Raw genomic sequence first — 141,544 nt, forward strand, 5'->3', positions numbered from 1 at the left:
GGTTTTAGTTTCAGTAAGAATACATAGTTTCCGATCTTGCATTTGGATCCACAAAACATAAAACAAACCCATTTCAGATAACTTCTTGCTTTATATTATATCTGCTAATATATTAGACCAGGCACAGATCCATAAACAGAGGTATCAGGGATCCACTTAGGTGTCTAAGATATTATTCCACGTGAACCGTGGAAGTAGCTGGAACCACACGTCATTTTAGAAATTTGTCTAGCTTGCATTTGGATCCACAAACTGTCCAAAATAGGTATATATAACCATAGAGCAGCTGCTGGTAACCGCTAAAATCTTACACGAAATGCTACTATCCGAAACTTACCAAAGTGGATTACCACTGAATTGCTCCAGCCCTTGGGCCGATTGAGTTAAGGTATATGATCTATATAATATAACAAATTTACTCGAGTCAATCTAAAACTCACTAAAAAATTACATTGAAAGACAGTAATTCAATTTTATAATTAAATGCTTATATATTCTAAATAGCTATAATCAAATACATCAAAACATCAAGATTAATGAATCTCTCACCAATATATAAATAGATAAAAAAAGTGTGATTTCAAAAAATATGAGACTCTGTAGAGTTTGTAAGAGAAGCTCTAACACTTGGCAACATTTTAATGGCTAATAATTCACCCAAAAATTAATATTCAGTAAAAAAACATTGAACTTGAATTTTAAACAAAGTAATCTTTCATCCAAAAGATAAAGAAAAGAATGCAAACGTAGAATAAAAATGATAAGAGAACATCGAATATATGCTAAACTTCGAAAATGTCTGAAAATCTAATTACATAATCGTAATCGTGAAGATTCAACGAAATATTAGATGCATTTAAGTCAACAATACATTGTAATAAATTCTGAATGTGGCCCTAGACTTATTGTTTGTGGATATGACATTGTTAGGACAAATTAAAAATAAAATAATAGTCCACTGTATTAATATTACGGCATTGTATCTAGGTGAGCTGCTGAGCTACCCTATTATATGTGATCGATCACAATAATACTTGAAAGAGTAAGGAAGAAGAGATTGAGGGTTGTTTTTGTTACAAAAAGCTACTTGATGGATATATTTAGATGAATTCTCATCTCGTAGAGGTGATAAAAAAGAATAAGACCCTTTTGGTAAACTTCACTGATTACTTACTATTGCATTTAAAACGAAGCGTTCCCTCTCTTTCATTTCTCATTAACGAGATAGAGAAACTTGGAGGAGTGAAGATGTCGCAGGAGAAAAAGAGTCATAGCTTTCCTCCGATAACGGAATGTGGAGCAGGAGGAGGAGAGCATGGTTCGATCGCCGCAGATCTTGACGGGACTCTGCTTCTCTCGAGAAGCTCGTTCCCTTACTTCATGCTTGTAGCTGTTGAAGCCGGAAGCCTCTTCCGTGGCTTAATCTTACTTCTATCTTTGCCTATGGTGATTTTTTCCTATCTACTCGTCTCGGAGTCTCTGGGGATACAGATCCTCATCTTCATCTCCTTTGCTGGTCTCAAAGTTCGCGACATAGAACTCGTCTCTCGTGCCGTTCTTCCACGGTAGAGTCTCCATTTATCATATCTCTATGTTTTATAATATATAGTTTTATTTACTAAATTTGGATATATGTTAGGTTTTATGCTGCGGATGTGAGGAAAGACAGTTTTGAGGTGTTTGATAAGTGTAAGAGGAAAGTGGTGGTGACGGCTAATCCGACAGTGATGGTGGAAGCGTTTGTGAAGGATTATCTTGGAGCTGACAAAGTTCTTGGAACAGAGATTGCGGTGAGTCCTCGAACCAAAAGAGCCACCGGATTTGTGAAGAAGCCTGGTGTTCTTGTTGGTGATCTAAAGAGATTAGCCATTTTGAAAGAGTTCGGCGATGAATCACCAGATCTCGGCCTCGGTGATCGAACTTCTGATCACGACTTCATGTCCATTTGCAAGGTATTTGCTTTGTAACCTTTCAGTTTAGTTTTAAAATACTACTGAATACTGACTAGATTAGTAGTGTAGCACAAGTAACTATGGTAACTTGAGAACTTAACCAAATTTTATTTTATTTTTTCCATTAATTAGGTAAGGTAATCAACCAACTTTAACTTGTCTTGTTGATTCGTTTAGTTATCAAAAAATTAATGCGTTTATATTGTAACTAAAAAATAAATAAAATCAAGTAAGGTTCATAAATGTACCCAAGCTATCACTTCATGTTGACCACTTGACCCTTAATTGTTTCCTTCTTTAACTTTCTTCTACACCAACCACCTACCAGTACCACCCACATTTTGGGCTGTCCATTTAATGAACCAATAATTCAAATATTATTAACACTCTTTTTGTAATATACTCCTCCTCTATATTACTTCATCGGTTATACGTCTGAAGTACAAGTAGAATATAAATGAGTATATTAAAGAACAGTGTTAATAATAATATTTGAAGTAAAAAAAAAGTTTTAAGTCTGAAAATGAATAACATAAATAACGTTTGAATTGTTTTATATAAATACATTTATTTTTTATTTTTGTTTGAAATATATAAGTACATTTATTCACAATTTTGGTATTGATTATAACAGAAAAGTTACATGGTACATGCGACCAAGTCAACTACAACAATCCCTAAAGAACGACTAAAAAGCCGCATAATCTTCCACGACGGCCGTTTAGTCCAACGTCCAACGCCGCTAAACGCCGTTATCACATTCGTTTGGCTTCCCTTCGGCTTCATACTCTCAATCATCCGTGTCTACTTCAACCTCCCTCTACCCAGAAACTTTGTCCGATACAGCTACGAGATGCTCGGAATTCACTTAACAATTCGTGGCCACCGTCCACCGCCTCCTTCCCCAGGAACTCCAGGCAACCTATACGTTCTCAACCACCGTACTGCACTTGATCCCATCATCGTGGCAATTGCTCTCCGACGCAAGATCACATGCGTCACTTACAGTGTCTCTCGTCTCTCCTTAATGCTTTCTCCTATTCCTGCTGTCGCACTCACCCGTGACCGTGCCGCTGACGCTGCCCGCATGAGAAAACTCCTCGAGAAAGGTATTGCATGCATGCATGCATGGTCCATCTTAAGATTTTAATAATATGTTAAAAACAATTTTGGAGGCTTAACTAGTAAGAATTTTAATGAAAATGATTATTTAAACAATTTTGAGAACATAAATTTATATAAATTATTTCTTAAAATTTAGAAGCCATAAGCCATAAACAAATATTCAGAGTTTATGTGTCCATACAATTGCTTAAGGACGGTCTTGATATGTTTTGGCGTGTATAACAGGCGACTTGGTGATATGTCCGGAAGGCACGACGTGCAGAGAAGAGTATCTACTGAGATTCAGCGCTCTGTTTGCAGAGCTAAGCGACAGGATCGTACCAGTGGCGATGAACTGTAAACAAGGAATGTTCTACGGGACGACGGTGAGGGGTGTGAAGTTCTGGGACCCTTACTTCTTCTTCATGAACCCAAGACCGAGCTACGAGGTCACTTTCTTGGACCGCTTGCCTGAAGAAATGACAGTGAAAGGCGGTGGGAAGACGTCTTTCGAAGTGGCTAATTACGTGCAGAAAGTGATCGGGGAAGTATTGGGATTCGAATGCACGGAACTTACTCGCAAGGATAAGTATCTTTTGCTGGGAGGTAACGACGGCAAGGTGGAGTCTATCCACAAGAAGTGAACCGTATCACTGGAGCCACTAATATAATTCTGGTGGAGAAAGAATATGTGTTTGATTGAACAGGTATTGGTATAATTGTACTTGCATGTATATATATCCCCACCAAAACTATATTTTGTATACCAAAGTGTTTTAAGCAGAAATGTTTATAATATGATAATATTGATTTAATGCATAATTTCATCATGTACTAATATATGATGATGGTCAAAGAGGTTTGAAACTTTTTTTGTCTCCATTTCTCTAGAGAATAGCGATTTTATAAATGTTAGTCCACTAATTTAGGGAGTATATGAAGTTTTACTAAATTAATTTATAAGAACAATTTAACAATGCTCATTTACCATGAAAAGAGTTTAGCATACGTTAATACAACTTTAGAATATGGTTAAATTTTTTAAAACAACACTAGAGTTTAACATACATTAATGCAAATGTAGAATATGGTTAAAAATTTTAAAACAACACTAAAGATTATAGGCTTCAGTACATAAAAAATTTACCAAAAACTCAATATTTTCGTAGGGGCTAACACATAGATTTTGAAAAAAATTCAAAAAAATGACAATATTGTTTTAATGCATAGTTGCATCATGCACTAACATATGATGATGTTCAAAGAGGTTTGAAGTCGTTGTTGTCTCCGTTTTTCAAGAAAATAGGGATCGTATAGTGGTTATTCCATTGATTTAGTGAGTATTATGAAGTTTTACTAAATTAATTGATAAAATTTTTTTAACGATTTCCATATACCATTAAAAGAGCTTAAAATACATTAATACAAATGTAGAATGTGGTTAGAAATTTTAAAAAACACTAAAGGGCTTCAGTACATAAAACATTTACCAAAAACTCAATATTTTTGTACGGTTAAAGCATAGATTTTGAGAAAATTTCAAAAAATATGACAATATTGTTTTAATGCATAGTTGTCTCCTGTACTAATATATGATGATGGTCAAAGAGGTTTGAAACCTTTTTTTGTCTCCGTTTCTCTAGAGAATAATGATTTTATAATGGTTAGTCCACTTATTTAGGGAGTATATGAAGTTTTACTAAATTAATTTATAAAAACAATTGAACAATGTTCATTTACCATGAAATAGAGTTTAACATACATTAATACAAATGTTGAATATGGTTAAATTTTTTAAAACAACACTAAAGATTATAGGCTTCAGTACATAAAAAATTTACCAAAAACTCAATATTCTCGTAGGGGTTAACACATAGATTTTGAAAAAATTTCAAAGAATATGAAAATATTGTTTTAATGCATAGTTGCATCATGCACTAACATATGATGATGTTCAAAGAGGTTTGGAGCCTTTGTTGTCTCTGTTTTTCAAGAAAATAAGGATTTTATAGTGGTTATTCCATTGATTTAGGGAGTAATATGAAGTTTTACTAAATTAATTGATAAAAACTATAACGATTCTCATATACCATAAAAAGAGCTTAAAATACATTAATACTAATGTAGAATGTGGTTAGAAATTAAAAAAAACACTAAAGATTATAGGCTTCAGTACATAAAATATTTACCAAAAACTCAATATTTTCGTAGGGGTTAACACATAGATTTTGAAAAAATTTCAAAAAATATGACAATATTGTTTTAAAGCATAGCTGCACCCTGGACAAACATATGATGATGTTCAAAGAGGTTTGGAGCCTTTGTTGTCTTCGTTTCTCAAGATAATAGTGATTTTATAGTGGTTATTCCATCAATTTAGGGAGTATTATGAAGTTTTACAAAAATAATTGATAAAAATTTATAACGATTCCCATATACAATAAAAAGAGCTTAAAATACATTAATACAAATGTAAAATGTGGTTGGAAATTTAAAAAAACACTAAAGATTATAGGCTTCAGTACATAAAACATTTACCAAAACTCAATATTTTCGTAGGGGTTAACATATAGATTTTGAGAAAATTTCAAAAAATATGACAGTATTTTTTAAATGCATAGTTGCATCCAGAACTAACATATGATGATGGTCAAAGATGTTTTGAACCTTTTTTTGTCTCCATTTCTCTAGAGAATAGCGATTTTATAATGGTTATTCCATCGATTTAAAGAGTATTATGAAGTTTTACAAAATTAATTGATACAAAAATTATAACGATTCCCATTTACCATAAAAAACAGCTTAAAATACATTAATACATATGTAGAATGTGGTTAGAAATTTTAAAACAACACTAAAGATTATAGGCTTCAGTACATAAAACATTTACCAAAAACTCAATATTTTCGTAGGGGTTAACACATAGATTTTGAAATTTTTTCAAAAAATATAACAATATTATTTTAATGCATAGTTGTCTCATATACTAATATATGATGATGGTCAAAGAGGTTTGGAACCTTTATTGTCTCCATTTCTGTAGAGAATAACGATTTTATAATGGTTAGTCCACTAATTTAGGGAGTATATGAAGTTTTACTAAATTAATTTATAAAAACAATTAAACGATGCTCATTTACCATGAATGAGAGTTTAGCATACATTAATACAAATGTAAAATATAGTTAAAAATTTTAAAACAACACTAAAGATTATAGGCTAAGTACATAAAACATTTACCAAAAACTCAATATTTTCGTACGGGTTAACACATAGATTTTGAAAAAATTTCAAAAAATATGAAAATATTGTTTTAATGCATAGTTTCACCAGGACAAACGTATGATGATGTTCAAAGAGGTTTGGAGCCTTTGTTGTCTTGGTTTTCAAGAAAATAGTGATTTTATAGTGGTTATTCCATTAATATAGAGAGTATTAAGAAGTTTTAAAAAATTAATTGATTAAAAATTATAATGATTCTCATATACCATAAAAAGAGCTTAAAATACATTAATGCAAATGTAGAATGTGGTTAAAAATTTTAAAACAACACTAAAAATTATAGGCTTCAGTACATAACATTTGCCAAAAACTCAATATTTTCATAGGGGTTACCACATAGATTTTGAAAAAAATATGACAATATTGTTTTAATGCATAGTTGCATCCAGAACTAACATATGATGATGTTCAAAGAGGTTTGGAGCCTTTGTTGTCTCCGTTTTTCAAGAAAATAGTGATTATATAGTGGTTAATCCATCGATTTAAAGAGTATTATAAGTTTTACAAAATTAATTGATAAAAAAATTATAACGATTCCCATATACCATAAAAAGAGCTTAAAATACATTAATACAAATGTAGAATGTGGTTAGAAATTTTAAAACAACACTAAAGATTATAGACTTCAGTACATAAAACATTTGCCAAAAACTCAATATTTTCGTAGGATAGATTTAAAAAAAAATTCAAAAAATATGACAATATTGTTTTAATGCATAGTTGCATCCAGAACTAACATATGATGATGTTCAAAGAGGTTTGGAGCCTTTGTTGTCTCCATTTTTCAAGAAAATAGTGATTATATAGTGGTTATTCCATCGATTTAAAGAGTATTATGAAATTTTACAAAATTAATTGATAAAAAAATTATAACGATTCCCATATACCATAAAAAGAGCTTAAAATACATTAATACAAACGTAGAATGTGGTTAGAAATTAAAAAAAAAACACTAAAGATTATAGGCTTCAGTACATAAAACATTTGCCAAAAACTCAATATTTTCGTAGGGGTTAACACATAGATTTTGAAAAAAATTCAAAAATATGACAATATTGTTTTAATGCATAGCTGCATCCAGAACTAACATATGATGATGTTCAAACATGTTTGGAGCCTTTGTTGTCTCCGTTTTTCAAGAAAATGGTGATTATATAGTGGTTATTCCATCGATTTAAAGAGTATTATGAAGTTTTACAAAATTAATTGATAAAAATATTATAACGATTCCCATATACCATAAAAAGAGCTTAAAATACATTAATACAAATATAGAATGTGGTTAGAAATTTTAAAACAACACTAAAGATTATAGGCTTCAGTACATAAAACATTTGCCAAAAACTCAATATTTTCGTAGGGTTAACACATAGATTTTGAAAAAAATTCAAAAAATATGACAATATTGTTTTAATGCATAGTTGCATCCAGAACTAACATATGATGATGTTCAAAGAGGTTTGGAGCCTTTGTTGTCTCTGTTTTTCAAGAAAATAGTGATTATATAGTGGTTATTCCATCGATTTAAAGAGTATTACGAAGTTTTACAAAATTAATTGATAAAAAAATAATAACGATTCCCATTTACCATAAAAAAACAGCTTAATATACATTAATACATATGTAGAATGTGGTTAGAAATTTTAAAACAACACTAAAGATTATAGACTTTAGTACATAAATCATTTACCAAAAACTCAATATTTTCGTAGGGGTTAACACAGATTTTGAAAAAATTTCAAAAAATATAACAATATTGTTTTAATGCATAGTTGTCTCATGTACTAATATATGATGATAGTCAAAGATGTTTGGAACCTTTATTGTCTCCATATCTCTAGAAAATAACGATTTTATAATTGCTAGTCCACTAATTTAGGGACTATATGAAGTTTTACTAAATTAATTTATAAAAAAAATTAAACGATGCTCATTTACCATGAAATAGAATTTAGCCTACATTAATACAAATGTCGAATATGGTTAAAAAATTTAATACAACACTAAAGATTATAGGCTAAGTACATAAAATATTTACCAAAAACTCAATATTTTCGTAGGTGTTAACACATAGATTTTGAGAAAATTTCAAAAAATATGACAATATTGTTTAAATGCATTGTTGCACACTGGACAAACATATGATGATGTTCTAAGAGGTTTGCAGCCTTTGTTATCTTCGTTGATTTTATAGTGGTTATTCCATTAATTTGGGGACTATTATAAAGTTTTAAAAATTTAATTGATAAAAAATTATAACAATTCCCATATACCATAAAAAGATCTTAAAATACATTAATGCAAATGTAGAATGTGGTTATAAATTTTAAAACAACACTAAAAATTATAGGCTTCAGTACATAACATTTGCCAAAAACTCAATATTTTCATAGGGGTTACCACATAGATTTTGAAAAAAATATGAAAATATTGTTTTAATGCATAGTTGCATCCAGAACTAACATATGATGATGTTCAAAGAGGTTTGGAGCCATTGTTTTCTCCGTTTTTCAAGAAAATAGTGATTATATAGTTGTTATTCCATCGATTTAAAGAGTATTATGATGTTTTACAAAATTAATTGATAAAAAAATTATAACGATTCTCATATACAATAAAAAGAGCTTAAATACATTAATAAAAATGTAGAATGTGGTTAGAAATTTTAAAACAACACTAAAGATTATAGGCTTCAGTATATAAAACATTTGCCAAAAACTCAATATTTTCGTAGGGGTTAACACATAGATTTTGAAAAAAATTCAAAAAATATGACAATAACGTTTTAATGCATAGTTGCATCCAGAACTAATATATGATGATGTTCAAAGAGGTTTGGAGCCTTTTTTTGTCTTCGTTTTTCAAGAAGATAGTGATTATATAGTGGTTATTTCCATCGATTTAAAGAGTATTATGAAGTTTACAAAATTAATTGATAAAAAAATTATAACGATTTCCATTACCATAAAACAGCTTAAAATACATTAATACATATGTAGAATGTAGTTAGAAATTTTAAAACAACACTAAAGATTATAGGCTTCAATACATAAATCATTTACCAAAAACTCAATATTTTCGTAGGGGTTAACACATAGATTTTAAAAAAAATTCAAAAAATATGACAATATTGTTTTAATGCATAGTTGCATCCAGAACTAACATATGACGATGTTCAAAGAGGTTTGGAGCCATTGTTTTCTCCGTTTTTCAAGAAAATAGTGATTATATAGTTGTTATTCCATCGATTTAAAGAGTATTATGATGTTTTACAAAATTAATTGATAAAAAAATTATAACGAATCCCATATACCATAAAAAGAGCTTAAATATATTAATACAAATGTAGAATGTGGTTAGAAATTTTAAAACAACACTAAAGATTATAGGCTTCAGTATATAAAACATTTGCCAAAAACTCAATATTTTCGTAGGGGTTAACACATGGATTTTGAAAAAAATTCAAAAAATATGACAATAACGTTTTAATGCATAGTTGCATCCAGAACTAATATATGATGATGTTCAAAGAGGTTTGGAGCCTTTTTTGTCTTCGTTTTTCAAGAAGATAGTGATTATATAGTGGTTATTTCCATCGATTTAAAGAGTATTATGAAGTTTACAAAATTAATTGATAAAAAAATTATAACGATTTCCATTACCATAAAAACAGCTTAAAATACATTAATACATATGTAGAATGTAGTTAGAAATTTTAAAACAACACTAAAGATTATAGGCTTCAATACATAATTCATTTACCAAAAACTCAATATTTTCGTAGGGGTTAACACATAGATTTTAAAAAAAATTCAAAAAATATGACAATATTGTTTTAATGCATAGTTGCATCCAGAACTAACATATGATGATGTTCAAAGAGGTTTGGAGCCATTGTTTTCTCCGTTTTTCAAGAAAATAGTGATTATATAGTTGTTATTCCATCGATTTAAAGAGTATTATGATGTTTTACAAAATTAATTGATAAAAAAATTATAACGATTCCCATATACCATAAAAAGAGCTTAAATACATTAATACAAATGTAGAATGTGGTTAGAAATTTTAAAACAACACTAAAGATTATAGGCTTCAGTATATAAAACATTTGCCAAAAACTCAATATTTTCGTAGGGGTTAACACATAGATTTTGAAAAAAATTCAAAAAATATGACAATAACGTTTTAATGCATAGTTGCATCCAGAACTAATATATGATGATGTTCAAAGAGGTTTGGAGCCTTTTTTGTCTTCGTTTTTCAAGAAGATAGTGATTATATAGTGGTTATTTCCATCGATTTAAAGAGTATTATGAAGTTTTACAAAATTAATTGATTAAAAATTATAATGATTCTCATATACCATAAAAAGAGTTTAAAATACATTAATACAAATGTAGAATGTTGTTAGAAATTTTAAAACAACACTAAAGATTATAGGCTTCAGTACATAAAACATTTGCCAAAAAGTCAATATTTTCGGAGGGGTTAACACATAGATTTTGAAAAAAATTCAAAAAATATGAAAATTTTGTTTTAATGCATAGTTGCATCCATAACTAACATATGATGATGTTCAAAGAGGTTGGAGCCATTGTTGTCTCTGTTTTTCAAGAAAATAGTGATTATATAGTGGTTATTCTATCGATTTAAAGAGTATTATTAAGTTTTACAAAATTAATTGATAAAAAAATTATAACGATTCCCATATACCATAAAAAGAGCTTAAAATACATTAATACAAATGTAGAATGTGGTTAGAAATTTTAAAACAACACTAAAGATTATAGGCTTCAGTATATAAAACATTTGCCAAAAACTCAATATTTTCGTAGGGGTTAACACATAGATTTTGAAAAAAATTCAAAAAATATGACAATAACGTTTTAATGCATAGTTGCATCCAGAACTAATATATGATGATGTTCAAAGAGGTTTGGAGCCTTTTTTGTCTTCGTTTTTCAAGAAGATAGTGATTATATAGTGGTTATTTCCATCGATTTAAAGAGTATTATGAAGTTTTACAAAATTAATTGATAAAAAAATTATAACGATTCTCATATACCATAAAAAGAGCTTAAAATACATTAATACAAATGTAGAATGTGGTTAGAAATTTTAAAACAACACTAAAGATTATAGGCTTCAGTACATAAAACATTTGCCAAAAACTCAATATTTTCGTAGGGGTTAACACATAGATTTTGAAAAAAATTCAAAAAATATGAAAATTTTGTTTTAATGCATAGTTGTATCCAGCACTAACATATGATGATGTTCAAAGAGGTTTGGAGCCATTGTTGTCTCCGTTTTTCAAGAAAATAGTGATTATATAGTGGTTATTCCATCGATTTAAAGAGTATTATGAAATTTTACCAAATTAATTAATAAAAAAATTATAACGATTCCCATATACCATAAAAAGAGCTTAAAATACATTAATACAAATGTAGAATGTGGTTAGAAATTTTAAAACAACACTAAAGATTATAGGCTTCAGTATATAAAACATTTGCCAAAAACTCAATATTTTCGTAGGGGTTAACACATAGATTTTGAAAAAAATTCAAAAAATATGACAATAACGTTTTAATGCATAGTTGCATCCAGAACTAATATATGATGATGTTCAAAGAGGTTTGGAGCCTTTTTTGTCTTCGTTTTTCAAGAAGATAGTGATTATATAGTGGTTATTTCCATCGATTTAAAGAGTATTATGAAGTTTTACAAAATTAATTGATAAAAAAATTATAATGATTCTCATATACCATAAAAAGAGCTTAAAATACATTAATACAAATGTAGAATGTAGTTAGAAATTTTAAAACAACACTAAAGATTATAGGCTTCAGTACATAAATCATTTGCCAAAAACTCAATATTTTCGTAGGGGTTAACACATAGATTTTAAAAATATTCAAAAAATATGACAATATTGTTTTAATGCATAGTTGTATCCAGAACTAACATATGATGATGTTCAAAGAGGTTTGGAGCCATTGTTGTCTCCGTTTTTCAAGAAAATAGTGATTATATAGTGGTTATTCCATCGATTTAAAGAGTATTATGAAATTTTACCAAATTAATTAATAAAAAAATTATAACGATTCCCATATACCATAAAAAGAGCTTAAAATACATTAATACAAATATAGAATGTGGTTAGAAATTTTAAAACAACACTAAAGATTATAGGCTTCAGTATATAAAACATTTGCCAAAAACTCAATATTTTCGTAGGGTTAACACATAGATTTTGAAAAAAATTCAAAAAATATGACAATAACGTTTTAATGCATAGTTGCATCCAGAACTAATATATGATGATGTTTAAAGAGGTTTGGAGCCTTTGTTGTCTTCGGTTTTCAAGAAAATAGTGATTTTATAGTGGTTATTCCATTAATATAGGGAGTATTATGAAGTTTTAAAAAATTAATTGATTAAAAATTATAATGATTCTCATATACCATAAAAATAGCTTAAAATACATTAATACAAATGTAGAATGTGGTTAGAAATTTTAAAACAACACTAAAGATTATAGGCTTCAGTACATAAAACATTTGCCAAAAACTCAATATTTTCGTAGGGGTTAACACATAGATTTTGAAAAAAATTCAAAAAATATGAAAATTTTGTTTTAATGCATAGTTGTATCCAGCACTAACATATGATGATGTTCAAAGAGGTTTGGAGCCATTGTTGTCTCCATTTTTCAAGAAAATAGTGATTATATAGTGGTTATTCCATCGATTTAAAGAGTATTATGAAATTTTACCAAATTAATTAATAAAAAAACTATAACGATTCCCATATACCATAAAAAGAGCTTAAAATACATTAATACAAATGTAGAATGTGGTTAGAAATTTTAAAACAACACTAAAGATTATAGGCTTCAGTATATAAAACATTTGCCAAAAACTCAATATTTTCGTAGGGGTTAACATATAGATTTTGAAAAAAATTCAAAAAATATGACAATATCGTTTTAATGCATAGTTGCATCCATAACTAGTATATGATGATGTTCAAAGAGGTTTGGAGCCTTTGTTGTCTTCGTTTTTCAAGAATATAGTGATTATATAGTGGTTATTTCCATCGATTTAAAGAGTATTATGAAGTTTTACAAAATTAATTGATAAAAAAATTATAACGATTCCCATTTAACATAAAAACAGCTTAAAATACATTAATACATATGTAGAATGTAGTTAGAAATTTTAAAACAACACTAAAGATTATAGGCTTCAGTACATAAATCATTTTCCAAAAACTCAATATTTTCGTAGGGGTTAACACATAGATTTTGAAAAAAATTCAAAAATATGACAATATTGTTTTAATGCATAGTTGCATCCAGAACTAACATATGATGATGTTCAAAGAGGTTTGGAGCCTTTGTGTCTCCGTTTTTCAAGAAAATAGTGATTATATAGTGGTTATTCAATCGATTTAAAGAGTATTATGAAGTTTTACAAAATTAATTGATAAAAAAATTATAACGATTCCCATATACCATAAAAAGAGCTTAAAATACATTAATACAAATGTAGAATGTGGTTAGAAATTTTAAAACAACACTAAAGATTATAGGCTTCAGTATATAAAACATTTGCCAAATACTCAATATTTTCGTAGAGGTTAACACATAGATTTTGAAAAAAATTCAAAAAATATGACAATATCGTTTTAATGCATTGTTGCATCCAGAACTAATATATGATGATGTTCAAAGAGGTTTGGAGCCTTTGTTGTCTTCGTGTTTCAAGAAAATAGTGATTATATAGTGGTTATTTCCATCGATTTAAAGAGTATTATGAAGTTTTACAAAATTAATTGATAAAAAAATTATAATGATTCCCATTTACCATAAAAACAGCTTAAAATACATTAATACAAATGTAGAATGTAGTTAGAAATTTTAAAACAACATTAAAGATTATAGGCTTCAGTACATAAATCATTTTCCAAAAACTCAATATTTTCGTAGGGGTTAACACATAGATTTTGAAAAAAATTCAAAAAATATGACAATATTGTTTTAATGCATAGTTGCATCCAGAACTAACATATGATGATGTTCAAAGAGGTTTGGAGCCTTTGTTAGTCTCCGTTTTTCAAGAAAATAGTGATTATATAGTGGTTATTCATCGATTTAAAGAGTATTATGAAGTTTTACAAAATTAATTGATAAAAAAATTATAACGATTCCCATATACCATAAAAAGAGCTTAAAATACATTAATACAAATGTAGAATGTGGTTAGAAATTTTAAAACAACACTAAAGATTATAGGCTTCAGTATATAAAACATTTGCCAAAAACTCAATATTTTCGTAGGGGTTAACACATAGATTTTGAAAAAAATTCAAAAAATATGACAATATCGTTTTAATGCATTGTTGCATCCAGAACTAATATATGATGATGTTCAAAGAGGTTTGGAGCCTTTGTTGTCTTCGTTTTTCAAGAAAATAGTGATTATATAGTGGTTATTTCCATCGATTTAAAGAGTATTATGAAGTTTTACAAAATTAATTGATAAAAAAATTATAACGATTCCCATTTACCATAAAAACAGCTTAAAATACATTAATACATATGTAGAATGTAGTTAGAAATTTTAAAACAACACTAAAGATTATAGGCTTCAGTACATAAATCATTTTCCAAAAACTCAATATTTTCGTAGGGGTTAACACATAGATTTTGAAAAAAATTCAAAAAATATGACAATATTGTTTTAATGCATAGTTGCATCCAGAACTAACATATGATGATGTTCAAAGAGGTTTGGAGCCTTTGTAGTCTCCGTTTTTCAAGAAAATAGTGATTATATAGTGGTTATTCAATCGATTTAAAGAGTATTATGAAGTTTTACAAAATTAATTGATAAAAAAATTATAACGATTCCCATATACCATAAAAAGAGCTTAAAATACATTAATACAAATGTAGAATGTGGTTAGAAATTTTAAAACAACACTAAAGATTATAGGCTTCAGTATATAAAACATTTGCCAAAAACTCAATATTTTCGTAGGGGTTAACACATAGATTTTGAAAAAAATTCAAAAAATATGACAATAACGTTTTAATGCATAGTTGCATCCAGAACTAATATATGATGATGTTCAAAGAGGTTTGGAGCCATTGTTGTCTCCGTTTTTCAAGAAAATAATGATTATATAGTGGTTATTCCATCGATTTAAAGAGTATTATGAAGTTTTACAAAATTAATTGATAAAAAAATTATAACGATTCCCATATACCGTAAAAAGAGCTTAAAATACATTAATACAAATGTAGATTGTGGTTAGAAATTTTAAAACAACACTAAAGATTATAGGCTTCAGTATATAAAACATTTGCCAATAACTCAATATTTTCGTAAGGGTTAACACATAGATTTTGAAAAAAATTCAAAAAAATATGAAAATATTGTTGTAATGCATAGTTGCATCCAGAACTAACATATGATGATGTTCAAAGAGGTTTGGAGCCTTTGTTGTCTTCGTTTTTCAAGAAAATAGTGATTATATAGTGGTTATTCAATCGATTTAAAGAATATTATGAAGTTTTACAAAATTAATTGATAAAAAAATTATAACGATTCCCATATACCATAAAAAGAGCTTAAAATACATTAATACAAATGTAGAATGTGGTTAGAAATTTTAAAACAACACTAAAGATTATAGGCTTCAGTATATAAAACATTTGCCAAAAACTCAATATTTTCGTAGGGGTTAACACATAGATTTGAAAAAAATTCAAAAAATATGACAATATCGTTTTAATGCATAGTTGCATCCATAACTAGTATATGATGATGTTCAAAGAGGTTTGGAGCCTTTGTTGTCTTCGTTTTTCAAGAATATAGTGATTATATAGTGGTTATTTCCATCGATTTAAAGAGTATTATGAAGTTTTACAAAATTAATTGATAAAAAAATTATAACGATTCCCATTTAACATAAAAACAGCTTAAAATACATTAATACATATGTAGAATGTAGTTAGAAATTTTAAAACAACACTAAAGATTATAGGCTTCAGTACATAAATCATTTTCCAAAAACTCAATATTTTCGTAGGGGTTAACGCATTGATTTTGAAAAAAATTCATAAAATATGACAATATTGTTTTAATGCATAGTTGCATCCAGAATTAACATATGATGATGTTCAAAGAGGTTTGAAGCCTTTGTAGTATCCGTTTTTCAAGAAAATAGTGATTATATAGTGGTTATTCAATCGATTTAAAGAGTATTATGAAGTTTTACAAAATTAATTGATAAAAAAATTATAACGATTCCCATATACCATAAAAAGAGCTTAAAATACATTAATACAAATGTAGAATGTGGTTAGAAATTTTAAAACAACACTAAAGATTATAGGCTTCAGTATATAAACATTTGCCAAAAACTCAATATTTTCGTAGGGGTTAACACATAGATTTTGAAAAAAATTCAAAAAATATGACAATAACGTTTTAATGCATAGTTGCATCCAGAACTAATATATGATGATGTTCAAAGAGGTTTGGAGCCTTTGTTGTCTTCGTTTTTCAAGAAGATAGTGATTATATAGTGGTTATTTCCATCGATTTAAAGAGTATTATGAAGTTTTACAAAATTAATTGATAAAAAAATTATAACGATTTCCATTACCATAAAAACAGCTTAAAATACATTAATACATATGTAGAATGTAGTTAGAAATTTTAAAACAACACTAAAGATTATAGGCTTCAATATATAAATCATTTACCAAAAACTCAATATTTTCGTAGGGACACATAGATTTTAAAAAAAATTCAAAAAATATGACAATATTGTTTTAATGCATAATTGCATCCAGAACTAACATATGATGATCTTTAAAGAGGTTTGGAGCCTTTGTTGTCTCCGTTTTTCAAGAAAATAGTGATTATATAGTGGTTATTCCATCGATTTAAAGAGTATTATGAAATTTTACCAAATTAATTAATAAAAAAATTATAACGATTCCCATATACCATAAAAAGAGCTTAAAATACATTAATACAAATGTAGAATGTGGTTAGAAATTTTAAAACAACACTAAAGATTATAGGCTTCAGTATATAAAACATTTGCCAACACATAGATTTTGAAAAAAAATTCAAAAAATATGACAATAACGTTTTAATGCATAGTTGCATCCAGAACTAATATATGATGATGTTCAAAGAGGTTTGGAGCCTTTGTTGTCTTCGGTTTTCAAGAAAATAGTGATTTTATAGTGGTTATTCCATAAATATAGGGAGTATTATGAAGTTTTAAAAAATTAATTGTTTAAAAATTATAATGATTCTCATATACCATAAAAAGAGCTTAAAATACATTAATACAAATGTAGAATGTGGTTAGAAATTTTAAAACAACACTAAAGATTATAGGCTTCAGTACATAAAACATTTGCCAAAAACTCAATATTTTCGTAGGGGTTAACACATAGATTTTGAAAAAAAATCAAAAAATATGAAAATTTTGTTTTAATGCATAGTTGCATCCAGAACTAACATATGATGATGTTCAAAGAGGTTTGGAGCCATTGTTGTCTCTGTTTTTCAAGAAAATAGTGATAATATAGTGGTTATTCCATCGATTTAAAGAGTATTATAAAATTTTACCAAATTAATTAATAAAAAAATTATAACGATTCCCATATACCATAAAAAGAGCTTAAAATATATTAATACAAATGTAGAATGTGGTTAGAAATTTTAAAACAACAATAAAGATTATAGGCTTCAGTATATAAAACATTTGCCAAAAACTCAATATTTTCATAGGGGTTAACACATATATTTTGAAAAAAATTCAAAAAATATGACAATAACGTTTTAATGCATAGTTGCATCCAGAACTAATATATGATGATGTTCAAAGAGGTTTAGAGCCTTTGTTGTCTTCGGTTTTCAAGAAATAGTGATTTTATAGTGGTTATTCCATTAATATAGGGAGTATTATGAAGTTTTAAAAAATTAATTGATTAAAAATTATAATGATTCTCATATACCATAAAAAGAGTTTAAAATACATTAATACAAATGTAGAATGTGGTTAGAAATTTTAAAACAACACTAAAGATTATAGGCTTCAGTACATAAAACACTTGCCAAAAAGTCAATATTTTCGTAGGGGTTAACACACAGATTTTGAAAAAAATTCAAAAAATATGAAAATTTTGTTTTAATGCATAGTTGCATCCAGAACTAACATATGATGATGTTCAAAGAGGTTTGGAGCCATTGTTGTCTCCGTTTTTCAAGAAAATAGTGATTATATAGTGGTTATTCTATCGATTTAAAGAGTATTATTAAGTTTTACAAAATTAATTGATAAAAAAATTATAACGATTCCCATATACCATAAAAAGAGCTTAAAATACATTAATACAAATGTAGAATGTGGTTAGAAATTTTAAAACAACACTAAAGATTATAGGCTTCAGTATATAAACATTTGCCAAAAACTCAATATTTTCGTAGGGGTTAACACATAGATTTTGAAAAAAATTCAAAAAATACGACAATATCGTTTTAATGCATAGTTTCATCCATAACTAACATATGATGATGTTCAAAGAGGTTTGGAGCCTATGTTATCTTCCTTTTTAAAGAAAATAGTGATTATATAGTGGTTTTTTCATCGTTTAAAGAGTATTATGACGTTTTACAAAATTAATTGATAAAAAATTATAATGATTCTCATTTACCATAAAAACAGTTAAAAATTAATTAATACATATGTAGAATGTGGTTAGAAATTTTAAAACAACACTAAAGATTATAGGCTTCAGTACATAAATCATTTACCAAAAACTTAATATTTTCGTACGGGTTAACACATAGATTTTGAAAAAAATTCAAAAAATATGACAATATTGTTTTAATGCATAGTTGCATCCAGAACTAACATATGATGATTTTCAAAGAGGTTTGGAGTCTTTGTTGTCTCCATTTTTCAAGAAAATAGTGATTATATAGTGGTTATTCAATCGATTTAAAGAGTATTATGAAGTTTTACAAAATTAATTGATAAAAAAAATTATAATGGTTCCCATATACCATAAAAAGAGCTTAAAATACATTAATACAAATGTAGAATGTGGTTAGAAATTTTAAAACAACACTAAAGATTATAGGCTTCAGTATATAAAACATTTGCCAAAAACTCAATATTTCGTAGGGGTTAACACATAGATTTTGTAAAAAATTCAAAAAATATGACAATATCGTTTTAATGCATAGTTGCATCCAGAACTAATATATGATGATGTTCAAAGAGGTTTGGAGCCTTTGTTGTCTTCGTTTTTCAAGAAAATAGGGATTATATAGTGGTTATTTCCATCGATTTAAAGATAATTATGAAGTTTTACAAAATTAATTGATAAACAAATTATAACGATTCCCATTTAACATAAAAACAGCTTAAAATACATTAATACAAATGTAGAATGTGGTTAGAAATTTTAAAACAACACTAAAGATTATAGGCTTCAGTATATAAAACATTTGCCAAAAACTCAATATTTTCGTAGGGGTTAACACATAGATTTTGAAAAAAAATAAAAAAATATGACAATTTTGTTTTAATGCATAGTTGCATCCAGAACTAACATATGATGATGTTCAAAGAGGTTTGGAGCCATTGTTGTCTCCGTTTTTCAAGAAAATAATGATTATGTAGTGGTTATTCCATCGATTTAAAGAGTATTATGAAGTTTTACAAAATTAATTGATAAAAAAATTATAACGATTCCCATATACCATAAAAAGAGCTTAAAATACATTAATACAAATGTAGAATGTGGTTAGAAATTTTAAAACAACACTAAAGATTATAGGCTTCAGTATATAAAACATTTGCCAAAAATTCAATATTTTCGTAGGGGTTAACACATAGATTTTGAAAAAAATTCAAAAAATATGACAATATCGTTTTAATGCATAGTTGCATCCAGAACTAACATATGATGATGTTCAAAGAGGTTTGGAGCCTTTGTAGTCTCCGTTTTTCAAGAAAATAGTGATTATATAGTGGTTATTCAATCGATTTAAAGAGTAATATGAAGTTTTACAAAATTAATTGATAAAAAAATTATAACGATTCCCATATACCATAAAAAGAGCTTAAAATACATTAATACAAATGTAGAATGTGGTTAGAAATTTTAAAACAACACTAAAGATTATAGGCTTCAGTATATAAAACATTTGCCAAAAACTCAACATTTGAAAAAAATTCAAAAAATATGACAATATCGTTTTAATGCATAGTTGCATCCAGAACTAATATATGATGATGTTCAAAGAGGTTTGGAGCCTTTTTTGTCTTTGTTTTTAAGAAAATAGTGATTATATAGTGGTTATTCCGTCGATTTAAAGAGTATTATGAAATTTTACAAAATTAATTGATAAACAAATTATAACGATTCCCATTTAACATAAAAACAGCTTAAAATACATTAATACATATGTAGAATGTAGTTAGAAATTTTAAAACAACACTAAAGATTATAGGCTTCAGTACATAAATCATTTTCCAAAAACTCAATATTTTCGTAGGGGTTAAAACATAGATTTTGAAAAAAATTTAAAAAATATGACAATATTGTTTTAATGGATAGTTGCATCCAGAACTAACATATGATGATGTTCAAAAGAGGTTTGGAGCCATTGTTGTCTCCGTTTTTCAACAAAATAGTGATTATATAATGGTTATTCCATCGATTTAAAGAATATTATGAAGTTTTACAAAATTAATTGATAAAATAATTATAACGATTCCCATATACCATAAAAAGAGCTTAAAATACACTAATACAAATGTAGAATGTGGTTAGAAATTTTAAAACAACACTAAAGATTATAGGCTTGAGTACATAAATCATTTACCAAAAACACAATATTTTCGTAGGGGTTGTTAACACATAGATTTTGATAAAAAATTCAAAAAATATGACAATATTGTTTTAATGCATAGTTGCATCCAGAACTAACATATGATGATGTTCAAAGAGGTTTGGAGCCTTTGTTGTCTCTGTTTTTCAAGAAAATAGTGATTATATAATGGTTATTCCAACGATTTAAAGAATATTATGAAGTTTTACAAAATTAATTGATAAAAAAATTATAACGATTCCCATATACCATAAAAAGAGCTTAAAATACATTAATACATATGTAGAATGTGGTTAGAAATTTTAAAACAACACTAAAGATTATAGGCTTGAGTACATAAATCATTTACCAAAAATTCAATATTTTCGTAGGGGTTAACACATAGATTTTGAAAAAAATTCAAAAAATATGACAATATCGTTTTAATGCATAGTTGCATCCAGAACTAACATATGATGATGTTCAAAGAGATTTGGAGCCTTTGTTGTCTCTGTTTTTCAAGAAAATAGTGATTATATAGTGGTTATTTCCATCGTTTAAAGAGTATTATGAAGTTTTACAAAATTAATTGATAAAAAAATTATAACGTTTCCCATTTACCATAAAAACAGCTTAAAATACATTAATACATATGTAGAATGTGGTTAGAAATTTTAAAACAACACTAAAGATTATAGCATTCAGTACATAAATCATTTACCAAAAACTCAATACTTTCGAAGGGGTTAACACAGATTTTGAAAAAAATTCAAAAAATATAACAATATTGTTATAATGCATAGTTGTCTCCTGTACAATATATGATGATAGTCAAAGAGGTTTGGAACCTTTATTGTCTCCATATCTCTAGAGAATAACGATTATATAATGGCTAGTCCACTAATTTAGGGAGTATATGAGTTTTTATTAAATTAATTTATAAAAACAATTAAACGATGCTCATTTACCATGAAATAGAGTTTAGCATACATTAATACAAATGTAGAATATGGTTAAAAAATTTAATACAACACTAAAGATTATAGGCTAAGTACATAAAATATTTACCAAAAACTCAATATTTTCGTAGGTGTTAACACATAGATTTTGAGAAAATTTCAAAAAATATGACAATATTGTTTAAATGCATAGTTGCACCCTAGACAAAAATATGATGATGTTCAAAGAGGTTTGTAGCCTTTGTTGTCTTCGTTGATTTTATAGTGGTTAGTCCATTAATTTAAGGAGTATTATAAAGTTTTAAAAAATTAATTGATAAAAAAATTATAACAATTCCCATATACCATAAAAGAGCTTAAAATACATTAATACAAATGTAGAATGTGGTTAAAAATTTTAAAACAACACTAAAAATTATAGGCTTAAGTACATAACATTTGCCAAAAACTCAATATTTTCGTAGGGGTTACCACATAGATTTTGAAACAAATATGACAATATTGTTTTAATGCATAGTTGCATCCAGAACTAACATATAATGTTCAAAGAGGTTTGGAGCCTTTGTTGTCTCTGTTTTTCAAGAAAATAGTGATTATGTAGTGGTTATTCCATCGATTTAAAGAGTATTATGAAGTTTTACAAAATTAATTGATAAAAAAATTATAACGATTCCCATTTACCATAAAAAACAACTTAAAATACATTAATACATATGTAGAATGTGGTTAGAAATTTTAAAACAACACTAAAAATTATAGGCTTCAGTACATAAATCATTTACCAAAAACGCTATATTTTCGTAGGGGTTAACACATAGATTTTGAACAAAAATTCAAAAATTATGACAATATTGTTTTAATGAATAGTTGCATCCAGAACTAACATAGGATGATGTTCAATGAGGTTTGGAGCCTTTGTTGTCTCTGTTTTTCAAGAAAATAGTGATTATATAGTGGTTATTTCATCGATTAAAAGAGTATTATGAAGTTTTACAAAATTAATTTATAAAAAAATTATGGGAAATTACCACAAATACCACATTCATAGTACCACTTTTCATGTTTACACTAACCAATTTTACCCTCACTTTTAATGAAGGGTAAAATACAATTATACCCTTAGGGTTAACTAATCTAGACTTAGGGTTTAGAATTGAGGGGTGGGATAGGGTTTTTGGAATGTGAAATTTATGATTCTAATAAATATATAAATACTTAAAAAATATATAAAATTTTTAAAAAATAGTTTCAAACATAATTTTCGTTTTTCAAAAAGAAATTTGAAAAAAAATAAAAAAAAATTTCGAAAAAAAATTTGTAAAAAAGTTCAAATTTGAAAAAGTATAATTCGAAAACATAAAAAAAAATTTACATTTTTTTTATTTTTTTATTTTTTATTTTTTATTTTTATTTTATTTTTTATTTTATTTTATTTTTTATTTTTTAATTTAAATAATAATTAATTATATATATAAATAACAAGGGCATAAGAGTCTTTTACTACTTAATGAAGAGTGTATTTTTGAAAATGTCTCATTAGTGGTGGTATAAATGAAAAATGTGACCATGAAAGTGGTAAACATGTAATTTCTCCAAAAACTATAACGATTCTCATTTACCATTAAAAACAGCTTAAAATACATTAATACATATGTAGAATGTGGTTAGAAATTTTAAAATAACACTAAAGATTATAGGCTTCATACATAAAACATTTACCAAAAACTCAATATTTTCGTAGGGGTTAACACAGATTTTGAGAAAAATTTCAAAAAATATGACAATATTGTTTTAATGAATAGTTGTCTCCTGTACTAATATATGATGATGGTCAAAGAGGTTTGAAACTTTTTTTGTCTCCATTTCTTTAGAGAATAACGATTTTATAATGGTTAATCCACTAATTTAGGGAGTACTAGTGTAACCCCCATGCTATGCATGGGTTAATTTACTCTTTGTAAAATTATTTGATCAAAAGTCATAATTTTCAATCAGAATAGATATTATTTAAAATATTATATGAACATCACATAATTTTAGAGGCACCTTCATTGAAATATATTTTATTTATTTTTGAAAGTTCAATAATATAAAATATAGTTAAAATATTCTTTATTTGAGACTTTAATTTACTCGATAATTTCTTATTGAATAATAAATACTTAATTTAATTTAATGTAACTTTAAATATGATAAATCTAATAAATTTATTTTCTTTTTATTTTACAGTTTAAAATAACTCAGTGACATTTTATGTTAATTCACCTAACATATTTTTTTAGAGAGCATACATTTAAACATAATTAACCCACCACAAATTTTAAAAATTAAAAATTAACCCACAACTTTTATTCTGATAGTTTTTTAATTTAAAAATTAAAACTGAGAACTTTTGTTTGATTTTTATTTAGCTATAATGAATTGCCCAGTATTAATTAATTAAATTTCAGTTACAAAAAATAATTAAAGTAAATTCACCTCTGGATTCATAAATGCAGGTTCCCTCATAAGTCCAGCAATAGTTTCGTTGGCGAAATCAATTGCATTGGTGAATATTGAAAAATAACTGATCCAGCATAAGTGGACGCATCCTGGGTGAAAAATTCAAATATCTTTGGCGGGGGTTTTGTGTTTGATCTCGAGCCAGGATCGCACTCCTACGGCTCTGTTGGAATGAACCAGGTTTCATCTCCACTTCATGCAGAGTTCAATATCTTGCTTTGTGCAATGAAATACTCTCTGCAATTAGGTTATACTTCGATGTCGTTTGAATCGGATTGCCTACAGCTGGTTAAGCTGATACATGAAGAAGAAGATTGGCCAAGTTTGGCTTCAGAATGGAATGATTTCACCTTTCTGGTTTCTGAGTTTAATGTTTTTTCCATTTCTTTTATAAAGCGTATTCACAATGTAAGAGCCGACATCCTTGCCAAAGGAGCTCGACTCCAGAACTCAGTTTTTTCCCATGTAAACTCTTTGATTCCGACATGGTTAGCCTCAAAAGCTAACCTATTCGTCTTGAATTAATAAAGCATGGTGTTTGTCGTAAAAAAAAAAAACTGATCCAGCAAAGGAAATATTTTTTCAAACACATTTTTTTTTGAAACACACCAGCATAGAAAAAATTAATCAACAAACCAAATAAAAGTACTTAAGAGTGGAACACATGTTAACCTTTTTTTGTCTGGCCAAAACCGATGCTTGTATCTTTAGTCCCCCTTGAAGCGACTGCAAATTTACTGCATGTGGGTGTAGTTATGGGCTTTCCACGAGAATAACTTTGTCTATACTCCATCCCATCTTTCCAAACTGTTAACTCCATGATCTGTAAAATTGAATTTCTTCAAAATCAAAGTACCAGTATCAGCCTCTTCCCATAATTCCACTGTATCTATCTAAACTTTTGTTGATAATGTATTTTGAAGTATAATCCATGCAATAAATAAAAAAGTTTTGAATTGCTCCAAAAATATATATGAAGAATCATAGAGAACAAAACTGAATATAGAGATGGTAGAAAAAGGGGGAAAGAAAGCAGAAAGTAAATTAGAGATTAAATTTTATATAAGAAAAAAAAATGGTTTGAAATCATGACAATTCAACAACGTGAATGTGATATTTGAGAAAAATTAGGATGAATTTGCTGAAAATTAGGGATGATGAATTTATTTTAATCAAACTTTTTTTTAAATAAAACATTTTCCATTTTTCAAAATTTGATTTGTTGAGTGACTTGTGCTTTAGTATATAAAAGATATGAAGTTTTACTAAATTAATTTATAAAAACAATTAACCAATGCTCATTTACCATGAAAGAGAGTTTAGCATAGATTAATACAAATGTATAATATGGTTAGAAATTTTAAAACAACATTAAAGATTATAGGCTTCAGTACATAAAATATTTATCAAAAACTCAATATTTTCGTAGGTGTTAACATATAGATTTTGAGAAAATTTCAAAAAATATGACAATATTATTTTAATGAATAATTGTCTCATGTACAAGTTTATGATGATGTTCAAAGACGTTTCGAACCTTTGTTTTCTCCATTTCTCTAGAGAATAACGATTTATAATAGTTAGTCCACTAATTTTGGGAGTATATGAAGTTTTACTAAATTAATTTATAAAAACAATTGAACGATGCACATTTATCATGAAAGAGAGTTTAAAATACATTAATACAAATGTAAAATATGCTTAGAAATTTTAAAACAACACTAAAGATTATAGGCTTCAGTACATAAAACATTTACCAAAAACTCAATATTTTCGTAGGTGTTAACACATAGATTTTGAGAAAATTTCAAAAAATATAATAATATTGTTTTAATGAATAATTTTCCTCCAGTACTAATATATGATGATGTTCAAAGAGGTTTCGAACCTTTTTTCTCCATTTCTCTAAAGAATAGTGATTTTATAATGGTTAGTCCACTAATTTAGGGAGTATATGAAGTTTTACTAAATTAATTTATAAAACAATTGTACGATACTCATTTATCATGAAGGAGAGTTTAAAATACATTAATACAAGTTTAGAATATGGTTAGAAATTTTAAAACAACACTAAAGATTATAGGCTTCAGTACATAAAATATTTACCAAAAACTCAATATTTTCGTAGGTGTTAGATTTTGAGAAAATTTCAAAAAATATGACAATATTGTTTTAATGAATAGTTGCATCCTGTAGTAATATATGATGATGGTCAAAGAGGTTTGGAGCCTTTCATGTCTCCATTTTCAAGAAAATAGTGATTTTATAGTGATTATTCCATTAATTTAGGGAGTATTATGAAGTTTTACAAAATTAAATGATAAAAAATTATAACGATTCCCATATACCATAAAAAAGAGCTTAAAGTACATTAATACAAATGTAGAATGTGGTTAGAAATTTTAAAACAACACTAAAGATTATAGGTTTCAGTACATAAAACATTTACGAAGAACTCAGTATTTTAGTAAAAATTTAACACATAGATTTTGAGAAAATATCATAAAATATGACAATATTGTTTTAATACATAGTTTCATCCTGAACTAACATATGATGATGTTCAAAAAGGTTTGAAGCCTTTGTTGTCTCCGTTTTTCAAGAAAATAGTGATTTTATAATGGTTATTCCATCGATTTAAAGAGTATTATGAAGTTTTACAAAACTAATTGATAAAAAAATTATAAGGATTCCCATATAACATAAAAAGATCTTAAAATATATTAATACAAATGTAGAATGCGGTTAGAAATTTTAAAACAATACTAAAGATTATAGGCTTCAGTACATAAAACATTTACCAAAACTTCAATATTCTCGTAGGGGTTAACACATAGATTTTGAAAAAATTTCAAAAAAAATGACAATATTGTTTTAATGCATAGTTGCATCATGCACTAATATATGATGATGTTCAAAGAGGTTTGGAGCCTTTGTTGTCTCTGTTTTTAAGAAAATAGGGATTTATAGTGGTTATTCCATCGATATAGGGAGTATTATGAAGTTTTACAAAATTAATTGATAAAAAAATTATAACGATTCTCATATACCATAAAAAAAAGAGCTTAAAATACATTAATACAGATGTAGAATGTGGTTAGAAATTTTAAAACAACACAAAAGATTATAGGGTTCAGTACATAAAATATTTACCAAAAACTCAATATTTTCGTAGGTATTAACACATAGATTTTGAGAAAATTTCAAAAAATATGACAATATTATTTTAATGATTAGTTCCCTCCTGTACTAATATATGATGATGGTCAAAAAGGTTTCGAACTTTTTTTGTCTCCATTTCTCTAAAGAATGGTGATTTTATAATGGTTAGTCCACTAATTTAGGGAGTATATGAAGTTTTACTAAATTAATTTATAAAAACAATTGAACGATGCTCATTTATCATGAAAGAGAATTTTAAATACATTAATACAAAGGTAGAATATGGTTAGAAATTTTATAACAGCACTAAAGATTATAGGCTTCAATACATAAAATATTTACCAAAAATTAAATATTTTCGTAGGGATTAACACATAGACTTTGAGAATATTTCAAAAAATACGACAATATTGTTTAATGCATAGTTGCATCCTTCACTAACATTTTATTATGTTCAAAGAGGCTTGAAGCCTTTGAAGTCTATGTTTTTCAAGAAAATAGAGATCTTATAGTGGTTATTCCATGGATTTAAGGAATATTATGAAGTTTGACTAAATTAATTGATAAAAAAATTATAACGATTCTCATATACCATGAAAAACAGCTTAAAATACATTAATACATATGTAGAATGTGGTTAGAAATTTTAAAACAACACTAAAGATTATAGGCTTTAGTATATAAAACATTTACAAAAACTCAATATTTTCGTAGGGGTTAGTTAACACATAGATTTTGAGAAATTTTCAAAAATATGACAATATTGTTTTAATGTATAGTTGTCTTATGTACTAATATATGATAATGTTCAAAGAGGTTTGGAACCTTTTTGTCTCTATTTCTCTAGAGAATAGTGATTTTATAATGGTTATTCCATTAAATTAGGGAGTATATGAAGTTTTACTAAACTAATTTATAAAAACAATTGAACGATGCTCATTTACCATGAAAGAGATTTTAGTATACATTAATACAAATGTAGAATATGGTTAGAAATTTTAAAACAACACTTAAAATTATAGGCTTCAGTATGTAAAGTATTTACCAAAAACTCAATATTTTCGTAGAGGTTGTTAACACATAGACTTTGAAAAAATTTCAAAAAATACGACAATATTGTTAGTTGCATCTTGCAACTAACATATGATGATGTTTAAAGAGGTTTGAAGTCTTTATTGTCTCCGTTTTTCAAGAAAATTGATTTTATAATGGTTATTCCATCGATTTAGAGAGTATTATGAAGTTTTACTAAATTAACTGGAAAAGAAAATTATATGCTTGATTGAACATTTATTGGTATAATTGTACTTGCATATACATATATCCCTACCATAACTATATTTTGTATACCAAAGTGTTTTAAGTAGAAAGGTTTATAACTTGGAAAAGCATAATATATACGATAATAATTCAATTAAGTTACAAGTTGGGGCAAATATCTTCTAAAAAGGCCGTCATAATAGATTCAACAGGCAGCATAATGATAAAATGGTAGGCCCAAATAAAACCCAGTGGATACGTGTAAGAATAAGTTCCTCGACAACCTTACCTGCTTTGTGTTTTGTCGGCTTCTGAAGGTATGATGTGAGTGAGGTCATCTTCGGCGGTAACGGCGCAGATATTTTCCACTAAACTTCCAATAAAACCCCTTTGTTTTGTACCTCTCGCTGCAACATGGAGGGGGTATATTCGTATAAGGGGAGTAACAAATGGAGGTTCGAACGAAAAGAAGATGACGTGCCACGTGTCACTTTATTGACCCCCCTTTCCTCTCCTTCCGCATATGGCCACTGTGGACTTTCCCGCTTCATCAGTCGATTAATGCTCTCTCTCTCTGGTCCGAAGATTATTCGAATACCTCTCTTCTTCTTCTTCGTTTACTCCGCTAGCTATCCGTCCATGGAAGAAGCAGCTTGAAGATTACATCTCCCTTGAGTTTCTTCTTTCTTTTTGTTTGGACTGAGCATGGCTATCGGTGGCTTGATTTCAAACAGGAACTTCGGTTCCTTCATCGGTTCAGGTATCTTTGTTTTGTCTCTTCTCATGTTTTAGCTTTGCCTGAAAGTGCATTTTTAATGGAAGATTACGCTGGACGAGTAGTAGTGTTATAATAATCTAAGAGGGTTTATCAGATTACCTTTTTTTTTTGCTTAGAGGGTTTATCAGATTATGTTAGCAAATTATCTTTGTTACATGAGTACTGGATAGCGATTTATCATTAGCGTTGGTTTTACTGTTTTAGTACATTTTTCTCTTCTCTCTGTATTACAAAGAGTGAAGAAAGACTATTCAACTTCACCTTGATCTACTGATATTCAAGTCTCTTGTGCCAACATTCACAAACCCAATTTCTCTAATGTTTCTATGCTTAATTAGGCAATGGTTTTCACAACCAAAGAGGTATACATAGCGCAGAGATTTCCAACAGAGCCATGTTCCGTTATGGTATTGTCCCATCATATACTTTGTTGATGCCTCCTCGTCTACGTTATTACAAAATTTGTGATAAATAATTCTTCTTTTATTGTAGCATTGTGCCGTAATCATCATCAACCAAGGAAGACTTTATCTCTGCAAGCTAGTTTACAGCATGACCTGGTGGTACATAGGACAAGTTTTGGATGTTTCCTTCAACCAGGAAACTTGGAGCATCGTAGTCTCAGGTTTAAGAACAGTAACAAAAACACATCTCGTCCCTACTACAAATCATCAGAGGAGTCCGATATCACAGAAGAAGTTGTAGACTCACTGTCATCAGCTGATGGGTCAGCTGAAGCTATTTTAGTCCAAGGAAATCAACAGAACGCATCCCCATGGTGGAAGCAGTTCCCTAGGCGCTGGGTCATCGTTCTCTTATGCTTTGCTTCCTTCCTTCTTTGCAATATGGACCGTGTAAGTGTATATGCTTCTTATTTTCTGCATATTTTAACTAAATCTGCTTTGTTTTACTTAATGAGATAGATGGGTTTGTGGGCAGGTGAACATGAGCATTGCAATTCTTCCCATGTCTCAACAATATAACTGGAACAGTGCTACTGTTGGCTTGATTCAGTCCTCTTTCTTCTGGGGCTATTTACTTACTCAGGTTCTTGTTCAAACACTCATGTCATATTCTTACACAACTCAACCTTTTAGACTGAACCATGATGGTCATCCTCTCTTGAGTATAGATTCTGGGAGGTATCTGGGCAGATAAGTATGGAGGGAAGGTGGTTTTAGGTTTTGGTGTTGTCTGGTGGTCCATTGCCACGGTCATGACACCTATTGCTGCCAAACTCGGTCTCCCCTTTCTACTTGTCGTGCGGGCCTTCATGGGCATTGGCGAGGTTTGGCCTCTTCTGTACTTTCCTCTTCTTAATATAGTTGGGCTCAGACCTGTACAATTGTTCTCACTGGCTACTTTTTGATACCTCTAGGGTGTTGCTATGCCTGCGATGAACAACATGCTTTCTAAATGGATCCCTGTCTCAGAGAGAAGCAGATCGCTTGCACTTGTCTATAGTGGCATGTACCTCGGTTCCGTTACAGGACTTGGATTCTCTCCTATGCTAATCCAAAAATTTGGATGGCCATCTGTTTTCTATTCGTTTGGCTCCCTTGGAAGTATATGGTTCCTGCTTTGGCTTAAATATGTATGAACTCTTCTCCAATGACATGAGAGCAAAGATTCGGATATCTACAAAAAAACTATAAACACTTTTTTTCTGTTTCCTCCTCAGGCGTATAGCTCTCCCAAAGATGACCCTGAGCTAAGTGAAGAAGAAAAGAAGATCATACTCGGAGGTAGCAAACCAAGGGAACCTGTTACAGTCATTCCATGGAAGCTGATTCTGTCTAAGCCCCCTGTCTGGGCTCTCATAATCTCCCACTTCTGCCATAATTGGGGAACGTTCATACTCTTGACATGGATGCCCACTTATTACAATCAGGCATGTACTCCCAACTTCACATATGGTTAAATCCTTTTTTACAAACAAAAATAAAAAAGAATAATTTCAATTGATCACATTTTGCCAGGTCTTGAAGTTCAACCTGACTGAGTCAGGGCTCCTATGCGTCTTACCATGGTTTACCATGGCTGTATTGGCTAATGTTGGAGGTTGGATTGCTGATACTCTTGTGAGCAGAGGTCTTTCTATTACATCCGTTCGGAAGGCAAGACATACATTCTTGCATTTTTACATGTCTTTTCACAACACTTGTTCTCTCATCTCTCAATCTCATAAAACTCTCTTCACTGGTGTGTCAGATCATGCAATCAATTGGTTTTCTGGGTCCTGCCTTCTTCCTCACTCAGCTTAGCCGTGTCAAAACTCCAGCAATGGCCGTTCTCTGCATGGCTTGCAGTCAGGTATGCCATCATCATAATAATTATTCAAAAGAGCAATGATGCCATTTTTAGACTTGTACAGCTGCCGACATAAGATTATTCTTCTAATAGTAGTACAACTATAAATTGAACGTAACATAAATGCAATGTCTGACACTTGTCTCACTTAAGAACCATTCAAAAGTGAAATACAGCTCTGACATAAAGACTTACGTTGTCCCCAACAGGGCGCTGATGCCTTCTCTCAGTCGGGTCTCTACTCTAATCATCAAGACATTGGCCCACGCTACGCTGTGAGTTAACATTAAGTTCACCAAACACCTATAAACTTGAAAATGATATGTTTTCATTGCAATAACTATGTCGACGTGAATCATTCCAGGGTGTACTGTTAGGACTTTCAAACACAGCAGGAGTCCTCGCTGGTGTCTTTGGCACTGCTGCCACTGGCTACATCCTCCAACGAGGTAACTCTATTTTCACATTCTTCCCATCCACAGAGATTTATGTACACAATATTATCCCAAGTGGAGCATGTATCTTTGCTTCTTTAAATTCCACTATATATATAGCATTTTTTTACCTCAAATGTATAGGTTCATGGGACGATGTGTTCAAAGTAGCAGTTGGACTGTATTTAATTGGAACTCTGGTCTGGAACTTGTTCGCAACCGGAGAGAAAGTTCTCGACTAGCTGCAGCAAAATGGTGTGAAGAAAGCCTTTATATCTGTTTTTTTTTCTCTGCTTTAGATCAAAATGCGAAGTTATTCGCTGCTCTGTTTCATAAGGTAACAACAAGTTAAAAATGTATTTTTTAATTTTATTTTTGGAACTCTTTTAAAGCTTACAATATTGTCGGAGAACAGAACAGAACAGAACAGAGCAAGAGTCAAAATGTAAAAGCTTTTACAACAGAGGAAAACAAAAACAAACGAAAGTAGTATTACCTTACAAATATCATATCACACACAACCAAACCAATTTCTTTCGACTTTTACCACCTTTCGTAATCACAAAACCCAAACGTAAATTGTATGTATTTAGTAAATATATATTAAAAATATTATTATTAACCAGAGTAGCTGTGCGACGCGACGTCTACACCGCAACCGCCACAGCCGCATTAACGGAGGAGACGCCTTCACCAATGACGCCGTTGCATTTCCCGTTAAGGGTGGCCGCGACGACGTCGTTTCTCTCCGTCCTTACGAGACTCTTCATGATCCCTTCCAGATCCCTCTTGTGCACATTCACCACAAGTCCGTTCTTCATGAACAACGTCAGCGACATCTTCTGCTCCACCTTATGTCCCGGCGCCACCGTCAGACTGTGCCGGAGTAACACCGCCGCAGCTATCGTTTTCATCTGCAGATACGCTAGATCTTTCCCGAGACATATCCTCGGTCCGGCGTTGAACGCCACGAATCTGTACTGATCGTGGTTCACGAACTTTCCATCTTCCGGCGAGATCCACCTCTCCGGCTTGAACTCAAGGCAATCCTCTCCCCACGTCGTCTTCATCCTCCCCGCCGCGTAGATCGAGTATGTCACCGACGATCCCGCCGGTACGAAGGTTCCGTCCGGGAGAACATCGTCGTTCACGACGTGCTTCGAGTCCTCCGGCACCGACGGGTAAAGCCTGAGCGTCTCGGAGAGCGCCGCCTTCAGGTAAACCAATCGATCCACCTCATCGAATCCTAACGGCTCCTCCGTCCACGACGAGACGTCGCTTCCACGTGTCTCCATCAGAACGGAGCATATCTCCCGGACGATCTTCTCCTCCACCGTTGGATGCGTCATCACGAGCCAGAAGAACCAGCTCAGCGCTACTGATGACGTGTCACGTCCAGCTAATATGAAATTCAGCGCCACGTGTCGCAGGAAACCCTCGCTGTACGACTGCCCTTTCTGATCTTTCTTCTTCATGAAACGGGAGAGGAGATCGTCGTGTCCCTGGACCCCACTCTCCTGCTGACTCAGCAGCTCTTGCTTACGTGTATTAATGACAGCGTCTAAATACCCCTCGATCTCTCCCAAGCTCCGGTTCAAGCTGACTTCTAAGCCGAGCCCAAGCCATTTCTTGATCCTCCACAGAAACTCCGGCAGAATAAACCGCTGGAGAGAAGCTTCCGTGGCTCGGTCGAAAGCCGAAGCGAAGCCGTTCTCGGGAAGTCCCGGCGCACAGGTTCGAGTGTCTTTCCCAAAAGCTAAACCGCATATGTTGTCGAATGTGAGCCGTAGTACCAAGTCTTGAAGGTCGACCGGCTCGCATGTGTTCTGAGCCGTTTCAAGAATTGGACAGAACCGGAGCTTGATTCCCCGGTTTACCCACCTACCCATGGCTTGTCTCAGCGTCCTGCGTCACAAAGTCAATTCACTTAGCCGACAATTCATATTATTTATAATAATACCGAACCAAATCCACTAACTAAACCGGTTAATTGAATTAAGAAAATGGTATGTTATCAAATAATTCGTTACGTGCACATGCATGGATTCTGCAATATAATTAATCTCCGGTTAAGGATCTACCTGGTGGTGAATTCAAGAGCGGCGGTTTTGCGCTGGAAGAGCCAGGTGTCACCGTCGGAGTTGAAGATGCCTTGGCCGAGGAAGTCATGAAAAACAGCTTGCCACGTAGGACCTTTAGGGTAGTTATCGAAGCGGGTCTTGAGCATGTGTTCAATGTTCTTGGGGTCGGCCGTGACCGTCACGAGACCTTGCTTCTTTGCCAAGAAAGGCACTGCGCAGATACATGTCTGATACGTTCCCCCACACGCACGGAGGTTCTCAGTGATCCAGTCGTGCATACGGTCACGCTGCTCGATCAGACCCGGGAGACTCCCCAATATCGGCCAGACACGTGGACCCTTTAGCCAACGTGAGATCCGCTTAAACCACAGCCAGTAAGCTGCAGCGATCGCTACAAGCAGCATCGTATTGGATACATCCATATCTGGTGATATTTCTCTCTCGAAGTTGCTATAATAGGAGATTGTGATTGAATGATACGGAAATGGTTGTTTTTGTTTCCTGGAAAATAATAATCCCTTTTGAGGAAACTTAAGGAATATGAATGGTGTTTCCAAAACTGGTGGTGAGAGATATATCAAGGTTTAGTATAAAAGGATATGGTTTTCTTGGAGAAATTTATAGAGACAGAGAAGATGGCATTAGGAAGAAGAAAACAAGTGGAGGAAAATAACTCTTACTGCTAACCATCAGAAGCAGCAACCCTCATTAATGAGACTGGTTGAGAGAGTGTATACTAATTGAATGGGATTTGAAAATTTAGCCAAGTCTTGGAAAAAGCTCGTTTTGGTTAATTGTTATGGAGATGACTAAAGACTGTTTAGATTTTGAAGTCAAGGAATTGGTAAAAGTTTGAGAGTATATAACAAGAGAGGAGGGCAAGGTGAAGAAGAGAAGTCTCATTCAATGATGAATCCATTAAATGACTCTTAATTATTTGTATATACATACATTATATGTATGTAATTTACAGCTATATTTTAATATTTATAGTATATTGTGTGTGTGTCTCTGTGTGCTAGATTAAATGAGATTAGTTGAGAACCTAAAGGCACAGAAAAAGATGGATGAGAATAAGAAGAAGTAGGAGAAAGAACGAGAATCTTTTGATCTATTTTATTAATTCACCATTTAATAAGGGTAAGAAGAGCTCAACACATGTATGATTAGGTAATGACATTAGGGTTTGCATGATATAATTAATGTATTTGGTTACATCGTGTACTAATACACATTTTAGGTTTGACTTTGTAGGTGATCGTAAACCAACGATCACGTTTTCTTGAAAACTGATGATTTTTTCACCACTCAATTAATTTGATTTAGTTTAGGTTATACTAGAGAAAATTAAAGGAGACGTGATTTTTAATCTTCTCGTTTTGGTTTATCAGCTTTCTTTATTTTTCTGGGCTTTGGTAAGCAACTCGTGACTCTTCTGATCTAATTTGCTTCTTCTTTTTTTAATTGCATGCATGGTGAAGAAAGTTTTAAAGAGTGAATTGATTAGTCCCACAAGAAAGAAATATAGTTTCTTGTGCATTTTGTTTATAGCCTGCCCGGTTACATTTTGTACTTTTTACATTTTAAACTGTTTTAAAGTACGTATATATAACAATTTTCCTTCTAACACCCCAACAAAATTGTTGAAATTCGAATATTAACAAAAACTATGTTCAGTAGACAAAAAAAAAACATGATGAATTATGTGCATGCACAAATCTCAAGTAGGATGAGATGTCATGGCATTCATGAGATGTGAAAGTCAAAGGGAGCTGACTTGTGTACTCTGCAAATAATAAATACATAAAATAATGTATGTGAACATATGCTTCACATATATAGTACTATATACAGATTATGCAAATAGGTAACCCTAAATCATCACACACGTAGCAATAGCATCATCAAATATATGTATATAACTCTGGAAAGGGGCTGAACGCGAAAACCTTGTGATAGACATACCCTTTTCACCTATTCTTATTTTATATATGATAAAAATATACGTTTTGTACATTGTTAAACTGATTTTTCTCTATATATTTGTTTAATATTAAGTTATACTCCTTTGGGTTGAAAACAAGTTTTGTAAAATATTTGCTAGCTTTGGTTTGCATTTTTATAAGATGTTTTCTTCTAAGTCTTCTAGACTGCATATAATGCAATAAACTACATTTGATATTTTCTTATAGTAAAAAGGATATTTTCTTATATTGCAGCACATTGACTGTTAAATTGCGAAAAATGAACATGTGTGTAACAAAATGGAACAACTGTAAATGTCAGATAAGGAGTAGATGGCCTGCCAACTTCAGTATGCAAAGTGCATTTATAACTCAGCGTTGACTCTCTTCTTTTCTTAGTGAGACAACTCAAATGAGGCGAAAACTAGACAACTATGCCAATAATTCTTTTATACTGTTGTAAATTATATACACATGATGAAATCATGATTATGCATTTAATTTTCGGTACTAATTGCCTCCCAACCTAATTTTTCAAAAGCATTTACTATCGTAGTTGGCTTATTTCTTTAGACAAATTTACAAAAACCAAACTAGAAGTCACTGAAGAATGTTGCCCAAGAAAAATATAAATCTATTAAAAGAAAAAAATTATACTTCATCCGTTTTTAAATAATGTATACTTTAGCATTTTTTACTTGTTTCTAAAAAATCAATATTTTAGATTTTCTATGTATTTTTAATAATGAATTGTAAACTTCAAAAAAATATTAATTGACAATTTTAGATTTATTGAATTGCTATTGGTTTAAATTTACGGGAAACTGTTATAATTTAAAAAAAATAATGAATCAATAGTTAAATATTAAATTTTTCTTAATATTTGTGAAAAATCTAAAGCATGCATTATTTAGGAACAGAGGAAGTAAGTTATAACCTGGTATTTGGTAGAAATTTCTCGTTGAATTTGTGTTTTTGTTGCAAATAGTAAGTTTATCTACTTTAGATGTTTTTTTTCAAAAGTACACGTTTTGTTAAAACTGAGGCCTTGATCGACTAGATTATTGATCAAATTCAATATTTTATTAATAAAAATGTATTTTATCAGATGGAATTGTTAAATGAAATACCTTCTCCATCTGGATTTAACATTGTCTGTTCGTTAAATTTTAACAAGCTTTCCACACGGAGTATGGCTTTTTGGACAAGCCATTTCTTTCCCATTTATTAGGTTATGAATTTTATATTTGGGTTATTTGATTTTTTTCTTACTTGATTTAGTTTTTGACGGGAGGTTGTTAAAAATTTGTTTGGTTTGAATATATATAATTGAGTATAAGAGTATTTATGTATTATTAGATGTTATATTAATATATTTATCCCAAATAATAAGAGAAGTATACATATTATTTTAATATTGTATTTGTTATTATAGTTGAAGATTAAGTAAATCATCTTATACAAATAAATGATTATAATTTTCAGAATAAATGTAACTGATTAGTTTCAAAATATAAGTTTTTAAAAGTTTTTTTGAATATTTTTTAATATAAATCAAATTTGGATGTAGTTTTCATTATTTTTGTTAATTTTTTAAGGTTGATGACCGAAAAAGAGAAAATTCCCTGAGATTCATTTTTCGCTGATCCTTCTGTGATGAAATGTGAGAACAAATCAAAACGTATATATTCTTTTTATTCTTATGAATTTTGTTCTTTAGTGTTATAATTGTTGTGAGTTATATCATGTGATTTTAATAAATTATTTTAGCGGCTACATCAATGTTAAATGTTATTTAGTTGAAATATACATTATTATAAAATACTTATAGAATATTATCTGTTCTACTAATATATTTGGTTTAGATAATAGTAATATAAAATATGTGGAGCATTTACAAATTTTTAAATTGTTCGAGGATGTGTTAAATTCTTATAAAACACTTGATGAGGTAGCATCATATAAGAATAGATCAGGTTCTACTTTGTACATATAGATACCTAACAAAATAAAATAAACGTTCTTGGTTAAATATTTAAATTTAAACTTTATATTATTTATGGAATACTGGAATAGTAAACTATATATATTGCATGATATCGGTTAACATGATTTCTTTCATGAGGAAAAAAGTATATATGTATTAATTGCGGTTGATACAGTGTATGATTCTTTTCTCAAAAAAAAATAAACTTCATAAAGAACAAAATCAATCACTCATAAAAGGTTATTTTTTGAATTAATTCTGTTTAGTTATTTTTGATATTCATCTATATAAATAGTTCATTGGGACATAGTTTTTCTTTCATGTAGTTGTGGAGAAATATATCTCATATAAAAGTAAACACAAACAAATTATATAAGAAAAATGTCTTCATCCAAGCTTCACTTTGTTGTTCTTCTGATCATTGTTGCACTTCTTGCTAACAATGGACAATCAACTCGTAAGATCTTTTCTATCATCTCTTTATCATTTTCATATAACAACAAAAACAGAAGTCATTATTTACGTATAAGTTATATTGATGTATAGTTATCTTATTCATTTTATAAGCTACTAACAAAATTATGATTCTGATACTGAGTTTCTTTTTATAATATGATTGATCTAATAACAGGAGTAATGGATGATAAGTTTCCAGAATGCGAATTCAAAGGACCCTGCCAGATGAAAAGCGATTGTTTGGGGACATGTGGAGGCAAACCTGAAAATGCTTTGTGTATACCTAATCCTAGCGTAGACAGCCTTCAATGTTGTTGTCTTTCAAACTAATTTGATTCAAATTATATTATACTATTGAAATAAGCAGTGATGTTTTATCAATAATTTCAAACGCTCCAGCATGGATTTCATTAAACGAATTAAGGATAATTAAATATTGTTTCATGTTTCAATATCATGTCCGGCATTTGTGACATAATGAAGAATTGAAGATTTCGAAATCAAATCCTTAAGATTTTTTTAAGGCAAATCATACACTTGAGATTATGTACACACACATACCATCCCCACAAACTCTGACTAAAACACTCAAAACACCAAATATTTACTTGACATCATTATCTTTATGTCTTCTCGACTCCGTGAGCTACCTTCGGACACAAGAGTCACATACTACACACTCTTCCTGTTTTTTTTTGTAATGGTCTGTCCCCATTTAACTGTCGTTTTGGGAACTGATCCCCGGTTGAAGTTGATCAGGTTTGATTCTGAGATTGAGGATCGTACCCATGGTGAAGTAATTTTATAATATGAGAAAATAGATTTCATATATAGAATTTGGGAGGATAAAATTCATTTATACAATATGACCATAAGAATTTGATTTATACAGTTAAAATACATTAGGTATATACAGTTACGTTAACGGGTAGATGTATATATAATCCTGTTAACAGAAACTTCAAGTTACAGTTTTTTCTAATTTCTCATATCCAGCTCCCCATTGTTTCATCCTCTCGGAAGCTTGTTCCACCTTGAGAAATAGTAATATTAGAGAAATGAACATTAATTCATGTTTTTTTTTCTAAATTACAAAACTTATTTTAAAAAAAAAGTAATGATCAAAATTGAAAGGATGTTATACCTCTTTGTTCCAATTGGTTTTGTATATCATGTACACAAGGATCAAAGTCTGAAGACTAGTCCCACATATCATACCAATCCAAATCCCCTGAAACATATAAAAATATTTCATCAAAACCGACCTAATCAAACAAAGACCGATAAGTAGTGAGACTTTACCTGCACGCCAAGTCTGGTTTTATAACCTAGAAGAAACCCTAGAGGTAAACCAAAAACATAGTAACAAATCAAGTTGATATAAGCCACCGGTGCTTGCCATCCTCCTCCGACTGCAACACCTGCTCAGTCCCCAACATTCTTCATTACCACCCACGTCTTTCAACCGTTCTTTAATTTTTTTTTTAAAAGACTCTACATAAAATCTTAATTACCAGATATAACTGGTTGTAAACTGTTGAGGATCATCGTTATGCCGAGGAGGTAAGCAAGATCAGCTACAGCCTTTCTCATCTCTTGGCTATCCGTAAAAATGACTGCAAAGTCATCTCGTGTAATGAGAATTACAATTGCACACACCACTCCAATGAAGAGAGACTCGATCACCGTTACAATCACCGAGTACTTGGCAGCTCGTGGATGTCCAGATCCTAGCTCATTAGACACCCTAACACTGAAGAAACATCGCATAAACCTATCGTTCTTTAACTAGAAAACCAAAAAAAACAATGCTTTGTTTTTTTATTTTACCTTATAGCTGCATTGATTCCAATGAACAACATTCCTTCCCATCCATTAATGTTCATACTGAGACAAGAGAAACGGTTTCAGATAGTATATAAAACATTTAAGCTTGTGAAGGGGTTTCAAAAGGGCTAATTACCAAATCGAGAGAGATCCAACGGCTAAGACAGGGTCTTCAAGATGTCCGGTTAAGACAATGATAGTCATAAAGTACCAAATCTCAAGACAAAGCATAACCGCAGACGCAAACGACAGTTTCAAAAACGGCCAAACGTCTTGAAACGCCAACCAAGAAAGCCCACGCCAACCGTCTTTACACCACCCAACAACGTAAACAAGCTGCGCGATGGCGATCCCCCAAGCGGAGGCAACAAAGGCAGCCGCTGCGCCGTTAAGTCCCCACTTGAAAACGTTAATAAAGAGGTGGAGGATGAAGATGTGAAGGGTCAAGGCGACGAAACCGATCCAGGCGAGGATCCCGACTTTGCTCTGTGACTGGAGAAACTTCTTGGTGGGGAAGTTGATGGCGAGTGCGAAGACTTGAGGGATGATTTGAGCAGTGAATTTGCCTGAGATTTCGGCGATTTGGGGTTCTTGGCCGAGGAGAATGAGAAGAGGAGTCGCGTAGATGTAGAGCGGAAGCAAGCAGAAGCATGTTCCGATTAGGATAAGCCAAGAACGCTGCATGTAAACGCCTAACATCTCTATTTGTCCCGCTCCAAACGCTTGTCCGCATAGCGTCTCCAACGCACTCGCCATTCCTAGCAAGAAACCGAAGGAGAAGTTGGAGACGACGGAGAGAGAGATCGCGACGGCGGAGAGCTCGAGATCGCCGATATGGCCGACGAAGATGCTCGTGAAGGAGTTAACTCCGTAGTTGCAAAGAATGTTGAAGGCTATTGGTGCAGCTATTTCCCAAAGCTTCGAGGATTCAACCATGCAGACGAACTTAGCGTCACTAAAGCTTGTAATCGGAGGAAAGTCATCGTCGTCGGTTTTTCCGATCAAAGTAGAAGGGGCGTGGTGAAGCTTGGTAGTCTCATTAGGCTCTGTTTCGAAGACAGAGACTCTGACGAGAAGGGGAGAGGATGGACCACTCTCGATGACGTCATCAGCTGGTACGTTGATGGTTTGTGGTGGTTTTCCGGAAGAGGATGAGGTGGATATTCTCTCCTCCCTTACCGGAGTTTCCATTTTTCTCCGGTTGTGACTATCTTTCTACTATTTATTGTTTTTTTTTTCTAGATGGGGAGGATTAGACACAAGAACTGAAAGATGATAATTGAAATGGTTTATGACTTATGAGGTTTATTTTCATTTTTATTATTCTTCTAATTATTTTCACTGGTTTGCCTGTGATTTAGGTTAGCCGTGGAGAAGACGAGAGAATCTCGCATTCCACAAAAAAAAAAAGATTGATAGATTATGGTGACCGTTATTATCGTAATGACTCTTTCTGAATAAGAGCCTGTAAGTTTTTACAAATATGCCATTACAAGGCGATCAATGTTTTTTTTACTGTTAACCCTCTATTAAGTCAAGCTATTAGCTGTTAATGGGTCCATTAATATTGGTATGAACACATTTGACAACACAGATTAAATTCATGACTGGATCCACTGTGAACTTTGATAACTATATGTAAGGTATATAGTTGACTAAATAGAGGGTTAAGTATCAAGTTTTTACAAAATATGCCATTACAAGGCTATTAAGTATCAAGTTAAACAGCACAAAACTTCAACGTCCCTACAGTCTCTCTTGAAAAGAATTAGATAATCAATGGTTTTTTTTATTGTTAGCCCTCTTATTAAGTAAGCATTAGCTGTTAATGGGTCCATTAATATTGGTACGAACTGTAAAAGTTTACATTTGTCAACACAGAGTTAATTCATGACTGAATCCACTGAACTATGATAAAATGCAAGGTACAGTTGACTAAATCTCATCCTTTTCCTTTTGATTAATAGCAAATGACAAATCAAGGCATCATTCTCCACACTACCAACAACTAGAGATTATACTACTAATTAAACCCTCTTAGAGAGCAAACAAAAAAAGCACACACACACATTTAAGACCGTTTTCTAACAAAACCATCTACAAACTGATCAGGGAGAAGAGGGAGGTTTACCACCGAAAGACGACCGTGAGCCAGGGCTAGACAATCCAGTCATGAGATCAGAACAACCCCTGCCTTCACTACAGCTTGTGCCGCTCAAACCATTGCCCACTCCATTATATGAGTCGCCGGAGACTAGAGCTTGTATCAACTTAGGTGGAGGAGGAACTGTCACCTCCACAACTCCTTCAAGCATCTTCACCACCGTTCCCATTGCCGGCCTTATCTCTTCATTGTCTTGTATGCACCATATCGCCACCGTGGCCATCCTCGTCGCCTCATCATTGTTGTATTCTCCGTTGAGTCTAGCGTCCACAACCAAGTCCACATTTCCTTGTATGATTTCACGCGCTGCCCATGGAGGAAAGAACCTGCCAAAAATAAAAACATTTACTCAATGTTTCAATAACTGTTTTAACCATTCACGAAGTGTTTATATACCATTTCTCGGGTTCTTTCTCATCTTTCTCTCCTCCTGGTGTATCGCTAACTACATTTCTTCGACCACCGATAAGCTCCAACAGTGTCATTCCGAAGCTATACACATCAGCTTTAGTCGTGATGGGTAAACCTGATATCCACTCGGGAGCAACGTATCCCCATGTACCTCTCATAGTGGCAAGAACCCTGCTGAAGTCACGCCCAACAAGCTTGGCCAGTCCGAAGTCAGATACTTTAGCGTTGTAATCACTGTCCAAGAGAATGTTCTCCGGCTTGATATCGCAGTGAATGATACAATCCCTACACCCTTCGTGCAGATAGGCAATCCCTTTCGCAGTCCCTACGGCTATCCTGAAACGCGTTTCCCAGCTTAGCAACTTGGGACTACTTCTTGACAAGTAGGAGCTCAACGATCCGTTTGGCATGTAGTCATAGACGAGAAGCCTATGAAGATTCTCTGAGCAGAAACCTCGAAGCCTAACGAGGTTAACGTGCTGAATGTTCCCAATGGTGCACACCTCTGCCCGGAACTCTCCCTCGCCGCTTCCTGGTCTTTCTAAGCGTTTCACAGCCACGTAAGTGGAAGAATCATGTAACGTACCTTTGAAAACAGCGCCGAAACCGCCGTGTCCGAGCTTCTCCGAGAACCCGTTGGTAGCTTTATGAAGCTCCTTGAAAGAAAAGACCTTCAGATTCAACACAGCAAAACCATCTTCCTCTTCTTTCTTTGTCTTCTTGCTCTTCCTCAAGAGAATCAATAGCACAAATAAAGTAGACCCGAGAACCGAGACTGAGCCGACGACGCAGCAGAGTATAATAATGGATCTAGAAACGCTTCTCTTTGAGCTCTTTTTAATCTGATCTCTTATATACAGAACATCGTCGGTGGCTCCAGTCCAGGAGCTCGAGTTCTTGATATTCATCGGCGGTTCGAGTAACATTTTGCAGAGACTCGACTTGTCGTTGTGATAAAACCCAACGCAGGAACAGTTCCCCAAGCAGCTCTTCTCGCAAGAGCTCTTGCTTACCTGCTGTAACCGCGACATCTGCACAACGCCGTCGTACCGAAGATCTCCAACATCCTCAAACGTGTCTCCCCCGTCGCAGGAGTCGCCGTATTCACGGCTGCATCCGTCGCTGTAGTCCATAGATTCCCACGCGGCGGCGTTCTTGGGGCGGAAACCGCGGATGCAGGCACAGGGGGTGAGAAGCTTGCTGCTGCAGAACCCTAACCGGCCGCAGAGAGCGTGAACGCGGCACTGATCGTCAGGCTGGAACCAGAACATGATCCAGTTCTGCATCTCCAACGTCCACTGCTTGAGCTGGCCGTTGGAGTCAACCACGAACCGGGAGAGGCGCGGCTGGCCTGGGGCGTCGGAGGTGGGTGTGACGATGTAACGAAACGACGCCGCGGGAGTGTAGGGGTTGTCGAAGTGGAAGCTGTAGATATAAGGAACGGTCATCTCCGGTACGCCTACGAAGGATTCTCCCGTCCAGTTTCCTGTTGACCAGTACGGCGTCGTTTCGTTGTGGAGAAGTTGGAACTCGTTGAAGCTCGGGCTCAGCCTCAGCGAGTAAAGCCCAGGGGAAGGGTCCGAGGGGGTCCGCCACGAGGTGAAAGCGGTTTGCCCCGTGACGTTCATGCCCGGGAGCCACGTGTCGGTTGGGTTCTGAAAGCTCTGCCAAACCGGAGAACCGTCTTCTCCGGTTAGAATCAGATTACCGGAGTCGGAGAAGCGGAAACCGGTGGCGGGATGTTTGTTGTCGGTTTGCCAAACGACGCCGTCGCGGGAGTTGTTGAGGATTAGGTAGCCGGTGGAGGTGAGCTCGAGTGTGGAGGAGTCTGGATCGGAAACGGGGCGGTTGCGATTGGCGACCCAAACGTAAACGGGTTTGGGTGAGGAAGCATACCAGATACCAAGATACCAATTGCCATTGGTGGAGGGGATGAAGAAGCCAAGCCGGAAAATGCTTTGGAGACTCAGAATAGTCTGGTTCCCTTTGATGATGGTGAGGGCTTTGTTGTTCTTTGCACAAGCAGAGAGTGGGAAAAGAAACAGGAGGAGGACAAGAAGAGGAAGAAGATGTGTACATGGCATTTGGATTTTGGGTCTTTTTTTTTTTTTGCTTACTCTGAGAGAGGCTAATGGAAGAAGATATTTTCTCCTCGGTGGTGAGCTTGATAGATAGACAAAAGGGAAAGCTCCAAAAAAGAAAACGAGCTCTCTCTTTTTTTTAATCTTTCTCTCCGTTACGAGAGAATTTTGTGGAAGATAGATAAAAAATCTGTAAAAGCTGCGAGTTCATGGACACATGTGGTCTTGCTCAAATCACTGTAATAATGCTTTTGGAACTTTCATTCCCAGTGTCATGTTTCCTATATTACCCCCCCCCCCCTTTTTTTGTAACTCCCTGTATTACCTTTTTTTTTGTAACTCCCTGTATTACCCCCCCTATCATCCTAAAAGCCACCGTCACGCACTAAAAATCTCCCTTTTGCTTTTCAAAAATGCACTGTACTACTATTACTACTTAAGCTTTGATGTGCATCGAATTTAGAAAATTAATGAAAAAATACGGCTGCTAACCTGAAATTCTTATAGCTTAATATTATATTGTTACGAGTTGAATAGCCAAAGCTTTGGGTCTCTTTTAAGGGATGGGATATGTTTATTCAAATTAGGAGGGGGGCACAAGAGGAATTAAGGATAAAGGAGGAGGTGGCAGACATAAGTGGCTTACAAGTCAAACCCGCGGACCAGTTAGAGTCTTACCTCCTTTTCTCTTCTTCCTAATTTTTAAAAATTATTTCCTAATCTCAATTAATTTATACATTAATGCAGACAAGGAGGGGTCAAAACGTACACACGACAAGACTAGGAATAGGATCATGTGGATCATATTGGATTTTAGAATATTCAATTTTCTTTTTAATTCTTCTTTTACATCATGGAGTTACTATTATCCCGCATCAAATAGAATCTCTTCTCTTTATCCAACCCGAAAAAAATCCACTTGCTATTTTTGTATCATGAGGAAAAAATTGTACTCTTGAGCAAAACCATGCCTGTTCATTATGAACAAAAAAAATAGAAACAAATAGACGGTGGAAATGATGATAACTTTAAAAGGTGTTCTCCGCTTTAATTTGAAATATTATAAGTATAACACATGAAGTCATTTTGATTCCCATAATAACAATTCATATTATAGATCATACAATCATGGATCAAGACTGAAAACATGATGAGAACTTGATTTTGTTGGAAAAATTCACACACTGTAATGCTCTTTTCTTTTATATCACCCACCAAAGATCAAAGAGGAAGACGCTGATGATATTTACACTTGTATGTATAATTTCTATATGACTGCACCAATTCGGGAACATAACCCAATTGACAACACTTTGCGTGTAATGAATAACACCCAAAAAAGATGTATGCAAATTATGCTGAAGACTAACTGGATAGTGTACCGCTTAAAATTTCCAAACCAGAGGATATTTTGATGCTAGTTCAAGCAATCATCAAACACAACCTCCTGAGTTATTTGGACAAAAAAAAAAGAATTGGAAAGTTAGTTTGTCGACAAGAAGTATGCATCTTAGCATCCACAATTGCCAGATCAAATCCAAGTATATAACTATCAATCCCTATTCTATTCCCTTTTGATAACAATAGGTATCAAATTGGTAAGGAGTAGTAGTAAAATGCATTCTACGACCATCACATAGTGACAACACTCGTTTAGGAATCAGACTATTTGCAAATTAGAAAATTCAACTAGAAGGAAGGAGGAAACACACCTTATCACATATAGGGCAACCATCGCTTTTTTCCATCCACTCCAGAATACAAGAGAGATGAAAATCGTGCTCACAATTTGTCTTTATTTTTGGATTATCAGCTTCATAATCTGCGTAAGGTAAGCATATGAACCCACGACGTTACTTGCTCTAAAGAAAAAGTTTATTAAAGATGTCGATTTATTTACCTTCAAAGCAAATGGGACAAGATTCTTCCTCCTCTTCGTCTACCAATTGGTTCTTCCATGTTTTGTGTTTAGAGCGATCTGTTTCACTCGGGGAGAGAATCACTGAGGCGGGTTGAGTTTTACAGTCTGGTCCCCCGAGATCTTCACATGTTTCAAAACTGCAATCTATGAAGCACCGGGACGGCATATGCTTGACGTCTCCCGTACCAGCTGCGTTTCCGGGACGGGGACGGCGCGGGGACGGCGTGGGGACGTTTCCAAAACGTTTCAGAAGAGGTGGGGACGGCAGAGATTTTTGGGGACGGCTTGGTTAGGTTCCGGGGACGTTTCCTAAACGTTTCTTATGTAAAGTCCGTATAGTTTTGTAAAAAATTGATTATTTACCTTTTTTTGATGTTTTTTAGTTTTGTAAAACAATTGAAAAAAGGAAACACGTACTTATATAAACAATTAGGGTTACAAAGTTTATCATCATCTCTTAAACTTAAACAACTTCTTATTCAGTTATTCACTTCATCTTCTTTCTCTCAATTGATTCACGTCAAAGGAAACACATTAAGTATGATTACAAATCCTGTTTTTTGGTTTGTCAATTCTCACGTAAAAGTAGATAGTATTAGATAGTATTGGTTTGCTATGGTTTGTTTCACCACGTACGTATCTGTGATTTTAGCTTGTAGTAAAAGTATACGTGCGGTGCAGGAAAACAAAACTCTGTTTTTTTTTTTGTTTCATGCTACGTATGTGTATTGTTTCTGTTTGATCTATATACAAGATATTATAGTGATGTTTTATTTTATTTAAGATATTATTATGGTGTTTTATTTTATATGAGATTTATGCTTTGGTTTTAATATTTATATATACATATTTATTTATATATATATATATATATATAGACGTACCCATGCCGTACCCGTATCCATAAATTTTAGATTTAGCCGTTTCCCGTCCCCGTCCCCGCCCCCGTATCCGTCCCCGTATCCGTCCCGGTGCAACATAGACTGCAATCACTAATCATATTTCCTTTGATAGATTTGGAATCGGGTCTCCCAAAAAGCAAATCATATGGAAGAGGAGCAGGAGCATAAAAAGTGTTGGGTATAGATGATGTCTCCAAACCAATAATATCGGCCAAAAGATGTCCTGTGGGGGTGAGTGCTGCTGATCCCACACCACCAGCACGAGCTCCCGAAGGCCCAAGCTCCTCAAAAGATTCTGGACACTACGTAACAAAACAAAACTTGAGGAAATATATATATATATATATATATATATATATATATATATATATATATATATATATATAGATTTTGAAGCAATGTAGATGAAAAAACACGAACATTTTTCAGAAGCAGAACAAAAATCAAGATTTAGCAACTTTAGTAAAATTATTATGTGCAAAGCATTAGGCTGAACACTGAACAAAGCATAATAAGGAAGCTAGAAAAGGAAAAACTGACATAATAGTAAAGAGGAGCTCCAACAAGATGCGAATGCCTGGAAGAAGAAGAAGCAGAAGAACAGCAACCTCCCATTTTGTCACCAACTACGAATAATACACTCAGGCAAGCATCCCTTTGAGAGCTGTACAACAAAAGAAAAACAAAAGAGTGAATCACTTTTAACTACACATTATAATAACAATAATTTGAACAGAGGTTTTCAAGAAATGCAACAAGATGTGATTATTGGTAAATAATTACTTAAGAAAAAGGGTCTCAAGTTGAAAAAGGGTAAGGTTATGGAGAAGAAAGAAACACTAAAGGTGTAAGAATGTTCCCGTGCTCTCTGTCCCTAAAAGCTAGAACCTTAATTTGATAAGAATGTGATTTATAATCACCAAACAGGATTCAGTCAAGTGGCAACGGAAACAGTGACCCGATCAAATAATACAATTCAAAAACAAACTCATATTCAAAATTGGCTAAATACCATTAACATCTTTTTTTTTTGCTAAAACCTTAACATCTTCTTCTCATAACTCTACGAGAACATATCATGAAATGGCATTTAGTTAAAACCAGAGATTGAAAAAGCTACAAATCAAATTTATATCAGAAAACACATCCATATCCAACACAAACAGTACGCGAATCCTAAAAATGAATAGGCTGTAAACACAAACAAAAAGAAGGATAAAAAGAAAGAAACGGAGATAACCTGAGATGTCGCCGGAGATTTTTATTTCCTCCTCCGCTTGCGAGAAAGCGAGGAGGACGAAAAAGTTCTGGCGAAGGTTTCGACAAGAGTTTTTTTCTCGCTTCCACTAACTCGTCACCATAACTAAATGATACTGGTAAGCCGCTTGATTCGCCTTGCATGATTAATAATACGCTCTCATCCTTTAAAATTCTTATTATCAACCGTACAACAGTACGACGTCGGCAGTTAAACGGGCTTTTGTTTTGAACCACTGGGCTTTTACATACGCATGGCCCATTGTTTTCGAAGGTCAATATGTTGAACCCCCGGTCGCTGTCGGAGACCTATTGTATTGAATATTGATTGTATGGTCAAATATCATCCTTCCTTCAACTGCTATGGTTATGAATCTTCCATCCTTAACCTAACCTATTCTATTTTTGATTCACTTCAAATCAAAGTAATTTAAGCTGACTTTTAATAAACTTATGAGATGGTATTTGTACAGTGTAACCTAGGTATCTACCTAAAATATGTTTCTAAGTATATACTGTACTTTCTTGGTATGTTTTCTAAACACCGGAGAATGAAAGGAAGAAAAAACACAAAATTTAATGCGAATGATAAATGAATTACGATTATTGCATTTCGGAGAGATGGATCCGTCTGGCATTTATTAATATGGTGGCGGCTGAAGAAAACGCTAAACGATATGACTACTAAATTAGTAAGGCTGTAACTGGTAACTCATTTTAGGAATGAATGGAATAAATGGAATTGGAATTAATGGAATAAAATAGAATGGAATAGAGATAATTTGGGAAATTAATGGAATCAATTTTTTAATTTTTTCCACTTAACTGGTAACTTTTTTCTGGAATGTTCATGAATGACTAATTCCACATGATTCCATTCATAAAAAATGCAATCCAGTTACAGCCTAAATCATACCGATAGTTAGATTTCTTTGACGTGTAATAATACTAAATTATTACGTATTAACGAATAATATAACACATTTAATTAGAAGTTTTTCATTTATAAAAGATGTTTCTATTAATTTTTTTTTAAAAATTGGACCAATAGCTTATAAATTCAACGTTTACAACTCACACACTTGACTTTAAATCTAGACTAATGATGAAATTATTACAAAATCATTAGATTAGATGTAATAAACAATACTACATTTAGAAAACTCCAGGGTATATGATGTATATATATATATAGCTTATCTGATTTTAAATTAGATAAGAATTAGTCGTAGAAACGTTTAAACAGTGGTACAGCTGGACAATAAATAGCCCAACGAACAAACAGTATTATGAAAAGAAAAGACAAGACAGGAAGCAAGTTGAAATTCTAAAACTAAAAGTCAGTCTCTGCGACTCTTCCTTCCTCCATTGCTTGAGAGATAGTTTTCTTCTTCTTCGATGCCCAGTCGACGGAGGCATAGCTACACAGGCGGATCTTCACCTGCAACCGCATCATCATCGTACAGCACCAGCACTCTTCCCGATCGTTCCCCAGCTCCTTCCTCCACCGACAGACCACCACCAAACTCCCTCGCTCGCTGGATCTCGGGGATCTTCATCAACTGCTTCACTCCTCCTGATTCCGTTTCCTCCAAGAGTTTCAACGACTCCGGTACCTATCCTCTGTTTGATCACAAAGATTCTTCCATTTTTTTGAAATTGAATGTTTCCTTTTAGATATCCGTAGTAGACGGAGCTCAACGGGAAGTGTGCAGAGACATTACTATGGTAACGGCAATGAAACGGAGAATCCTAATCAGAGATTCAGCTTCGACGAAATCTACGCGGCCACCAAGAACTTCTCCCCATCCTTCAGGATCGGACAAGGAGGTTTCGGCACTGTTTACAAGGTCAAACTCAGAGATGGCTCCACCGTTGCTGTCAAACGCGCCAAAAAGGTCCTTTGCTCATCTCTTTTGCTCTCTTTCTCTCTCTCTCTCTGCTTGATGGGGATGTTTTTATCTTTGAGCAGAGTTTACACAAAGACGACCGTCAGGGTGCAGAGTTCATGAGTGAGATTAAGACATTGGCTCAAGTCACTCATTTGAGTTTGGTCAAATACTATGGTTATTTGGTGCACAATGACGAGAAACTTCTCGTTGTTGAGTATGTTCCCAATGGAAATCTCAGAGATCACTTGGATTGTTAGTACTACATTCTCTTCATTCTTTGTTATATATTTATTTATTGTCAGTCACAATGTTATTTGAACGGAATCTGCTATTTTGTAGGTAAGGAAGGAAAGACTCTCGACATGGCAACTCGGCTAGATATCGCTACTGATGTTGCTCATGCCATTACCTATCTTCACATGTACACCCGTAAGTTACTTATCTCCACCATTTCCTATATGTAAGTCTTATTTCACTTCTTTCCATAGGCAATGATAGATAATACTTATTATTTGCACTCATATGTTTATAGAGCCACCTATCATCCACAGAGACATCAAATCTTCAAACGTTCTCCTCACTGACAACTTCAGAGCCAAGGTTGCTGATTTCGGTTTTGCCAGATTAGCTCCAGATACTGAATCAGGAGCCACTCATGTCTCCACTCAAGTCAAAGGAACCGCTGGTTACTTAGACCCTGAATACTTAACTACCTACCAGCTCACTGAGAAAAGCGACGTCTACTCCTTCGGTGTACTCCTCGTCGAACTTCTCACTGGTCGCCGTCCCATTGAGCTTCACAGAGAACAAAAAGAACGCATCACCATTAGATGGGTAAACAAATATATATCTCCCTATCATCTACTATGTAAAGTGTTTGTTGACGGTTTGTAAGTGATATGATCAGGCCATCAAGAAGTTCACGAGTGGTGATACAATATCGGTTTTGGACCCAAAGCTGGAACGAAATCCAGCTAACAACTTAGCACTAGAGAAGGTACTGGAGATGGCGTTTCAGTGTCTAGCTCCTCATAGAGGTTCCAGACCAAGCATGAAAAAATGCAGTGAGATTCTTTGGGGTATCCGTAAAGATTACAGAGAGCTCCTCAACACAAGTCTTTGAGATTCTTCTCTAAACGCCTCTTTATAAACACATATTGGCTTCCCATATCTCTGGCAACTACATCTATTTGTCACACACACGATGATTCTTGTGCGAGAAATATTGATTTGTAGTTTTTTTTTTTGCTTTTGCTTTGAAATCTATTGATACTAGTAGTGTATACTATAATAATAGATTGAGTTAGTATTTCTCTTTACCTTCCTATAAATTAATATTACGCTAAAACAAAAAAAAAATTGGGTTAATCTAATAAATAGAACCATCACAGCACCATGTTAGAGCATTTTCAACTCACTGTTATATTTTTTATTCTAATTATTATAATAGAGAAAACTTATTTCAATTCACTTCTATTTCTTTTTGTGAAATAGAGATTGTTATTTCATCTATATCTAGAGAAACAAATAACATTCATCTACTATAAAAGCATGTTTAAAAAATATTCCCTTCAACTTTTTATTTTTATAGTTATGGCTAAAAAAATATATTTCTAGAGAAATATAATTTTTATATAAATACAACCATATTTTTATTTACGTAATGATTTTTGAAAAGAAATCTTTAGTTTAAATAGTATAATATTTTTATAAGAATCTTACAAAAGTTAAAATAAATAGGACTAATTTTCAGTTTTCACAAACATAACGTGTTATTTGTAAAAGCAAATTATTATATATATTTTTGAACTGAAAAACAAACAAATTATTTTGAAAGGAAAAAATGGAAAAAAACGTTAAAAAGTAAACATATATCTATTATAAAGCTCCATTATTTTAGAGAAAAATAATACCCCTAAATAGTTCTACATAAACAAGGCAAAAACTATCGTTGAAATTATTTTTTATAGTTCTTTGCTGTTTTAAGACAGTTTAATTTTTTATTAATTATTAAACCTTTTTATACAAAATATCTCCTTCAATTCACATTAACTAATAAGTTTCCACATCTATCATTAATTATGAACGATCCACGAGCAGTGGAACAATCTGTATTTTACTATTTAAGCTCTTTGATACTCAAACTACCACGTCATCAGTGGAAAAGTTGGCAGACACAAGTTGAGAACATAAAGGTGACAATAATGACAATTGGTCCAGAAAACTAGTATGTAAATTTAGAGATTAACCGAGCTTACCAAATTACTGGTTTAGTAAAGATTTAACTTGTATCTTTGTAGCCGTAGAATTTATATTATAATTTATCTTCTTTATGTAACCATAATTGTAATGATTAATTGTTAGCGTTCATTACAATTATGTATATGTTTCCTTTCTCTTATTTAAGACTTATGTTAACCTATCAGAAAATTTATTTGAGTTATTTTGGTAGCAAATTTTCAATATTATAAGAAAATAGTACGTTCAAAAGAAAAAAACTTAATTTATGGTATTTTAGACAATTATTCAGCATAATATATGATATTTTAAGATATTTTATATAAGACTATAAATATTAGAAATTGTGTGTACATATATTATACACCTTGTATTTGCCAAAATATGTAGAAGTGATATTTATATTTATTTATTAAATGATTAAAATATATTAACTTGAATAAATGTGTAATTTTCTATAGTTATAAAATATAGATTGTATAATTCTCTAAAACAACGACTATTAGATTTTTTTTTCTAATAATGCTATAAACTTATATTTTAAAACTCATTAGAAATGAGAAGTCTAAAACTTAACTTATGTTAGAAAAAGAGAAAAAAACATAATGTTATATTTTTGTTTGCAGTTCTTATAAGATAAATAGCAATTTTCATACACAAATTCATAGTATTATTGAAACAAAACGAATAACTTATATTTATAGACCAAAATTTAAATTATTATATTTAAAAATAATTTGGAGATAAATTTAATAAAATACTATAATGGTTAGATCAGAATAGAAATGAAAAATGTATTTGTTAGACCTGTTTATATTTGATACATATTTAATGAAATAACATGTAAATATTAATTGTAAAACATTCTACTCATTAATTGTAAATTTATTTTGGAAAGTCAACTTTATTTTAAGTTTTTAAATATTGATTTAAAAAATAATTAAAATTATGTCATGTTGATTAGAAAATAATTATTTATATGATTTTAAATATGTGTCAATATTATGAGTAGTTGTAACATTTAAAAAAAATAGTTTCTTAAATTTTACAAATTTATTTAGAAAATGTGATTTTTGTAGTTCAATGTTTAAAAATAAAATTTAACATTTATGTGGTCATTTTAAATGATAACTGCAACACATATAAATATTGAAAAACAAATTACATAGTTTTTAACTATAATTTAATTTCACATATTAAAAATATTTGAAATATTTTTAGTTTGCAAAATATATCAAAACAATTATACAACAAACAAATCAATCATAAAACTAAGGGCTAGTTAAAATATGAGATTCTATTGATGTTCGGTTATTTAAGAAATCCTAAAACTAAATATTGTTAGATTAAATAGATTTCATTATGATTAAATAAATTCAATTATGATTTAAATAAAAAAACATATGTTTTAAATAAGGCAATGACATGGATTTGTAAATAGTTTTTAAACACAAAGTTACCTCAAAAAGGTCATATTCTTTTATTAGTATAGATAATTAAAAACAAAAAGACATAACACTTGTATAGTTGTATGTTTTAAATAAATTTAAAGATTTAATTTTTTAAGAAAATGTTGTTTTTGAACGCTAAAAGGGGTAAAACAATCTTTTTAAAGCAACTAAAAAAGACAAGTTAGCCAAATCCAAACATAGATTTGAAAACATTACTGCAAATGTAACTAAATAAAAACAAACGAAATCTTATTACAGACAAAAACAGACAACAAAAAAAAAAAAGGAAGAAGCGAAAAAGACAGAAAAGCCCTCAGAAAACATAAATATATATTACATGAGGGATTTTAAAGACCTTTCCTTTACGGGCTTCCTCCCTCTCTTCATCTTCTTCATCGCCATTGTACTCTTCATCTTCTTCCCATGTCCAGTGCTTTGATCGACTACGTCATAGTCCTCTTCCATAAACTCAAACCCATCGAAGCTACTACTCCCATGCTCAAACGCCGCCGTTTTAGAACTCTCTTCACCACTACTGTTACTCTTTTTGCCGCTCATATTATCTTCGCCACCGTTTTTATCATCACTCAGAACAATCTTCTCGTCGTCACCGGAGCCGCCTCTTTTTCTTCCCCACCGTGGGCCGAAACCAGAGTAGTAGTAAAACTCGTACGGATTATTATTAGATGCGGCGGTGGAGGAGGCTTGAGCTTTCTTGCCCGAACCACGTGGCCGTCCGCGTTTAGGCGGCGCTGGCACCGACACTGCCGCTTGGTAGTCGTCGCCGGAGGTTTTAACCGGCGAATGAGGCTCCACGGAGTGTGATTTTTTGTCACTGTCATCGCTCGGATCTTCAACTTCCGGCGAACTCTCCGGCGCAATGAGATTAAGACGCTCGTCGGTGTGATTATTTCCGAAGGAGTCATTTAACCTGGACGATAGATAAAAGAAGAAAAGAAAAATAAAAGATAGGTCGAGAAATTGTAACCGGGTCGGGCCGCATTTTGGATCCGACTCCGGTTCGGGCGAAATGAAATTACCCGAGTATCGAAAACAAGGAACACGAGGAAAACCCTAAAAAAACACCGAAGCAGACAATAATCAAGAATGGTGAAATGATTCGAGTGAGAAGACAATAGATTGTTACCTCCGGGCAGCGCCATTTGAATCTCCCAAGCTCACATTCCCATTAAAGTTATCTTCTCCAGCGAACTGAGTGAAGTGGAAACGCATTGTGATAAAAAAAAAGAAAAAAGAATAATCGGAGCCAGAGAACGAAAGATAGTTGGAAGGAGCGAAATAATAACAACCCATTAACCCTAATCGACAAACTGAGAGACCCGGGTTCTCAAAATCCAGAATTTTAGGGTTCTTTGGAGTTTCCCGAATAAAACAAAACAAACCCTAAAAATGCTGGACATTTGCGGGAGCGAAATCGAAATGAGATCACGTATTGGTGTGAATTGAATTACCTGGCGAGTGAGAGAGGGAGAAGAAGAGGACGGAGAAGGAGAAGGGAGGAACCACGACGAGTCAATTAGGTTAGTTAACTCGGCCGCACCATCGTCGTTGTCGTCGTCGAGGGAGGAAGTCAGAGGAACCACATCCCATGGAGATTGGTTCAGAGGACAGACATATGTCTCCAGTTTATCTCCGCCGTAACCTGCTGTCGCTAAAAGCATCGAAGACAGCTTCATGTTCTTCCTAATCCTCATTTTACCCCTAAAACAGACAACACAGAGAAAAACCAAACCAAACCAAAGTTAGAAGATAGCATATATATTATTACAACACTCAATATATAAATATATATATATATATATATCTTTCAGTCACCACGTAAGCGATTCACCTCTTCTTCCCGATAGCAGTTTTTTTTTTCTTTTTCTTTTGGAGTAGATCTCACAGAACTCGATATGAGAATTTTTTTTTTCTTGTTTATTAAACTTTTTTGTTTGCTTTTCTCAGCCCGTCATATATTTCCATTTGACATTGTTATTGGACTGAGTTACCCTTAGGTTTTTCTTTGAATCTCTATTCTACCCTGTTGCAGTAGAGTCGCAAAAATTAAATTAGAAAAGCTGCCGCTAAATTTTACCAAATTTTAAGTTACGAAGAGAGGAAAATCACATGTAGGAAGACACACGATAGGTCCATAACATCTAAACTCATTTTTATCATCTACACTCCGATTCGCTTGTTGATTACACATAATAGTTTGAAATTTTGAATGTACCGTACCGTCTGTACTTATGATGTTCAATCCAAAGTAAAACCAAACTAAATGACGAAATGATTTGGATTTAATAATACCGGAGAAATCGAATGGATGCCACTTTAGAAAATCTGCAGTATATGGATAAAGTTTAGTAAACCAATCAAATAGAATAAATAAAAAATTAATTATTTAAAATATAATTATATAGCTATATGTAAATTATATTATAAATTGATCATTTATAAATATTTATTCTATTGATATGGTCTTGATATTTTAGACATGTATTTTAATATTTTGTTATTTTAAGTTGAAGTTTGTTTTCATTTTAATTAAATTAATTAAATATAATATTTTTGATAACTATTTATTGTAAATTTTAGTTATTTAATAATATTATGATATTATTCTATTTTTATTTTTGTTTATGAAAATTATCATACTTATTAACTTTTATTTTAACTATTTTAAAATAATTAAGTAAAATAAAAAAAACCTTATATTTAAAAAATTGAGGACTAAAAATGTTTTTGTGTTTTAATAAATTTAATTTTTAATCATATAAACTAAAATTCAAAAAATATTATAAAAATGATAGATATAGTTATGATTTTTAGGTCTGAAATCGAATAAACCGAAATTATATAAACCCAACAAACAAAAATACATATAACTTTAATTTGGTAGCTAATTTTTATGAATTTAAATACCAAAAAACTATAAAAACTGAATTGATACACGAATCGAACACTTCTAATTGTACCTTACTTTTTTCTTAACATTGTTAACTACATGAATATATCCTTTGGAAATTTCATAGTCTACTATTTACTATAGTTTGCTGGTTAGAGTCCACGGTTTCATGCAATCTAACGATTTATTCAACTAAGTTAAATTTTTTTGCCATGCTCCATCCGCCTAACAATTATTCCAGTTAGTCGGTTAGACAAAGGAGTTTTAGAACAAGGCATAATACTAGTCTGGTTATACTGTACCCTGCCCCTTTTCTTTTTACTTTGTCAACTACATAAAACTATATATATCTCATTTGAAAAATATATGAAATATGTTATGTTTTTCATATACTATAATTTGTTGACTGAAGTTCAGATGAATTTGAAATATATTTTTTCAGTTAAATCAAAATATTTGAAAGATGCTTTATATATCTAAAAATAAAAATAAAATTTCATGTATCACATTTGGTAATAAACAAAAAGATGCAATAGTTTTCTTTTTTCTCGGCTACAACCATTTTTCGGTGAGGAAATTTTGAACGCAGGTTACGGCGTATTCGGTACTACCAAATCCAAACCATTTTTTCTTCGGTATATTCGGTACTACCAAATCCAAACCATTTTTTTTATTTGGTTCAGTTCGGTTTTAATTGGTTCGGTTTTATCGGATTGAACACCCCTAGTTCTGTGTTTTAGAATTTTTTTTCGCCATTTGGTAAAACTGAATTTAGAATCATTATTTTAGTGTCGAAAACTTTACTACGATGAAAGTTAATACAAATGACATAGGCTTTTAGAAATACAAATGATGAAAGTTGTAACTATATGAAAGGAAATTTTGATTACTCTCCAGTCTCCATCAAAACTGTTTAATTTCTTCTGTTTGCGTTACCATTGTCGTGAAATTGTTTATATATCATGTAAGTTTTTTATGCCATCAATATATTTTCCCTATATTTTATTTGTTAGGAAAAATAAATCTCATTTTATGTCAAAAAAATATGTGTATCTCGTATACTGTGAATCTGCAAGAAATCAAAAATCATTTCCACATTAGTTAGGGGTGTTCAATCCGGATATCGGTTCGGTTTCGGTTCGGTTTTTTTCGGTTTTCGGTATTTCGGTTAGTAAAATATAACTACCATTCTAAATCCATATTTACTTCGGTTCGGTTCGGTTTATATACCGTCGGTTTTCGGTTTATTCGGTTTTATACCAAAAAACATAATTATTTTGTTTGGGATCATATTATATGAATTTTAGAGTCATATTGTCAACACAGTCATTTATTAAAAATATATTACATGTTCAAATAAATGAACAAAAAAAGTAAAAAATGCTTATACCATCAAATAAAATAATCAAATCTATAACTAAAATCAAAGCTTGAAATTTTGAAAATAAAAATATGAAACAAAACAGAAACATGAATGAAAATTTTTTCCACTCTTCCATATTTAGTGTTCATTAAAGTCATGCTTTTTCAATTGAAAATTTTCCATTAATTATTGTCTATCAAATTTATAATCTTCATATTAATATAGTGAAGACTAAAATAAATCAAAAAGATCAAAAAAGACTTAGAAAATAAGATGTCTGAATTGCGATGTATTGTTATTTAGTTATAGTTCAAGTGTTTTACAAATTAAGATTTTTTATTACTATAAAATTATGGTAATAGTTATTAACACAAATTTAACTTATGTAACAAATAGATTTTCATGTATTATTATAAAATAGATACATATTTACATGTTTTTACTTTTAATCGGTTTTGTTCGGTTTATTCGGTTTAATCGGTTATATACCAAACCATATCCAAATCCTACGATTTTTATAAAATTATATCCATTCGGTTTATATGGTATATACCAAAACCAAACCATATTATCTATTTCGGTTCGGTTCGGTTCGGTACGGTTCGGTTTTACCATATTGAACAGCCCTAACATTAGTTCATGTTACCCCCACGAACAGCTTTGCAGTTTTGAATATACTGTCCCCTCCTTTTTTTGTCAATGACATAAATGTGTTTCTTTTTCTTACGGAAATGTATTATCCTTTACTATGAAACTCAAAGAAATGGACTCGTCTATCACGTGATAAAGAGACAACTGGTCACGTGAGGGTGTGTTTGACTAAGTATGCAGACGAGATTCCGCCGTGAAGATTAACTTACGGGGTAATAAAAATCTAGAAAGCCTTCTAAGATGGTGAAACCACGAGCGACAGGCGAGAGAGTGGCGAACACGTGTGGCCCACTTGGGATGGACGAAGATAGTGATGCTATGAGGCAACAATGGTGGTGCGCTCGGGGAAAAATCCACCGTATTATTTTTGGAGGTCCATAAACTATTGTAAGTATGTACTAACGGAGATAAAAAACAAATCGTTCATTTCAAAATTCACATAATACAGTACTCCACTTCTCGATTTAGACCAAATCGTTACATAAGGCAATACAATGGTTAAATACAGAAAGATGCTGAATCTTAGGGATCATTTTCACAATATATATAACACGTTTCAGAAAATTAAACAGAAAATTACACAAAGAACCACACAAAAGAAAAACAAGATCACACAAAGAAGAATTATGTATGTATATAAACAATATGCGATTATCACCAGCTGAAACTGATAGATTGAAAGTGAAGATTCTCAGCCAAACCAGAGGAACAAATGTTCGCCACTTCTTGTCTCATCTTCTTCGGACCACATATCATCACTCCCACGCTTGAACCTTTGGTATCAAGTAGAATCTCTGTTTTCACACCCATATTACAACAACAACAAATATGTAAATTTTGAGTATATATATTAAACTGAATAATATGTATAACTCACTCTTGAGGTCTGGCCTTTCACCGAAATGGAGGTTGGTGCATTGAACAAGTGATTCTTTAGGAGTACTCTCGATTTCTCTGTCAGTCCATAAGCTGGGAGACGATGTTGGACTTGGTACGTCGACGTTTTGGACCTGTTTGCTGCCCTCAACCTTGTATTTCTTCTTATTCCACAATACAGCTGCACTTGACGTCATCATGATGCTAACACATAGGACCAAAAGATAAAGGATGGATCGTGAAGCAGCATTGTACTTGCTCTTGTTTTGATCGATCGGGTAAATGTAGTATCTTGTCATGACGCCAACGACGATCAAGAAGATTATGAAGGAAGATGAGAGGATAGCGGCGAGCCAGAGCCATGAGTTTGGTCCTAGGATTGCTGAAATTGGTCGGTCTGAAGGACTTGGCTTGAACCAGACGGTTCTGATCTTCTGTGTTTCTTCGTCGCTTGGTTCATTATCTTTGGTGATGAAAGCTTCGATTTGGATATTCAGGTCAGATGATAACTTGAGACCAGATGAAGGGAGGATAAGGTCAAGCATAGCGATGTCGGAAGCCTTCTTGAACGCGCAAACCAGGGTTATTTTGGGGGTTTCACATGTGGTTGTTGTTTGGGACATGGCGATCAAGTCGCGGATAATGGATATGAATGGAGTAATTCCGCTGCCTCCGCTAACCATAACCAAAGCATCATGCCTGGAAGCAAAGAAGGAAAAAAAAAATCGTTGTCAAGATTACTTGTGCAGCAAGAATATAACCCTAAACCGACTAGTTTAAAACTGATCATATATATTTGAACAAGCAATTGTTTATTTACCTTAAGAAATCTGTTGAAACAGGACCATAGGGTCCTTCGACAGAAACAGAGAGGGTACGGTCAGTATCATGATCCCAAGTAGAAAGCATCTTGTAAAGCTTGGTAGACCATTTCCCTTCACTCTTGATCACAATGCTTAGCGTCTCTGGTTCGAGGTTACTGCTTGAAGTAATCGTAAATGGATGCCATTGCAGCTTCGATATGCTCGGTACGTTCACAAACAATGTGCTCGTCGGATTATACATCAATTCTGTTACACCACGTATATTTAAAGAGTGCCAAAAACCCTCGAAAATCAATCCAAGCCTAATCTTATCAAGGCCTAGTCCAAACCGATCCATATAAATCCAAATTTCTTCTGAACTAAGCGAGAACAAGCATACTCTATATAGCTCATAAACTGAGGCAAGGATCTTATATTTAACATGCAATATTGATTAAGAGCAGGGGCGGATCGAGCACTCTATTTAATATGAAGCACCCATTGTAAACAAATATTTAGTTTAAGAGAAGTTACATAAATTTTATGATTATTAAATGAAAAAATAAAAAGTAGTGTGGGGCATATGCATTTGGCTAAGAATCTAAGATTAAGAGACTTACCTTTTCAATCAAAAAAAAAAAAAGAGAGACTAACCTTTGGCTTTGGAGAAAGTGAGCTCCGCGGTGTTTGAAGAAAGAACACGTGCAGATAACAACCGGACATTGTCACGTGACTGTAGAAACCTCAAGAAACGATCGACCATGAACATATAGAAACCGGGTAAGACGATAAAGCAGAAGGCGATGCCTACATGGAGTACGTAGAAGAACATGAAGATGATGTAAAGGTAGTGACTATAGAAGAAAACTTCAAAGAATCTCCTTCTAATCGACGGATATGAGGTGGCCCACATCACAAGTCCAGACAGCAAAGCTATCTCTCCGGCAATATTAGACATCTCTGTCTTAGACCAAGTCACCATCTGAGAGATTTCATGCATGGAGGCCCAATAGACAACGAAACAAAGGCCATGAACCGTGAATATGGTCATGAGCAAATGACCAAGCCAAATGTGATATTTGATGCTCGACTCTGACGTTAGCCCTAGAACCGGAAGCAATGATGACCCACGCACCACCGGTATGAACAGGAAAGCTAGGCATGCGTTACCCACTAGCCCAATCCTTATTGCCATTGCCTCCAACTTAGCTTGCCATCTATACACGTAATTAATATCATTACATTATGAACTTGTGTTTTGAATATAAATTGAGTTGAATTGTGTCATTGTGTGAAAGAGTGCTTACATTTTTTGGTGAAGTTTAGCGGCTGATTGAGGTGTAATCATGGGGAAAGCATTGCGCAAGTAAATGAAGAAGTTCCATAGAAGAAGAGCCACAAACATTGCCAAGAAAATTAACTCAGTTGCTGAGACTATCCCCAATGGTCCTTTGACCAACATTGGCCTTCTCATGGCTGCCAACACGCCTCTTCCAGTTGCCTTCTCCCTGCTACGATCACATCGTTAAGATACATCTATTTCTTTTATTTTCAAGCACTGAGTTGATATTAAATCGATCAGTTAGAAGTTACCTAATGAGATGATTATTAGTCTTTTGTTTCTTCAAGTGAAGGTAGAGACACCCCAAACAAGCCAAGAGGAGCATAGGGAACATTAACATGAAAAGGGTCAAGCCTGCATGCATGCCGTCCAAACAGAAACAGTTATAAAATAATGTGTAATTTGAATATAAAAATTACTAAAGGGAAAAACAAACAAACAAACAAATGTGTATCATATATACGATAATACGAACCTGCGAGACCAAAATAAGTCGAAAAGCCAAACTCAGTACGCATGACAGGCAACCACTTGGTTCTATAGATTAAGGTTGGCATGAGGATCCAAATGAAGACATATCCAAGGAAAATCACCAGCATTAAGAGCTTAATCAATCCCTTAATCACATCTTTTAACTCATCTCCCGATGATGGGGTTTTGGCCGAGACTCTTGCACTCTTATGATCCATATCCTTACTCTTAATTTTGATCAAATGTTTGTTGTTGATGAGAGGACAAAGAAGTGCATGTATATATAAGAGACTGGATATGGTGTAATTAAATTACTCGTACGGAATAGGTAAAAAGTACTTACTAGTGCATGGTTCAGGCATTTTGACTCTTTCCATGGATATCATTGAGTTTAAATTCATTATTGTCGATATGACGTAAATTTGTATCAATATTGAAGTGAAGGGGGATTCAAAGAAGATTAGTCTAAGATTTGACTTTGAGGAAGAGGCCGAGGACCATGCAGCCTTTGTCGTTCAGAAGCTATTCAATAACTAATTGTTACTTTCAAGTTAATTTAGTATTCGTTTGAAGATACTGCATGTGTATATATGACGTAATAATTAACTTGTTAGGTTCGGAGGTGGGGATCATGCGGTACGGCAACGTATGATGCGCCGTACCCTTCTTCTTTTGCCAACGTTTGAGGATATCATGACATCACCGTGGCATTTGACCCTCTATAGCTTTATTTCTTTTCAGATGTTATGACATCTACAAAGAAAAGTCGACGACGCTGCAAATTCTAAAGGACAACTTCGCCAATCAGATTTAGATTTTGTTGTTGTTGGTGTTGGATGTTAAAGACAATATAATATGCTAACCATTGCTTCTTTAAGACTGATAGACACTTAATAATATTCTTCAGAATATTCTTTAGTCTGTTATAAGTTGTTACGATGTAAAGGGAAGATCCCTGAATTGTAGTTCTCGAATGTACTATATATTGACATGTGAATACAACAGAAACATTCAAGGGAAATCATAGACTTTCATGGTATCAGAGGGTTATCGATACCTCTAACCTAAATCTCTTCCGCAACTCTCTCATTTCTTTCTTCTCTTCTTTTCTTACTCTCCTCAAATGGCAGCCCCCCCTGCAAATCTCGATCGCGCCTATGGCGTTACAAACATCAAACACCACATTCCTCTTGTGTTAGATCTCAATGACCACAACTATGACGCGTGGCGTGAGCTATTCTACCTTCACTGTCAGAGCTTCGACGCTTCTGGACACCTAGACGGAACGCTTCAACCAGCTGATGATAACGACACAGCGTGGCAGAAGAAAGATGGCCTAATAAAACTATGGCTATACGGCACTCTCTCGAAAGATCTCTTCCGCAGCACGTTCAAATCTGGAGGCACGGCTCGTGAGATCTGGATCCGTATCGAAAACTTCTTTCGAAACAACAAGGAAGCGCGCGCCATTCAACTCGATAATGAACTACGCTCAAAAGAACTCGGAGATCTGACGATCCACGCATATTGTCAGGAGATCAAATCAGTCGCCGACTTACTCTCCAACGTCGACGCTCCCGTGACTGACAGAACACTCGTTACGTACATGCTAAATGGTCTCTCTCCAAAGTACGACAACATAATCAATGTGATCATTCACAGACAACCGTTTCCGTCATTTGATGACGCTAGAAACATGCTGATGCTAGAAGAAGATCGACTCAAACGAAGCAACAAACAATCTCTGCATCATAAGGAAACGTCTTCATCAGACAAAGTCCTCACTGCTTCCGTCTCCAACAATGATCACAAAAGCTCACCGTCGCAACACCAACATCAACAAAGTCAACGCTCAAATCAAAACAGGGGAAGAGGCAGAAACAACAGAGGTCGTGGACGAGGCTACTATCACCAACGTCCTCCCACTCAACAATGGAATGCTCCGTTCTGGACCAATGGCTATCAAATGTGGCCACAACAGCCGCAATACACACCTTGGATGCAAGGAGCTCAACAAAATCAACTGCAACAAGGTCTCCTTGGACCACGCCCGGTTCTACCAGCACCCGCTCCTCAGCAGCAAGCTCACAACATTAGTGGTCAGAAGTACGAACCCACGATGGACTTTGCAACCGCCTTCAACACAATGACACTAGTCGACCCCAGTGACTCACAGTGGTACATGGATTCAGGGGCAACGGCTCATCTGTCAAACTCGTCAGGTAACCTTAAGTCTACATTTGACATTAGCACCGGAAAGATCGTAACGGTTGCCAATGGATCGACCTTACCAATTCAAAAAGCTGGTTTTGTTTCTTTTCCAACTAAATCTCGTTCTCTATCTCTCAACAATGTCCTAGTTACTCCTTCTATCATTAAAAACCTTGTCTCTGTCCGCAAGTTTACTCGTGATAATGCTTGTTCCATTGAATTTGATCCATTTGGTTTCTCTGTGAAGGATCTAATGAGCAAGAGGACAATTCTCCGCAGTGACAGCACCGGTGATCTCTATCCGGTTTTCCCTTCTCAAAATAAAAGCCTCAATAATCATTCTGCCCTCTCGGCGACAACCTCAAATATCTGGCACTGCCGGTTAGCTCATCCAAGCAATCAACTTCTAAACTCCCTTTTGTTTTCTTCTGCTTTACCTTATAATAAAAGAGACAAATTTGGTCTCTGCAATGCTTGTCAGCTTGGAAAGCAAATAAAACAGCCTTTTTCTCCTTCTATATCAACTGTCACTGCTCCCTTTGAGATCATCCATTCTGACTTATGGACATCACCTGTTCAAAGTTTAAGCGGGATCAAATATTATATCCTCTTTCTAGATGAATACTCACATTTTCTATGGGTGTATCCTCTCAGATCAAAAGCGGATGTCTTTGCCAAATTCCAGCACTTTGTCGCCTACATAAAAACTCAGTTCTCCAGTTCTATCAAATCTCTCCAATGCGACAATGGCAGCGAATTCAATAACAACAAATTCCATTCTTACTTCGCTGCTAATGGAATAAATTTCCGTTTCTCCTGCCCCTATACCTCCCAACAAAACGGAAAGTCTGAGCGTATGATTCGAACTATCAACAATGGCATCCGCACCCTTCTATTTCAAGCTCAACTCCCACCCACCTTTTGGGTTGAAGCCCTTCATACCGTTGTCCACATCCAAAATATCCTACCCTCAAAAGCCATCCAAAACCTAACCCCGTTCTACAAACTCTTTACCAAGAATCCCAAATATAACCATCTTCGTACTTTTGGATGCCTCTGTTACCCAAACCAAAACAATAACCACAAACCAAAACTTTCTCCTCGTTCCTCGGCCTGCATCTTTCTAGGCTACCCTCAAAACCATCGAGGATATCGCTGTTTCGATCTCTCAACAAAGAAGATCATCATATCGAGACATGTTCATTTCGATGAACAATCCTTCCCTTACAAAGAAACACAAACAAAACTTTCGTCAAGTTATGACTTCTTCGATGATGAGACAGAACCATCTCCTCTGTTTCGTGCCATTCTTCAAAACGGTTCTCCTCAAATCCCTCTTCCACCGGAGATACCCACTGTATCTACGGCGCCAACTCAAGCTGTTCCACAAGCTACTGAGGCTCCAAGGCATACCATGACCACTCGATCGAGACATGGAATTTCAAAGCCTAAAAAGATTCTTTCTCTTCTCACTGAAACAAAATCTCCCCTACCAAAAAGCCACTTGGCTGCGCTCAAAGATCCCAATTGGAACCCGTCTATGTTTGACGAGTACGATGCTATTATCAAAAGTGGTACTTTTGAACTTGTACCGAGACCACCTAACGCTAACGTTGTTCGTTCTATGTGGTTGCACAAGCACAAATACAATGCAGATGGGACTTTCAAAAAGCACAAGTCCAGGCTCGTGGCAAATGGAAAATCGCAGGAAGAAGGGATAGACTTCACCGAGACATTCAGTCCAGTTGTGAAGCCAGCTACCATCCGCACGGTTCTACACTTGGCGCTAGCTCAATCTTGGCCCATCAACCAGTTAGACGTCCAGAATGCGTTTCTCCATGGTACCTTAGAAGAGACAGTTTACATGTTTCAACCCCCTGGCTTCGTGGATCCAACAAAACCAAAACATGTCTGCAAGCTCAAACGCTCTATCTACGGCCTCAAACAGGCTCCACGTGCGTGGAACGCAAGGTTTGTCTCTTTCATCACCAGCCATGGCTTCATTCAATCAAAAAGTGACGCTAGCCTCTTCATCTACAACAAGGGCAAAGACAGGGCTTACCTACTCCTATACGTAGACGATATCATCGTCACAGCCAACACAAACGTCCTCCGTGATGGTATCATCGCAAGCCTCAAAAACGAGTTCCCGATGACAGATGAGGGACAGATCAACTCGTTTCTCGGCATCTCTGCCATCTTCAACGACAAGGGCCTCTTCCTCAACCAAACTTCATACGCCAAAGAGATAATTGAACGTGCAGGTATGAAAGACTGCAAGCCTTGCAAAACTCCCGTTGACGTGCAATCCAAGCTATCGGACAAAGACGGCGCGCCATTGACAAATCCAACAGAGTACAGAAGCTTGGCTGGAGCTCTTCAATATCTAACCTTCACGCGACCGGACATCTCCTACGCGGTACAACAAATTTGCCTCTTCATGCATGACCCCAGGGAGCCACACATGAAAGCACTGAGACGCATACTTCGCTATGTTCAAGGTTCAACTCATCACGGACTTCAACTCTTGAAGAAACAGAAAATGGCGTTGATAGCTTACTCAGATGCGGATTGGGCTGGCTGTCCCTCCACACGACGTTCTACTTCAGGCTACTGCGTCTTCTTGGGCGACAACCTTATCTCTTGGTCAGCTAAACGACAATCAACGGTGTCCCGTTCTAGCGCTGAAGCAGAATATAAGGGAGTTGCCAATGCGGTAGCTGAAATCTGTTCCCTAAGAAACCTCCTACTCGAAATGGACTGCCCGTTAACGACGGCTTCTATTGTCTATTGTGACAACATAAGCGCTGTCTACCTATCTTCGAATCCAGTCCAACACCAACGGACAAAACACATAGAGATAGATATTCATTTCGTGCGTGAGAAGGTTCAAATGGGTCAAGTACGCGTTATTCATGTTCCATCGTCGCTACAATATGCCGATATATTCACAAAGGGACTTCCATCGACCTTGTTCTACAACTTCCGTTCCAGTTTGGGCGTCTCTACACCCGACGATCAAACTGCGGGAGGATGATAGACACTTAATAATATTCTTCAGAATATTCTTTAGTCTGTTATAAGTTGTTACGATGTAAAGGGAAGATCCCTGAATTGTAGTTCTCGAATGTACTATATATTGACATGTGAATACAACAGAAACATTCAAGGGAAATCATAGACTTTCAAAGACACACGGGCAGTGTTGTTGACGTCATCAGTAGGGGACCAACTTCCCGGCTCGCTCCTCCGGGCCTATACTTAATCTTTTTCTACAAGCTATTTTCTTAATTAAGTTTAGGGGGGGTTATTGGAACATGAATTTCTGTGGAATTTGATGATTTTAGTAGTTGAGATGATTTTACAAGTTAACTAGATTTAACAAATTCTATCAAATACTTTTACATAGATTTTCATTACTTGTATATAGAATTCTATTGATTGTTATTAATTTTTAAAGTAAGAAATTAATGGTGGTAGAAAAAAAAGGAAAGAAAATCATTTCAATTAAGGCAATTCTTAAACAACTTTTAAAAAAGTTTTTGTCACAAAAAAGATCTCAAGAAATAAAATGACCAAGAAAATTTAATTTCTACTTCTTACTTCATAGATATATAAATAATTTAAAATAAAAAAAAAATATTTTTTATATAATTTCGAAATATATGTTTTAAATTTGAATTTTTGTAAAAAGAATTTGAACTATTATTTTTGAAATGTTTTTTAAAAAATTCGAAAGTGCTTTTTAACACTATTTTTACAATTTTTATTTTAAATTTTTAATATTTTTTTCTATTTTCTTAAGTTGTGAATTGTATTACGTTAAAGTTGTGATTTGTATATTATTTCATTCTTCAATTTGAGTTTTTGTATGTGAGTGTATTTTATTACATTGATTTCAAAAATCTTATGGGTATAGATGATATTCTCAAAATTGAGTACTATGAGTAAAAACAAAGAAAATTTACATCCCAATAACAATAGATTTTAATAGAATCTTAAAATCAATGAAAACTAAACTATTTCAATAATAAAGGATTTTGAGTGGTATTTAAAAATCATCACCCCAATAACAATGGATTCTATTTAGATTTTAAAAATTCACAAACCAATAATAATGGAATCTCAAAATTTAATAATTCCTCTAGAATTCTTTGCCCAATAACCCCCCCCCCCCCCCCCCCCCCCCTCCTTAGTCTTCAAAAATATTCTAAATTTTGTACTTTAATATTAACTCTTTTCAGTACTGGATTTAAAATTTTAGTTTTAAGAAAATATTTGATAACTGTTTCTTATAGAAAAAATATATATTGACAAACATTTTTTGAGTAATTGCAAGATACATAAACATTTTAATACAATCGTTAACACACAAAAATAGAAGAAGAAAGTTCGATAATTCTTTTAAAGTTTATTTTGTAAGTATACAATGTCAATACAGTAAACAAACAAGCTAAAGAATTTCTCATAAGAAAACAAGTTGTTCTTATAAGCCATGTGAAGTAACAGATGAACTACTTATCAGAATAAGCAACAATTTCGTCATTTTCACAAGCTGTCACATTGATCACCATAGTTCCCTTCTTCGTTGTAGGCAATAACCGACAACAATCTCTCCGTGGAGCCTATAAGCATTGACATTTACATATAGCTTGTAAACTATGGAATAAATTTTCATACATAGTAAATTGAACAAAAGCAAAAATGAGTGTGTACGTACCTTAGTCCACCTATCAGGGTTAGGCTTTTTGTAGACGAAGATACGATTGATATCAGAAGGATCTTGTATTCCCCACTCACATTTAGGATTCCATTCATTGTGCCTCAAATACTCGCTTATCGTTGTGCCCGAAGAAGAATCATTGAGCGCACGAGACAAGTAAAACACTCGGGGACGCTGACAATCAGTGTATGTTACAGGACGTGTGTTGAAAGCAACATTGGTGAAATCGTGGCGTTTGTGCCAGTCGTTGAATGTGCGAGTGGGCACTTCCATCATCCTTGCTGGCATATAAGTACGTGTGACATGGACTGTGTATCCCCACGAGATAGACATTGTCCACTGACGGGTTGTGTCGTAGCATATGGACTGTTGGACGAGGCTAGCTGAATCAAGCTTTGCTGGGATCATGAGTCTCTTTACGGCATTGACTCGGTTTGTTCTTGGGAATATAGGCTCTACTACGTCTAGGTGGTGGATCGAGACTATTGGCACTTGTGGATGAACTGATAAAAGACCCAAGAGATTCCCGTACACATCAAACTGTTGAATATTACATAAAAATAAGACCGACATTAGTAACATGATTAGCTGAAACATCATTACTTCTATAAATTTGGATCTCTAGCTAATCAAAATACATCTTGTTGACAATTTAAAAAAAAAAACAAATACATCTTTAGTTATTATTTGCTTAGTGGGAGTTCAATCGTTGTTTAATTCTTAAATTATATAGTTATTGGTTTATAAATTTTAGTATTATTAAAAGAAAATATATTTTTAACGGAATCTACTTTTATTAGTTTATAGGTTTTGATATTTTATATAAAAAAATTGTTATTAGCCTAGTAAGCGAATCAGAACTAACCGAGACGATATTTAAAAAAAATCGATGTAAGCTATCAAAAAATCGGTTTAGATGTCCGCATATCCAATAATTTCATATAAAGCTATCTAAATAGCACTTGAATATTCTTCTATTTTTTAAAACTGTTGGAGAGCATAAATTTTGATGAATTTAATAAATATACAAAACTCTATACAAATCTAACATAAATCTATGAAATTTCATAAATCTCTTAGCTTCTAAATCATCTAATTCTGACAAAGTTGAATTCCAGTAATTCTCAATTCTTGTTTAGCTAACAAATAAAATAATGGAAAATGAATCAGATCACGGATTTTAAGTTTTCTTACATTTTCATAGTATAATTTTCGCCTGATTTTACTCGGTAAAACTAAAACCTCAAACTTATTTTTTTTATTTTTTAAAACATAAAAACCCAAAATAGGAAAAAAAAAAAAAAAAAAGGACTGACCTGATGAAAGCCAGCTTCTCTGGTGAGAGGAACACCAATCTCGGCCATGCAAGCATGAATCCGATCATCAGAACCATAGAGATCAGAGTATCTCTCAATACACCGATCTTGTATCTTCTCCAACGCCTTTGCCAACGGATAGCTTATCGCGAAACCACCTCCTCCATAAGCCATTCCGTATGAGAACTGATGCAAATTTTGCAAATGACTCTCTGAGGGAGCTCCGATGTAATAAAACTGCTTATGATCGTATTTCCTCAAAACCCTTAGCAGATTCTCAGCGAAAAACACAGTGTCGTCGTCACCCATCACAACCCACCTAACGTGTTTCTCGTGTTCAGTTCCGTTTAACATTCTCACCGTCTCCGACACGATTCTTGTGATCCTTATGGCTGACCTGTGACCGCTACGATAACGGTACTTAAAACTCGACGTGTCCGAAGAGATTTTGATCTCAGGGAAGGCCCAGGAGGGGAAGGACGAAACGGTGTCGTTTACGGGTTTGTCTAGCCAGACAAAACCTTTCATCTCTCCGTTTGGTCTCCACCACGTTTTCACGTATTCGCTCCGACGCTTCCACAGACTGGAGGACGCGGCGATCCCGAACACGATGTGTTTAAGCTCTGTCTTTTCGTCGGGTTGTTGACCGGATCCGAGGCGCATAACAGGTACAAGGAGAGAGTTGGAGATTCTAGAAGGAGAGTAAGGGTGTAAAAATGTGATGAAACTGAATGAGTATAAAAAATATGAGAAGAAGATGAGGAGGATGATGATGGCCGTAAAAGAGCATGGTGATGAAGATGACAAGTAAAATGAAAAAATGGGTTTACTAGATTTGTCAAACGAAAGTGGCCTTTGATCTTTGTGTTTGTTATCTCCCATCTTTTATTGATAACAAAGAAAGATTTAGGGCTTTCAAGAAAGAAAGAAAACTACACCACCGTCTTTCTTCTCCTCCAGGTGATGATGAGATTCAAGGTTTTCTATAAGAAATGGAGAAAATGTAACTGATTTTGGCACTTTTTAATAAATAATAATAATTACTCATCCTATGAAAAAGGAGGTGGATTTTGTGTCGATGCAGCATTGGTTATTTATTTTAAGAAAGCTCATTGGGAAAGAAATAAAAAACTTCCTTAATGTAATGGCACAATTTGGCTGAATCTCACCGTAATAATTGCACAACAACACTGGTCAAACATCCAAAATTAATGTAATAATCACTTTTCAATTTGGCACGAAATCAAATTCATAGTGAATATTATAATAGTACCATATATGTGCCTAATTTTACTATCATTACTGGAAAGAAATATCATCATAAAATTAATCGTGATTTCATACCGATTAAAGTTGACTTTTATACGATAATCTCTCCGCTTCAGCTTAATTGCCTGGAGTAAAATTTTCGTTATAAACTGAGTGTCGATTTAAAATTTTAATGTAAAATATCATCAACTTTATATGATCTATAAATTTTTATATTTTCCAATTTATTTTACTATTGGTTAAAATGTGATTAGATGTATAATTGATGGTTTTCTTATTTAGAAAATATATAAAATTTAAATATTTTTGAATGTGCGAAGAAATCGACAAAAAAAATAAAACAAAAATTATAATTTCTAAACCTATAAATTAGTGTGATACACGTACGTTACCTTAACATGTGTCACAAATACACAAATAAAAATATAAAAGGAAAATATGTAAAATATACATAAAACTTAAAAATATGTTAAAAAGTATATAATATTGTAAAAAGATTTTTAGAAATAATATAATATATACTTAATATATCGTATAAAGTTTTTAAATATTTAATAAGCTTGCTTCTTGTAGTTTTGAAAAATAATAAACTTATGTAAACTTCTTAATTATTTAATTAAAATTTTCGATTGTGATTGATAAAACATAGTTAGCAAATAATTGAATATATTGATAAAATATTTTCAATTTATACTAAAAAGGATTTTAAATTTTAATATTTGACTTTATTTTGAATAAATAAAATTATAATTATGTAGGTCATGATCATTGGTGATTTTATATAATACGAATTTCGTGAAATGAGCGAGGATGGCACGTATTTGCTACGATTAAAAAACCTGGTGACGTGTAGACGTTAGATAGTAGACACGCTTGGCGGTAAGCCGGTAACAATAACATAAAATAGAAAACGTCACGTAGCCCATAAACGGGAACTAGAAACCTGTTGACCAACTGAACATTAAAGCCGTCACATGGATAACCAAATCGAACGGTATTATATACCGAAAAGAATAATGTCACCGGTTTTCCCGTCTCTTTTACTAACTTGTTTGCCAAGCTAAGATGTTATCCTTAGGTTTTCCGGCCAGAATCTTATCTGAAAGTAGCTATCGTCAAAGTCTCTCGAGTTTGTAATAGTTGATACCAAAATGACATTTTGAGTTGATATGAACAACCTGAGGATATTCAGAAGTTTGATTTGTCTTTCAATTTCACCTTTTTAAGACAAGATATTATATAATTTGACAAATTTTGTTGGTTTATCGAGTGTTCGATGGGGGGAGTTAGGTTATCGCTTCCCAGATGACTTAGCCTGTGGGGGTAGCTCTTCAATCTATCCTGACATATGGTGGAGTAGGAGGTGTGTGTGTGATGCACTCTATTTCAAATTCATTTCTTTTGCTGAACCTATTATGATTAACTGCTACGGACACCAGAAACATCTTGTCTATGTTTTCCAGCCTGCATTTTCTACTGATTTTAAATATTTCCTCGTTAACTAATCAGTTTTTTTTTAATCTGCCTAAAAAGGAGTGGCCACTGCTTTTGCTGCAAAGACATTCTCTAACAAGACATTTGCTTGTGTAAATACTACTATAATAAATTAAATAAAGGTGGCGCTGTTTCTGCTCAGGGTGTATTGTTTAGATGATCCAAACCCAAACCTGGCTTTTACTTAACAGAGCATCATATGATAACATGGGTGTTGTTGGGTGGGAAAAAAACTAAACTTAAAACTTCAGGTGGTATCATTGACAAGCTTTGGCCTGGATGTTAGAGGATCAATTTCAACTCTGAGCCCAATTTCCCGGAGCTGAGGCACATCAACAGAGCCCTGCATCTCCAACTCTGCCACCACTTTCTGGTTCTCTTCGTTCCCTTCCAGGAGGTTTCTCACGCACCACAAGCCCCACTCTCTCAAGAAGGGGTTCTCATCGTCCGTCACGCACTGCTGCAGCATCAAGAACAGCCCATCTCTCTCTCTGATCTCATCTTGTACCTCTTTCCTTCTGTACGCACAGTTCCCAATCACAGCCACAATATCCCTCCTGAAGCCTCTGTAAGGACAAGGCTTTCCAGAAGAAGGACTCTGCTTTAGAGCCTTCTTTATTGTTGTTGGAGGCTCAAGTTTTCTAAGCAGATCGAGGAGAAGCTCTATTAGCCCAGAAGACAAGAGCATGTCGACATTACCACCACTTGAATCGTTTTTAAGCTCTTCGATGCTTCCTCCAGCGCAAGCGTCCCTTATTACAACTAGAGAGTAACCCATTACGTCGATAACAGCTGAACCCGTTGGAAGCTCAGATGTTTCAGCCGAAGCAAAATCAAAAACTTGAACCGATTGGCTGAGTAACCCAAGAACGAAATGAGCTGTATCCTTGGGGATAGACACTTCTTTCAACCGCTCATTAACAATGTCAGACACCATACTCAATAGAAAAGCGTGGTCTGATGTAAATGTGGAGTCCTTGTGGTTGGCTAATTTGGAGAAGAGGCCAGGGAAGCAATCTCCTTCAACACAGAGTCTTGAAACCAGAAGCTTGAGCCAGTAATATTCAACAGACCCAACTACAAACAATAAAACAACATTTTGCACACTTTTAGTTGGTTCCTAATCTGATGAGCAATGTCTAGCATTGGAACATACTCTCACCCGCCCGCATAGTCTCAGCAATGATGTTGAGTCCATCATCGCTGGAGAGCTGTGAAGCAATCTCTGAGCTTCCATCAAAGCAAACATACAAAATCATACACAGAGGATCACACGTTTCAAGCCTCCTTACCTTAGCGATCGCCAAGAACCTCTCCGGGAAAAACCGCAGCCACACGTCTCTCTGGCGATTCTCTCCCATCACTACAACGTTCGCCAGGACCTGCAATCCGAACCTAACAGTCTCGGCATCTCCAATCGCCGAATCCAGCAGCTCGGAGATGACAAGAGAACCGTTGTGATCCACGAAAGCCTCCTGGTTCCTCGTCTCTCCTGCGCATAGGTTACGGAGGACCTTCAGAGAGAGGTTCAGATGATGGCGGGAAGACGGATAGGGGAGAAGCTGGAGAAGAGCAAGGATCGATGGAAGAATATCCGCCTTGGAAGCCAGATCGGAGCGGCCAGAATCGGTCTTTGAAGCTTCTATGAGAAACTGCAAACATTCGTCTAGAGAGTGTGAGGAATCCGATGCAAGGAGCAGGGGCTGAATCACTTGTTCGGGTATAGAAGCTTCCATTGTTGTTGAGAAGAGAAGAAGCTTGAGAGACCGCCTTAAGTTTTAGGGCTTATGCTCAGAGAGTCAGAGTGGAGGGGTAATTCTGTAAATAACACTCGAGTCGAGTTTCTGGGCCTAGCAGATTAATAGTATGGGCTAATAACCCTATCAACTAATGAACTTTTCTTTTTCTATTACTAAACGAAATCCAACAATACGTGCTAATATAAAATAACAATAAAATAAAATTTTAGAATACGTTTTGGAGGTTGGAACAAATGTTTAAAATATAATTACAAAGGCACATATATGTTTTGGTTATTTTTGTACTACGACCCGAGAGAACTTGATTATTAGGTTAATAATTAGTATACAACTATCTAATAGCCCAAGCTGTTTTATATATGGGTATAATTAGACTAAATTTTTTTAAAACAAATTTAACCTTAATGAATAGGTGCAATAACCTTGTTTAAGTAGATTTTTCAAGAATGCTTCTCTTTTAATAGAAAAGACTAGATTTTGATCCGCGCTTAAAAAGTACGGGTTTATTTTTGAAATTATATAAATTCTTCTTATATAATTTATATCTAAGATAATGTATAGGTTTGGGTATATTCACCCAGATGCACTGAACCGTATCAAACTCAGAAAAAAAACCAAAATTAAACTGAATTTCATAAATAACCGAGCATATCCTATATCTTTGGAACTGAAAAAATAGAAACCAAACTGAGAATCAAATGAGTTTTTATTTTTAAAATATAAATTATATACCTACAAATATTAATTATATTTAATTTCTAAATAACTAAATATCCTAAAATACTATTTATAAACCAAGTTATGCCAAAATCTATACATTCAACATGGTGCAAGTAAATCTGGCCAGGCGTGGATCTTCATAGGATTTTTTTTAAGAATTTTAATAGTAAAGATTCATTTTTAAGTGAAAAGTATTATAAAATTATAGTATCTAAAAAATAATTTTCGAAATCGTGAATAATCAATATTATTATCGTGAAGTCGGATTAGTTTTAAAAGAACCGATAATTTTCTTTGAAGTCATGACATTCTATAAACGAAATTGATGTATTAGAATATTGTTTGATCAATATTTTTTTTAGCAGGACCGGACAGGATGAGATATATATATATATATATATAAAATTGACATGACCCCTATGTGTTAATTTTTTAATATTGTTTATATCAAGTATTGTAGGGAGTTGGTTTAAGCAAAACGTTTAGTGAATTATTTGAAACATTTGATAAGGTTTATATTAAATGTTTGTATAGTCGTGTGGTATATTGAAAGATCTTATGTAAAAAGATTGAGTGAGTTAAAGTGGATTTACTTAAATGTTAGAGATATTATTTGGTTGCTATATTAGGGATTAGTTATAATATTTGGTTATATGTAATAGGTTGGACTAAAATGAATAGTTGCAACGTAGACCTCTATTTGATGCTGATGGATTCCAAATCCAAAAGTCTTTTAGTTACATAAATGGTTAGCAAAATAACACATAATAGTTTAGGTTTGTTGTCATGTAAATTATATATTTCATACAGTTTTTCTAAAAATTACAATACAATATTTAAGCAACTTTGTTGTTAATTAAATTGTATTTAGATAACTAATAACTTTATTTGTTTAAAAAGTTTTCAAAATAAATTTGTTTTTAAAACATATATAATGAGTATTATTTTTTTACCTGTTATACGAAATTAAGATATTTGACCAAACACAAGAAACAGCTAATCAAGAATTAATATTTTTAAGACAAGCAATTCAATCCGAAGGACTATAGATAACGATGGGGCTTCGAACAGAGTGACGTTGGCTCTTCCACACGAGCAATCCCGACACAATCTTCCCTGGAGTCATTTGCTTGGCCTTCACCACCACTTTGAAGCTCCTCTTCTGTGAAGCCTTTGTAAACGACAAACTCATTGGCTCCACCGTAATCTCTACTCCCTTCGGTGCTCTAACGGTGGCGTTGTAGACCGACGATGGTGGTCCCACGTTGGTGACTCTCCTCCTGAACACAGCCATCGTCGACGCTTTGGCAGATCTCAACGTCAGTTGTATGGTTGGGTAGTTTAGAGAATCATGGCCGATTCCAGGGACAATGGAGGAGCAGTTAATGGAGCGGGACCCCACTAATGGAGCCAGAGTGGTTGCGTTGTAGCCTTCCCCGCATAAGAACTGGACATAAGAGATGTCGTCCATGTCGTAGACTAACCCAGGGCTCGCAGCTCGTCTTGGGTTTACTTGGCCTCCTCCATAGGCGAACTCTGCGTCTTTGTTCACTCTTCGACTTATCGGTTTTGCTGCCCAAAAGAAGTATATATTTGTTAAAGACTTCCTAAGCTGCATTCATGGGTTTGATCTGTTACCTGAGGTAATGATGGCGGACTTGATTGCGGCGGGAGACCAATCGGGATGGAAAGACTTGACATAAGCGGCAACACCAGCAGCATGAGGGCAGGACATGGAGGTACCAGAGAGGATGGTGAACTTTGAGAATTGGGTGTCACCGTCTAAACCAGTGAGTGATCTCTTGAGAGTGAAGGCCGCCAATATATCAATCCCGGGTGCAGCAATGTCAGGCTACAATTACAATCCGCAATAGATGAGCCATTTCTCATAAATAATAATCAGAGATGACAGTGACTGAGGAGACAAGTTATATATATTACCTTGAGAAGGCGTATTGACCCAGGATTAGGACCTCTAGATGAAAAAGAAGCAACAAAAGGAGCAGGGATGGTCACTTCTCGGGTTTTCTGAATCACAGCAGATGGTGATCTGAAACAAACACAGACAATAAAATGTTCTCAAGGGTTCATTCTTTGTTTTGAATGACAATATACATATCCAAGAAATGAACCTTGAAGAGTTGACATAACGGTAAATGACATCGCCAATGGAGGAATTAACAGAAGTGGCAGGAGACATGAAGATCTGAGCGTTATCAAGATACTGATCACTAACAAGGATGGCGCCAGCACCACCATATCTTTTAATAGTGGACTCCACACCAGCTCCTCCCATCTTACACACCATCACATTTCCCTTCACTTTCTTCCGGTCCAAGTAATCAGAGAAACAGTACCTTTTGCATCATCATCAACTTAGTAACATGAGTTTAGGTTAATCAAACATACAATTCAAAAAAGTTTAAGTAAGTACCTGGCCAAGTACTGGTCGTCTTTGGTCTTAGCAGCATCAACACCACTTACAAGCGGGTAAGATTTAGCTTTTGGCTTGAACAAGCTTATCCCCATTCCCTTTTGATTATCCAAATCCTTATTAATTTTTTATTAAAACTAAATTTGATTTGAAGGAAACTAGGAGATGCTTACAGAGAATGATTTGCCGTTGCCTAGATCGATCTGGCTCTTGAACGTCCGATCAATGCCGCTCGCTGCCACCGTCAATATCCACGGCTCGTGGTTCGTTACACTCCCTGAGGACGGTCCGTCGTTCCCGGCGGACGCCACCGTGAGGATCCCTTTCCTCACGGCGTGAAATGACCCGACGGATATCGAGTCGGAAGAATAATCCGCGATTGGACCGCCGATTGATATGGAGATAATGTCTACACCGTCGTGGATCGCAGCTTCGAATCCGGCGAGGATGTCCATGTCAGCGCACCCGGACTTCGCCCAGCACACCTTGTACATGGCCACTCTCGCCGACGGAACCGCGCCGCGGGCGGTTCCGCTTGCTATGCCATAGAGACTCGCGTTTGCGACTAAGACGCCGGCTGCCGTGGAAGAAGTGTGCGTACCATGGCCGTCGATATCGAGAGGTGACCGGACTTCGCCGTTGGGCAGGTTACCGTCGGCCTTGAAGAATTTGGCTCCGATTAGTTTGCTGTTCAATTCAAAAATTAATATCAGTAAAGACCCTTATATTAACGCACAAGTTTTAATAACTACTCAAACTATTCAATTTATCAGCCAAGTCCTTGTCTTTATTCCTAACTAACAGTGAATTCATAGTTGTGTTAGATAGGATGAGATAATTGAAATACTTGTTGCATCCGGTGAAATTTTTAAAAGGTCCACACGATCCTTTCCATTTCGCCGGTGGAGGGCCTAGACCATGGTCCTCGAAGCTCTCTGAATCTGGAGTTATTCCTGATTATTACATAGCATAAAGAAATGAATATAAATCAAAGCTTGTAAACATATATTATTTATGTAATGAGTTAACATATATATATATATATGATCAAACCTGTATCAAGAACACCAATAATAACATCTCTCTCTGCTTTAAGATGTCTTTTTGCTGTCAGAGGAAGTCCCACGAAATCCCATGATTTTGTTGTGTGAAGTTGCCTATACCGATTTCTGAATACCCCAAGAACCTCTTTCATCTCTGCACCAGTTTTTAATTATGTTTGTTACAACTTGAGATATATGATAACTTATGCTTCTCACTAGTGCATGTGGAATTTAGAAAATACAATATACATACCCATCATCTTCTTAGCTTCATGTGGAGAAAGCTTGGCAGCAAAAGCGTTGAAGACTTTAGCGTAACTATATACCATTCTTTCTTGTGCTTCTTCTAGGCTGTTTAATTTTCAAGAGTTAGATTATATAATTTGATTTATTTTAGGATATACAAGTATGTTATACAAAATGACATACCTTATATCTAAAGACGAGAGGAGATTTACGTGTGTCTTGATAGCTTCATCTCCATTTCCCAGTTGATCCCCCAGGTAAATGATATAGAAATCCTTACAAAGATTTTTTCAAAGTACATCATGCATGCTCCTTTGCAACATAACCTTTAATTTGTTCTTCAACTCAATGATAACGAAGCTAGCTATGAGGACAAAGTAGTCTAGTAATACCTTTGCATGTTTGTCTTCGACTGAAGCGTATCCTGGTGATATCCAAAGAACATGAAGAAGAAGAATAGCAGGAACAAGAAGATGATGAAGATGAGATGAACGGTTTGACCTTCCCATATGTAACATTTGTGTATATGATAAGTTTAGTTATTGGATTATGAGAAGATGACACATTCTTTCCTCTATTAATAGACAATAAGAAGACCTCTTGTGGATAAATGAGAAAGCTGATACAATAATTTAATTTAAATTAATCCGAGTTAGACCTAGACATGCAAAACTGTATAGTTGTAATAGTTAAGTATGTATAGTTTTCTTTTATTTTATTCTATTTTGTTGTTGATGGTAACTTAGAAGGAAAAGAGTGGCCACTTGCGATATCTAATTTTCAAAAGTATGTTGATATGTATGTGTGTGTATATGCTTAGATGCATGTAGTAGTAAGAACAAAAATAACCTCCTGCTTACTTGAATTAGAATTCAAGAAATTAACTAGAAAAAACAAACTCTCTATAGCTAGTGATAGCTTTAAAGTTTTCCAATGTTGGTATACTGTGTCTTTTAAGGCTCTATACTCTCGAATGTTTTTCTCTTAATAAATTATGTGACATTTTGACTCGTATTTTATGTCATAAATCGTCAACTATATGTTTGCTTAACTCAACAACTCTGTTTATGTCATTCACTGAATTCCAACAACAACAAAGACGTTTTCTCATTAAAAAAAAAAAGAGAGAAAACAAGAACAAAGACGCTCTATGAAGAATACTTAAGGCTGTAAAATTGGGCCATTTGATGAATCCATTAAGGGCCCATTATAAGAAATGGGTGAAAGAAAGGTAAAAGGAGGAGACTGACTTTGAGCATAGAGAGCATTTTGAAACCCTCACCGGAGCCTTCTTCCGACTAAACAAGGGAATAATGTCAATGATGATTCGTCTCCTCTCCCGCAACAATTCATCATCCTTCAATAATCTCCTCACGCGCTGCCTTCACGGCGCTTCTTCCGACGAAACAGTTTCCACCTACTCACGACTCCTAGACCGTTACAACTTCCATCCACCACCGCCAGCCTCTGAAGATCCCCAGAAGAAGCCGCCGAAGCCGCAATACCGACCACCGTCGTCTCTGGAAGGGGTGAAGAAGATGCACTCCAGTCTCCCCTTCGATTTCAGGTTCAGCTACACTGAGAGCAGTTCCAGTGTGAGGCCCATTGGGTTGAGAGAGCCCAAGTACTCCCCTTTTGGTCCTGATCGATTGAACCGGGAGTGGACGGGTGTGTGTGCGCCGGCGGTGGAGCCGAAGGTGGAGACGGTGGAGGGAGGAGGAGGGGAGGATCCGAAGCTGGAAGAGAAAAGGAGGAAAGAGAGGGAGAAGATACAGGGCCCACCGCTCACTGAAGCGGAGAGGAAGTTTCTTGTTGAGCTTTGTCAGAGGAACAAAACCAAAAGGCAAATCAACCTCGGGAGAGACGGTTTGACTCACAATATGCTCAATGATATCTATAACCACTGGAAACACGCTGAAGCTGTTCGTGTCAAATGTCTCGGTGTCCCAACTCTCGACATGAAGAACGTTATCTTCCACCTTGAGGTTTCTTTCAATCATCTTCTTTTAAGTAGCTAGCTAATTGGGGAAACTTGATAGATAATGAGTCCATTATTGCTTTGCTTTGACCCTGTAGGATAAAACGTATGGACAGGTGGTTTCTAAGCACTGTGGTACGCTTGTCTTATATAGAGGGCGTAACTACGATCCTAAGAAAAGGCCCAAGATTCCTTTGATGTTGTGGAAACCTCATGAACCCGTCTACCCTAGGCTTATTAAAACTACCATCGATGGTCTAAGCATCGAGGAGACCAAAGCTATGAGAAAGAAAGGCCTTGCCGTTCCTCCCCTCACTAAACTCGGTCCATACCCTTCCCCCATGCCCCTCTTTTATTATTATTATTTTTTTTAAGTGCTGGTGGCTTGCCTGAACTCTGTTTTTTTTTTTTTTTTTTTTTTTTGTTTCAGCTAAGAATGGGTATTACGGTAGTCTTGTTCCAATGGTGAGAGACGCGTTCCTCGTTAGTGACTTAGTACGAATTGATTGCTTGGGACTAGAGAAAAAGGATTTCAAGAAAATTGGCGCTAAGCTTAGGGTGAGATGTTGATGTTGATGATGATGATGTTTCTCTTTCTGTCTTGTCTCTTTTCACTTTGTTAACATCTCAAAGTATGGTGGTGTGAAGGATTTGGTGCCTTGTATCCTGGTGACATTTGACAAGGAGCAGGTCGTTATTTGGAGAGGTAAAGACTATAAGCCAGCCGAGGACGAAGCTGAATATCCTCCATCCTTTATTCATCACCAAGGACTCTAATGCTGAGGCTCACAAGATTCCAGCAAGAGGCATCTAAGTAATCTTCTTCACACCTACGCTTTGTATAGTATCGATTGTTTGTGTTTTTTTTTTTTTTTTGGATAAATAAAAACTACAAATCAAAACATCTTTTAGTTTCTCATTAAATATTTAATAGGAAAGAGATGATGATATATTAAAAACAAAATCTCAACATAGATTTGAAAGAAAAAAAAAAGTAAACAAAGTCTAATGAGAGATATAGATAATAAAACTAATTGAAAAGGTCGAGAATATCCATCTCTTGGTTAAGAGTACAAAGCTGTGGTTCCGTACAGGCTCGCGTGGGTTCAATGTTTGAATTATGTAAGTTCGAGTCTTTCAAGACTTCTTCTTCGTGTTGTATTTTCGCAATGTCAAGGAGTTGTATCAATGCGTCAGTGGCCGGGTCTGCTTTAGTGACTATTTTTACGACGGCTCTTCTTTTTCTCCGTTGATGACGCAACCTCTCCTTCCGAATTATCTTACGCTTCACCAAGGACAGAGCCTGCGACAATGACGACATATCCAACAAATTTTTGGTGGAACTAGTCTTCTTCTTTTCGTTGGTGCAGTCTTCTATAACTTCCTTGAGAGAGCTTAGATTGAAACTAAAATCATCACCCTCCTCCCCTTGCTTGATAGGGATTCTCTTCTTCTTGCTTTCAGGTTTCATCTTTTATTTTACTCATACAATCTCTTAAAAATACAAACTTTTCTTCTTCCTTTTTGTGCAACAAACATACCAAACTTTTCTATTTTCCTATTTATATGTAGAGAGATCGAGAGGGAGGTTCTGCGGCGGCGCCAGCCCATTAATTTACTAGTGATTTGGGCCGTAATACTTAATTCGAATGGGTTTTCTATTTTAAACAAAAATTTTAATTCCATAAATAATCCATTAAATTAAAGCTATATCAATTAGAGTCATACCTTACATTTTATGAAAGATCTGGAAAAATAGGAACTCGATTCAGTATGATCCAGGTTCAACATGCAATGGAAGAGGCAAGTGTGTGGTCGGAGATAAACAAGGAGCCCAAAGAAGTTATTTGCAGTATTGGGATTTCACAGACTTAGCAATCTCTGATGAATGGATTAGTTAAATGAAATATTCATGCTAAGTGGAGGAATGCAAAACTGCACTGTGGTGGGGCATGGATTACTAGGGATTACACAGGCTACATCATGCAAGAGATGCTCTAACTTGTTCACCAAATCGTTTAGCTGCGGAACTACGTCTACGTGTGATTGTGTGGGTATTGCAGAGTTTGTGTAATACGCAATCCGAAAAACCCAAACTCGAACATCTATAAAAAATATCCAAACGGATATTGAGTCAAATGAGATAAAATATCCGAACCCGATAAGATAATGCTAGATACCCAAATGGATATTCGAAATATCTGAAACTATATATAGTAATAACCCTAAATTTTTAATAGTTTTTTTTTTAACACAACTTCATTAATCCTTAATTGTTTATATCTATTAATTTACTCTTCAAAGTTTCGCGATAAACATAACCCCTCAGTGGTTCCGTCTTTAGTTTCTCTTTACTTTCTCCACATTTTTAAATTTTATTGGAAGATACGCTCTTTTTCTAAAGTTAATTTGGTGAAATATTGTTCTTCATCTTTGAGTTCTTGATGCCTCACTCTTTAGTTAACAAACTATTTTATTGTTGGTTTTTTAATATTGTATTGTCTATCTTACAATGTACACATTACTAAGTAACTCTGAATGACCGAAACCAATCTGAATTACCCGAATCCGAACTACAAATATCCCAAACCGACATGAAATATAAAAATACTCAAAAAAAATTTATATCCTTATACCGAAATAAACGAAAATACGAAATATATGATCCAAATCCGAACGTATATCCGAACATACCACCCATACCAGAAACTCTAAACCTATATGAATAATATATGGTGATTTCATGCCAATGTGCGTCTTAATGTTTGCTTCGCAGGGTGTATGAGATTGCGAATACGTTTAAGTCTTTTCTTACATCTCTCACACTCATCTGGATAAACTGAAAAAGTAGATAATATCTTTATCAACTTTGAACAGTATATCGTAAAAGTTTTTTTTTTATTTTGCTAAAATGTATATCGTAAAAGTTGGTAGGTTAACTAGTGTTATCCTCTTCAAGTTGATATGTTAAAGTTTTCAAAATATTGTAAGTTACTGTGAGATGGATTAGTCAAATTTAACATTAAAATTAGATGATTGCTATAATTATCTGAGCTATTATTTATACCGATATTGAGCTACTACTCTTATTATACAGATTACCAGTGTCGGCCCTTGACCATGGCAGTAGGAGCAATGGCCATGGGTCCTTGGGTCCAGAATTTTATTTAGTGTGATTTTAGTAGTAATAAAAGCTCTATAATAATTAATTTGTTAAAGAAAAAATAGTTAGTAACTTTATAAAAAAAAAGGTCCATAAAAAATTCACATTAATTTTTTTAGTGTGTATTGTCTTTCGTATTTAAAAGAACTCATACGGTCATACCTAATTTTTTATTTGTTGTGGGTTATTGAAATTCTTTAGTTGAACTTAAAAAATACAATGAAAAAATGTTTAAAATAGGGTCCATTTTTTTTTTATGTTTGCCCAAGGCTATTAGATTGTTTAAGAAGGGCCTGCATATTACACATTCTATATCATATATTTTATAAGTAATTATTTTGTTAAATGATTGTTAGAAAATATATAATAACGCTGTAAAAACGTACTAGTACAGTAGATATTATAAGAAGCTCCAACAAATCGAGAATCATAGTTCTTATATTAACCCTCCAGCCAACAATTAAAATACGAATCCGATCAAGTATAAATACATATAACTAGAAGAAACATATGGCTATGTATAGGTCCAAATTAACCAACACATATAAATAGTATCATTCTCGTTTTACCACAGTTGGGGCAGAACCACCGGTCCCCGGCGGTGGCAGATCAGCTGGAATTTGCCCACCGTGAAGAAAATCACGTGCCAGAGCTTGCAGCTCACTGCTTCCTCCGATAGTGGATGATGACGGGACGCCGAAGAGATGATCAAAAGGTCGAGGTTGTTGCTGCATGGTCCACGTGGAAGACATCGGTTCGAATATGGGAGAGAGCTCGTACAACGACGGTGTTATTGTGGGGAGGTCTGATATGGACAGAGGCGGCGGAGATCCAGAAGAAGTCACCGGAGCCGGCGGTGGTTGTGGCAGCTCTAGAGTTGCTAAGTGTGCTTGTACATATGAAAGCTCAGTTTGTAGACTCACCACCTGTTTTTTATTTTTAAATTCATACAAATGTAGATATGACTAAAAGTGATAAAATGACAAAATAATAGTAACGAGATATAAGAATCTCAATAATGATATTACCAGGCTACCAGCAATAATTAATTGTTACAAGATTTTCCGAATTCGAGAAAATGCTGATTCACTTATATCAAAACACACGACAGGACTAGTCGATCAATCAAGATCACCGATTTAGAAAAAAATGCGGGGAATAAAACGATCCTATATTAATACTAGAAACACACATTTTACTTTTAGATATAAAAACACACTTGCTTGTGACACTGAAAATATCATTCACTAACATCAATTTTGAAAGGCAATTGCATGCGAGTGTATATATTGGAGTAAGTATACATCAAAGGCCCTTATACGTTTACTGCGATTGGAAAAAGATTATATATTAAAAATGATGCTTAGACATAAGTGTACAACAACGTGGTTGTTGCAAACTTGGAAGATTAATTTGCCATCTCAATCAATGGTATGTATTTACTTACAAAACAACTTTGTAGACATTAATGAAGCTAAGTATATGACCAGGGATCACAAATTCCTGAGTCCTAGCTATTTAACTACGGCTTGACACATTTTAGTAAGGAAGAGAGAGAGGGCTTCGTCTGTTATGTAACGCATTGGATCATGTGAAATACACACACATACATTTATGCATATATATACTTTTTTGTCAAAGAATATATACTTTCTTACTAAACCACCGTTACTAAAACTGTATGAAGATATATATAGTTATTTTTTGGGTTGAAAATAAAGATATATATAGTTAAAGATCAACAACTTGTTCAATCTACATATATAACACATATATGTACTCATAGACACGTCATTTGATATAAGACATAACTTAACCCAAAAGGTAAAAGTCTATGAGCCAAATTATAAAAAAAGTCGTTAAAACTAAATAATTTTATTTTATTTTTAAAATGTTGATCATCTGAAAACCTTATACAACAAAAATCCAAGAATAATAAAAAAAAATCGGAATTGAAACACAAGACAATTTTTTTCATAGATGCTTAACAGAGAGTAATTTGCATGAGGCTTGGAAAGAAACGACAAGCAGATGAAAAGACACAAAAAAAAAAACAGACTAAATGTTGGAATTTGAAGACAAACTTTTGTCAACTAAAAGTGTTTTAATAGGAAATTGATCAACGTCACGACATAAAGACAGTAGATCGACTTAAAACTGTTGCGATTTCCCACCATACTTGTGATCATGATATTGTAATAAGGTATTAATTTAATGTATATATTTTAATGATTGGATTGAATAACCTGTTGCTGAAGAGAGACGATGTGAGAGACGCAGCCGTAGATAGGGTCTCGGAGACGAGCCTGAGCTTCGAAGCAGATTGAAACGACTGCATCTGCTCGTTTGTGCTCGGGAACATGCTGGAGGAGTTTCGAAACGTTGCTTGCTCCGAAAACCTTGTGAACCGCCGCGAAGTGCGCCGCTCCTTGCTCGGAGTCGAAATAGGGCGCGAATATGCAGCCGGCAACGCACTTACGTCTCAAGAACTTGCACGCACCGCACGGTCCTCCTCCACAGCTGCTGCCAGGGCTTCCGCTACTGCTCATCTTCCAATCACTTACCCTCTTTTTGTTTTTAAGGGTAAGACAAGGTTCTTTACTAGTTAACTCGTGATTAGGGTTTTGAGATATATTTTGAGCTATATTTCATCCAGATTAGGATGTGTTTTTGGTTCGAGATTAGCAGAGAAAGAGAAAAAGAGAAACGTTTGGGAGAGAAGAAAGAGGGAGAAGGAAGAGGTCGGACGTAAACAAAACTAGGGTTTGGCTCGTTCTAATTGGAAATATTATTATTTCCCCCATTAATACATTAATTGTAGCATCTAGTAGAAAAAAATATACTGTCAAAAAGATAAATTAATCTGATTAGTTTTGTTATTACAAAAAGAACAGTTAATTAAGACAAGAGATTAAATCCTTCAAAGCAACGCGATATAGCGTACTTGTCTCGTGTTAGGCTCTTTGCGTGAACCAAAACATTCCATATCTCTCAAATTCTTCATTGTTATAATATTCCCTTCCTTTTTTCTACTTATGGTTTAATTTTATTCTTTAGATATATGTATTGATGCACATATCCAATCTAACACAATTAGATTTTGGTTCCAAAGCATTCTTAATATAAAAAGGATCTTTAAGATTATCTAATTAATGATCTTTTTCCAATGATTTTAATATGACATTTTTATAGTCTTTCCGTTTCATATTAAGTGTCGATGTATAATAAAATATTGTTATAAAATAAGTATTGTTTTAGAATTTTAATGCAAAATTTATTAATATTATTTTATAGATTATTTTAATGGTTTAAAACGGTTTAAAACGAAGCGGATGAAGTATTTGAAATGTAACGGCTCGGCGCTAAGCGTTAGATTTTCATGTTAAATGTTATTAATATTTTTCAACGTGTTCAAAAGTTTTGACAAAATTTCCCCCTTCAGATCCTGAGAAAAATACAGTTATTTTATTTTTTATAACAAATATTTACTTAATTTCATCTTTTATCATTCAAACATGCACATCACTTTAAATTTATGTTCCGTACTACTACAAACCAAAACCAGTCTTACAAAGTCAATCTAATTACATATATATTGTTAGAAAAAAAAATCTAATTACATATAGGAATATGATATAACTAGCTAGTTGGTTGCGAATACTGAGCTTCTGTAAATAATTAGAGAAGGCGGGAGTATGTATTTTCCAGAACAATTAGATTTATGTACATACGATCCGATATGCAAAACCTTAGATATTAGATTCAATGAATGGGATTACTCGATATTCGATTAGGATACAAAATAGGAAAATTGCATTAACGTAAGTGTATTTAATGTGTGTTTTAGAAACTTGTAAATTTGCAAGATCTGTGGAATATACCAATCAATTTGATAATGGTATTTTGCATTTATTTTTCGTATTTTAATGTTTCTGTTGATTCAAATTGCTAAAACGAGGTACTATATTATCTTTTCAATGTAATTCACACTGAATAGATAAAAATCACTCATTCATTCGAGTAATCTTTTATTAATTGAATGGTTTCATTTATAGAAATTGTTGATAAAAAATGACTCTAAATATAGCGTGCGCGTACATTTCATATCATGTGTGATGATCACGAGGGTTGAATCACCAGTTGTAGCTAGGGAGTCTAGCTAAATACTAACACTTCCGACTCAAAGGAGATGTTTTCTTTAAAAAGTGAACAACTTATAATCTGGTTCAAGAGAAATGGTTAATCGACTGCTGGAAACATTTAAAAAAAAAACGAAACTTGGAAGAACAAGGAAGACAGGCACGTAGCCTGTCAATTACTATGACTTTTATGAGCGTAACCGCTCTGTGCAACTTTAGCTGACGCAACCAATCACGCGTGAGTTTCACTTTGCGCGTACGAAAGTAACGCTCCAGATTTGTTTTTATTTATATCATCGAAGATGAAAATATGAAAGGGTAATAGATACCAAAAAGTTGACAAAATAAAAAATAGATACCAAAAAAATATTAGTAAGAACGAAAATAATTTTTTGATTTCAAAATAGATGATATTTTAAAATTTTTTTAATGTCATAGTAATTTAATATTTTATAATATTTTTTATTTTATTGAAAAATTTATGATTAATGATTTTTAACATTTTTTTATGATTGAATGAATTAATTTTAGTTTATATTTTATTGTTAATTTTTATGATGTATATCTTAATTCTTGTGCATTCAACTAAACTATCAATTATTTCAAAGGAGTAGGTAAGTATTAGAAGCAAGGAAGAGTAACATGTTAACAAAATAAGAGCAAACAGTTGTAAACAGAGAGGGTCACCGTGCCGTCCGCTTCTTGTCTAATCCTTCTTCTACTGTGTGAACAAGCAACATTGACATACTCTCTTCCTACGCGACACGTGTCCTCGTATCAAGCCTCCTTTCCTCATTGTTTTGCGTATGCTTATTAACTACACAACACCATTCTTCTCTTTTTGTATCAAATAATGAAATAACAAATCACTTAGTACTAGGTACAATAATAATGCATTACAAGAGAAACAACGACAACAACATTACAGCTAATTTTTTGTTAACATTGGCTGATAAAAAAGGTTTTATCTCTAAAACAATACGTCTAAAGGCGCGGCCCATTAACCTTTTAGAACCCAATATAAGGCTCGTATTGCCATTTGATCTGGGTCAGCATCTTGTCAATCAGACACATGATGAGAGTGACTGACTGAGGTTGTACTTGCGGCGAAGCAAACAGTTGATCAGTGTCTTGTCAGTATCTGACTCTACGATTTGTTGAAAGCAGAAGCAATAGAGGTCTCTCTCTTTCTATTCTATTATTTATAATAATTATATTTGTTTATTAGTAACTAGCATCAGAGATGTTGTTAGTTTTTTTTTTTTTTGAACACCAGAGATGTTGTTAGTTGTTACAATCTTTTCAAGATTTTATTTATATAAAGCTAAAATGTATATCTACTAGTATATGATTGTGGCCGAGAATAAAAAGAATGAATGCACACGTGTGGTGAGGGTTGCACGTGTGAATGAAAGAAAACTCCTGCGGCGGTTGGGGAGAGTGAGAGAGTGGATACGTCAACAACAGTAGTTGAGCCTAGTTGAGAATGAGTGTGTTTGCTTCACGCAAAGCTCTTTCTCTTTGTCCTTTGTATATTACATTTTAGAAAATCCACATCCTTTTGCCGTTGCTTCCAAGCTTGAGCCACTACCTTCACCCTCATTAGTACAATAGTACTGTTTTCTCAAATAGTAAACGCCACAAGATCACCATTAGCGTTTCGTTAAATTAAACTGTAACCCGAACTAATTCCCTAGTAATTTATATGCCACAGTGTGCTAGTTATAGAATTCTAGTCGTAGATGGAAAACATAATTTTTAATCAAGAATGATAATTTGTTGCGAACCTATTGGTCAATTGTTAATTTATATTTTGTAGCTTGTGTGTAAATATTTTTGAAGTCTCTGTATACTTATTTATCTTCAAAACTTTATTTCTGCATCTACAAACCTTTCTTTCTTTTTTTTTGTAAAACCCTATGCTATATACTTTCATTTTTAACGATTCCAGAAAAATTTGAAAGCAACTATATATATGCACATCGAAGAAATATAAATGACCCACCACTAAAAGCAAGACATGATTTTCTTGCCTGACACCATCCTCTATGCTCTGCATTAACTATACAAAAAAACAATAGAGCATAAACTACCCTATCACTTTATATCTCTCTCTTTGAATATATAATTGGTCGGCGACGACACTTCTTCACCTTATCTCTATCCAAGCAAAGCATTACGTCTTGTTGGAAAATATGAGCGGAAGCACCCCTAGCGGTGGAAGTCCGTGCGGCGCATGCAAGTTTCTCCGGCGTAAATGCGTGGCGGAATGCATCTTCGCTCCCTACTTTGACGCAGAGGAAGGGACGGCTCATTTCGCGGCGGTGCACAAGGTTTTTGGGGCCAGCAACACCTCTAAGCTCCTCTTGATGATTCCAGCCAACCGGAGACCTGAAGCCGTCGCAACACTTTCTTACGAGGCTTTGGCTAGGCTTCGCGATCCCGTCTACGGATGCGTTGGTCACATCTTCGCCCTTCAACATCAGGTTTTCAATAACTCTATATATTTATATTTCACATATACATATGTACGTATGTATATTTCTGATGACTATCTATTCAAGGATTTAGAGAGAGGCATGCATGCGTTCACTCTAAAATAAACTCATCATGTAACTTCAGGTTAAACATACAAGATGAGATTATCTATCATCAACATAGCTTGCAGCTGCTTTTAGCCGCGTAGCTTGATTAACCTGCTATTTCACTACAGTTCCATTTTGGTTTCTTGTTCATATATTTTAAGAAAGTTGCACATTAATTTAATTTTCAATTCGTTAGCAAGGGACATTGGGGGTCGAGGTTACAATGTAAATTGAAAACAAGCCCATGTGTCTTCCCAAGGGCTCGTCTGTCCAAAAACCGAGTAATGCCTAGTAGTATATATAACATCTTTGTTGTTTACCTTCCGAATTGTTGTTTTCTTTAATAATATATAGTAGTAGTATATATAACGTTCCGTTGTACAAACCAGTTTCATTTGTCTTCTTATAACATATAAATAGATTCATTCATTGACGGTTTTGACCCAAAAAAAAGATTCATTTATTGACGGTATAACTAAATCCTATCCTGTTTTTGAACATCCATGAAATGTAGCAAAAGGAAAAATGATGATGCTATAAAATTAACACTTGACTAATGTATTGTTATATGTGTGAAAAAAAAATACCAACGTTATATGATTAAAAATGCGTGAACAGGTGATGAGTCTCCAGGAAGAGCTAGCCGTCGTCAAGACTCATCTCACAACCCTTGAACGCCTCCCTCCGCAGCCTAAACAACAAAACAATTCACAGACAGAAGCAGCCTCTTCCACCAAAGCTCCACTCATTGCTACTGCCGATCATAAGAAGAACAACGTGTCTTCCTCCTTGTTACACATTTATGGTATGTCACAAGAACAGCAGCAACAACAACCACAGGAAGGTACTGAGGTCCCAAACGAGTCAGTGGATTTTAGCACATTATTGGGCCTGGAAGATCCATTGGACAGGGACGGTGATCTCAACACACTTGCCCGTGAATTTGTCTCTAAGTATTTGACCGATGGCAAATACCGATCATCTTCTCCAATATAACCCTATATATGTTAACTTCAGACGTCTCTGTTTATTTTGTACTGACCGGACTGCCGAGTAACTCAAATCATCTTTTAATAGATTCTATCTGATTTGCAGCGCAACTCTCATCTCTCACTCATGAGTCATGACGTCAACGTGCGTGACATACACGCATAAATCTTTTGTGGGTCGGATTATGGAAGTTTGTATTTAGAGTGCCAAGTGCGATGTAGGTAACCGAAACCTGAAATATTAAAGCCCAACCCATTGGTCTAAACGGCAATGTTGTTAAATTCCTGATTCTTGCATCCTTCCTCTTTGTGCTACATTAGCGTTAGTCTCTTGTCTTGTTAGTTAGTAGTATTTGAGTAATTAACAAAGAAAATCAGGAAAGTGGCCTCGAGACCTCGAAAAATTAACTTGAAATCAGGAGTAAGTTGACACGTAATGATAATCCAACAGCTTTTTCATGTGCTGTGATCTTATTGAGATACGGATAAATTCTTATTTAATAGGCAAAATGTTATTTAAAGTTGTTGATTAAATCAAATATATTTCCCTGCAAGTAAAAGCAATATAGGACTTGAGCTTTCTTTTCCAGATAGTTTATTTAAATTCGCTGATAAATTTTCGTACCAAGCATGTGATTCCAATAAAAACAAGTTAAAGCATATAACTAATCACCTTTTATTATTTGAATTTATTCACAATGAAAATGGCAAAGGTATATTAATATAGACGTGCGAAAAAGCATTACATTTTCGTATATAAAAAAGGAGACAGAAGACAGCAAGACAAGTGGACAAAGTCAAACGACTAGTCAATTAATTACATCTCATCCACCAATTGCCCTTTTTTCTCATTGCCTAAACTCGCACCATCTTATTGAGATACGGATAAATTCGGTTCCGGTTCGATTTTTTTCTCCGGTTCTTCGGTTTCAAATTTTTATTCCAAAATTTCTATAATAATTTGAAATATTCAAATATTTTATCTGAATCGTTCTATTTATTTGATATATTTAACATGAATTATCCAAACTATCTGAAATAACTATTCCGAAACTAGAACCAAATCTGAACTAAAAATTATGAAGTAGTAAATAGATATTCTAGTCGTCTATCTTAAATGATCCGATATTTGAACCGAACCGATATCTGAAATGTGCCTATGCCTAGTATACACATTTGGAGATTTTTATTTTTTTTTATGAAATGAAAAAAAAACACTGAGTTCAGAATTGTACAAAGAGAATCGCAATTATTATTTTTAACTGAAGATATAAATACGTAAAAAGAGCCAATGGGAAAGTTGCTATTTGAAATTCCAAACCGGACGTGAAAGTATTTATCAACCAAAACTCACTGTTGTCGGTCTTAACGACAAGATAATTACTCTATTATTTAATGTATGTATATACTATATACCAGTATATATATTCACTTTCTATAATATCTCTTGAAAATCTGAAAAATCCTAATTCTCTCTTCTTTTTTTTTTTGCTTAATCTCATCTTTGACGTTAAAATTTTGACGCTCTTTCTTTTTTTTTTTCTTTCTGCTTTGTCTGCAGTTAGTATTCCCATGTTTTTTCCGTTGGGAAATATATTTCAGGCTTGAGGTTTTGGAGGTGGTCACTGAGGAGAAATCTGTTCTTCTCTTTACGAAAACCTCAGTTATAAGAGGAACGTGAGACAGTTTAGACAAACATAGTTCAGGTCCTCCTCTTTCTCTGTTCTTTTTTTGTTGGCTTTCTTGTCTTTACTTTTAGTGAGATCTCTCATCGCTTATGATTTTACCTCTAATCTCCTTTTTAGTCTTTTCTGCTAACATATAATTTAATTGTTTAGACTCTGATCTATAGTTTCATTTTGTAGTTACGGAACAAAAGATGTTGAACATTATAACTCATAATTAGCTAACTTAGGGAATTTTGAATTTTTTTCTTTTAAGTAAACTAGGGAGTGATAGTTGGAGTAGTATCTTTTTGCTTATTCACATTTACTTATGAAGAGAAGCACCAACTTCGAAAATGAAACTGCTGAGATCTTATACCATCTGAATCCATCGTTATCTTGTAGTGGCTATAAATTTTGGTTTCCTTGTCATTTGTACTAGTTTCTCTTGTGCCTGGCTGAGTTGATTTCACAGAAGAAGAAAAAAGGAAATTTTTTTTTGCAGAATTTGAAAATGGAAACAAGCGATAAAATCAGCTTTGGAGTGACTGTGATAGGAGCAGAAGGTCCATCTACGTTTCATATGGCCCCCAGACCATCGGATGAGATCCCTAACCAGTTTCTTGGCTCATCTCTGGCTCCCATGGAAGCTCCAATGGCTAGTGCAAGCTCGGGGGATGCCTTGGGGAAGAAGAAGAGGGGCAGACCTCGTAAATATGAAGCCAATGGAGCTCTTTTGCCCATGCAAATTTGTTCATCGGCTTCTCTTGTGAAGAAGAAACGTGGAAGAGGCAAGTTTAATGGTTTAGATATGAAGATGCATAAGCGTATGGGATTCCATACTTCTGGTAACGTCTCAATCTGAAGCACTAGTTAAACTTGATCTCCTCATATCATGCGCACAAAGCTTAGTTCTTTTTGTGTGGTAGAGCTTTAGTTTATTTGACCTGAAAAGGTTTTATTAAAATTGGATAACACTTGGCGTGATCTTTAGCATATAGAACTGCAATATTCCTTAAATATAGAAATTACACCTCTTGAATTTGATAACACTTGGCTCTTTAGGGTACAACAGACAATAATAGTATTTGCGTAATCTATATACTTTACAAAAAAACTGCAAAAAGGTTCTTGATTTTGCAAAAGAACTTTCATTATGTGTTTTCTTTTTCTTTTTGTTTGCGCGTGAGTTTGTGGATTGGTTATAATCATCGTGTTTGCAGGTGAAAGGTTTGGGGTTGGTTTTGGATCAAATTTCACGCCACATATAATCACAGTGAATGCTGGCGAGGTATGGATTTGAGTTGAACGGATGGTTTTTTGTTTGTTTCTATTTGTATGATGTTTTTTATATTTAATATGGTTGAAGGATATTAACATGAGAGTCATCTCGTTTTCACAACAAGGACCAAAAGCTATTTGTATTTTATCAGCAAATGGAGTTATTTCAAACGTCACTCTTCGCCACCCCGATTCCTGCGGTGGTACTCTTACCTACGAGGTTTGGCTGTCGCAATCTACAGTTATCAGATAGAGAAAATAGAGACTTTAGATATATATGGCTTGTCTTTTTTTGTTGGCAGGGTCGGTTTGAGATACTGTCGCTGTCTGGTACTTTTATGGAAACAGAGAATATAGGTTCAAGAGGCCGGTCTGGTGGCATGAGCGTCTCTTTGGCGGGTCCTGATGGTCGTGTTGTTGGTGGCGGCGTGGCTGGCCTGCTCATTGCAGCCACTCCTATTCAGGTCACCCTTGAATCATTCCAGGCTTTTATATTCTTGAAATCCTCTCGTTAAGCCTCACCAAGTTTGTTGTGTTTCCCTAAAACAGGTTGTTGTTGGCAGTTTTGTAACTGGTGATCAGCAAGAACATAAGAAACCACTAAGGAAGCAACGAGTCGACCATACTACCTCATCAACGGTCATGGCATTGCCTCCTCCTCCTCCTCCTTCCGTCTTCTCATCGTCAAACCCAGAGAGAGAGCAGCCACTTCCATCTTCACTCGACATTTCCAGCTGGAATAACGGAGAGGACAACCTGAGAAGCTTAGACACTGACATCAACGTATCTTCACCGGCTCACTGAGTTTCCCAGACCTGATCAAGGGTCAAAAATTAGGTTTCCGGACTAACTCTATTCCGTCCGTACAATCTTTTTAGAATAAGGGATTGTTGAAGCTTAATGTTACTGTACGCTTTTCTTGTACGCCAAGTTAATTATCTGTCCTTAAGTAAACAACCTGACCTGAGCTTCTTCTACTTATTGTAATAGAACCTGCCAGTTTCCGTTGAGTTTTATTCCCTTTTTTAATTGCGGTTGAATATGTGTGACACTCTCTTTATACATATACTATATGTTTCTGGTGATGAATATGCTTATTGCTTACATTACATTTATTTGTCAGGACAAAACATACATCTACACATACAATGTATTATAGCTTCCACTTTTAATAGCATTGATATACACACATAAGCTTAATGTTGAACAAAAAACCACAACAAGAATTTAATTAACAAAGTTTAGAACTGCTAACATGCGTTAAGAAAATCCAGTTTGTAACATATTATATCAATTGCAAAAAGAAATGTATAAAAAAAATCCCATCATCATGCATATGTTACCTCATTATAGAACAAAAACGATGGTTGCTCGTGGAGAAACTGTAAAATGTTACACCATTCTTATTAGTTGTCTTGTTAACTCAATGGTTCTTGGAAATGAAATGTGCGATCAAACGCCGCACCCCAGTCAATGCAACACACTTGTGATTCAACATCCAGCGTGACAGAGTTCCTGAAGGTGTCCATGGAACGAACACTAGATGATGCCTTGAAAGCCAAGAACGACACCTACTCTCAGTTTGATTCAGAGCAAGGGAGCTTGGGAGGATTGTATGGAATTGTACGACCGGACCATCCACAGGCTTAACCAGAGCGAGTCGTGTCCAAAGGACGTGTATTGCTCTAGATCGGATGTGCATGCATGGCTCAGCACCGCACTGACCAACCTAGAAACGTGTCGGGAAGGGATGTCAGAGCTAGGTCTCTCGTCTGATACTTTGCAGGGGGGGGGGGGGGGGGGGATCACCATTGATATCACTAACGCCTTGGCCATTAGCAAGGTAACTTACACTAAACTGTTTAGTTAATCTCTGGAAAGTGTTAACGTTTGAAGAAACAGGGGATGGAGGAGGCAAACGGTAACGTACAGTTTAGGTGGGGATATCAAAAGTAGCAGTGGATAATAAGAAGAAGAAGAAGATCACCGGATGCAATGGTGGCTCAAGATGGCTCAGGGGACTACAAGACGATACAAGAGGCGGTGGATGGTGCGGGAGAGAGGCCCAGGGGAAGCAAATGGTACGTCATACACGTCAAATCAGGAATATGTCAAAGTGGGAATTAAATCTCATAACATCATGATCATCGGAGACCAAAAGCAAAGGCAGAGGATTTTCCACTTTCAAATCCGCCACGTTTGGTTAGTAGAAAGTGATACTTCTTTTTACAATTTTTGAAAATTTCAACTGTAATAACAAAAAAAAAAACTGATGACAGTGGCGCGAGACATGACGATCAGGAACACGGCGGGGACGGAGAACAAGCAGGCGGTGGCACTGAGATCGGACTCGGACAGGTCAGTGTATTACAGCATCCAAGGGTATCAAGACACGCTGTACGTCCACACTCAGGGCGTCAGTTTTCAGGAAGTGCAACATATACGGCACCGTTGACTTCATTTTCGGAAACGCAGCCGCGGTCTTCCAGAACTGCAGTATATTGGCACCGTTGACGTCCATGGCCCTCGTATGCTATGACGGTGGTGATAGGAACGTTCCTTGGTCCTTTGATCGAACCCAAAGGATGGCCGGGTTCGAGTACAACAAACCGGGTCAATTAGACCGGGTTTCATGTGATATCAGATATTGAGGAAGCCCGTCAGTTTACATTACACAACTTCATCGACGCTGCTTCTTGGCTCCCCTCTGCTAAAGTCCCTTTCACCACCCATCTCTGAACACTTTTTTGTAATGTCCATCGAGAGTATAATATAAATAACTTAAAAGAGGCCCGTCCATTTATCCTATTAGAGCCCACATGTTACACAAAATCTTGTTTCTTCTTCCCCTTTTTCCTTTCTTCCAAATCCAATAACATTCATCTAATTAAATATTTGATGAAGGTGAAACAAGAGAGCAGGTTCGTCAAATTAAGAAGCTGTGAATGTATATATGAGTTAACTGGTATTTTTTTTCTGAACTGATATTTTATAGAGAAAAAAAAATCTTTTGGCGTTTTGATTTTGAGATAAATTTGTGACCAGAAAAAAATGAGATACATGAAAAGGGTTAATGAGAGCACGTGAATGGGTGGCAGAATTAAATAGCTCCATCCACATCTGGCCTTTGTTTATACAATTTTCACACTATTTGTTTGTTACTTTCTGAGAACTTTTATCTTTTAAAAAGTGATAAAAAATCAGATATTTAAATATCAAGACAAAAATATATTTACTTCGACTCTAAACCTAGGCTGAAACACTCTTCGTTTGAACTGAAGAGAAACAATAACATACTAAGAGTAGAATGTCCTCCCAAATTTGTTATCTTCTCTCCTCAATCTAACTCCAAAGAATAAAATGGATGTGTTTACTATGAACATAATACATAAAATAAATCTTTAACAAAATAAATAATGATAAATAAAATAATTATAATACAAAATTTTGACATGTGTAGTTAATAATTTTGATTTTAACTAATGTTAAATTGATATATATATATATATATATAATATATATAGTTAACTGGATCACAGAAGACTTAATAATAGAAAGAAAAGAGAAAAATGTTTTTTTTTTCTTTTTACGTGTTTTATAACTTACTAAATATAAATAATAGACAATAGGAATACAGAGAACCTAAACAATATTTTTAGATTACTAAATATAAAGAATGTGTATTAAAGTATTTGGATACTTATTTTTGTTAACAATATTCACGGATTTGAATCCATGTATTGATGCAGCTAGCATGATGCAGACCAACTAGTTGACTACATATCACAGTAAAAAAATCATATGCATGTTACTGACACAAATGTTTCACATGCATGTTATTGACCCGAGTGTTTGAAGATAAAAATAAAGTTTTACGAGATCATTGTGTAAGCACACTTGTTTAGCAGGGCAACATAGATGCAGTTACTATACATAGTTTAAATGACGATGTTACTATTTTGTGTTTTGAACCTTGATTAACTATTATTGTGTTATGATTTAGTTTAGCCCACCTCTCCCATGTGTTATAATACTATGCATTCGGATACATAAACTTTATAAGTTGACAACAAAAAACGTACAAGTTGATTATATATTTGGAATACTACCTGAACGAATAGAAATTTTTTAATTCATTAGTGTAAATGTAATTCTGTTTCGGTACAGGTCTTGAAAATATATATGATGCCTGGTAAACGAAAAACCCATGGCACGGCGAAGAAGTGGCTAGAAACGGGAATGTTAATGAAACATAGAGAGACAAGGAGACATATACACGTGTATACTTAGATGTTGATTGTTTTCCAAAGTGTTTGTGTGAGAAATGACAGCGCTCTCTCTCTCACCTATTGAGGTCAGGCGGTGGTAAAGGAAGATGAATTTAATAACTTATTTTGTAACCATTCTTGTAAATAATATCATCAGATAAATTTATATAAATTAAAAGTATTTAAGAAAACATAAAAGAAACAATGGAAGTACAAGAAGGCAAGAAATCAAAATTCGATCTCTGTCGCGGGTCGTGGCTGACAACTACACATGCCTAGCTCTGTGTACACACATATATATGTGCTAATGTGTATGTTGTGAGCAAGGTAGATTGAGATATGAATGGTCAAATCGGACATAAAACAGTTTATGTTCTTAAATAAGCTGATCTTCTTTTTTGAACTTTTTGCTTCAGATTCCTCTGTTGATATTGCGATTATTACTTTTATAATTAGTCAAGTTCGACGCCTTGTGTCGTCCTCGATTTTAATGTTCTGTCTTTCTCTGCATTAATAGTATAAACCATTATCACTTAGAAACATAAAATATTGATATTTTAAAGTAGAGAACTAATTTTAGTTTTCTTAAAAAATAATTAGATTAATAATTAAACGACAAATGCTCTTTGAAAATAAAAAGAATATATGCAAGTTTCTCAAACTAGAACCCCAATAATTATTTTTTGAGCAGCAAAAGATTATATTAAAAAGGGGCTTTTAGGTTTAAACCGTACCTAAACTTGAGAGTTAAGTACATAAGCAGATTTTGGCATAAAAGTTCACATATCCATTAGCATCTCTCGGAATGAAAACAAAGTGAAAAGACGCGAAGGAAAAACAGATAAAAGATTCGACCTCTGATAGCATTTCACAGAGTTCTACGGATCGTTGACTCGATGAGATCTTAAAAAATAAATCTTGAGAAAATTTAAAAAAATATGACAATATTATTTTAATGCATAGTGATCTCATGTACTGGTCAAAGAGATTTGAAACTTTTTTTTACCTCTGTTTCTCTAGAGAATAGCGATTTTATAGTGGTTAATCCACTGATTTAGACAGTATATGAAGTTTTACTAAATCTATTGATAAAAAATTTGAATGATGTCCATGTACTATGAAAAAGAGTTTAGCATACATTAATACAAATGTAGAATTTGGTTGGAAATTTTACAACAATATTAAAAACATAGGCTTCGGTATATAAAACATTTACCAAAACCTCAATAATTTCGTATGGAGTTTTGAGAATATTTTTTTAAAAATGACAATATTGTTTTAATGCATAGATGCCTCATGCACTAATATATGATGATGGTCAAAGAGATTTGAAACCTTTGTATTCTCCATTTCTCTAGAGAATAGCGAATTTATAAGGGTTAATCCACTGATTAATGAGGTATATGAAGTTTTACTAAATTAATTAATAAACAATTTGAGTGATATTCATGTACCATGAAAGAGAGTTTAGCATATATTAATACAAATGTAGAATGTAGTTAGAAATTTTAAAACAATATTAAAATTATAGGCTTAAGTATATAAAACATTTACCAAAAACTCAATATTTTCGTAGGGGTTAACACATAGATTTTGAGAAAAATTCAAAAAATATGACAATATTATTTTAATGCATAGTTGTCTCCTGCACTGATATATGATGATGGTCAAAGAGATTTGAAACCTTTGCTTGTCTCCGTTTCTTTAGAGAATATCGATTTTATAGTGGTTAATCCACTGATTTAGTGAGTATATGAAGTTTTACTAAATTATTTGATAAAAATTTGAAAGATGCTCATGTACCATGAAAAAGACTTTAACATATATTAATACAAATTTAGAATGTGGTTAGAAATTTTAAAACAACATTAAAAATTATAGCCTTCAATATATAAAGCATTTACCAAAAACTCAATATTTTCGTAGCGGTTAACACATAGATTTTGAGAAAAATTCAAAAAATATGACAATATTGTTTTAATGCATAGTTGTCTCTTGCACTGATATATGATGATGGTCAAAGAGATTTGGAACCTTTGTTTGTCTCCGTTTCTCTAGAGAATATCGATTTTATAGTGGTTAATCCACTGATTTAGTGAGTATATGAAGTTTTACTAAATTAATTGATAAAAAAAGTTAACGATGCTCATGTACCATGAAAGAGAGTTTAGCATATATTAATACAAATTTAGAATCTAGTTAGAAATTTTAAAACAACATTAAAAATTATAGCCTTCAGTATATAAAACATTTACCAAAAACTCAATATTTTCGTAGGGGTTAACATATAGATTTTGAGAAAATATCAAAAAATATGACAATATTGTTTTAATGCATAGTTGTCTCCTGCACTGATATATGATGATGCTCAAAGAGATTTGAAACCTTTGTTTGTCTCCGTTTCTCTAGAGAATATCGATTTTATAGTGGTTAATCCACTGATATAGTGAGTATATGAAGTTTTACTAAATTAATTGATAAAAAACGTTAACGATGCTCATGTACCATGAAAGAGAGTTTAGCATATATTAATACAAATTTAGAATCTAGTTAGAAATTTTAAAACAACATTAAAAATTATAGCCTTCAGTATATATAAAGAATTTACCAAAAACTCAATATTTTCATAGGGGTTAACACATAGATTTTGAGAAAATATCAAAAAATATGACAATATTGTTTTAATGCATAGTTGTCTCCTGCACTGATATATGATGATGGTCAAAGAGATTTGAAACCTTTGTTTGTCTCCGTTTCTCTAGAGAATATCGATTTTATAGTGGCTAATCCACTGATTTAGTGAGTATATGAAGTTTTACTAAATTAATTGATAAAAGATTTGAAGGATGCTCATGTACTATGAAAGAGAGTTTAGCATACATTAATACAAATGTAGAATGTAGTTAGAAATTTTAAAACAATATTAAAATTATAGGCTTAAGTATATAAAACATTTACCAAAAACTCAATATTTTCGTAGGGGTTAACACATAGATTTTGAGAAAAATTCAAAAAATATGAAAATATTGTTTTAATGCATAGTTGTCTCCTGCACTGATATATGATGATGGTCAAAGAGATTTGGAACCTTTGTCTGTCTCCGTTTCTCTAGAGAATATCAATTTTATAGTGGTTAATCCACTGATTCAGTGAGTATATGAAGTTTTACTAAATTAATTGATAAAAAAAAAGTTAACGATGCTCATGTACCATGAAAGAGAGTTTACCATATATTAATACAAATTTAGAATCTAGTTAGAAATTTTAAAACAACATTAAAAATTATAGCCTTCAGTATATAAAGCATTTACCAAAAACTCAATATTTTCGTAGCGGTTAACACATAGATTTTGAGAAAAATTCAAAATATATGACAATATTGTTTTAATGCATAGTTGTCTCTTGCACTGATATATGATGATGCTCAAAGAGATTTGGAACCTTTGTTTGTCTCCGTTTCTCTAGAGAATATCGATTTTATAGTGGTTAATCCACTGATTTAGTGAGTATATGAAGTTTTACTAAATTAATTGATAAAAAAAGTTAACGATGCTCATGTACCATGAAAGAGAGTTTAGCATATATTAATACAAATTTAGAATCTAGTTAGAAATTTTAAAACAACATTAAAAATTATAGCCTACAGTATATAAAACATTTACCAAAAACTCAATATTTTCGTAGGGGTTAACATATAGATTTTGAGAAAATATCAAAAAATATGACAATATTGTTTTAATGCATAGTTGTCTCCTGCATTGATATATGATGATGGTCAAAGAGATTTGAAACCTTTGTTTGTCTCCGTTTCTCTAGAGAATATCAATTTTATAGTGGCTAATCCACTGATTTAGTGAGTATATGAAGTTTTACTAAATTAATTGATAAAAAACGTTAACGATGCTCATGTACCATGAAAGAGAGTTTAGCATATATTAATACAAATTTAGAATCTAGTTAGAAATTTTAAAACAACATTAAAAATTATAGCCTTCAGTATATATAAAGAATTTACCAAAAACTCAATATTTTCGTAGGGGTTAACACATAGATTTTGAGAAAATATCAAAAAATATGACAATATTGTTTTAATGCATAGTTGTCTCCTGCACTGATATATGATGATGGTCAAAGAGATTTGAAACCTTTGTTTGTCTCCGTTTCTCTAGAGAATATCGATTTTATAGTGGCTAATCCACTGATTTAGTGAGTATATGAAGTTTTACTAAATTAATTGATAAAAGATTTGAAGGATGCTCATGTACTATGAAAGAGAGTTTAGCATATATTAATACAAATATACAATGTGGTTAGAAATTTTAAAATAACATTAACAATTATAGGCTTCAGTATATAAAACATTTACCAAAAACACTATATTTTCGTAGGGGTTAACACATAGATTTTGAGAAAAATTCAAAAAATTTGAAAATATTGTTTTAATGCATAGTTGTCTCCTGCACTGATATATGATGATGGTCAAAGAGATTTGGAACCTTTGTCTGTCTCCTATTCTCTAGAGAATATCAATTTTATAGTGGTTAATCCACTGATTTAGTGAGTATATGAAGTTTTACTAAATTAATTGATAAAAAAAAAGTTAACGATGCTCATGTACCATGAAAGAGAATTTACCATATATTAATACAAATTTAGAATCTAGTTAGAAATTTTAAAACAACATTAAAAATTATAGCCTTCAGTATATAAAACATTTACCAAAAACTCAATATTTTCGTAGGGGTTAACATATAGATTTTGAGAAAATATCAAAAAATATGACAATATTGTTTTAATGCATAGTTGTCTCCTGCACTGATATATGATGATGCTCAAAGAGATTTGGAACCTTTGTTTGTCTCCGTTTCTCTAGAGAATATCGATTTTATAGTGGTTAATCCACTGATATAGTGAGTATATGAAGTTTTACTAAATTAATTGATAAAAAACGTTAACGATGCTCATGTACCATGAAAGAGAGTTTAGCATATATTAATACAAATTTAGAATCTAGTTAGAAATTTTAAAACAACATTAAAAATTATAGCCTTCAGTATATATAAAGAATTTACCAAAAACTCAATATTTTCGTAGGGGTTAACACATAGATTTTGAGAAAATATCAAAAAATATGACAATATTGTTTTAATGCATAGTTGTCTCCTGCACTGATATATGATGATGGTCAAAGAGATTTGAAACCTTTGTTTGTCTCCGTTTCTCTAGAGAATATCGATTTTGTAGTGGCTAATCCACTGATTTAGTGAGTATATGAAGTTTTACTAAATTAATTGATAAAAGATTTGAAGGATGCTCATGTACTATGAAAGAGAGTTTAGCATATATTAATACAAATATACAATGTGGTTAGAAATTTTAAAATAACATTAAAAATTATAGGCTTCAGTATATAAAACATTTACCAAAAACACTATATTTTCGTAGGGGTTAACACATAGATTTTGAGAAAAATTCAAAAAATATAAAAATATTGTTTTAATGCATAGTTGTCTCCTGCACTGATATATGATGATGGTCAAAGAGATTTGGAACCTTTGTCTGTCTCCGTTTCTCTAGAGAATATCAATTTTATAGTGGTTAATCCACTGATTTAGTGAGTATATGAAGTTTTACTAAATTAATTGATAAAAAAAAAGTTAACGATGCTCATGTACCATGAAAGAGAGTTTACCATATATTAGTACAAATTTAGAATGTAGTTAGAAATTTTAAAACAACATTAAAAATTATAGCCTTCAGTATATAAAGCATTTACCAAAAACTCAATATTTTCGTAGGGGTTAACACATAGATTTAGAGAAAATTTCAAAAAATATGACAATATTGTTTTAAAGCATAGTTGTCTCGTGCACGGATATATGATGATGATCAAAGAGATTTGAAACCTTTGTTTGTCTCCGTTTCTCTAGAGAATATCGATTTTATAGTGGTTAATCCACTGATTTAGTGAGTATATGAAGTTTTACTAAATTAATTGATAAAAAAAGTTAACGATGCTCATGTACCATGAAAGAGATTTTAGCATATATTAATACTAATTTAGAATGTAGTTAGAAATTTTAAAACAACATTAAAAATTATAGCCTTCAGTATATAAAACATTTACCAAAAACTCAATATTTTCGTAGGGGTTAACACATAGATTTTGAGAAAAATTCAAAAAATATGACAATATTGTTTTAATGCATAGTTGTCTCCTGCACTGATATATGATGATGGTCAAAGAGATTTGGAACTTTTGCTTGTCTCCGTTTCTCTATAGAATATTGATTTTATAGTGGTTAATTCACTGATTCAGTGAGTATATGAAGTTTTACTAAATTAATTGATTAAAAATGTTAACGATGCTCATGTACCATGAAAGAGAGTTTAGAATATATTAATACAAATTTAGAATGTGGTTAGAAATTTTAAAACAACATTAAAAATTATAGCCTCAATATATAAATTATTTACCAAAAACTCAATAATTTCGTAGATTTTGAGAAAAAATACAAAAATATTAAAATACTGTTTTAATGCATAGTTGCATCATTCAATAACATATGATGAAGGTCAAAGAGGTTTGGAACTTTTGTTGTCTCCGTTTCTCTAGAAAATAGCGATTTTATAGTGGTTAATCCACCAATTTAGGGAGTATTATGAAGTTTTATTAAATTAATTGACAAAAAATTAAAATGATGCCCATGTACCATGAAAGAGAGTTTAATATACATTAATACAAATGTAGAATGTGTTTAGAAATTTTAAAACAACATTAAAGATTATAGGCTTAGTACATAGTACATTTATCGAAAAATCAATATTTTCGTAGGGGTTAACCCATAGATTTCGAGAAAATATACAAAAATATGAAAATAGTGTTTTAATGCATAGTTGCATCATTCACTAACATATGATGAAGGTCAAAGAGGTTTGGAACTTTTGTTGTCTCCGTTTCTCTAGAAAATAGCGATTTCATTATCGGTAATCCACCAATTTAACGAATATTATCAAGTTTTACTAAATTAATTGACAAAAAACTAAAACGATGTACATGTACCATAAAAGAGAGTTTAATATACATTAATAGAAATTTAGAATGTGTTTAGAAATTTTAAAACAACGCTAAAGATTATAGGCTTAGTATATAGTACATTTATCGAAAAATCAATATTTTCGTAGGGGTTAAACCCATAGATTTTGAGAAAAAATGCAAAAATATGAAAATATTGTTTTAATGCATAGTTGCATCATTCACTAACATATGATGAATGTCAAAGAAGTTTGGAACTTTTGTTGTCTCCGTTTCTCTAGAAAATAGCGATTTCATTGTGGTTAATCCACCAATTTAGGGATTATTATGAAATTTTACAAAATTAACTGACAAAAAATTAAAACGATGCACATGTACTATGAAAGAGAGTTTAATATACATTAATAGAAATATAGAATGTGTTTAGAAATTTTAAAACAGCACTAAAGATCATAGGCTTAGTATATAGTACATTTATCGAAAAATCAATGTTTTCGTAGGGGTTAACCCATAGATTTTGAGAAAAAAATACACAAAATATGAAAATAATATTTTAATGCATAGTTTTATCATTCACTAACATATGATGAAGGTCAAAGAGGTTTGGAACTTTTGTTGTCTCCGTATCTCTAGAAAATAGCGATTTCATTTTGGTTAATCCACCAATTTAGGGAGTATTATGAAGTTTTACTAAATTAATTGACAAAAAATTAAAACGATGCCCACGTACCATGAAAGAGAGTTTAATATACTTTAATACAAATGTAGAATGTGTTTTGAAATTTTAAAACAACATTAAAGATCATAGGCTTAGTATATAGTACATTTATCTAAAAATCATTATTTTCGTAGGGGTTAACCCATAGAATTTGAGAAAAAATGCAAAAATATGAAAATATTGTTTTAATGCATAGTTGCATCATTCACTAACATATGATGAAGGTCAAAGGGGTTTGGAACTTTTGTTGTCTCCGTTTTCTAGAAAATAGCGATTTCATTGTCGTTAATCCACCAATTTAAGGAGTATTATGAAGTTTTACTAAATTAACTGACAAAAAATTAAAACGATGCACATGTACTATGAAAGAGAGTTTAATATACATTAATAGAAATGTAGAATGTGTTTAGAAATTTTAAAACAACACTAAAGATCATAGGCTTAGTATATAGTACATTTATCGAAAAATCAATATTTTCGTAAGGGTTGTTAGCCCATAGATTTTGAGAAAAAATACAAAAATATTAAAATACTGTTTTAATGCATAGTTGCATCATTCAATAACATATGATGAAGGTCAAAGAGGTTTGAAACTTTTGTTGTCTCCGTTTCTCTAGAAAATAGCGATTTTATAGTGGTTAATCCACCAATTTAGGGAGTATTATGAAGTTTTACTAAATTAATTGACAAAAAATTAAAACGATACCCATGTATCATGAAAGAGAGTTTAATATACATTAATACTAATTTAGAATGTGTTTAGAAATTTTAAAACAACACTAAAGATTATAGGCTTAGTATATTGTACATTTATCGAAAAATCAATATTTTCGTAGGGTTAACCCATAGATTTCGAGAAAAAATACAAAAATATGAAAATAGTGTTTTAATGCATAGTTGCATCATTCACTAACATATGATGAAGGTCAAAGAGGTTTGGAACTTTTATTGTGTCCGTTTCTCTAGAAAATAGCGATTTCATTATCTTTAATCCACCAATTTAAAGAATATTATGAAGTTTTTCTAAATTAATTGACAAAAAATTAAAACGATGCACATGTACCATAAAAGAAAGTTTAATATACATTAATAGAAATTTAGAATGTGTTTATAAAATTTAAAACAACGCTAAAGATCATAGGCTTAGTATATAGTACATTTATCGAAAAATCAATATTTTCGTAGGGGTTAAACCATAGATTTTGAAAAAAATGCAAAAATATAAAAATACTGTTTTAATGCATAGTTGCATCATTCACTAACATATAATAAAGGTCAAAGAGGTTTGGAACTTTTGTTGTCTCCGTTTCTCTAGAAAATAGCGATTTCATTGTCGTTAATCCACCAATTTAAGGAGTATTATGAAGTTTTACTAAATTAATTGACAAAAAATTAAAACGATGCACATGTACCATGAAAGAGAGTTTAATATACATTAATAGAAATGTAGAATGTGTGTAGAAATTTTAAAACAACACTAAAGATCATAGGCTTAGTATATAGTACATTTATCTAAAAATCATTATTTTCGTAGGGGGTTAACCCATAGATTTTGAGAAAAAAATGCAAAAATATGAAAATATTGTTTTAATGCATAGTTGCATCATTCACTAACATATGATGAAGGTCAAAGAGGTTTGGAACTTTTGTTGTCTCCGTATCTCTAGAAAATAGAGATTTCATTTTGGTTAATCCACCAATTTAGGGAGTATTATGAAGTTTTACTAAATTAATTGACAAAAAATTAAAACGATGCCCACGTCCCATGAAAGAGAGTTTAATATACTTTAATACAAATGTAGAATGTGTTTTAAAATTTTAAAACAACACTAAAGATCATAGGCTTAGTATATAGTACATTTATCGAAAAATTAATATTTTCGTAGGGGTTAACCCATAGATTTTGAGAAAAAATACAAAAATAAGAAAATACTGTTTTAATGCATAGTTGCATCATTAACTAACATATGATGAAGGTCAAAGAGGTTTGAAACTTTTGTTGTCTCCGTTTCTCTAGAAAATATCGATTTTATTGTCGTTAATCCACCAATTTAAGGAGTATTATGAAGTTTTACTAAATTAATTGACAAAAAATTAAAACGATGCACATGTACCATGAAAGAGAGTTTAATATACATTAACAGAAATGTAGAATGTGTTTAGAAATTTTAAAACAACACTAAAGATCATAGGCTTAGTATATAGTACATTTATCGAAATATCAATATTTCCGTAGGGGTTAACCCATAGATTTTGAGAAAAAAATACAAAAATATGAAAATAATATTTTAATGCATAGTTTCATCATTCACTAACATATGATGAAGGTTAAAGAGGTTTGGAACTTTTGTTGTCTCCGTATCTCTAGAAAATAGCGATTTCATTTTGGTTAATCCACCAATTTAGGGAGTATTATGAAGTTTTACTAAATTAATTGACAAACAATTAAAACGATATCCACGTACCATGAAAGAGAGTTTAATATACTTTAATACAAATGTAGAATGTGTTTTGAAATTTTAAAACAACACTAAAGATCATAGGCTTAGTATATAGTACATTTATCTAAAAATCAACCCATAGATTTTGAGAAAAAATAGAAAAATATGAAAATATTGTTTTAATGCATAGTTGCATCATTAACTAACATATGATGAAGGTCAAAGAGGTTTGGAACTTTTGTTGTCTCCGTTTCTCTAGAAAATATCGATTTTATTGTCGTTAATCCACCAATTTAAGGAGTATTATGAAGTTTTACTAAATTAATTGACAAAAAATTAAAACGATGCACATGTACCATGAAAGAGAGTTTAATATACATTAACAGAAATGTAGAATGTGTTTAGAAATTTTAAAACAACACTAAAGATCATAGGCTTAGTATATAGTACATTTATCGAAAAATCAATATTTCCGTAGGGGTTAACCCATAGACTTTGAGAAAAAATACAAAAATATGAAAATACTGTTTTAATCATAGTTGCATCATTCACTAACATATAATGAAGGTCAAAGAGGTTTGAAACTTTTGTTGTCTCCGTTTCTCTAGAAAATATCGATTTCATTGTCGTTATTCCACCAATTTAAGGAGTATTATGAAGTTTTACTAAATTAATTGACAAAAAATTAAAACGATGCACATGTACCATGAAAGAGAGTTTAATATACATTAATAGAAATGTAGAATGTGTGTAGAAATTTTAAAACAACACTAAAGATCATAGGCTTAGTATATAGTACATTTATCTAAAAATCATTATTTTCGTAGGGGTTAACCCATAGATTTTGAGAAAAAATGCAAAAATATGAAAATACTGTTTTAACGCATAGTTGCATCATTCACTAACATATGATGAAGGTCAAAGAGGTTTGGAACTTTTGTTGTCTCCGTTTCTCTAGAAAATAGCGATTTCATTGTCGTTAATCCACCAATTTAAGGAGTATTATGAAGTTTTACTAAATTAATTGACAAAAAATTAAAACGATGCACATATACCATGAAAGAGAGTTTAATATACATTAATAGAAATGTAGAATGTGTTTAGAAATTTTAAAACAACACTAAAGATTATAGGCTTAGTATATAGTACATTTATCGAAAAATCAATATTTTCGTAGGGGTTAACCCATAGATTTCGAGAAAAAATATAAAAATATGAAAATAGTGTTTTAATGCATAGTTGCATCATTCACTAACATAGGATGAAGGTCAAAGAGGTTTGGAATTGTTGTTGTCCCCGTTTCTCTAAAAAATAGCGATTTCATTATCGTTAATCCACCAATTTAAGGAATATTATGAAGTTTTACTAAATTAATTGACAAACAATTAAAAGATGCACATGTACCATAAAAGAGAGTTTAATATACATTAATAGAAATTTAGAATGTGTATAGAAATTTTAAAATAACTCTAAAGATCATAGGCTTAGTATATAGTACATTTATCGAAAAATCAATATTTTCGTAGGGGTTAACCCATAGATTTTGAGAAAAAATGAAAAAAATATGAAAATATTGTTTTAATGCATAGTTGCATCATTCACTAACATATGATGAAGGTCAAAGAGGTTTGGAACTTTTGTTGTCTCCGTATCTCTAGAAAATAGCGATTTCATTTTGCTTAATCCACCAATTTAGGGAGTATTATGAAGTTTTACTAAATTAATTGACAAAAAATTAAAACGATGCCCACGTACCATGAAAGAGAGTTTAATATACTTTAATACAAATGTAGAATGTGTTTTGAAATTTTAAAACAACACTAAAGATCATAGGCTTAGTATATAGTACATTTATCGAAAAATCAATATTTTCGTAGGGGTTAACCCATAGATTTTGAGAAAAAATACAAAAATATGAAAATACTGTTTTAATGCATAGTTGCATCATTAACTAACATATGATGAAGGTCAAAGAGGTTTGGAACTTTTGTTGTCTCCGTTTCTCTAGGAAATATCGATTTTATTGTCGTTAATCCACCAATTTAAGGAGTATTATGAAGTTTTACTAAATTAATTGACAAAAAATTAAAACGATGCACATGTACCATGAAAGAGAGTTTAATATACATTAACAGAAATGTAGAATGTGTTTAGAAATTTTAAAACAACACTAAAGATCATAGGCTTAGTATATAGTACATTTATCGAAAAATCAATATTTTCGTAGGGGTTAACCCATAGATTTTGAGAAAAAATGCAAAAATATAAAAATAATATTTTAATGCATAGTTTCATCATTCACTAACATATGATGAAGGTCAAAGAGGTTTGGAATTTTTGTTGTCTCCGTATCTCTAGAAAATAGCGATTTCATTTTGGTTAATCCACCAATTTAGGGAGTATTATGAAGTTTTACTAAATTAATTGACAAAAAATTAAAACGATGCCCACGTACCATGAAAGAGAGTTTAATATACTTTAATACAAATGTAGAATGTGTTTTGAAATTTTAAAACAACACTAAAGATCATGGCTTAGTATATAGTACATTTATCGAAAAATCAATATTTTCGTAGGGTTAACCCATAGATTTTGAGAAAAAATACAAAAATATAAAAATATTGTTTTAATGCATAGTTGCATCATTAACTAACATATGATGAAGGTCAAAGAGGTTTTGAACTTTTGTTGTCTCCGTTTCTCTAGAAAATATCGATTTTATTGTCGTTAATCCACCAATTTAGGGAGTATTAATTATGAAGTTTTACTAAATTAATTGACAAAAAATTAAAACGATGCACATGTACCATGAAAGAGAGTTTAATATAAATTAACAGAAATGTAGAATGTGTTTATAAATTTTAAAACAACACTAAAGATCATAGGCTTAGTATATAGTACATTTATCGAAAAATCAATATTTCCGTAGGGGTTAACCCATAGATTTTGAGAAAAAATACAAAAATATGAAAATACTGTTTTAATGCATAGTTGCATCATTCACTAATATATAATGAAGGTCAAAGAGGTTTGGAACTTTTGTTGTCTCCGTTTCTCTAGAAAATATCGATTTCATTGTCGTTAATCCACCAATTTAAGGAGTATTATGAAGTTTTACTAAATTAATTGACAAAAATTAAAACGATGCACATGTACCATGAAAGAGAGTTTAATATACATTAATAGAAATGTAGAATTTGTTTATAAATTTTAAAACAACACTAAAGATCATAGGCTTAGTATATAGTATATTTATCGAAAAATCAATATTTTCGTAAGGGTTGTTAGCCCATAGATTTTGAGAAAAAATACAAAAATATTAAAATACTGTTTAAATGCATAGTTGCATCATTCAATACATATGATGAAGGTCAAAGAGGTTTGGAACTTTTGTTGTCTCCGTTTCTCTAGAAAATAGCGATTTTATAGTGGTTAATCCACCAATTTAGGGAGTATTATGAAGTTTTACTAAATTAATTGACAAAAAATTAAAACGATGCCCATGTACCATGAAAGAGAGTTTAATATACACTAATACAAATGTAGAATGTGTTTAGAAATTTTAAAACAACACTAAAGATTATAGGCTTAGTATATAGTACATTTATCGAAAATCAATATTTTCGTAGGGGGTTAGGTTAACCCATAGATATCGAGAAAAAATACAAAAATATGAAAATAGTGTTTTAATGCATAGTTGCATCATTCACTAACATATGATGAAGGTTAAAGAGGTTTGGAACTTTTATTGTCTCCGTTTCTCTAGAAAATAGCGATTTCATTATCTTTAATCCACCAATTTAAGGAATATTATGAAGTTTTTCTAAATTAATTGACAAAAAATTAAAACGATGCACATGTACCAGAAAGTTTAATATACATTAATAGAAATTTAGAATGTGTTTATAAATTTTAAAACAACGCTAAAGATCATAGGCTTAGTATATAGTACATTTATCGAAAAATCAATATTTCCGTAGGGGTTAACCCATAGATTTTGAGAAAAAAAAACAAAAATATGAAAATAATATTTTAATGCATAGTTTCATCATTCACTAACATATGATGAAGGTCAAAGAGGTTTGGAACTTTTGGTTGTCTCCGTATCTCTAGAAAATAGCGATTTCATTTTGGTTAATCCACCAATTTAGGGAGTATTATGAAGTTTTACTAAATTAATTGACAAACAATTAAAACGATATCCACGTACCATGAAAGAGAGTTTAATATACTTTAATACAAATGTAGAATGTGTTTTGAAATTTTAAAACAACACTAAAGATCATAGGCTTAGTATATAGTACATTTATCTAAAAATCAACCCATAGATTTTGAGAAAAAATAGAAAAATATGAAAATATTGTTTTAATGCATAGTTGCATCATTAACTAACATATGATGAAGGTCAAAGAGGTTTGGAACTTTTGTTGTCTCCGTTTCTCTAGAAAATATCGATTTTATTGTCGTTAATCCACCAATTTAAGGAGTATTATGAAGTTTTACTAAATTAATTGACAAAAAATTAAAACGATGCACATGTACCATGAAAGAGAGTTTAATATACATTAACAGAAATGTAGAATGTGTTTAGACATTTTAAAACAACACTAAAGATCATAGGCTTAGTATATAGTACATTTATCGAAAAATCAATATTTCCGTAGGGGTTAACCCATAGACTTTGAGAAAAAATACAAAAATATGAAAATACTGTTTTAATCATAGTTGCATCATTCACTAACATATAATGAAGGTCAAAGAGGTTTGGAACTTTTGTTGTCTCCGTTTCTCTAGAAAATATCGATTTCATTGTCGTTATTCCACCAATTTAAGGAGTATTATGAAGTTTTACTAAATTAATTGACAAAAAATTAAAACGATGCACATGTACCATGAAAGAGAGTTTAATATACATTAATAGAAATGTAGAATGTGTGTAGAAATTTTAAAACAACACTAAAGATCATAGGCTTAGTATATAGTACATTTATCTAAAAATCATTATTTTCGTAGGGGCTAACCCATAGATTTTGAGAAAAAATGCAAAAATATGAAAATACTGTTTTAACGCATAGTTGCATCATTCACTAACATATGATGAAGGTCAAAGAGGTTTGGAACTTTTGTTGTCTCCGTTTCTCTAGAAAATAGCGATTTCATTGTCGTTTTTTTTTTTTTTTTTTTTTGTCAACCAACTACTTGCATTACTTACTTAAAACCAGTTCATACACCAATAATAAAACGAGAAAGGCTTGATTTAGCTAGATAATCAGCCTGAGAGTTTTCTAAACGTGGAATGTAAATGAAAGATAGGGGACAGAAGAGAGTGGCAAGGATTTGAATGTCTTGTAGGACACCTGCAATCTCGTTCATGTCCAGCCCTGATCGCAGGGTCGAAACAAGGACCTGAGAGTCCGAAAATACTTGGAGACCCTGGAGGTTAAGCTCCTTCGCCTTCCTGAGAGCTTCCCGCAAAGCCAGGGCTTCCGCCATCAATGCAGAGCAAACGTGTGAGCGAGCAGATGAGCCTCTACATAGCACTTCACCGTCTGCGTTCTTTATGATCCAGCCCATGCCTCCTACGCTTGATGATTCCTGCCATGCCCCATCAAACCAACAGGAAGGGGTTGAAATGAGTCTAGTACCTGGAGCTGATACTCTTTCCTGCTTTTTCTTCAGCTTCATTGCGTTAGCAGTCTCCCACGCTCGAGCGTCCGCTACCGCCTTTGAGATGACCTCTTCCACCTGGTAGATTTTATCTTCGAAGATAAGTTTGTTCCTAGCTGTCCAAAGATTCCATAGCAGCCACGGGGTGAGGGGTGCCGAAGTTAGTCCTATCGGGGGGAGAGAGCCTTGTTTTACATTCAGAGTCAGCCATGCCTTGAGAGATAAGTCTGGTGAGACACTGGCTACAGGAGTTGCAAGAGGGGCTTTGGCCCAAGCTTCTGCAGCAAAAGGGCAAGAGAGGAGAAGATGATGAATGGTTTCCAATTCTCCACATCTTTTGCATCTCAACTCCGAGTCAATTCCTCGAGTAGCTAACAGGGTGCCTACTGGTAGCGCATTGTTAAGGGCCCTCCAAAGGAAGTGATGAAGCTTTGGGGGGGAGTGAAGCTTCCAGACATTACTCATCCAGTTGAAAGGGTCAGGGGTAAGAATTTCTTTATCCTCAAAAAGCATTCTATACCCTGATTTTGTTGAATAATTTCCTGAAGGTTCTGGAAGCCAAACTAGTCTATCCAATGGCCTTGAGGAGCTTGGAATGATGAGTCTGATAATATCCTCATACTGAGGCAAATGATGACGGATCATATTCAAATCCCACTCATTGGAATGGGGGTTCAAAAGGTCTGCCACTTTAAGGTTTTGGTTGGAGAAGGTTGGTGGTCCTATGGGAGCAGAAGGGCTTAGAGAGGAGAGCCAATGATCAGACCAGACACTGATATTTTCTCCAGACCCTACAATGAAGCCCAACCCTTTCTTTAACACTTCCTTTCCCACTTGAATGCTTGTCCACCCGTGCGAGGAGCCTGATTTGTCGACACTCTCCAAGAACGAACAGTCTGGAAAATACTTGCCTTTTAGAACTTGAGCAAGGAGAGAGTGCGGGTTACTCTGCAGTCTCCAACTAAGCTTTCCCAGGAGTGAGTCGTTATAGTCTTCTATGTTTTTAAAGCCAAGTCCCCCCAAGTATTTAGGACGAGCCATAACACTCCATGCCACCCATGCAATCTTTCTCTTGTCTGGGGAACTGTCCCACCAAAATCTAGTGAGGATAGATTGGATTCTTTTACACAAAGAGCTTGGGATTTTGAAGGTTGACATGGAGTACGTCGGGAGAGAGGTTAACACAGATAGTAACATGACATGCTTCCCTGCTCCTGAAAGGAAGCGGGTAGTCCAAGATTGTGATCTCTGCCTAATATTATCCACCATTCCTGTGAAGACATCGCGCTTACTCCTACCAAAGGTCTCCGGCAAACCCAAGTACTTCCCCATACCTCCTTCTTTGTCAATACCCAGCTTTGATTTAACTCTTGCTCTGATACTCTCTGGCGTTTTAGAAGAGAAAGTGATCGATGACTTCATCAAGTTAATGCTCTGGCCCGAGCTAAATTCATATCTTTTAAGGATAGAACTCAACGCTCTGCAGTTTCTTTCATTCGTTTTGCAGAAGATCATTGTGTCATCAGCGAAGAGTAGATGATTAACAAGCGGGCTTCTCTGTGACACTTGCAGACCAGGCAGACTGCCGATGGCCTGAGCATTCTTACATAAGCCTGATAACACCTCTGTACAGAGGATAAAGAGATATGGAGAGAGCGGGTCCCCCTGCCTAAGTCCTCGGGAGGGGGAGATCTTCCCGTAGGGTGATCCGTTGATGAGGAAAGAGTAGCTCACCGTGGTAACACACTCCATTACCCACTGAATCCACAGTCTTCGAAAGCCGAGTTTCTTCAACACCTCTTCTAAGAAACCCCATTCTATTCTGTCATACGCCTTGCTCATGTCGGTTTTAATGACCATGGAACATCGCTTCTTGGCACCTGATAATTTCAAATAGTGCAGGGTTTCATGCGTGATCAAAACATTATCTGAGATAGCTCTTCCTGGGACGAACGCTGACTGATGCTTCGATATCAGGTCTGGGAGGAGTTGTTGCAGCCGGCAGGTGAGAATTTTAGCAATAATTTTGTACCTGACATTGCAAAGGGCGATCGGTCGGTATTCTGTTGCTGTCGTTGGGCCAGTTACTTTGGGGATCAAGCAGACATGCGTCTCGTTGATCAAAGGGTTCAAAGAACCTGAGGTGAAAAAACTCCGAATCTCTCGGTAAATGTCATGACCTAACAGGCTCCAGAAAGACTGGTAGAAACTGGATGAGAAGCCATCTGCTCCAGGTGCTTTATCAGCATGAATCGCGAAGGTAGCTTGCCTCACTTCTTCTTCGTTTGGAATCTGGCATAGGGAGTCGTTCATCTCTTGTGTAATACGCTCTGAGATGGTTTCCTCCACTATTTGAAAATTCGCAGCTCCATTGGAGGAGAAGAGCTTTTGGTAGAATTCTGCAAAGACCTTTGCAACTTCATCTTCCTCATGAACTGGGATCCCTTCCTCATTCTCTATTGCGGTAATTCTGTTACGAGCCTTTCTACCTTTGGTCACTGCATGGAAAAATGCACTGTTTCTATCCCCTTCCTGTAACCAAATGATTCTGCTCCTTTGTCTCCAAAAGAGTTCTTCCGCTTTATAGGCTCGACTAAGTTCTTCCGAGAGTGCTGCTATCTTGCCTACATCTGGTGTAGTCTCTGTGAGAGCCTGTTCCAGTTCTTCTTGCTTCAGTAATACTTCTCTGGCTTTGATCTCCTTCTGTATCTTTGACCATTTAATGATCTCGTGTCTGCACCTCGAGATTTTTACTTCCACTCTTTCTTCTACTTCTTTCCTCCAAGCCATCTCGATTATTTCCCTGGCTTCCTCATTGTCATTCAGTCTTCTATCATATCTGAAGGGTCTTTTCTTCTTGATCTTATGGGACTCCAGATAAGTCATGAGCGGCCTGTGGTCGGAACCTTCAAATCTTAGATAGTTGCAGCTCCCAGACGGAAACATATCAAACCATGCCACATTTGCAAGCGTCCTGTCAAGCCTTGATTTGATATCGTGGGTATGACGCTTGCCTCTCCAAGATAATTGGTTTCCTGTGTGCTTCACATCCCAGAGCCCATTTACAGAGACAAAGCTACGAAAAGCAATGAAAGACCCTTCATATCTTGCTGGACCTCCACTCTTCTCTGAGTTGTCCAAGATATCATTAAAATCACCGGTTAAGGCCCAAGCTTCATCTCTCCCTTGGCCCAGGATCGAGATTTCCTCCCAAAACTCTGCTCTCTTTTCTTGTTGAGGTGTGCCATAAATGAAGGTCATGAAGAAAGTCTTGTTTTTATAGATTATTTTGGTGTCTATGAAGTTGGGGGAGGAGTTTAGCACTGATAGGTTTATGTCGTGCTTCCACAAGAGGGCCAGTCCCCCACTAAGACCCGACGGTGGTACTAGGAAGTGCTGAGCATAATCAGGAGATTTCAGGGTAGAAAGAACAAAATCAGATTGATTTTTCGTTTCCATTAGATACATGATATCCGGTGCTTGAACACGTCTCAGCTCCCGGATTCTAGGAACTGTCAAGTCACCTCCCAAGCCTTGACAGTTCCAGCTTAAAACAGCTAAGGAATCAGGTCTGGTGGATTTTGAAAATCCACCCTACCTCTGCTAGTTCCTACCCCATCACCCACAATCTGTGGAAAACCATCCTTATTCAAAGGTAAGACTTGACTCTGGTTGTTTTTCTCCACACACAGCCTTTTACGAGCAGCTGGTCTAGCTTTGGCTGCAAGTTGTTTTGACGCTCGGGCACCTTGGATAGGGCTTCTAATTCCTCTGGATCTAGTAACTCCGGTTACCTTAGCTATAGTCTTTCTCTTTGAAGGCTGTTTTGCTTGTGGAGCTTTCTTTTTTACCGCCCTTGGAGGGTTTGACCTTCTGCTTTGAGCCAAAGAAGGTCCCAATCTAAGCGTTGCTGGGGTTCTTTCCACTTCTTGTTGGATTGCTGGGCTTTGAGTGTTGTTGGGCCTCCTAGCTGATCCTTCCCCTATTAGCAGGCTTTGATGGTCGTCTTCTTCGTATCTAACCTCCACGTCCTGAAGTCGAGCTATCAATGAGGAAGAGAGACCTGATCCTCTTTGGGGTTCTGCTTGAGGGGGTTCAATCCTTTCTAACGCTGAGGGTCTTCCAGAAGGAGGGTTAGTTTCTTCCAAAGGATCTTCAAGTCTGTCTAAAGCTGAGACTCTCCTAGTTGAGTTGTGACTACCCCCTTCAATTCTTTGCAAAGCAGGGAGGCGATCCCTAGATCTGCTGTTGACCTCTCTTTGGTCCTGAGCCGCTGGTAAGATCATTTCCTCTCTCTGAGGTCTTGGGGGGGGCGTCCTAGAGCTTTGTGATTTTTGACTTGCAGGTCCTTGCCTCCTATCCTCCCTACCGCGATGGGTAGGGGAAAGCTCCCTTGTAGTTCTCCTAGATGGAGTTTGATGACGTTGAGGTGGATTGCTATGATGTGAGGACCTTTCCCTGTCTTGGAAACCCCCTCTCCCTTCATGTCGATCTTCATAGTTCCCACGTTCTCTATCTCTGGAGTTGAGGTCTCTGGAGCTTAAGTCTCTTGACCTGTCTGATGAAAGGTAGCGACCCCTTTCAGGCTCTTGAAGGCGGGAGTAAACCGATCTTTGACTGAAGCTGCGGTCTCTATGGTCGAAGTCTTTACCCCGTGGGATGCCAGAGATTGCTTTTCGAGAATCTTGTTTGCGGTGGTGCTCTTCTAACTTTCTCAAAGTGTTTTGCTGGCTTATACCTTGCGAGATAGCTTGCGTGGTAGGTTTCCCATTGTTGCGGGGGCAATTTTCCTTCTCATGGCAGAGGGAGTAACAGAGGAAACAATGTTTCTCTAGTTTCTCATACTCGAGGTCTACTGTTATAATTTCATCTTGCGGGAGTTGGATAGGGAGGCTCATTTCCAGGTTCCTCAAACCATCGATGTGGATTCTGATTCTTCCATGATCGACGTCTTTGTCCAGGATCGGCCCAAGCTCTTGGCCTATCGCCTCCAGTGTATCGATCTTCCAAAAGTGTAGTGGAAGTCCATGGATTCTGATCCAAAAGGCAATCATCCTTGGGAAGGAGTTTGAAGCTATAGGTTCCCATCTTTGTAGTAGAATCATCCATCTCTTGTAGTGGTAAGGGCCTTTCCTGAGGACTGTTTCCAGGGCTTCCTCTGACTTAAAACGGATTTGGAAAAGTTCTGGACCCAGCTCTCTTCCAGTGAGCTCGCCTTCTACACTCCAATACTGGAGGAGCCATTCCACGACCCATTGGGTTTTCTGAACCGCTGGGTTTGTAACACGCCCAATAAGGGAAAGTTTGTTGTCTTCTATCAAATCTGAGTTATCGCTTTGGGGGATCTGAACTGGGCGCCTGCGTTCAGATCGAGACTGGGTTTCAGCCCATTTTCCTTTCTCCGATCTTGAGTATCTATGAGCCATATTCAGAGATCTAAAGGCTCCTTTAGCTCGGATAAGATGAAAGTCTTGTTTAAGGAGTATTATGAAGTTTTACTAAATTAATTGCCAAAAAATTAAAACGATGCACATATACCATGAAAGAGAGTTTAATATACATTAATAGAAATGTAGAATGTGTTTAGAAATTTTAAAACAACACTAAAGATTATAGGCTTAGTATATAGTACATTTATCGAAAAATCAATATTTTCGTAGGGGTTAACCCATAGATTTCGAGAAAAAATACAAAAATATGAAAATAGTGTTTTAATGCATAGTTGCATCATTCACTAACATAGGATGAAGGTCAAAGAGGTTTGGAACTTTGGTTGTCCCCGTTTCTCTAAAAAATAGCGATTTCATTATCGTTAATCCACCAATTTAAAGAATATTATGAAGTTTTACTAAATTAATTGACAAACAATTAAAACGATGCACATGTACCATAAAAGAGAGTTTAATATACATTAATGGAAATTTAGAATGTGTTTAGAAATTTTAAAATAACGCTAAAGATCATAGGCTTAGTATATAGTACATTTATCGAAAAATCAATATTTTCGTAGGGGTTAACCCATAGATTTTGAGAAAAAATGAAAAAAATATGAAAATATTGTTTTAATGCATAGTTGCATCATTCACTAACATATGATGAAGGTCAAAGAGGTTTGGAACTTTTGTTGTCTCCGTATCTCTAGAAAATAGCGATTTCATTTTGCTTAATCCACCAATTTAGGGAGTATTATGAAGTTTTACTAAATTAATAGACAAAAAATTAAAACGATGCCCACGTACCATGAAAGAGAGTTTAATATACTTTAATACAAATGTAGAATGTGTTTTGAAATTTTAAAACAACACTAAAGATCATAGGCTTAGTATATAGTACATTTATCGAAAAATCAATATTTTCGTAGGGGTTAACCCATAGATTTTGAGAAAAAATACAAAAATATGAAAATACTTTTTAATGCATAGTTGCATTATTAACTAACATATGATGAAGGTCAAAGAGGTTTGGAACTTTTGTTGTCTCCGTTTCTCTAGGAAATATCGATTTTATTGTCGTTAATCCACCAATTTAAGGAGTATTATGAAGTTTTACTAAATTAATTGACAAAAAATTAAAATGATGCACATGTACCATGAAAGAGAGTTTAATATACATTAACAGAAATGTAGAATGTGTTTAGAAATTTTAAAACAACACTAAAGATCATAGGCTTAGTATATAGTACATTTATCGAAAAATCAATATTTCCGTAGGGGTTAACCCATAGATTTTGAGAAAAAATACAAAAATATGAAAATAATATTTTAATGCATAGTTTCATCATTCACTAACATATGATGAAGGTCAAATAGGTTTGGAACTTTTGTTGTCTCCGTATCTCTAGAAAATAGCGATTTCATTTTGGTTAATCCACCAATTTAGGGAGTATTATGAAGTTTTACTAAATTAATAGACAAAAAATTAAAACGATGCCCACGTACCATGAAAGAGAGTTTAATATACTTTAATACAAATGTAGAATGTGTTTTGAAATTTTAAAACAACACTAAAGATCATTGGCTTAGTATATAGTACATTTATCGAAAAATCAATATTTTCGTAGGGTTAACCCATAGATTTTGAGAAAAAATACAAAAATATAAAAATATTGTTTTAATGCATAGTTGCATCATTAACTAACATATGATGAAGGTCAAAGAGGTTTGGAACTTTTGTTGTCTCCGTTTCTCTAGAAAATATCGATTTTATTGTCGTTAATCCACCAATTTAAGGAGTATGATGAAGTTTTACTAAATTAATTGACAAAAAATTAAAACGATGCACATGTACCATGAAAGAGAGTTTAATATATATTAACAGAAATGTAGAATGTGTTTAGAAATTTTAAAACAACACTAAAGATCATAGGCTTAGTATATAGTACATTTATCGAAAAATCAATATTTCCGTAGGGGTTAACCCATAGATTTTGAGAAAAAATACAAAAATATGAAAATACTGTTTTAATGCATAGTTGCATCATTCACTAATATATAATGAAGGTCAAAGAGGTTTGGAACTTTTGTTGTCTCCGTTTCTCTAGAAAATATCGATTTCATTGTCGTTAATCCACCAATTTAAGGAGTATTATGAAGTTTTACTAAATTAATTGACAAAAAATTAAAACGATGCACATGTACCATGAAAGAGAGTTTAATATATATTAACAGAAATGTAGAATGTGTTTAGAAATTTTAAAACAACACTAAAGATCATAGGCTTAGTATATAGTACATTTATCGAAAAATCAATATTTCCGTAGGGGTTAACCCATAGATTTTGAGAAAAAATACAAAAATATGAAAATACTGTTTTAATGCATAGTTGCATCATTCACTAATATATAATGAAGGTCAAAGAGGTTTGGAACTTTTGTTGTCTCCGTTTCTCTAGAAAATATCGATTTCATTGTCGTTAATCCACCAATTTAAGGAGTATTATGAAGTTTTACTAAATTAATTGACAAACAATTAAAACGATGCACATATACCATGAAAGAGAGTTTAATATACATTAATAGAAATGTAGAATGTGTTTATAAATTTTAAAACAACACTTAAGATCATAGGCTTAGTATATAGTATATTTATCGAAAAATCAATATTTTCGTAAGGGTTGTTAGCCCATAGATTTTGAGAAAAAATACAAAAATATTAAAATACTGTTTTAATGCATAGTTGCATCATTCAACACATATGATGAAGGTCAAAGAGGTTTGGAACTTTTGTTGTCTCCGTTTCTCTAGAAAATAGCGATTTTATAGTGGTTAATCCACCAATTTAGGGAGTATTATGAAGTTTTACTAAATTAATTGACAAAAAATTAAAACGATGCCCATGTACCATGAAAGAGAGTTTAATATACACTAATACAAATGTAGAATGTGTTTAGAAATTTTAAAACAACACTAAAGATTATAGGCTTAGTATATAGTACATTTATCGAAAATCAATATTTTCGTAGGGGGGTTAACCCATAGATTTCGAGAAAAAATACAAAAATATGAAAATAGTGTTTTAATGCATAGTTGCATCATTCACTAACATATGATGAAGGTTAAAGAGGTTTGGAACTTTTATTGTCTCCGTTTCTCTAGAAAATAGCGATTTCATTATCTTTAATCCACCAATTTAAGGAATATTATGAAGTTTTTCTAAATTAATTGACAAAAAATTAAAACGATGCACATGTACCATAAAATAAAGTTTAATATACATTAATAGAAATTTAGAATGTGTTTATAAATTTTAAAACAACGCTAAAGATCATAGGCTTAGTATATAGTACATTTATCGAAAAATCAATATTTCCGTAGGGGTTAACCCATAGATTTTGAGAAAAAAAAACAAAAATATGAAAATAATATTTTAATGCATAGTTTCATCATTCACTAACATATGATGAAGGTCAAAGAGGTTTGGAACTTTTGGTTGTCTCCGTATCTCTAGAAAATAGCGATTTCATTTTGGTTAATCCACCAATTTAGGGAGTATTATGAAGTTTTACTAAATTAATTGACAAACAATTAAAACGATATCCACGTACCATGAAAGAGAGTTTAATATACTTTAATACAAATGTAGAATGTGTTTTGAAATTTTAAAACAACACTAAAGATCATAGGCTTAGTATATAGTACATTTATCTAAAAATCAACCCATAGATTTTGAGAAAAAATAGAAAAATATGAAAATATTGTTTTAATGCATAGTTGCATCATTAACTAACATATGATGAAGGTCAAAGAGGTTTGGAACTTTTGTTGTCTCCGTTTCTCTAGAAAATATCGATTTTATTGTCGTTAATCCACCAATTTAAGGAGTATTATGAAGTTTTACTAAATTAATTGACAAAAAATTAAAACGATGCACATGTACCATGAAAGAGAGTTTAATATACATTCACAGAAATGTAGAATGTGTTTAGAAATTTTAAAACAACACTAAAGATCATAGGCTTAGTATATAGTACATTTATCGAAAAATCAATATTTCCGTAGGGGTTAACCCATAGACTTTGAGAAAAAATACAAAAATATGAAAATACTGTTTTAATCATAGTTGCATCATTCACTAACATATAATGAAGGTCAAAGAGGTTTGGAACTTTTGTTGTCTCCGTTTCTCTAGAAAATATCGATTTCATTGTCGTTATTCCACCAATTTAAGGAGTATTATGAAGTTTTACTAAATTAATTGACAAAAAATTAAAACGATGCACATGTACCATGAAAGAGAGTTTAATATACATTAATAGAAATGTAGAATGTGTGTAGAAATTTTAAAACAACACTAAAGATCATAGGCTTAGTATATAGTACATTTATCTAAAAATCATATTTTCGTAGGGGTTAACCCATAGATTTTGAGAAAAATGCAAAAATATGAAAATACTGTTTTAACGCATAGTTGCATTATTCACTAACATATGATGAAGGTCAAAGAGGTTTGGAACTTTTGTTGTCTCCGTTTCTCTAGAAAATAGCGATTTCATTGTCATTAATCCACCAATTTAAGGAGTATTATGAAGTTTTACTAAATTAATTGACAAAAAGTTAAAACGATGCACATATACCATGAAAGAGAGTTTCATATACATTAATAGAAATGTAGAATGTGTTTAGAAATTTTAAAACAACACTAAAGATTATAGGCTTAGTATATAGTACATTTATCGAAAAATCAATATTTTCGTAGGGGTTAACCCATAGATTTCGAGAAAAAATACAAAAATATGAAAATAGTGTTTTAATGCATATTTGCATCATTCACTAACATAGGATGAAGGTCAAAGAGGTTTGGAATTTTTGTTGTCCCCGTTTCTCTAAAAAATAGCGATTTCATTATCGTTAATCCACCAATTTAAGGAATATTATGAAGTTTTACTAAATTAATTGACAAACAATTAAAAGATGCACATGTACCATGAAAGAGAGTTTAATATACATTAATGAAATTAGAATGTGTTTAGAAATTTTAAAACAACACTAAAGATCATAGGCTTAGTATATAGTACATTTATCGAAAAATCAATATTTTCGTAGGGGTTAACCCATAGATTTTGAGAAAAAATGAAAAAAATATGAAAATATTGTTTTAATGCATAGTTGCATCATTCACTAACATATGATGAAGGTCAAAGAGGTTTGGAACTTTTGTTGTCTCCGTTTCTCTAGAAAATATCGATTTCATTGTCGTTATTCCACCAATTTAAGGAGTATTATGAAGTTTTACTAAATTAATTGACAAAAAATTAAAACGATGCACATGTACCATGAAAGAGAGTTTAATATACATTAATAGAAATGTAGAATGTGTGTAGAAATTTTAAAACAACACTAAAGATCATAGGCTTAGTATATAGTACATTTATCGAAAAATCAATATTTTCGTAGGAGTTAACCCATAGATTTTGAGAAAAAATGCAAAAATATGAAAATACTGTTTTAATGCATAATTGCATCATTCACTAACATATAATGAAGGTCAAAGAGGTTTGGAACTTTTGTTGTCTCCGTTTCTCTAGAAAATAGCGATTTCATTGTCGTTAATCCACCAATTTAAGGAGTATTATGAAGTTTTACTAAATTAATTGACAAAAAATTAAAACGATGCACATATACCATGAAAGAGAGTTTAATACACATTAACAGAAATTTAGAATGTGTTTAGAAATTTTAAAACAACACTAAAGATTATAGGCTTAGTATATAGTACATTTATCGAAAAATCAATATTTTCGTAGGGTTAACCCATAGATTTTCGAGAAAAAATACAAAAATATGAAAATAGTGTTTTAATGCATATTTGCATCATTCACTAACATAGGATGAAGGTCAAAGAGGTTTGGAATTTTTGTTGTCCCCGTTTCTCTAAAAAATAGCGATTTCATTATCGTTAATCCACCAATTTAAGGAATATTATGAAGTTTTACTAAATTAATTGACAAACAATTAAAAGATGCACATGTACCATGAAAGAGAGTTTAATATACATTAATAGAAATGTAGAATTTGTTTATAAATTTTAAAACAACACTAAAGATCATAGGCTTAGTATATAGTACATTTATCGAAAAATCAATATTTTCGTAGGGGTTAACCCATAGATTTGAGAAAAAATGAAAAATATGAAAATATTGTTTTAATGCATAGTTGCATCATTCACTAACATATGATGAAGGTCAAAGAGGTTTGGAACTTTTGTTGTCTCCGTTTCTCTAGAAAATAGCGATTTCATTTGCTTAATCCACCAATTTAAGGAGTATTATGAAGTTTTACTAAATTAATTGACAAAAAATTAAAACGATGCCCATGTACCATGAAAGAGAGTTTAATATACTTTAATACAAATGTAGAATGTGTTTTGAAATTTTAAAACAACACTAAAGATCATAGGCTTAGTATATAGTACATTTATCGAAAAATCAATATTTTCGTAGGGGTTAACCCATAGATTTTGAGAAAAAATACAAAAATATGAAAATACTTTTTAATGCATAGTTGCATCATTCACTAACATATGATGAAGGTCAAAGAGGTTTGGAACTTTTGTTGTCTCCGTTTCTCTAGAAATATCGATTTTATTGTCGTTAATCCACCAATTTAAGGAGTATTATGAAGTTTTACTAAATTAATTGACAAAAAATTAAAACGATGCACATGTACCATGAAAGAGAGTTTAATATACATTACAGAAATGTAGAATGTGTTTAGAAATTTTAAAACAACACTAAAGATCATAGGCTTAGTATATAGTACATTTATCGAAAAATCAATATTTCCGTAGGGGTTAACCCATAGATTTTGAGAAAAAATACAAAATATGAAATAATATTTTAATGCATAGTTTCATCATTCACTAACATATGATGAAGGTCAAAGAGGTTTGGAACTTTTGTTGTCTCCGTTCTCTAGAAAATAGCGATTTCATTTTGGTTAATCCACCAATTTAGGAGTATTATGAAGTTTTACTAAATTAATTGACAAAAAATTAAAACGATGCCCATGTACCATGAAAGAGAGTTAATATACTTTAATACAAATGTAGAATGTGTTTTGAAATTTTAAAACAACACTAAAGATCATAGGCTTAGTATATAGTACATTTATCGAAAAATCAATATTTTCGTAGGGGTTAACCCATAGATTTTGAGAAAAAATACAAAAATATAAAAATGTGTTTTAATGCATAGTTGCATCATTAACTAACATATGATGAAGGTCAAAGAGGTTTGGAACTTTTGTTGTCTCCGTTTCTCTAGAAAATATCGATTTTATTGTCGTTAATCCACCAATTTAAGGAGTATTATGAAGTTTTACTAAATTAATTGACAAAAAATTAAAACGATGCACATGTACCATGAAAGAGAGTTTAATATATATTAACAGAAATGTAGAATGTGTTTAGAAATTTTAAAACAACACTAAAGATCATAGGCTTAGTATATAGTACATTTATCGAAAAATCAATATTTCCGTAGGGGTTAACCCATAGATTTTGAGAAAAAATACAAAAATATGAAAATACTGTTTTAATGCATAGTTGCATCATTCACTACATATAATGAAGGTCAAAGAGGTTTGGAACTTTTGTTGTCTCCGTTTCTCTAGAAAATATCGATTTCATTGTCGTTAATCCACCAATTTAAGGAGTATTATGAAGTTTTACTAAATTAATTGACAAAAAATTAAAACGATGCACATGTACCATGAAAGAGAGTTTAATATACATTAATAAATTAGAATGTGTTTAGAAATTTTAAAACAACACTAAAGATCATAGGCTTAGTATATAGTACATTTATCGAAAATCAATATTTTCGTAGGGGTTAACCCATAGATTTTGAGAAAAAATGCAAAAAAATATGAAAATATTGTTTTAATGCATAGTTGCATCATTCACTAACATATGATGAAGGTCAAAGAGGTTTGGAACTTTTGTTGTCTCCGTTTCTCTAGAAAATAGCGATTTCATTTTGGTTAATCCACCAATTTAGGGAGTATTATGAAGTTTTACTAAATTAATTGACAAAAAATTAAAACGATGCCATGTACCATGAAAGAGAGTTTAATATACTTTAATACAAATGTAGAATGTGTTTTGAAATTTTAAAACAACACTAAAGATCATAGGCTTAGTATATAGTACATTTATCGAAAAATCAATATTTTCGTAGGGGTTAACCCATAGATTTTGAGAAAAAATACAAAAATATGAAAATACTGTTTTAATGCATAGTTGCATCATTAACTAACATATGATGAAGGTCAAAGAGGTTTGGAACTTTTGTTGTCCCCGTTTCTCTAAAAAATAGCGATTTCATTATCGTTAATCCACCAATTTAAGGAATATTATGAAGTTTTACTAAATTAATTGACAAAAAATTAAAACGATGCACATATACCATGAAAGAGAGTTTAATATACATTAATAGAAATGTAGAATGTGTTTATAAATTTTAAAACAACACTTAAGATCATAGGCTTAGTATATAGTATATTTATCGAAAAATCAATATTTTCGTAGGGTTGTTAGCCCATAGATTTTGAGAAAAATACAAAAATATTAAAATACTGTTTTAATGCATAGTTGCATCATTCAACACATATGATGAAGGTCAAAGAGGTTTGGAACTTTTGTTGTCTCCGTTTCTCTAGAAAATAGCGATTTATAGTGGTTAATCCACCAATTTAGGAGTATTATGAAGTTTTACTAAATTAATTGACAAAAAATTAAAACGATGCCATGTACCATGAAAGAGAGTTTAATATATATTAATACAAATGTAGAATGTGTCTAGAAATTTTAAAACAACACAAAAGATTATAGGCTTAGTATATAGTACAGTTATCGAAAAATCAATATTTTCGTAGGGGTTAACCCATAGATTTCGAGAAAAAATACAAAAATATGAAAATAGTGTTTTAATGCATAGTTGCATCATTCACTAACATATGATGAAGGTCAAAGAGGTTTGGAACTTTTATTGTCTCTGTTTCTCTAGAAAATAGCGATTTCATTATCGTTAATCCACCAATTTAAGAAATATTATGAAGTTTTTCTAAATTAATTGACAAAAAATTAAAACGATGCACATGTACCATAAAAGAGAGTTTAATATACATTAATAGAAATTTAGAATGTGTTTAGAAATTTTAAAACAACGCTAAAGATTATAGGCTTAGTATATGGTACATTTATCGAAAAATCAATATTTTCGTAGGGGTTAACCCATAGATTTTGAAAAAAATACAAAAATATGAAAATAATATTTTAATGCATAGTTTCATCATTCACTAACATATGATGAAGGTCAAAGAGGTTTGGAACTTTTGTTGTCTCCGTTTCTCTAGAAAATAGCGATTTCATTTTGGTTAATCCACCAATTTAGGAGTATTATGAAGTTTTACTAAATTAATTGACAAAAAATTAAAACGATGCCCACGTACCATGAAAGAGAGTTTAATATACTTTAATACAAATGTAGAATGTGTTTTGAAATTTTAAAACAACACTAAAGATCATAGGCTTAGTATATAGTACATTTATCGAAAAATCAATATTTTCGTAGGGTTAACCCATAGATTTTGAGAAAAAATACAAAAATATGAAAAAATGTTTTTAATGCATAGTTGCATCATTCACTAACATATGATGAAGGTCAAAGAGGTTTGGAACTTTTGTTGTCTCCGTTTCTCTAGAAAATATCGATTTTATTGTCGTTAATCCACCAATTTAAGGAGTATTATGAAGTTTTACTAAATTAATTGACAAAAAATTAAAACGATGCACATGTACCATGAAAGAGAGTTTAATATACATTAACAGAAATGTAGAATGTGTTTAGAAATTTTAAAACAACACTAAAGATCATAGGCTTAGTATATAGTACATTTATCGAAAAATCAATATTTCCGTAGGGGTTAACCCATAGATTTTGAGAAAAAATACAAAAATATGAAAATACTGTTTTAATGCATAGTTGCATCATTCACTAACATATGATGAAGGTCAAAGAGGTTTGGAACTTTTGTTGTCTCCGTTTCTCTAGAAAATATCGATTTCATTGTCGTTAATCCACCAATTTAAGGAGTATTATGAAGTTTTACTAAATTAATTGACAAAAAATTAAAACGATGCACATGTACCATGAAAGAGAGTTTAATATACATTAATAGAAATGTAGAATGTGTTAGAAATTTTAAAACAACACTAAAGATCATAGGCTTAGTATATAGTACATTTATAAAAATCAATATTTTCGTAGGGGTTAACCCATAGATTTGAGAAAAAATGCAAAAATATGAAAATACTGTTTTAATGCATAGTTGCATCATTCACTAACATATGATGAAGGTCAAAGAGGTTTGGAACTTTTGTTGTCTCCGTTTCTCTAGAAAATAGCGATTTCATTGTCGTTAATCCACCAATTTAAGGAGTATTATGAAGTTTTACTAAATTAATTGACAAAAATTAAAACGATGCACATGTACCATGAAAGAGAGTTTAATATACATTAATAGAAATGTAGAATGTGTTTAGAAATTTTAAAACAACACTAAAGATTATAGGCTTAGTATATAGTACATTTATCGAAAAATCAATATTTTCGTAGGGGTTAACCCATAGATTTTGAGAAAAAATACAAAAATATGAAAATAGTTTTAATGCATAGTTGCATCATTCACTAACATATGATGAAGGTCAAAGAGGTTTGGAACTTTGTTGTCTCCGTTTCTCTAAAAAATAGCGATTTCATTATCGTTAATCCACCAATTTAAGGAATATTATGAAGTTTTACTAAATTAATTGACAAACAATTAAAACGATGCACATGTACCATAAAAGAGAGTTTAATATACATTAATAGAAATTTAGAATGTGTTTAGAAATTTTAAAATAACGCTAAAGATCATAGGCTTAGTATATAGTACATTTATCGAAAAATCAATATTTTCGTAGGGGTTAACCCATAGATTTTGAGAAAAAATGCAAAAATATGAAAATATTGTTTTAATTCATAGTTGCATCATTCACTAACATATGATGAAGGTCAAAGAGGTTTGGAACTTTTGTTGTCTCCGTATCTCTAGAAAATAGCGATTTCATTTTGGTTAATCCACCAATTTAGGGAGTATTATGAAGTTTTACTAAATTAATTGACAAAAAATTAAAACGATGTCCACGTACCATGAAAGAGAGTTTAATATACTTTAATACAAATGTAGAATGTGTTTTGAAATTTTAAAACAACACTAAAGATCATAGGCTTAGTATATAGTACATTTATCGAAAAATCAATATTTTCGTAGGGGTTAACCCATAGATTTTGAGAAAAATACAAAAATATGAAAATACTGTTTTAATGCATAGTTGCATCATTCACTAACATATGATGAAGGTCAAAGAGGTTTGGAACTTTTGTTGTCTCCGTTTCTCTAAAAATAGCGATTTCATTATCGTTAATCCACCAATTTAAGGATATTATGAAGTTTTACTAAATTAATTGACAAAAAATTAAAACGATGCACATGTACCATGAAAGAGAGTTTAATATACATTAATAGAAATGTAGAATGTGTTTAGAAATTTTAAAACAACACTAAAGATCATAGGCTTAGTATATAGTACATTTATCGAAAAATCAATTTTTCGTAGGGGTTAACCCATAGATTTTGAGAAAAATACAAAAATATGAAAATACTGTTTTAATGCATAGTTGCATCATTCAATAACATATGATGAAGGTCAAAGAGGTTTGAAACTTTTGTTGTCTCCGTTTCTCTAGAAAATAGCGATTTTATAGTGGTCAATCCACCAATTTAGGGAGTATTATGAAGTTTTACTAAATTAATTGACAAAAAATTAAAAAGATGCCCATGTACCATGAAAGAGAGTTTAATATACATTAATACAAATGTAGAATGTGTTTAGAAATTTTAAAACAACACTAAAGATTATAGGCTTAGTATATAGTACATTTATCGAAAAATCAATACTTTCGTAGGGGTTAACCCATAGATTTTGAGAAAAAATAAAAAAATATGAAAATATTGTTTTAATGCATAGTTGCATCATTCACTAACATATGATGAAGGTCAAAGAGGTTTGGAACTTTTGTTGTCTCCGTTTCTCTAGAAAATAGCGATTTCATTATCTTTAATCCACCAATTTAAGGAGTATTATGAAGTTTTACTAAATTAATTGACAAAAAATTAAACGATGCACATGTACCATAAAAGAGAGTTTAATATACATTAATAGAAATTAGAATGTGTTTATAAATTTTAAAACAACGCTAAAGATCATAGTCTTAGTATATAGTACATTTATCGAAAAATCAATATTTTCGTAGGGGTTAGTTAACCCATAGATTTTGAGAAAAAATGCAAAAATATGAAAATACTGTTTTAATGCATAGTTGCATCATTCACTAACATATAATGAAGGTCAAAGAGGTTTGGAACTTTTGTTGTCTCCGTTTCTCTAGAAAATAGAGATTTCATTGTCGTTAATCCACCAATTTAAGGAGTATTATGAAGTTTTACTAAATTAATTGGAAAAAAATTAAAATGATGCACATGTACCATGAAAGAGAGTTTAATATACACTAATAGAAATGTAGAATGTGTGTAGAAATTTTAAAACAACACTAAAGATCATAGGCTTAGTATATAGTATATTTATGGAAAAATCAATATTTTCGTAGGGGTTACCCATAGATTTTGAGAAAAAATACAAAAATATGAAAATACTGTTTTAACGCATAGTTGCATCATTCACTAACATATGGAGAAGGTCAAAGAGGTTTGGAACTTTTGTTGTTTCCGTTTCTCTAGAAAATAGTGATTTCATTGTCGTTACTCCACCAATTTAAGGAGTATTATGAAGTTTTACTAAATTAATTGACAAAAAATTAAAGCGATGCCCATGTACCATGAAAGAGAGTTTAATATACATTAATACAAATGTAGAATGTGTTTAGAAATTTTAAAACAACACTAAAGATTATAAGCTTAGTATATAGTACATTTATCGAAAAATCAATATTTTCGTAGGTGTTAACCCATAGATTTCGGAAAAATACAAAAATATGAAAATAGTATTTTAATGCATAGTTGCATCATTCACTAACATAGGATGAAGGTCAAAGAGGTTTGGAACTTTTGTTATCTCCGTTTCTCTAAAAAATAGCGATTTCATTATCGTTAATCCACCAATTTAAGGAATATTATGAAGTTTTACTAAATTAATTGACAAAACAATTAAAACGATGCACATGTACCATAAAAGAGAGTTTAATATACATTAATAGAAATTTAGAATGTGTTTAGAAATTTTAAAAAACACTAAAGATCATAGGCTTAGTATATAGTACATTTATCGAAAAATCAATATTTTCGTAGGGGTTAACCCGTAGATTTTGAGAAAAAATGCAAAAATATGAAAATACTGTTTTAATGCATAGTTGCATCATTCACTAATATATAATGAAGGTCAAAGAGGTTTGGAACTTTTGTTGTCTCCGTTTCTCTAGAAAATATCGATTTCATGGTCGTTAATCCACCAATTTAAGGAGTATTATGAAGTTTTACTAAATTAATTGACAAAAAATTAAAACGATGCACACGTACCATGAAAGAGAGTTTAATATACATTAATAGAAATGTAGAATGTGTGTAGAAATTTTAAAACAACACTAAAGATCATAGGCTTAGTATATAGTACATTTATCTAAAAATCATTATTTTCGTAGGGGTTAACCCATAGATTTTGAGAAAAAAATGCAAAAATATGAAAATATTGTTTTAACGCATAGTTGCATCATTCACTAACATATGATGAAGGTCAAAGAGGTTTGGAACTTTTGTTGTCTCCGTTTCTCTAGAAAATATCGATTTTATTGTCGTTAATCCACCAATTTAAGGAGTACTATGAAGTTTTACTAAATTAATTGACAAAAAATTAAAACGATGCACATGTACCATGAAAGAGAGTTTAATATACATTAATAGAAATGTAGAATGTGTTTAGAAATTTTAAAACAACACTAAAGATCATAGGCTTAGTATATAGTATATTTATCGAAAAATCAATATTTTCGTAGGGGTTAACCCATAGATTTTGAGAAAAAAATGCAAAAATATGAAAATAATATTTTAATGCATAGTTGCATCATTCACTAACATATGATGAAGGTCAAAGAGGGTTGGAACTTTTGTTGTCTCCGTATCTCTAGAAAATATCGATTTCATTGTCGTTAATCCACCAATTTAAGGAGTATTATGAAGTTTTACTAAATTAATTGACAAAAAAGTAAAACGATGCCCACGTACCATGAAAGAGAGTTTAATATACTTTAATACAAATGTAGAATGTGTTTTGAAATTTTAAAACAACACTAAAGATCATAGGCTTAGTATATAGTACATTTATCGAAAAATCAATATTTTCGTAGGGGTTAACCCATAGATTTTGAGAAAAAATACAAAAATATGAAAATACTGTTTTAATGCATAGTTGCATCATTCACTAACATATGATGAAGGTCAAAGAGGTTTGGAACTTTTGTTGTCTCCGTTTCTCTAGAAAATAACAATTTTATAGTTGTTAATCCACCAATTAAAGGAGTATTATGAAGTTTTACTAAATTAATTGACAAAAACTTAAAACGATGCACATGTACCATGAAAGAGAGTTTAATATACATTAATAGAAATGTATAATGTGTTTAGAAATTTTAAAACAACACTAAAGATCATAGGCTTAGTATATAGTACATTTATCGAAAAATCAATATTTCCGTAGGGGTTAACCCATAGATTTTGAGAAAAATACAAAAATATGAAAATAATATTTAATGCATAGTTTCATCATTCACTAACATATGATGAAGGTCAAAGAGGTTTGGAATTTTTGTTGTCTCCGTATCTCTAGAAAATAGCGATTTCATTTTGGTTAATCCACCAATTTAGGGAGTATTATGAAGTTTTACTAAATTAATTGACAAAAAATTAAAACGATGCCCACGTACCATGAAAGAGAGTTTAATATACTTTAATACAAATGTAGAATGTGTTTTGAAATTTTAAAACAACACTAAAGATCATAGGCTTAGTATATAGTACATTTATCGAAAAATCAATATTTTCGTAGGGGGTTAACCCATAGATTTTGAGAAAAAATACAAAAATATGAAAATATTGTTTAAATAAATAGTTTCATCATTAACTAACATATGATGAAGGTCAAAGAGGTTTTGAACTTTTGTTGTCTCCGTTTCTCTAGAAAATATCGATTTTATTGTCGTTAATCCACCAATTTAGGGAGTATTAATTATGAAGTTTTACTAAATTAATTGACAAAAAATTAAAACGATGCACATGTACCATGAAAGAGAGTTTAATATAAATTAACAGAAATGTAGAATGTGTTTATAAATTTTAAAACAACACTAAAGATCATAGGCTTAGTATATAGTACATTTATCGAAAAATCAATATTTTCGTAGGGGTTAACCCATAGATTTTGAGAAAAAATACAAAAATATGAAAATACTGTTTTAATGCATAGTTGCATCATTCACTAACATATAATGAAGGTCAAAGAGGTTTGGAACTTTTGTTGTCTCCGTTTCTCTAGAAAATATCGATTTCATTGTCGTTAATCCACCAATTTAAGGAGTATTATGAAGTTTTACTAAATTAATTGACAAAAAATTAAAACGATGCACATGTACCATGAAAGAGAGTTTAATATACATTAATAGAAATGTAGAATGTGTGTAAAATTTTAAAACAACACTAAAGATCATAGGCTTAGTATATAGTACATTTATCTAAAAATCAATATTTTCGTAGGGGTTAACCCATAGATTTTGAGAAAAAATGCAAAAATATGAAAATACTGTTTTAACGCATAGTTGCATCATTCACTAACATATGATGAAGGTCAAAGAGGTTTGTAACTTTTGTTGTCTCCGTTTCTCTAGAAAATAGCGATTTCATTGTCATTAATCCACCAATTTAAGGAGTATTATGAAGTTTTACTAAATTAATTGACAAAAAATTAAAACGATGCACATATACCATGAAAGAGAGTTTAATATACATTAATAGAAATGTAGAATGTGTTTAGAAATTTTAAAACAACACTAAAGATTATAGGCTTAGTATATAGTACATTTATCGAAAAATCAATATTTTCGTAGGGGTTGTTAACCCATAGATTTCGAGAAAAAATACAAAAATATGAAAATAGTGTTTTAATGCATAGTTGCATCATTCACTAACATAGGATGAAGGTCAAAGAGGTTTGGAACTTTTGTTGTCCCCGTTTCTCTAAAAAATAGCGATTTCATTATCGTTAATCTACCAATTTAAGGAATATTATGAAGTTTTACTAAATTAATTGACAAACAATTAAAAGATGCACATGTACCATAAAGAGAGTTTAATATACATTAATAGAAATTTAGAATGTGTTTAGAAATTTTAAAACAACACTAAAGATCATAGGCTTAGTATATAGTACATTTATCGAAAAATCAATACTTTCGTAGGGGTTAACCCATAGATTTTGAGAAAAAATAAAAAAATATGAAAATATTGTTTTAATGCATAGTTGCATCATTCACTAACATATGATGAAGGTCAAAGAGGTTTGGAACTTTTGTTGTCTCCGTTTCTCTAGAAAATAGCGATTTCATTGTTGTTAATCCACCAATTTAGAGAGTATTATGAAGTTTTACTAAATTAATTGACAAAAAATTAAAACGATGCCCATGTACCATGAAAGAGAGTTTAATATACTTTAATAAAAATGTAGAATGTGTTTTGAAATTTTAAAACAACACTAAAGATCATAGGCTTAGTATATAGTACATTTATCGAAAAATCAATATTTTCGTAGGGGTTAACCCATAGATTTTGAGAAAAAATACAAAAATATGAAAAAAACTGTTTTAATGCATAGTTGCATCATTAACTAACATATGATGAAGGTCAAAGAGGTTTGGAACTTTTGTTGTCCCCGTTTCTCTAAAAAATAGCGATTTCATTATCGTTAATCCACCAATTTAAGGAGTATTATGAAGTTTTACTAAATTAATTGACAAAAAATTAAAACGATGCACATGTACCATGAAAGAGAGTTTAATATACATTAACAGAAATGTAGAATGTGTTTAGAAATTTTAAAACAATACTAAAGATCATAGGCTTAGTATATAGTACATTTATCGAAAAATCAATATTTTCGTAGGGGTTAACCCATAGATTTTGAGAAAAAATGCAAAAATATGAAAATAATATTTTAGTGCATAGTTTCATCATTCACTAATATATGATGAAGGTCAAAGAGGTTTGGAACTTTTGTTGTCTCTGTTTCTCTAGAAAATAGCAATTTCATTTTGGTTAATCCACCAATTTAGGGAGTATTATGAAGTTTTACTAAATTAATTGACAAAAAATTAAAACGATGCCCATGTACCATGAAAGAGAGTTTAATATACTTTAATACAAATGTAGAATGTGTTTTGAAATTTTAAAACAACACTAAAGATCATAGGCTTAGTATATAGTACATTTATCGAAAAATTAATATTTTCGTAGGGGGTTAACCCATAGATTTTAAGAAAAAATACAAAAATATGAAAATATTGTTTTAATGCATAGTTTCATCATTAACTAACATATGATGAAGGTCAAAGAGGTTTGTAACTTTTGTTGTCTCCGTTTCTCTAGAAAATATCGATTTTATTGTCGTTAATCCACCAATTTAGGGAGTATTATGAAGTTTTACTAAATTAATTGACAAAAAATTAAAACGATGCACATGTACCATGAAAGAGAGTTTAATATACATTAACAGAAATGTAGAATGTGTTTAGAAATTTTAAAACAACACTAAAGATCATAGGCTTAGTATATAGTACATTTATCGAAAAATCAATATTTCCGTAGGGGTTAACCCATAGATTTTGAGAAAAAATACAAAAATATGAAAATACTGTTTTAATGCATAGTTGCATCATTCACTAACATATAATGAAGGTCAAAGAGGTTTGGAACTTTTGTTGTCTCCGTTTCTCTAGAAAATATCGATTTCATTGTCGTTAATCCACCAATTTAAGGAGTATTATGAAGTTTTACTAAATTAATTGACAAAAAATTAAAACGATGCACATGTACCATGAAAGAGAGTTTAATATACATTAATAGAAATGTAGAATGTGTGAAATTTTAAAACAACACTAAAGATCATAGGCTTAGTATATAGTACATTTATCGAAAAATCATTATTTTCGTAGGGGTTAACCATAGATTTTGAGAAAAAATGCAAAAATATGAAAATACTGTTTTAATGCATAGTTGCATCATTCACTAACATATGATGAAGGTCAAAGAGGTTTGGAACTTTTGTTGTCTCCGTTTCTCTAAAAAATAGCGATTTCATTGTCGTTAATCCACCAATTTAAGGAGTATTATGAAGTTTTACTAAATTAATTGACAAAAAAGTTAAAACGATGCACATATACCATGAAAGAGAGTTTAATATACATTAATAAAATGTAGAATGTGTTTAGAAATTTTAAAACAACACTAAAGATTATAGGCTTAGTATATAGTACATTTATCGAAAAATCAATATTTTCGTAGGGGTTAACCCATAGATTTCGAGAAAAATACAAAAATATGAAAATCTGTTTTAATGCATAGTTGCATCATTCACTAACATAGGATGAAGGTCAAAGAGGTTTGGAATTTTTGTTGTCCCCGTTTCTCTAAAAAATAGCGATTTCATTATCGTTAATCCACCAATTTAAGGAATATTATGAAGTTTTACTAAATTAATTGACAAACAATTAAAAGATGCACATGTACCATGAAAGAGAGTTTAATATACATTAATAGAAATGTAGAATTTGTTTATAAATTTTAAAACAACACTAAAGATCATAGGCTTAGTATATAGTATATTTATCGAAAAATCAATATTTTCGTAAGGGTTGTTAGCCCATAGATTTTGAGAAAAAATACAAAATATAAAATACTGTTTTAATGCATAGTTGCATCATTCACTAACATATGATGAAGGTCAAAGAGGTTTGAAACTTTTGTTGTCTCCGTTTCTCTAGAAAATAGCGATTTTATAGTGGTCAATCCACCAATTTAGGGAGTATTATGAAGT

The 141,544-nt window shown here is 32.8% G+C and overlaps 16 protein-coding genes and 3 long non-coding RNA genes across 28 annotated transcripts; 10 read left to right on the forward strand and 9 right to left on the reverse strand.

Moving 5' to 3' along the window:
• The first annotated feature begins 918 nt into the window (after nt 1-918).
• Nucleotides 919-3,934, forward strand: LOC103836923 (probable glycerol-3-phosphate acyltransferase 8). The gene is made up of 4 exons (XM_009113240.3): nt 919-1,565; nt 1,640-1,952; nt 2,587-3,061; nt 3,303-3,934. Exons 1-4 carry the CDS (start codon nt 1,105-1,107, stop codon nt 3,698-3,700), a joined length of 1,647 nt encoding a protein of 548 aa, XP_009111488.1. The 5' UTR covers nt 919-1,104; the 3' UTR covers nt 3,701-3,934.
• Nucleotides 3,935-7,697: 3,763 nt separating this feature from the next.
• LOC117128568 lies at nt 7,698-23,150 on the forward strand. Of its 3 annotated transcripts, XR_004451939.1 has the most exons (4): nt 10,370-10,922; nt 15,485-15,567; nt 22,178-22,445; nt 22,767-23,150. It is a non-coding gene; the product is annotated as an uncharacterized LOC117128568 (long non-coding RNA). The 3 variants fall into 3 exon arrangements; XR_004451938.1 differs by lacking the exons at nt 10,370-10,922; nt 15,485-15,567 and adding an exon at nt 7,698-7,879; XR_004451940.1 differs by lacking the exons at nt 10,370-10,922; nt 15,485-15,567; nt 22,178-22,445 and adding an exon at nt 19,535-19,661.
• A 3,814-nt stretch (nt 23,151-26,964) lies between these two features.
• LOC117128571 lies at nt 26,965-27,569 on the forward strand. Its single transcript, XR_004451942.1, has 2 exons — nt 26,965-27,143; nt 27,496-27,569. It is a non-coding gene; the product is annotated as an uncharacterized LOC117128571 (long non-coding RNA).
• A 2,040-nt stretch (nt 27,570-29,609) lies between these two features.
• LOC103836924 (ascorbate transporter, chloroplastic) lies at nt 29,610-33,045 on the forward strand. The gene is made up of 12 exons (XM_009113241.3): nt 29,610-29,899; nt 30,256-30,324; nt 30,410-30,771; nt 30,857-30,964; nt 31,050-31,205; nt 31,296-31,511; nt 31,599-31,808; nt 31,897-32,034; nt 32,129-32,230; nt 32,437-32,502; nt 32,592-32,676; nt 32,806-33,045. The coding sequence occupies exons 1-12, from the start codon at nt 29,845-29,847 to the stop codon at nt 32,901-32,903; spliced, it is 1,665 nt and encodes a 554-aa protein (XP_009111489.1). The 5' UTR covers nt 29,610-29,844; the 3' UTR covers nt 32,904-33,045.
• Nucleotides 33,046-33,097: 52 nt separating this feature from the next.
• LOC103836926 (cytochrome P450 86A2) lies at nt 33,098-35,551 on the reverse strand. The gene is made up of 2 exons (XM_009113242.3): nt 34,743-35,551; nt 33,098-34,566 (listed from the first exon to the last, which is right to left on the reverse strand). Exons 1-2 carry the CDS (start codon nt 35,162-35,164, stop codon nt 33,309-33,311), a joined length of 1,680 nt encoding a protein of 559 aa, XP_009111490.2. The 5' UTR covers nt 35,165-35,551; the 3' UTR covers nt 33,098-33,308.
• A 281-nt stretch (nt 35,552-35,832) lies between these two features.
• Nucleotides 35,833-39,585, forward strand: LOC117128570. The gene is made up of 2 exons (XR_004451941.1): nt 35,833-39,150; nt 39,325-39,585. It is a non-coding gene; the product is annotated as an uncharacterized LOC117128570 (long non-coding RNA).
• A 374-nt stretch (nt 39,586-39,959) lies between these two features.
• Nucleotides 39,960-42,604, reverse strand: LOC103836927 (protein DETOXIFICATION 34). Its single transcript, XM_009113243.2, has 6 exons — nt 41,113-42,604; nt 40,980-41,036; nt 40,664-40,902; nt 40,452-40,570; nt 40,294-40,380; nt 39,960-40,182 (listed from the first exon to the last, which is right to left on the reverse strand). Exons 1-6 carry the CDS (start codon nt 42,165-42,167, stop codon nt 40,111-40,113), a joined length of 1,629 nt encoding a protein of 542 aa, XP_009111491.1. The 5' UTR covers nt 42,168-42,604; the 3' UTR covers nt 39,960-40,110.
• Nucleotides 42,605-42,907: 303 nt separating this feature from the next.
• LOC103836929 (G-type lectin S-receptor-like serine/threonine-protein kinase SD2-2) lies at nt 42,908-50,740 on the reverse strand. Of its 2 annotated transcripts, XM_009113246.3 has the most exons (6): nt 49,696-50,740; nt 48,996-49,119; nt 48,544-48,757; nt 47,533-47,697; nt 47,345-47,454; nt 46,700-47,079 (listed from the first exon to the last, which is right to left on the reverse strand). In XM_009113246.3, the coding sequence occupies exons 1-6, from the start codon at nt 49,854-49,856 to the stop codon at nt 47,050-47,052; spliced, it is 804 nt and encodes a 267-aa protein (XP_009111494.3). In that variant the 5' UTR covers nt 49,857-50,740; the 3' UTR covers nt 46,700-47,049. The 2 variants fall into 2 exon arrangements, with proteins under 2 accessions (XP_033137166.1, XP_009111494.3); XM_033281275.1 differs by lacking the exons at nt 48,544-48,757; nt 48,996-49,119; nt 49,696-50,740 and adding an exon at nt 42,908-43,466 and having other exon boundaries at nt 43,537-47,454; nt 47,533-48,501.
• A 234-nt stretch (nt 50,741-50,974) lies between these two features.
• Nucleotides 50,975-52,923, forward strand: LOC103836930 (calmodulin-binding receptor-like cytoplasmic kinase 2). The gene is made up of 6 exons (XM_009113248.3): nt 50,975-51,324; nt 51,390-51,610; nt 51,685-51,856; nt 51,944-52,033; nt 52,137-52,438; nt 52,512-52,923. Exons 1-6 carry the CDS (start codon nt 51,111-51,113, stop codon nt 52,725-52,727), a joined length of 1,215 nt encoding a protein of 404 aa, XP_009111496.1. The 5' UTR covers nt 50,975-51,110; the 3' UTR covers nt 52,728-52,923.
• Nucleotides 52,924-55,433: 2,510 nt separating this feature from the next.
• LOC103836931 lies at nt 55,434-57,775 on the reverse strand. Of its 2 annotated transcripts, none has more exons than XM_009113250.3 (4): nt 57,130-57,775; nt 56,766-57,015; nt 56,441-56,505; nt 55,434-56,224 (listed from the first exon to the last, which is right to left on the reverse strand). In XM_009113250.3, the coding sequence occupies exons 2-4, from the start codon at nt 57,006-57,008 to the stop codon at nt 55,627-55,629; spliced, it is 906 nt and encodes a 301-aa protein (XP_009111498.1). In that variant the 5' UTR covers nt 57,009-57,015; nt 57,130-57,775; the 3' UTR covers nt 55,434-55,626. The 2 variants fall into 2 exon arrangements, with proteins under 2 accessions (XP_009111498.1, XP_009111497.1); XM_009113249.3 differs by having other exon boundaries at nt 57,146-57,765.
• Nucleotides 57,776-59,999: 2,224 nt separating this feature from the next.
• On the reverse strand, nt 60,000-63,980 carry LOC103836963 (ferric reduction oxidase 2). Its single transcript, XM_009113289.2, has 7 exons — nt 63,715-63,980; nt 63,491-63,593; nt 63,205-63,405; nt 62,552-63,114; nt 61,915-62,164; nt 61,096-61,793; nt 60,000-61,012 (listed from the first exon to the last, which is right to left on the reverse strand). The coding sequence occupies exons 1-7, from the start codon at nt 63,926-63,928 to the stop codon at nt 60,873-60,875; spliced, it is 2,169 nt and encodes a 722-aa protein (XP_009111537.1). The 5' UTR covers nt 63,929-63,980; the 3' UTR covers nt 60,000-60,872.
• A 5,741-nt stretch (nt 63,981-69,721) lies between these two features.
• LOC103836932 lies at nt 69,722-74,576 on the reverse strand. 2 transcript variants are annotated; one of them, XM_009113251.3, is made up of 3 exons: nt 71,961-74,576; nt 70,642-71,184; nt 69,722-70,546 (listed from the first exon to the last, which is right to left on the reverse strand). In XM_009113251.3, the coding sequence occupies exons 1-3, from the start codon at nt 72,840-72,842 to the stop codon at nt 70,436-70,438; spliced, it is 1,536 nt and encodes a 511-aa protein (XP_009111499.1). In that variant the 5' UTR covers nt 72,843-74,576; the 3' UTR covers nt 69,722-70,435. The 2 variants fall into 2 exon arrangements, with proteins under 2 accessions (XP_009111499.1, XP_033134895.1); XM_033279004.1 differs by having other exon boundaries at nt 69,722-71,184.
• A 230-nt stretch (nt 74,577-74,806) lies between these two features.
• Nucleotides 74,807-76,669, reverse strand: LOC103836933 (ataxin-10). Of its 4 annotated transcripts, none has more exons than XM_033279005.1 (3): nt 76,016-76,669; nt 75,880-75,934; nt 74,807-75,800 (listed from the first exon to the last, which is right to left on the reverse strand). In XM_033279005.1, the coding sequence occupies exons 1-3, from the start codon at nt 76,457-76,459 to the stop codon at nt 74,971-74,973; spliced, it is 1,329 nt and encodes a 442-aa protein (XP_033134896.1). In that variant the 5' UTR covers nt 76,460-76,669; the 3' UTR covers nt 74,807-74,970. The 4 variants fall into 4 exon arrangements, with proteins under 4 accessions (XP_033134896.1, XP_033134897.1, XP_009111500.1 ...); XM_033279006.1 differs by having other exon boundaries at nt 75,886-75,934; nt 76,016-76,659; XM_009113252.3 differs by having other exon boundaries at nt 75,880-76,660.
• A 1,400-nt stretch (nt 76,670-78,069) lies between these two features.
• LOC103836935 (subtilisin-like protease SBT4.14) lies at nt 78,070-81,875 on the reverse strand. The gene is made up of 11 exons (XM_009113254.3): nt 81,319-81,875; nt 81,110-81,201; nt 80,934-81,031; nt 80,691-80,834; nt 80,485-80,590; nt 79,811-80,324; nt 79,638-79,735; nt 79,336-79,560; nt 79,145-79,253; nt 78,842-79,055; nt 78,070-78,775 (listed from the first exon to the last, which is right to left on the reverse strand). The coding sequence occupies exons 1-11, from the start codon at nt 81,442-81,444 to the stop codon at nt 78,234-78,236; spliced, it is 2,268 nt and encodes a 755-aa protein (XP_009111502.1). The 5' UTR covers nt 81,445-81,875; the 3' UTR covers nt 78,070-78,233.
• A 243-nt stretch (nt 81,876-82,118) lies between these two features.
• LOC103836936 (CRS2-associated factor 1, mitochondrial) lies at nt 82,119-83,874 on the forward strand. The gene is made up of 4 exons (XM_018654089.2): nt 82,119-82,911; nt 83,003-83,228; nt 83,335-83,462; nt 83,553-83,874. The coding sequence occupies exons 1-4, from the start codon at nt 82,240-82,242 to the stop codon at nt 83,679-83,681; spliced, it is 1,155 nt and encodes a 384-aa protein (XP_018509605.1). The 5' UTR covers nt 82,119-82,239; the 3' UTR covers nt 83,682-83,874.
• Nucleotides 83,875-86,487: 2,613 nt separating this feature from the next.
• LOC103836937 (LOB domain-containing protein 30) lies at nt 86,488-88,990 on the reverse strand. The gene is made up of 2 exons (XM_009113256.3): nt 88,314-88,990; nt 86,488-86,993 (listed from the first exon to the last, which is right to left on the reverse strand). The coding sequence occupies exons 1-2, from the start codon at nt 88,614-88,616 to the stop codon at nt 86,622-86,624; spliced, it is 675 nt and encodes a 224-aa protein (XP_009111504.1). The 5' UTR covers nt 88,617-88,990; the 3' UTR covers nt 86,488-86,621.
• A 2,259-nt stretch (nt 88,991-91,249) lies between these two features.
• LOC103836938 (LOB domain-containing protein 31) lies at nt 91,250-93,872 on the forward strand. Its single transcript, XM_009113258.3, has 2 exons — nt 91,250-92,692; nt 93,410-93,872. The coding sequence occupies exons 1-2, from the start codon at nt 92,402-92,404 to the stop codon at nt 93,785-93,787; spliced, it is 669 nt and encodes a 222-aa protein (XP_009111506.1). The 5' UTR covers nt 91,250-92,401; the 3' UTR covers nt 93,788-93,872.
• Nucleotides 93,873-94,291: 419 nt separating this feature from the next.
• Nucleotides 94,292-97,728, forward strand: LOC103836939 (AT-hook motif nuclear-localized protein 7). 2 transcript variants are annotated; one of them, XM_033279007.1, is made up of 6 exons: nt 94,292-95,486; nt 95,887-96,292; nt 96,668-96,735; nt 96,814-96,945; nt 97,028-97,189; nt 97,275-97,728. In XM_033279007.1, exons 2-6 carry the CDS (start codon nt 95,959-95,961, stop codon nt 97,527-97,529), a joined length of 951 nt encoding a protein of 316 aa, XP_033134898.1. In that variant the 5' UTR covers nt 94,292-95,486; nt 95,887-95,958; the 3' UTR covers nt 97,530-97,728. The 2 variants fall into 2 exon arrangements, with proteins under 2 accessions (XP_033134898.1, XP_009111507.1); XM_009113259.3 differs by having other exon boundaries at nt 95,950-96,292.
• A 241-nt stretch (nt 97,729-97,969) lies between these two features.
• On the forward strand, nt 97,970-100,538 carry LOC103836940 (putative pectinesterase/pectinesterase inhibitor 38). The gene is given in 9 exon segments (XM_009113260.2): nt 97,970-98,221; nt 98,224-98,321; nt 98,323-98,568; nt 98,628-98,824; nt 98,826-98,879; nt 98,881-98,927; nt 99,005-99,135; nt 99,137-99,237; nt 99,239-100,538. Coding segments are annotated over 9 exon segments (1,290 nt in total). The 5' UTR covers nt 97,970-98,031; the 3' UTR covers nt 99,465-100,538.
• The last annotated feature ends 41,006 nt before the right edge of the window (nt 100,539-141,544 follow it).

Source organism: Brassica rapa, chromosome A09 (assembly GCF_000309985.2).
Source record: "Brassica rapa cultivar Chiifu-401-42 chromosome A09, CAAS_Brap_v3.01, whole genome shotgun sequence".
Lineage (NCBI taxonomy): Eukaryota > Viridiplantae > Streptophyta > Magnoliopsida > Brassicales > Brassicaceae > Brassica > Brassica rapa.

What these genes read in the sequence shown, in the direction of transcription:
- LOC103836929 (XM_033281275.1), bottom strand. Translation starts at nt 45,635, where the DNA reads ATGCCATGTACACATCTTCTTCCTCTTCTTGTCCTCCTCCTGTTTCTT. An exon ending in GAGAAAGAACCCGAGAAATG is followed by an intron (nt 43,467 to 43,536) that starts GTATATAAACAC and finishes TATTTTTGGCAG; the next exon opens with GTTCTTTCCTCCATGGGCAG.
- LOC103836931 (XM_009113250.3), bottom strand. Translation starts at nt 57,008, where the DNA reads ATGAGGATTAGGAAGAACATGAAGCTGTCTTCGATGCTTTTAGCGACA. An exon ending in CTCCCTCTCTCACTCGCCAG is followed by an intron (nt 56,506 to 56,765) that starts GTAATTCAATTC and finishes CACTTCACTCAG; the next exon opens with TTCGCTGGAGAAGATAACTT. An exon ending in TCAAATGGCGCTGCCCGGAG is followed by an intron (nt 56,225 to 56,440) that starts GTAACAATCTAT and finishes TCTATCGTCCAG; the next exon opens with GTTAAATGACTCCTTCGGAA.
- LOC103836924 (XM_009113241.3), top strand. Translation starts at nt 29,845, where the DNA reads ATGGCTATCGGTGGCTTGATTTCAAACAGGAACTTCGGTTCCTTCATC. An exon ending in CCTTCATGGGCATTGGCGAG is followed by an intron (nt 31,206 to 31,295) that starts GTTTGGCCTCTT and finishes TGATACCTCTAG; the next exon opens with GGTGTTGCTATGCCTGCGAT. An exon ending in TGGCTACATCCTCCAACGAG is followed by an intron (nt 32,677 to 32,805) that starts GTAACTCTATTT and finishes TCAAATGTATAG; the next exon opens with GTTCATGGGACGATGTGTTC.
- LOC103836963 (XM_009113289.2), bottom strand. Translation starts at nt 63,928, where the DNA reads ATGGATCATAAGAGTGCAAGAGTCTCGGCCAAAACCCCATCATCGGGA. An exon ending in GTTTCAACAGATTTCTTAAG is followed by an intron (nt 61,794 to 61,914) that starts GTAAATAAACAA and finishes CTTTGCTTCCAG; the next exon opens with GCATGATGCTTTGGTTATGG. An exon ending in TGAAAGGCCAGACCTCAAGA is followed by an intron (nt 61,013 to 61,095) that starts GTGAGTTATACA and finishes GTGTGAAAACAG; the next exon opens with AGATTCTACTTGATACCAAA.
- LOC103836923 (XM_009113240.3), top strand. Translation starts at nt 1,105, where the DNA reads ATGAATTCTCATCTCGTAGAGGTGATAAAAAAGAATAAGACCCTTTTG. An exon ending in ACTTCATGTCCATTTGCAAG is followed by an intron (nt 1,953 to 2,586) that starts GTATTTGCTTTG and finishes TGATTATAACAG; the next exon opens with AAAAGTTACATGGTACATGC. An exon ending in GAGAAAACTCCTCGAGAAAG is followed by an intron (nt 3,062 to 3,302) that starts GTATTGCATGCA and finishes CGTGTATAACAG; the next exon opens with GCGACTTGGTGATATGTCCG.
- LOC103836927 (XM_009113243.2), bottom strand. Translation starts at nt 42,167, where the DNA reads ATGGAAACTCCGGTAAGGGAGGAGAGAATATCCACCTCATCCTCTTCC. An exon ending in TTTACAACCAGTTATATCTG is followed by an intron (nt 40,571 to 40,663) that starts GTAATTAAGATT and finishes GGGACTGAGCAG; the next exon opens with GTGTTGCAGTCGGAGGAGGA. An exon ending in AAACCAGACTTGGCGTGCAG is followed by an intron (nt 40,381 to 40,451) that starts GTAAAGTCTCAC and finishes TATATGTTTCAG; the next exon opens with GGGATTTGGATTGGTATGAT.
- LOC103836933 (XM_009113252.3), bottom strand. Translation starts at nt 76,459, where the DNA reads ATGGAAGCTTCTATACCCGAACAAGTGATTCAGCCCCTGCTCCTTGCA. An exon ending in GACTATGCGGGCGGGTGAGA is followed by an intron (nt 75,801 to 75,879) that starts GTATGTTCCAAT and finishes TATTGTTTGTAG; the next exon opens with TTGGGTCTGTTGAATATTAC.
- LOC103836936 (XM_018654089.2), top strand. Translation starts at nt 82,240, where the DNA reads ATGTCAATGATGATTCGTCTCCTCTCCCGCAACAATTCATCATCCTTC. An exon ending in TCCTCCCCTCACTAAACTCG is followed by an intron (nt 83,229 to 83,334) that starts GTCCATACCCTT and finishes TTTTTGTTTCAG; the next exon opens with CTAAGAATGGGTATTACGGT. An exon ending in AAATTGGCGCTAAGCTTAGG is followed by an intron (nt 83,463 to 83,552) that starts GTGAGATGTTGA and finishes GGTGGTGTGAAG; the next exon opens with GATTTGGTGCCTTGTATCCT.
- LOC103836939 (XM_033279007.1), top strand. Translation starts at nt 95,959, where the DNA reads ATGGAAACAAGCGATAAAATCAGCTTTGGAGTGACTGTGATAGGAGCA. An exon ending in GTGGTACTCTTACCTACGAG is followed by an intron (nt 96,946 to 97,027) that starts GTTTGGCTGTCG and finishes TTTTGTTGGCAG; the next exon opens with GGTCGGTTTGAGATACTGTC. An exon ending in TTGCAGCCACTCCTATTCAG is followed by an intron (nt 97,190 to 97,274) that starts GTCACCCTTGAA and finishes TCCCTAAAACAG; the next exon opens with GTTGTTGTTGGCAGTTTTGT.
- LOC103836926 (XM_009113242.3), bottom strand. Translation starts at nt 35,164, where the DNA reads ATGGATGTATCCAATACGATGCTGCTTGTAGCGATCGCTGCAGCTTAC. An exon ending in GCTCTTGAATTCACCACCAG is followed by an intron (nt 34,567 to 34,742) that starts GTAGATCCTTAA and finishes TTTGTGACGCAG; the next exon opens with GACGCTGAGACAAGCCATGG.
- LOC103836937 (XM_009113256.3), bottom strand. Translation starts at nt 88,616, where the DNA reads ATGAGCAGTAGCGGAAGCCCTGGCAGCAGCTGTGGAGGAGGACCGTGC. An exon ending in TCGTCTCTCTTCAGCAACAG is followed by an intron (nt 86,994 to 88,313) that starts GTTATTCAATCC and finishes AATAAAAAACAG; the next exon opens with GTGGTGAGTCTACAAACTGA.
- LOC103836932 (XM_033279004.1), bottom strand. Translation starts at nt 72,842, where the DNA reads ATGGGAGATAACAAACACAAAGATCAAAGGCCACTTTCGTTTGACAAA. An exon ending in GAGAAGCTGGCTTTCATCAG is followed by an intron (nt 71,185 to 71,960) that starts GTCAGTCCTTTT and finishes AATATTCAACAG; the next exon opens with TTTGATGTGTACGGGAATCT.
- LOC103836935 (XM_009113254.3), bottom strand. Translation starts at nt 81,444, where the DNA reads ATGTTACATATGGGAAGGTCAAACCGTTCATCTCATCTTCATCATCTT. An exon ending in CGTTATGTCAACTCTTCAAG is followed by an intron (nt 79,254 to 79,335) that starts GTTCATTTCTTG and finishes TGTTTGTTTCAG; the next exon opens with ATCACCATCTGCTGTGATTC. An exon ending in GTCCGCCATCATTACCTCAG is followed by an intron (nt 78,776 to 78,841) that starts GTAACAGATCAA and finishes TCTTTTGGGCAG; the next exon opens with CAAAACCGATAAGTCGAAGA.
- LOC103836930 (XM_009113248.3), top strand. Translation starts at nt 51,111, where the DNA reads ATGCCCAGTCGACGGAGGCATAGCTACACAGGCGGATCTTCACCTGCA. An exon ending in CTGTCAAACGCGCCAAAAAG is followed by an intron (nt 51,611 to 51,684) that starts GTCCTTTGCTCA and finishes ATCTTTGAGCAG; the next exon opens with AGTTTACACAAAGACGACCG. An exon ending in CTATCTTCACATGTACACCC is followed by an intron (nt 52,034 to 52,136) that starts GTAAGTTACTTA and finishes ATATGTTTATAG; the next exon opens with AGCCACCTATCATCCACAGA.
- LOC103836938 (XM_009113258.3), top strand. Translation starts at nt 92,402, where the DNA reads ATGAGCGGAAGCACCCCTAGCGGTGGAAGTCCGTGCGGCGCATGCAAG. An exon ending in TCTTCGCCCTTCAACATCAG is followed by an intron (nt 92,693 to 93,409) that starts GTTTTCAATAAC and finishes ATGCGTGAACAG; the next exon opens with GTGATGAGTCTCCAGGAAGA.